Source organism: Amborella trichopoda, chromosome 3 (genome assembly GCF_054954075.1).
Source record: "Amborella trichopoda isolate Santa Cruz 75 chromosome 3, AtrichopodaSantaCruz75HAP2 v2.0, whole genome shotgun sequence".
NCBI classification, from domain to species: domain Eukaryota; kingdom Viridiplantae; phylum Streptophyta; class Magnoliopsida; order Amborellales; family Amborellaceae; genus Amborella; species Amborella trichopoda.
Window position 1 is genome coordinate 54288307 of NC_142338.1, and position 144179 is coordinate 54432485.

The window sequence follows — 144179 nt, forward strand, 5'->3', positions numbered from 1 at the left end:
TAAAAGTTTATACAAGGGCGAGGCCCTAAACAGTCAAATTAAGGTGCGCCTTAAAAATTCACGAGAAGAGATCGTTTTGATGTTAAAAACCCTAAATTCTATCACCTCAACTTCAAGATTTATGGACATGAGAAAAAATAGATTTCAAGTCTTGGAAATAATGTATATTGTGATGTATTATCCATACCATCAATTTTCAAGTTTTTATAATATTTAGAAATCTACTTAATCTATATTATTTTTTAATGTTTAAATTTTATAATTAGAAATAAAAATAAATTTTTAGGTCATTATAAAAATTTCTAGTACTAAAACAATATAGTCCACGCTATTTGAAGGTGTGTCTTAACTTTGATTATTTTGGACCTCAGACGTATATACAAACCACACACTTTAAAAAAGAAGGGCGGAGGGATTTTATATGGTGTTTACCACATTATGATAGAAAGTATAAATGTTGAAAAATTAAGTCTTTAAACCATCATGTTCTTGCATTATCAACACACCAAAAATCATGAGCACATGTGTCACAAAGCTCATCTGCATACTTTTCATTTTCGGGATTGTATATAATAAGACTGTTTAATGCAAAATTTGTTAACTTAGATGTGTTAAAAAAATCCAAAAAATTTCTTTTCAAGTTTAAGCTTATCAATTGACTAAATGCAACCATCTATTTTCACATAAAATAATTAAAATTAATTGTGCCTACCTTGTACTGAAAGTAAATAGCCTTTCTATACTTGATACCTCACCTTCTATCAAATATTTATATTATTTTGGTGGAGACATAATACCGAGCCTAAGGTAATGCATATATGGGTTGACATCCTCCACAACCATAACCCCGTCACTAGTTATGTGACTTGTATCTTTAGGTGAGTATTGTAGCCTCGGACTTATAAACTTTATTTAGAGATGTTGTTTCGGTGTTGAAAACTTTATCATGGCTTTAAAATCTCTTTTTATTCTCAGTTATAAAATTTTAAATTTTAAATATGGTACAAATCGAACATGGTAAGATATATTTGAAAATCTAAAAAATAGACGGTCTAGATAATTTGTTACAAGATCTACTATTTTTTAGATTTGAATTCTTTTTTCTTTTTATGTATAATCATCTAAAGGTTGAGATGATCAGTTAGAGGATTCTCCTACACTAAATCACTCTCCACTGTACGATTTTTTAGGTGCACTCTACTTCAATAGTATAAGGTGGCAGCCTTATGTAAAATTGTTTCTATATCTTTTCTTTGCAACTTGGAAATATATACAATGAAAGAGACCCAGCCTCTCGTATGGCCCTTGACTCAAACTCCCAGTCAAGGGCCAAGGGCGGCGGCCCTTTTGAAAGCAACATGCCCCATTCGCCCATTGTTATTATTATAAGGAAAAGTTTATACAAGGTGTCAACCTTATGATGTATGGTACACCTAAAAACCCACTAAAAAATATTATTTCTATGGTGAAAAGCCTTCAAATTGATTTTTTTAGGACATGAAAAAAGATATTTCTAATCTTAAAAACAGTTTATTTTTTAACACATTATCTGGATTGTATATTTTCAAGATTTTTAAATGTTTATAGATTTGTTTCATCAACTCCATTTCTAGATTTTAAATTTCACAATTGAAAACAACAATAGATTTTCATATCATCGCAATGCTTTACGGTACTAAAACTGCATTTTCAACATGGTTTTGAGTTGCACCTTATTTTAAGAGTATAAAGTTGACACCTTATACAAACCTCACTCTCTTGCCAATAATATCAATCCATTTTGTGATTCTTTTCCAATGCTTCAAACGAAATGAGAGGGTTCTTATTTGAATTTTTGTATCATACGTTGTTGAGTCTGCTTGACTAACACCAGTGTTTCAATACGGGGCAGGCAATCCAGATTGGTAAATCAAATTGATTGTCTTGTTTAAGAATTAGTCCCAAAAAAGAATTTCAATAATACTTTTAATATTAAAACATAAAATAAAAAAATAAAATAGTTGGGAACTAGTTGACTCTGCCAAACTAGTTCAACTCATTCTATGGTACATTCGCCTAGTTTTCTATCATAACCTAGCAGGTTTATGAGAGTCAGATTCAATTTCGGTGATGCCTCCAAAATCTATTTTTTTCCCTTGTTATGAAATTCAAATTTTCAAAAATAATATAGATTGAGGATAAATACTTGGAAATCTTGTAAATCATTAACTATTACACAATTCTCAAGATTTAATTTTTCTTTTGTTTTTATAATCAACTGCAGACTTTTCCAACATCGAAACAATCTCTAAAGTCTAAAGGATTTTTAATTTGCACCTTATTTCAATAGTATAATATTGAAAACTTATATGAATTTTTTTTTTTTTTTTTCTGAGTAAGTAGCTTTTTTTTTTTTTCTTTTGAAAAGGGAAAATGGAAAAAGAAATTTCTTATATAGTAGGACCAAATTCGGTATTCGCAAATTTTCATGGGTAAATTTAACGTCCGGCGAAAAAAACTTAAAAAGGTCTGGATATAAAGACAAAGGGGATAGAGAGGTTTAGGCCTTTGAGGTTCCTCAAAAGCCAAAACGACCTCTCCCTCTCTCTGTTTCTCTCTCTAAAAAGTTACCACCTGCCAATGGATTGTCTTCCCTCTAAAGTCGAAATACAGATCAGGCCTCAATGCCTTAGCAGAATATGGCGATTTATAACGCCGGAGCTCCATTTCTCTCTCTGTCGTCGTCCCTCGTTTCTCACTCATCATCCATCGCAGATGGTTTCCCGATTAACCCACAAATTGTCGCTGCAAAACCCATAATCAGAGCCTTGCAGAGATGGGATGGAAAGAACAGAGGGAGATGGGTTCAGTTGGGTTTTAGAGAGAGAAGAGAGAGAAGGGGTTTTGTTGCTGCCTCTTCAGCTGACTCGGCGCCTTCGTCTTCGCAATGGTGGTCTACTCTCATGCCGAGCAAAGCAAGCGAATCCCCCTCTTTGAGCGACATAGTGTGGCCAGCTGCAGGTTGAGCTTTTTTCTCTCCCTTTATTGTTTAACTTTCTTAGAGAGAGAGAAAGAGAGAGAGAGAGAGAGAGAGAGAGAGAGAGAGAGTACTAAACTAAAAGCGAATACTAAAATAAAATTATCAAATAATGGCCATATATTTTCAATAAAATGAAGCAGTGGATTCACCTTATCAATTTTCGATATTAAATTACTTTTAGCTCATAAAACCCGGTAAATTTTTTACTTTTTTTTGGCAGGAGCTTTTTCGGCCATGGCTATAATGGGGAAATTGGATGAGATGATGGCGTCAAAGGCAATTTCATTGACTATTGCGCCCTTTGGTGCAGTGTGTGCGGTCTTATTTGCTACCCCGACTTCGCCTGCTGCGCGGGTATACACTTCCATCGACCTTTTTATTTTGTTTTGTTTATTTATTTTTTTTTTTATTTTCTATTGTGGGCGTAAGCTGGGTTGTGATACTGTTTAGTTTATCGTTTGGTGTATTTATAATTGAATTGTCTTACTAAATTATTTTTCACATTTCAATTTTTGGAAAACGATAGTGTACTCTTTCCACCACCATTCATCATGACAATGGTGTTTCTTGATGTTCTTTGATTGCAATATACTTCCCACGCACATTTATACATACCTCTTTTATAATTTTTGGAATACCGAAATGATCTGGTTGACATGGTAGATGAGGTCCACAATTTTTTCTTTTTGTTCTTTTTCTTAGAAGATGATAATATCTGAAAATGATACATTAGATGTAAGGCTGCATGAAATTCTGTTAACAAGATTTAAAAACATTAAATCATCAGAAATATTCTGAAAAAGCCAACTGTGATGTTAGGGAAGAAAGAAAACATGAGATGTTTTCTTACCAATCTTTTTATAAAATTTAAAATCCTTGGTTCATTTCAAAATATATACATGAACCTTGTAACAAAGTGCAAGGTAATGAAGAAGTAAAATATTGAAAAATACAGAATAAATGAATGACACTACAAAAACAAACGTGAACATAGGAATCCCTAATATGTGGTAAAGAGTTGTAACCTGATGTCATAACCTGATGTCATCTGTACAAAGTTTAAGACAATTCACAATGGACTCACGGCCATATGTATAGACAGTGTTGTGTGCATCCATTGTGTTTCCCCAAGATATTTTAGTGTGTCTCTCTTGCTCCTCGAACATCCAGCCCTTTTATCCTTTTGGCAATCTTGCTATACCTTTATCCAAAAGAAAAAAAACAAGAGAATGCTATAAATTATTAACCCTGTGGGTCAAATGGCCATGTAATACATTGTTTTTTTTTTTTTTTTTGTTCCCCTTTTTTGCCAAAGTGCAGAAATACAACATATTCATGGCTCAGATCGGGTGTGCTGCATTAGGTGTTTTGGCATTTGTGCTGTTTGGCCCTGGATGGTTGGCACGGAGCACTGCCCTTGCTGCATCCATTGCCTTCATGATCTATACTGGCTCTACACATCCTCCTGGTAAATCTCCACCATTCATCTAATGCCTATTTTATATGAGTTTTCATGTGAACCTTTTATTCAATGCCATGCTAGCCCCTTTGTCCGTTGGAAAAAAATATCTAATGGTTCTTAGTTACACGGTGGTTGCAGCTGCTAGCCTGCCTATCATGTTCATTGATGGGGCCAAGTTCCATCACCTGCACTTTTGGTATTCTATTTTCCCTGGAGCTACCGGATGCTTACTCTTATGCCTAATTGTAAGTGTTGCTTCTTTCCTCTTTCTAGAATGTTTGTGATACCCATCCGTGAGGGTAATAATAAAATCCCCAAGGCTGAAACTAACATAAATGTACCCATATTCGCGTCAATATCGCACCTCCCATGCTGAATCTGCTGCACACAAGCACACAGATGAAAAAGGGATGTTTCATTGTTTTCTTCTTGGGATGAGTTTCCTACTCTCTGAAAAAGTACGAATTTTCTTTGATCATTTAATCAGGTAGGAAGGTTAAGGACTGATTATTATTGTATTCTTCCACTTTTCATTGGGTTTCTTTTAATTTTATCATCCATGTCTCCAGTGGAAGTAAAGCTTTCATGAGATGCTCCTTGGACCTTCTACAAGTGAAATATCAAAAGTTTTACTAGTGCCTCTAGATCTATTCTAACACCTCATACATTCTTTTATGAACATGAAAAGTTGAGTTTTTTTGTTCTTATTTATTTCCTCCTGTTGTTTGTGGTTTAATGCAGCAAGAGGTAGTGATTTACCTGAAAGCCAACTACAAGTTCTAATGTCCAGCTATAACTGGGATGTTGCGCAAAATTCTGGAGACTATATTTGAAGATAGGTGGTCCCAATATTTATTGTACAGATATGAGGAAAGAAAAGGAGTTCACTCTTCGTTTATCACTTTTTTAGGTGTTCCGCATTCTAATGATTAGCAATTTTATTTATTCATATTAATTAAAGTAATAGGAAAACGCCTATAGGCGAATTTCTAAAGTGTTTCGTCCCTGCTTGTGACAGTTTTGCCTAAAAACCGCCACAGTCCTATGGAAGCCATGGTGGTCCCTGTATATTTTTTGCATGAAAAAAATATCTTTACGGACATGTTATATCCATGACAGACCGCCACGGACATGCTATGTCCGTGACGGTCTTTAATCCACGCCGTCCAAAAAAATTGGACGTCGTTGAGCCTATAGGCGAAAATACTGATCATTTTCCAAAATAGTAATATATGATGGAGTGTTAGTCTTTTCCAAAATAATAATATATTATGGAGTTAAATCTCAATCATGACTGTTTGTCATGGTGCCTCTGTTCTGATAGTCTTGGGAGTTCTTATTTATTTTCTTTAGAGCTCCAGTTGCTTGGGTACTTCCTGTAATATTTCATTTAGAACTTTTCTATCTACAAATCCCGGATGGATAGCGAAATAATCAAATTGTAAGCGACTTGGAATTTGCTCAGTAAATTGACGATATGTGATCGGATGCTTTCGATGGGAAAGAATAATGGATTGTAATTGCAGGATTTAATTGGGTCCTTTAAGACGGTTTTTGGCGCCTTCCATATGTTACGCTTTTACAAAATTAATGAAGCTTGAAACAGATAAAACAAGGTATAACATTTGACATCTTGAACCCATGTTCACTAAACTTAAAGACGGTCATTTATTAACTGAACATCTTACATTCATTTGAAATGGCATTAATTTATTTCCATCATCATCACTAAATAGACAATAAAACCAGCAAAGAATTTGTGTTCAATCCTCTTCTCTCTGCCACGTCATGGGCTCCAACTATTCAAATTCACTCTTCCTCTTCCTTGACGAAGTCATTTCTAATGTCCGTCTCTTCATCCTCATTATAGAACTTGGGGTTCCTCAATGAAGTCATATCTATGTCTGCCCCTTCACCCTCATTATAGAATTGGGGTTGTCGAAGGGAGTTGATGATATTTGGTCTTCCCACTCCAAACTTTCCCACCATTTTCTGTCTACTCCAATGTCTCGTAGCCTTTTTGCACTTCCCACACCAAAAGGGACCCTCTTTAACCTTGGACATTCAAGTATGACCACCAACTCTAGTGATGGCCACTGCAAGGCATGATGACAAATAACATCTAGTTTGGGTAGATAGCATAGTTCTAATTTTATCAACTTTGGGAATATATCACCTTGTAGCTCCTCATCTTCTGTCACCGTCTCCATTCCTTTACAATCCCACACACTTAAAATTTCCAAACTTTGGAGCACTTGGGCCATGCCATTTGTGAAGAGAACTTGTAAACTTGGGCACCTCCATATGGATATTCTCTTAAGGTTACCAAAGCATTGGTTTGGCAACACCCCCACACAGAGTATACTCAAATGAGGCAATGAGTCAAGGACCAATTGCTTTAAGCTTTGAAAGGAATCCTCTTTGGCTTCATCTCCAACCACCACATTCCCCAATTCATCACAATGTTCTATTCGGAGATATATCAAGAAACGAGTGGGAACTCGAACCAAACCATGGCAACGATAGAAAATTAGCCGTTTCATGCTTTGAGCATTGTCAAGGGTGAACAAGGTGTCATCAGTAATAGTGCAGTGGCGTAGCTCCAATTGCTGTATACTCTTAACATGCAACTGGAGCCAATCCCAAGAGGCAACACCTTCTATAGAAATCCCCACCCATGTTAAGCAAGATAAGTGTTTCAGCTCATATATGCTCACTGCTCTTTTCGCACTGCTTCTCTTGTCCATTTTCCATTTCAAACCACTGGGCAAAATGAGTAACTCCTCTAAATTATGCAAATTAGAGAATAAATTAGGTTGAACTTGTACAAGGTCTGGTGTGTGGGATAGATCTAAGTGCCTTAGATTTTTTAACTTCCTACAACTTGCAGGTAACTCTTTGATCCCATAACAAGTTGATAAGTCCGGGAGTCGGAGTTCTTGGAGCTCTCCCATTGTTATTGGTAACTCTCCCAGTTTCTTGCAACCACTCAGACGAAGAACACGAAGGTTCACCAATTGGGATTAGGAACTTGGGAGAGATGTAATTCCTGTGAGACTCAAATTGAGCATGCGAAGGAAACACATGCACTGAAAGAAATTCTCTTGTGGGATGACATTTAGAGAATGATTGTTTTGAAGCATCAATGTGACAAGTTTTGGGCATTGTGGCAATTGAGGGAGATCCTGTAGGTCATTTTCCACCAATGAAATTCTGTCAGCTTCTTGCCATTCATTGGCCCTTGGTCCCTTCCGTGTTCTAGTATGAGCCCAAACAATGAACTTGGGATCATGCTCCCCTGACTCACTAGAAGTGATCCATAGTGCCAAATCTCGCATTACATCATGCATTTTCACTGTGTTTTCATGATTATCACCTTCAAGCATGCATGAGTTTTTGAGGCTTCCTACTAAAGTTTTCCCCTTGTCACGAACATCTTTAAGATCACCTCGTCTATCATCTACTAATCCCTCCGCTATACAATAATCACTTATTTCAAGTTCCCCTATCAAGTAATCTTGGGGGAACAAAGCACAATACAGAAAGAAAGACCTATATGCATCATAATCTAATCTATCATAACTAAATTTTAGAGGGATAAATACATCTTGAACCATACCTCGAAGATTGGAAGCTAACTGCTCCAATTCTCTTTTGGCATCATCCCATTCTCTTGTTGTATGTCGGTTTGCCATGGCCCGTCCCACGGTGATGATCGCCAGGGGTAGACCCTCACAATTTTTAAGAACAGCCTCGGCATGTTGTTTTATTGATGGATTATCAATCTGCATGCCAGTTTTCTTAAGAAATAGACTCCAGGCTTCCTCTTCTGGCAAATTTTTTAATTCAATTATGTGGTCAGCCTCCATGTCGGTACACACATCCCATAATCGACTCACCACAATAATCTTACTCCCATTCTTGTTGTTTGGTCTAGGAATTCCAACTTCTTTGAGTTCCATCCGGTTCCACATGTCATCTAGGATTAGGAGATATCTCGTTGTCCTCATAAGATTCAATATCTTTTGTGTCCCCACCTCAGCACTGTACATTGACAGATCTAGCATCAAGCGTTCTGCAATCTTCTCGCGTATATTTGATAAAATTGGATTCATGGAAACTCTGATCCATATCACGATTTCAAACCCAGAACTCGACTGTTACAGCTGATTGTTGACATTTTGGACAATAGTGGTCTTCCCCACCCCTCCCATGCCCCACACACCAATCACGTTTCTCCTTCGCATTTATGTTGTTCACAACCTCCTGCATTGTACGCTGAGCTGTTTGGCCCATGATTGGCTGGGTTTCTATCTCTATCACAGGCTGTGGAGGTGGGATTATGACTAATTCATCAAAGGTTTCTTTGTGCATCTTTTCGATCTCTAACTTGAGCTCGGCCGCTCTCTTGCTGAATTTGTAGGCTGGCCAACAATTTGTGCACCACCCTCCTAAGCATGTTTTACCTTTTTCATACTTTGATTGTATTTCGTGGGCTCTTGTTTCAATTTCATCAACACACTTTAACCAGTGGCTTACTTGTTCTCTAGGGATTCTTCCAACTCGTTTGGCTGCATCTATATCATCCTTAATGTCATTCTTCTGCTTTGTCAATTTTGTTGTTGTGCTTTCCATTTGCTCAACGTTCTCCTTGTGATTGACTAAGAAAGAAATATGTTGACAAAGGGGATCAATGACATGTTCGCCAAGTGCGCTGGCAAGTGTCTTCACAATTTCGTACAAGACATCCATAGAGTGAGAAACTAAACCGGAAGATGTGCTAGTGTGGAAAATCGAAGATAGTGGAAGAAGCAAAGTTAAACTGATGCAAAAGCCAAGTGGCTATGATGAATACAGAAACAAACTCTTCCGAAAAAATGCGAGGAGGAAAGATTACAAATCTCCTATATAATATTGGTTTGGTTCAAAGGGATGAAAGAAAGAGAGTAGGTGAGTAGGTAGGATGAGATTTGATGTGGAATGGCATGACGCTGGTGGGTTGGATTCATGTCAGCCTTTCTGGGGATAAATGAATGGATGATCAATTTGGGATGAAAGCTCTGATCTTTTTAAATGAGCTACTAGTTCTTTCCTTTAGCCTCTTGCTTAACTTTTTATTTTTTTTTTGAGTTTCGTTTCTTCATTCTGTCTCTTTACGTTTCTTTTCTTCATTCTCTCTTTGCTTTTCTTTTCTTCATTCTGTCTCTTTACTTTTTCTTTTCCTTTTTCTTTTAAATGTGGGGGGAATTACTTGAGGAAATGGTGGGATCAGATGCTCGGCTCTTAAAGAGGGATTAGCGGTCCCGATGTTTTGTTATCTCACCCAGTACTTGAAAGCAAGGAATTGGTTTAGACTCGGGACTTGATGGGGTCCCAAGCCTGAGTCAGATAATGTGAACCTGCAGAGTCCAGAGATTCGCCAAGTCTGTTAGATGCTCAGTTGAGTCTTACAAACATTATCAATAAAATTTCAGGAGCTGAGAAGACTCGGCGAATGTTTGATGTTTTTATTTCAGAATTGGCGGAATGTAGAGTTCGAGTAACTCAAGAAGTTGGTCTTGCCTAGTTTTCAAACACTGGTGTCAATGATAGCATAGAGGAAGGAATGGTAAAATCGTGATAAATGCTTTGGCATGCCAATGTGCATCATCGGAGATAAGTCTAAAAACTCAAGAACTTTGTGTTATTCCCGAGGTGTTATTTCAAGGAAGTGTCTCTTAACCATATGCTGTAGCAAGGAGCACCCCAAAAATCCTTCCAAGAAGATTGTTTCGAACGTTGATCTAAATTTTTTAGGAGCATTAAATTTTGCAAATAGTGGCAAAAAATAGTTTTTTAGGTCATTATAAGGGTTTTTTTTTTGGATAAATCAGTGGGGAGGTCCTAAGGGTTTTCAACACTGATAGTGCATCTTTTAACGATATTTAGAGGTGCCCTTTTCTTTGGTTGTTTAAGGTTTATACCTTATACAAACTGCACCCACAAACACACTCGCGCATGCACACAACACTAAGGCTTATTTCTATTTTTATTCTTTTTATTTTCCTATCTAAACCTCTACATTTTTTTAAAAAAAATATATTAGAAATAACATCATTTATATTTGAAGAAAAGATATGATATTTTTTTTTTTTTCGTTAGTTCATCTAATATTGCTAAATCTCAATGGCTAACCACCAGCCCAAGTCCCATTCCTAAAGAAAAGATACTTCAATTTATAAAAAATATGTAATATTTTACACATGGTAACTATTATACCATGTGTCTTTTCTTGGGTATTTTGAAAGAAAATCAAACAACATGGGTAAATTGTTAAATAGCTCATATCTCATAGGTATTCTGATAAATTTCCATTTAAATATTTCCATTTTTTTAAAATTTGTCATTTTCTCATTGTTTTAAATTTCTTTCCCGTTTTGTTTTCCACTTTCTCATCCCTTACGTAAAATGCCGTTTCCCCTCGATAACGACCGTTATTACTATGAAAGCCTTGTCGATACGCCGGACTTTTATCCTAAATTATGGTCTGGTGCCTTGAATTGTCGATACGCCTGACTTTTATCCTAAATTGTGGTCTAGTGTTTCCATTAGTTCCCTTTTTTTTTCTCATTTTCAATCCAATTTGGCTCTTTTACTTTTGGAAAAATTATATATACCAACTAGACCATACTTTTTTCCCTACCCCAATACTTTTTAAGGAAAAACTTTATATAAGGTTGAGGCTCTTTTGGGTAAATAAAGGTTGAAGCCCTAAACAATTAAATTAAGGCACACCTCAAAAATTTACTAGAAGAAGTTATTTTGATATCTAAAAAACCTCAAATCCGATCATCTCAAACATGAGATACATTGACATAAAAAAAAATAGACTTCAAGTATTGAAAATAGTACATCTTATAATGCATTGTCTAGACCGTTAATTGTCAAGATCTTTAAGTGCTCAAGATCTCCTTGATCTACACTATTTTTGAAGCTTTTAATTTTATAATTAGAGATGAAAATAAATTTTTAGGCATCATAAAGATTTTTGGTATTGAAAACATATCTTCAACGCTATTTGAAAGTTCGCCTTACATCGATTGTTGAAGGCGTCAAACTTATGTAAACCATATCCTACTTTTAAACCACATCACTAACTCTAATGGTTTTTATTTTTGCACCCACCCTCAAATTAAGAAAGTAGCTTTTCTAGGACGAAAACACCCCCATGTGTATCTAACATGGTTTCCCTATCTTAAAACTTGAAGTTTAAAATTTTAGAGAGATACAATAACTTAAATTTTTTAGAGAGGAGCTAACTTAAATTTCAAAATGTTAAATGTAGAAACTATATCAAAATTTTTAGAAAGATAAACTATCTCAAATTTCAAGATGTAGTCAGAAAAACCATCTCAAAATTCTTTTTAGAGACATAAACTATAATTTAAAGGGTCACTAATAAATGACTTGAAATTTGAAATAATTTCTCTATCTAAAACTTGAGATTTGATATAGTTTCTCTCTCTGAAAATTTTGAGGTAATTTCTCTCTCTAAAAATTTTAAATTTAAGATAGTTTCTCTTTTTATAGTGCTACATCCTAGGTTCTATTCTTAAATTAACTTACCAAAAAAAAAAGATTGATCTCTTTCTAGAATTTGAAATTTCAAGTTTTAAGATAGAGAAATTATCTTAAATACATGGGGGGTATTTTTATCCTAGAAAAGTTATTTTTTCATTTAGGGGGGTGAATGCACAAATAAAAGCCATTTAAAAAGTATTAGGGTGGAGCATGCTTTAGGAGTGTAGTAACGGGGTATTTATAATTTTTGCTTTAAGAGTGTGTAGTCTAATTGGACTCAGTTTCTATGAGTCCATATAGAAATGAGTCACCTCTTAATAATCTATTTTTGAGATGGATTTTTTGACTTAATTTTTAGGGACTTGTAATCTCTAACACGGAGATCATGAATATGAATAAATAAATAAATTTAGAAAATTAAAATAATAATTCTATTAAGAAAACATTTGGACCATCAATTTCAATTGTTTTTAGATGGACCACTTATTTGCATCCATCTTTAAGATGGACGCTTCATACCTTGGGATGGTATATTGTAAAAATGTGATCCAGCCCGCATGAAACAATTTTTTTTATAATTTTTCATTTACTTAATATTCACCATTAAGATGGCTACTACTCTTATAAATGGAAACGGTTCAATCTTGTTATGTTCTTTATGGCAATGTCTAGCACTCTCCAACCTATGAGACATTTGGAAGGAAAGGAACATAAGGATATTTTGATAGCTCAGTCTTTGAGATTGAGGTGCCCAAATTTTTTATCATTTAAATTGCAGCTGGGATCGAGAGCATGGGGAATTTAGGAATGTCATCCTCAACAGTGATCAACCATAAAGGTTACGGAAAGAAGGCGCGTAGTACTTCTTTGATGAACTTTGATGGTAATTCTCTCGGGAACCAGATGTTGCTGGTTTTGGGGGATTATTTAGAGATAAATTTCTTCGTTAGTATTCTCTGGGTCATGTGGACATAAAAACAGCAAATGAGGCGGAGATGATCATACTATTTTGGAGGGCCTATATATAATCCTAGAAAGACAAACTAGTTATTCAATTGTTGTGAACACAGTAGAGATTGGTAGTGAGTTTTGAAGCTAATGGGAAGGCAGATGAGAGTCTTTCGTTGAAAGACTCTGGTTAGAAGTTCTTGAAGATAATGTTTTTCTGTTATTTCACATTTCCTAATTGAATTATGCTTTGTATATGCAATTTCTTATTATTATTAAAACTCTAGTATTACTTTGGAAAGGATAAAAAAAGAAGGCACATAAGACAATCGTATCTCCCTTAAAAAAGAAGAACAATTCTATCCCCCTCTAATGGATACCTTCAAAATGAATACAATAGTAAAAGTAATGCATCTTCTGCAATATCAAATCTACGTCTTTCAAATAAAGTGAACATAGATTACTACAACTTTATCTTTAATTAACAATGCACCTACATGATTTTTTCCTTTAAAACATAAGTATATTAATTTTGGGATTGTATGCTCGAGACCATTTTACATTTGGTCCAATTGTGTCGCAATAAACCTTACCCATCTTACGTCAAATCCAACCGCTTAGTTTAGATCAAATTCGAGAAATTTTAATTTGAGCTTTAAGCCGAACATATCATCAACCCAACATATCACCAATGGCATAATTTCAAATTTAAAGACCAAAGTTGATTGTGACCTCTTTGTATCAAAAGCTAAGCAATCTTATTACATACTTTTTAGTTGAGTCTTTGTCTCAATTACCTATTTCAACAATTATTTTTCATATAGTTTCTTTGCAGTTGTTGTCGTCTAGCTTGTGGCACCGATATGTTAATAAATGAGAGAGAGAGAGAATTGTTTATCTGTTGAGGCTCTTGACTCAAGAGATATCCCGTTGGAACTCAAAACATCATGGTATAACACCCACCACCCCAACCACCAATGGCTTGAGTGGTTTCTTGATGGGCTATGTCTTCATATGCAACTTTATGGCAAACGCAGTACCAATACCAAAGTGAGAAGCTGCAATTTTATGGCAAATGCAGTGCCAAAGTGAAGGCCTCTCTCTCTCTCTCTTTGAAGGCCGAAAAAATTAGAGAGCTGTTCTTCAAATCTAAACTTTTGCAAACACTAATTCAAAGCTATAGAAAATTTAAACCAAGGGGAAACATAATTTTTTAAAATATCCCGATCATAACTACAAACGCTTCAACATAGATCTAGAATGCACACCCACCATTCATCTCAAAAGCAGATCAAAAAATACAAACCAATTATTTGTCCCCCAAATAATCTAGACAAGGAAGATCACAACATAAGAAGGAATAAAAAACTAATCATTGTTATTAGTGATTAAGTTGACGACTTGGGAAGCAGTCCACAACAGTCCTGGCTCGTTCCTTCGCCTGTACAAGGGCTCAGCAAGCTCGTAGTGCGGTCGAAGAGGCACCGAGCCTCCTGAGACAGAGCTGAATGCGGGTTTAGGCACGGGCTCGGGGTCGGCAAGCTCACCTTGGGCATGCGCATGGGGCATGGGCAAGCACATTAGCATGGTCACAAGGGCCATAACCACTAGCTGGGTTGTATCACCCATGTTGGCCCTCTCCTCAACCACGATTTCCCAACAAAGCATTGAATAGCGGGGGGTTTGAGTTATATAGGAGGCCCTTAAATTTGGACCAACCGCGTGGTGATCACCAAATTTGGAGGTTAAGGACACCAGAATTGCCGAAAGTACCCTTGCATTCTAATGGTAAGGCAAGGTGTTTCAATTTGGCCAAACCGGAATTGCCTGGTTCGAATTGGATGGCGGTCGAGGTCTAAGGAAGCTTAGAATGATTCTCACAGCTTTGATTTTTTTTGGTTATATTTCTATATGACCTGCAGAATTAGTCGAGATTGCTAGTTACAAATCTGTTTTGGTGGGTAATGGATCGAACCTGATCTGGGTTCTAAAACAGGATAGGTGCAACAAATTGAAAGGCATTTTGGCCCCTTCTTTTTTTAGTTACGATTATTGACATGTCTAACCTGCAGAATGGGTCCGAGTTGCGAATCCAAATCCCTTTGGTGGGTATTGGATCGGAACCGGTTCCGAGTTCTAAAAGATAATAAGGGCGTTTTAGTTTTTTATCGATTTTGGATGAGGCATTTTAGTCTTCTTACCAATTTTGGGTAGGGCGACTGGGTTGGTGGTGTCGCTTGTGTCACGGAGGGGGCGAGAGACCAGGGGTTTAAAGCAAATGGAGGGCAAGTTGTTAGTAGCTTACTTTACGGTAAGCATTTGGTTCATGGTAGACGATTTATCCTACAAAAACTATGCTTATGTGGGGGCATATCATGGATCTAGTCCCTTGTCTTATTTAAAAAGATTGTTTTAGTCAAGAATTTTAGGAACTAGTAAAAAATTATAGATGATTATTTCCAAATTAAAAAATTGAATTTTGAGTTTTGTGACAATTTTCAAAATAAAAAATTGAATTTTGAAGCTCTTCAAAAGATGAAGGTTTTTATTTAATCTTGAGGCATTTTTTTTAGTATATAAAGAGTTGATTTCGATTTTTTTTTATTAAAATTAGTTTATATTCCCAAAATTCAAGATCTAAAAAATATTTCTAACCCGTGTTATACCGATAGGAATAAGTGGATAGTATAGTCGTGCTAGAATAGAAAATCTTGTAGCAAAATTCAAGGGTGGGGTGAAATGGTCAAAGTTCAAAAAAAGAAAGAACAAATTTGTGCCTCTCTCTCGAGGATCACATAGAGAAGGACTGAAAAGAAAGAAGGATAAATTTATGCCTCTCTTTAGAGGATCACATTACATAAGGACAGAAAGTAGTTCTCAGTACTGAGAAGATTCAGTCCTACTCAGTTCAGAGAAGCCACACATAACTATCGACAATCAATAGAGAAGGACTGAAAGTAGTTCTCAGTTCAGAGAAGATTCAGTCCAATTACAGATAGAGGGCGGACTGTATATCCTCACACTTTGAACCACTCATGTAACAATTAGTAATGTTTGAAAATCCACATGAAAGAAACAAAGACCCTCCATTCATTTACAATGTAAACACAAGACAAAGGAGGTCCAATTTCTCCAAACCTCATATTAAACCTATTAAAATTTGTCATGTGGAAAATACCGACGACCCTGTTAAAAACTATAGTTTCTGTATATTATTAGAGTATGCATATGTATATTAATATACATCATTATGAATACATAATGAGATATGTATATGTATGGATATATATCTCTTAAGTGTTTTTTGATTGTGATAAAATTAGTTAGTAGTTATCCATAACCGTTGGTATTTATCTTTAACTGTTAAAGGCCGTATATTTACAGCGCTCTTGTATATTTTTTATCAATCAATAAAGAGAGAGTTCCATGGGGGATTAAGGCCCAAATATATAGAAATACAGTTTCTAACATGGTATCAGAGCATGTTTCTAATAGAGTGAGTTGTAGATATTCTGAGACTAATCTACTCTAGAGATATATATCCATACATATACATACCTCCATATATATACATATAGAGCAATGATTTCATGCAACGGTTGTATCATAATATAATGCAACAAAATTAAAAAACCATGTTAGAGATATTTGTTTGACACAATTTTTAGATGTATACTCTTTTCATTCTAAAGAATAATCACAAAAAATAAAAAAAAATAAAAAAAACCCTAAAAGTGTTTTTCTAGCCCAATTAATATAAGCCGTCCATTTTAGTGTGAAGGTTAGATATAAGCCTCAAAAGGAATTTTTTATTTCCAAAATTTTTATATATTGTTATCATCATTAGATTAACAATGCTAAAAAAGGAAAAAGTGATTTTGAATTTGTCGAGGCCCAGTTCTTGAAATTCACCGAATGGACGGTCGAGATTCATTGTTGGAGGGTACTAATTTTGACCATATCTAGGGTACAAATTGAATTTTCTTTTCATAAGATTGAATATGAGGATGAAGAGAATGGATTTGCAAAATTTGGAGTTATATAAATGTCTAAAACATGGTTTTCTAGAAGTGTGGTTGCATTATACTATGATACATCCGTTATACGAAATCATTACTCAAATGTCCAAGGGAATGATTTCATGCAACGTTTGTATAGTAGTATAATGCAATCATCTTCAAAAACCATGTTAGAGACATTTGTTTCACACAAATTTTTAAATGTACATTTTTTTAACTCTAAAGAACAATTACAGAAAATAAAATTTTGAAAAATTGTCGTAGAAAGTGTTTTTTAGCCCAATTAATGTAAGCCGTCCATTTTAGTGAGATGGTTAGATATAAGCCTCATAAGGATTTTTTTATTCTCAAAATTTTTATATAGCGTTATCATCATTAGATTAACAATGATAAAAAAGAAAAGGGTGATTTTGAATTTGTCAAGGCCTAGATCTTGAAATTCACCAAATGGACGGTCGAAATTCATTGTCGAAGGGTACTAATTTTGACCATATTTAGGGTGCAAATTGAATTTTCCATAAGATTGATTATGAGGATGAAAAGAATGTGTGAGTAAAATTTGGGATCATACAAATGTCTCTAACATGGTTTTTGAACATGATTACATTACACTACTATACAACCGTTGCATGAAATCATTCCTCAATAGATATACATACTCTAATAGACCTAACAAGCTTGGCTTCTCTTTGGGGTTACCCCATCCTTTTTTTCCAGGGTTTCCCGTTAGTTTTTGGACTAGTTGCTGGAAATTTGCACAATCGTCTTGATTACTTTTGGTGCAAATATGTGAATAATTCTAATGGCCTGTTGGTTTGGTCTCTCTTTGGTTATGGAGTGGAAGGGTTGACAAATGCCAAGGTCTGGTGCACAAATGAAAGTTAAACATTTTCTTTTTCTCCATGAAAAAGTAGAGAGTGACCAGAGGCCAAGGTTTCATGGGATTTGCAAGCACGTGTGGAGTCCCAAGGGGGAGGATTCACTGTGTAGATTTCAGCAAGGGAATACATGGGTGGTATATCTGGTGGGACTGGGAAATATTTTGGCACGAGTATATTTATATTACAAGACTATTTAACATTCGTTACAAGGAGTTAACAGTCACTATCGGCTAATGATATGTCAATTGGATGGCCCAGGGTGTGTCACAAAACTCGAGCACTTTTTTGGTATAAAGTGGTCACAATTTACCGGCGACCCAGCTGAAAAAAAAAGTTTTTTGGATGGGGGTCCCAACAAACTTGGCTTCCCTTTAGGGTTGCCCCAAATTTTGAACCATTTATTTTTAGTATAGTCACAATTAATCTTAACCATTAGATGTGAATTTGGATGAATGAATTAGATGTGAAATTAGATTAATGCATTTATTCCATTGACCAAGTGAAATTTTTTCGAACATTGTAACACACCCAAGCTATCAAATTTCATATCGAATGCTTGTTGTGAAGAGTCTCAGATTTCTCGGAAGAGACTTAGTGTCCATTAAACATGTGAACATACATACTTGTTTTTTATAGAAATGAATCCTATACTATGCCCAGACTTACCATAAATACAATATATTTTATCTACCATTCCCAAATATATAAATTACAATACCCAAATATATAAATTACAATATACACTTTCCTTGCCATAAATACAAGATATCATATCTACCATTCCCAAATATATAAATTACAATACCCAAATATATAAATTACAATAGGGCAAGCTTTCTATACTTCTCCTACAGCATAGAAGTTCTATCCTCCCCCTTATCTAACCGTCCATTCTGAATGGAGGGCTAAGATTGCCGCAATTACAATGTCACGTCTCTACACTACTTTATTTTTAATTTTTTTTTATAAACTATTTTGAAACCAAATTTTGGATGTCCATTCCTCTATTAAACTAGCACTAGAGAAAAATATTAAAAAACAAATAAATTTCAATCAAATAAAATAACCAAAATACCCCTAAAAATTTCAAGGGGTATTTTGATCATTATATTTTATCGAAAATTATTTTAAATATTTTTTATAAGTGCGCCCCAATGAGAAGATGACATATACCAAATTTCATATTAATACAATTTGTATAAAAAAACTAAAAATAAAATACTTTGAGACATCAGATCTAAGATCAAACGGTGAGTGTCTCTCTAGATCAAAATTGGACGGCTGGATGATAAGGGAAGGATAGAACTTCTATGCTGCAAGGGAAGCATAGAAACCTTTTCCATTATAATATACACCTTCCATACTAACTTGATAGACAATATATACTTTTTTTTCACACTCTCCCTCAAACTCAACTCAAGATGTTATGAGAGAGCAGCTGGAGTTTGAATACTAATTGCCGAAATGAGCAGTTGAATCTTCAGGTACATAGCGGTACATAGCGTGACAAATAGAATCAATGGATGTCATGCTCAGATTGCTTGATCAATAAGCACAGAAAGCGTGACCAATAGAATCAATGGTTGTCAAGCTCAGATTGCTTGATCAAGAAGCACAGAAAGCGTGACCAATAGAATCAATGGTTGTCAAGCCCAGATTACTTGATCAACAAGCACAGAAAATGTGACTAATAGAATCAATGTTTGTCAAGCTCATATTGCTTGATCAACAAGCACAGAAAGTAGTGGCAGATCAATATGTCTCAGGAACATATGAATTTCAGATCTTCACCAAAGGCAAAAAACCAGTCGAGATCGCCGAAAAAAATAGAATGGCACTTGAAACAACCAACAGATTCAACAACTCGCAAAACCGAAATAACCAGAATAAAACAGCCCACAAACCAGAATAAAGCGATTGGGGACTGAATCTAAGGGGGGATAAAGTAACTCGCAAACCGGAATAAAACGATTGGGGACTGAATCTATGGGGGTCAAAGTTCTGCATTTTTTTTTGTTGAAACAGAGGGTTGGTTATAGATCAGGGTTTTCAAAGGATCAGTTTAGAAATCTGGGTTTTCAGATGATCAATTTGACTTCATATCAGGGTATTTTCATAATTATATAATTTATTTATTTATTTTCTGGAAGGGTTTCAAATGAATTTTCACGGATGGATTTGGCTGACTGACTGGGAGACTGGTTGATTCTAGGTCTGACGCTCTTTTTCTCCCTAGATGGATTTGACTTGATATCGTGGTATAATTTCTGGGTGTAGGAGAGCTTCTTCTGGCGGCATGGCTTCTCTCTTCTAAACTCTTCTCTCATATTTGTGTAACAAATCTCTTCAATAAGACAAGACGGAAAACTAAGGAGGAAATGAGAAAGGCAGCACTAGTTGGGCTTGTGCATTGACGAGGTAGTAGTAACACGTGGGGGTTAACAGTAAGGTTATAGAAGGCTTACAGCAACACGTTGGTCCCTAGTAGCAGTAACAGGCTGGGTTATGAGGGAGAGAGCTTGGAGCGTTGACCATAAAGCTTGGATCGAAACACTTAAAGGTTCAAAGAGTCGATATATGAATCTAGATTTGACATCATGTGAAGAATTTCAAGTTTATCTGAAAAGACTCAATGTCCATTAATCATAAAAATAGAGACTTGTCTTTTATATATAAATTACATATGACAATAATAGGATTTATAATAAATCCTATAATATACCCATCACGTTGATATGGAAGGTGTATATTGTAATTTGTATTTTGAAAAGAGTAGATACAATATCTTATATTTTATGGTAAATAATTTGTGACTAATTTGTATCAAAGATAAATAGACTCATTGTATATAATTTATGTTATTTTTTTTAATTTTGAGTTTGATCAATGATCCATTTACAACCACCCAATTTAAAATTTGAAGGAGGAGAATGATTGTGAGTTTGTGACCTCCAAATACTAAAAATACTACAAAGGTATACTTTTTTTATGGTTTCAATATCCAAGTGGTTGCGGCGTTAATGGGAAAAAATATAAATTGCCTAAAACATTGCAAGTACATAAATAACGTTGATGATTCGTTGGGGCAGTTTCGTCTTTTTTTGTTAACAATGGGGCAGTTTTGTCTTTATTAATCTGGTTCGCGCCTCGCCCGAAACGTTTATAACGAACGCGGCCCGAGAAGAAAGGAGGCACGTCCCTCCCTCCTCCTGCGTTGTACGGTTAACAATTCACCATCTCTCAAACACCACACCATAACAGCCACACCAGTTACTTCCTTCTTCTCTCTTCTCTCCACTTACTTTTTCTTTCTCTTTCCTCTCCATTTTTCATCAGAAAGGAGATAAGATAAGTTGAGATGAGATGAGATGAGTGGAATCAACATGAAAGCCATTGCCATTGCCAACAACCATCAAAAAAAGCAACAGCGAGCTCGAACTGACGACGATCTTCAGCTCGAGTTGTTCAGGGATGTGAAGGCGGCATCCGTCAAGAAATATCTCTACCCTTATTCTTCCGACGACATTGACCGATCCATTTGTGGGTTCGATTGTTAGTTTCTCTCTCGGGTTTATTCTTTGCTCTTTTGTTCCTCTCCCTCTATTCTCTTTTTGTTTTTTCTCTCTCTTTCTATGCATTAAAATTCGTTGGATTTTTTTTTTGAGCAGCTGAGAGAATGAGGGATTTTTCGAACGTCCTCACTGTTTCCACTAAGATTGTGGCTGATAAGAGCAGTCTTCTGAATTTAGATTTGGAGAAGAACGAGTTTAACTGGTATCTCTTAATTGTTTTTCTCTGTTATTCTCCTTATTCATCTTGCATTATTGTTTATTGCATTTCTGTCTTTTACCTCCTGCAAAATATTCTACTTGCCAGTGTTCCAAAACTCGGCTCGGCCAATGTACTTGGCCAAGTGCAATCCGGGTGAACTTGCCACACCCTAAAAAAGGTAAACAAGGAAAAACATATTCTAAAAAATAAATAAAAATCATGAAATTGCATTTAAAGTTAATAGAAATCGTCTGACGGTAAAAGAAGATAAAAAAAGACTATGAACTGTGGACTATTGAAAATTTTGATTTATTACTTCAATTTAAAAATAAAAAAATATTTTCAAAACCCTGAAAACTATAAAAAATAATCTAAACATTCATTTCTAAGCAATATATTGTCAGTTCTATTTTTCCTGGATTTTTATATTTTTATTTTATTTGGGGGGTGTTTTTTTCGGGGCAGGTGAACAACCTACCCCCAAACTCGCCTCGCCACTAGGGCGAGACAGAGCTACTCAGCCAAGTCACTGAACACTACTACTAGCTAATTTAAGGCTCCCTTTCTCTTCTTTTGAGTGTATACATCTCTTTTTCTTTCTTTTTTTTATGAAGATATCCTACATATTTCTCTCCTCTCTACTGTCTTTGAAGGTATATAGGTTTTTTTTAGTGAGGGAAACATTGAAAATTAGAAAAAGATAAGGAATCTATGAGAACATGAAACTATAAGGGTAATTCAGTGGGAAAGACAGGCCCTACCCATTTTTTAAAATAGTTTAGGAATCTATCACCACGATGCCAGCCCCTTTCCCAAATATTAGCCAGTGTAAATATATGATTACAAAATTTGAAGGTTTTCACCCCTTGAAGTTGCATTTCAGCCACCAAATTGACACAAGAGACCTTTGTAAGATTACTTGATCGACGTCTCTTTTTACTATAGGTGCTAGCCAGAGATATAAAGAAGAGTTGAAAGTAGGCATAGAGTATTAGGAAAGTAGGTATAGAGTATTAGGATTTGTGAAGGGGCTATGAAGAAGATATAACACCTGTGAACTTAGTGTGAACTCGAATGCAAATATTAGTTATAACTCCATAACATTACTCAGAGGAAATTTGCACTTTGTGCCTTGAATTCTTAACTTTTTCAAGCTTCACTTTTTCCCTTGGTTCTTTCAAAGAGAAGCAAGCTGCCGATGACAATGGTGTGGAGTAGAGTAACAGCAGAATATGATGCTCGCTGTTGTATAAGGGATTTAATAGGAACAACAACAGTCATCTATTTAAGAGAAAATTACCAAGATAAAACTAAGAGATCAACTATTCAACATTCTACTTTTGATTCAATTTTAAAAATACCTGTCAAAATACACATGATCATGATCATGAGTTGGGATAGTTGAAAAAGTGTAAAATGTTGAATTGTTGAAAAGTTAGGTGTAATTTACTGAAGGGAATTTATTTAAATACTTACAAGAGATGAGTTATTTAATATTCTATTTACAACTATTCCAACTCAAGTTCATGCATTTTCTCATGGGCATTTCAAAAATAAATCAAAAGATTGGGTAAGAAGTTAAATTGTTCACATCTTATGAGTAATTTGATAAAGTTCCCTGTATATAAGGATCTCTCATCGATGTCGATCTCACTTCAGTGACAATTTCGATACATAATTTAAATTTAAATTTTTTGGGTTGGCAATTCATATTTAAATTTGAACTTTTTGGTTGGCTTCTGCCTTTTTGAGTCTTCTGCATTTGGGGCCATTTTACTCCAATTAATGGGTAGAAGGTAGTGAAGCGATCATATTTTAATTTTCCATTTGTGATAGCAATATTGCTTGATTAATATTTTTATTACTTGTTTGTTATTTTTAGCACCCTCTGATCATTTCTTATATTTATATCAGGCTCTTGACACCTCCTGATACCCCATTGTTTGCCTCTTTGGACTCTGAACCTGCAGCAGTAAGACTCAACCTTGGGCACAGGACCAAGCTACCTAATGGAACTTCAAGGGTAAGTACAATATGTTCAAGAACATGCTCACAGTTAAGATATGCCCAGCACACCATGGAAATCCACCGATCTGTTTCTTTCTTGATCGGGATTATTACTGTTGGTGGCTCTTTTTGTTGCTTTATTAGCTTATTAGTGTCTTCGGCAGTTCATATGCCCCAGTTTTTGGATATTTGCATTTTGTATGGAGTTTTATCATTTCACCACATTTACATTTTTTGGAATCACTTGATCGGGAGTTTCTTGATTCTGCATAGTCCTTATTCTTTGCTTTTTCCTTGAACCTTTTGCAGGGAAGTTCTCGATTCAAGCCTGATGGAGTCACTTCAAGTTTGCAAAATTCAAGCACAGATCATAACTCTGGCCATCGAAGGAGTCATTCATCTGCCAAAATTGGAAGTTCCAAGGCGCACACAATGCCTTTAACCTCGTACAAACGTAGTTCTTCAACCCCACCTTCTATTTCATCACCATCATCAACAAATAAAAGCAGGTCTAGCTCTATTAGGCGCTCCACTTCAACAGGGAAGCGCTCCACCTCAACAGGGAAAGGCTTAATTGAACGAAACTCTCGCAGTCAAGGTTCGTCGCCTGAGCTACCAAGTGCTCATCTGAATAACTACCGAACTGCCCACAAGTTCAGTGATATGGGACCTAGACATAGGAGCCTCCCATCTTTCCCTTGCAGAGAAGGAGCTTATTCTTTATGGCCAACTTCACTGAATCACAAAAGAATACAAAGGGAAGATAAGATACACACACAAACTAGAACACAGAAGGAAGATAAGACACACACACAAACTAGAACACATAAGGAAGATAAGATACACACACAAATTATAACACAGAAGGAAGATAAGACGTACACACAAACAAGACCACAAAGGGAAGACAAGTTTCATGCACAATCAAGAAAACCAAAGGAAGATAAGGTTCATGCATAAACATGGCAGGAGATATTTGCAAGACATAAATTCGGGTATCCTCGTGTTAATATGTCGAAGACAGCAGCTTACAATTCATCTCAGGCTTCAAGTAATCCTGGCTTTAATTCTTAATTTTTACTCCACCATGTAACTTACTTAATCTATAATGTAAATCATCAAAATTGTTTGGAGCTTTTAACTAGTGCATGATATTCTCTGGATTATATTGCGTTCTATGATGGATTTTGATTGCTTATTCTCATCTGAATGAGGTGATTTTCACTTTCCCCATTACTGCCCTTCATTTCAATGGTTGTTAATGATCATGAGGACTATGGCTTTTCTGTAGTCTATTATCTCTAGGATTATGGTATATATTCCCATGTTTAAACATTGAGTGAGGTAATGGAAACCTAATAATAAATTCTTTTTTTTTCTCTTAATTTGAGGGTGTGAATCTCAATACTAGAGCATATATGGTTGCTGTAAAATGATAGATTTTACTCAAGCCAATCAATGTTTAAGATCAGTGTGATCAATTTTCCTTCATATTCATGACCAAATCTTAAAAAAAAAAAACCATCAATTCTCATGTCATGTCTCATATATTTGATAGAAATTTGAAATTTATAACTAAAAAATGCGAAAATAATAAACAAAAGAATATAGGTTCTTAATAGTTAAAAAAAGTAAAAAAAACTATGATTTGAATTTTTTTTATAGGAAAAGAGGCTATGCAAGATAATTATATAGAAGGATTTGGTTTTGGGCTTTGCCAAGGAACTCTAAAAGTGTTTCGTGCCTTAGAGCATGCACTATCTAATGTAATTAGATAATGCAGGTCACCATGCAGATTGCTCCCAAAGATCGAGAACATGGATTTTCAAGTGCTATATGTACTATTAATTACATTGGATTGTTTAGATGTTACGGCAAACATTTGTGATTTTCAAGTGCTATATGTACTATTAATTACATTGGATTGTTTAGATGTTACGGCAAACACTTGTTCATAGTCTAAAAAGTTTAAAGGAAATTTTTAAAAAAAAACTATAAGAGATGAACCATTCAATACTTTACCCGTTTGCAACTATTCTAACTCATGATCATGTATCTTTTGACGGTTAAATCAAAAGATACAAATAGAATGTTAAATATTAAATAGTTCATCTCTCACGGATATTTGGATAAATTTACTTAATTTTAATAAGAACAGTTGACATTAAAGGTAACTAATGTTCTTTAAAAAAAGGAAACGACAACTAAAAGTACTAATAATTTAAAATTTCTTGGTAAAATCATGAAAATTAATCATAAATTAAATTCAAGAGCATAAAATGTCATAACTTAGAAATATAATTTTTTAAATCCAGATTATATTTTTACAGTAAAGACAACATTGGTTATTTAAGACATCAATTCATAATATGCAAAATTGAAAAACGAAATAAATATAAAATTATACGTAGAAAAGGAGAGAGTTGATTTTATGATCGTACCGTCAATAATAAAGCACAAATCCTGCAGAGGGAAAGGACAGGTGAAGAGTGACGGCGCTTGTTGTTAATAAAGGGCCATTGGTGTTTACTGTTTGGATGAGAAAGAGGGAGTTTAGGATCGCTGATGAATCTCAGGAGGGATCCTAATAAGAAACATAACCCAAAATTTGAATAAGAACGGTGAGTAAGCACATTCAAATTTTAAATTTTGCGAGAACTTGAAACTTTATGTTTAATTTTAATTACGAAATTTAAAATTCTAAAAACGATATAAATTGAGCATATCTATAAACATTTAAAAATATTAAAAATAGACGGTCCAAATAACTTGTTATCTTAAAAATAGATGGTTCAAATAACTTGTTGTAAAATGTAAATTGTTTAGGATTTGAATTTTTTTTTTTCTCTTTATTTCATACATCTTGACGAGAATATTAATTGGAAAGTTTTTCAACTTTAAAGCACCCGTTTCTACTAATTCTTTAGCTACAACCTTATACAACTTTTTTTAAAGAACAGAAGGGGAGGGAGAACACCTAAGTAAGAATTTTATGAAGATAGATAGCTTATATAGTAGGTACTCCGTACGTCCATGGTACAAGATCACGACCTTATATAACTTTTTTTTAAAAAAAGAAGGGGAGGGATAACACCTAAGTAAGAATTTTATGAAGATAGATAGCTTATATAAGGGTTTGGAAGAGAGAGACCAAGACCTAGTATATTTCTAAAATCTCATTTCTATTGGATTTGGTGCTATCCAAAATCACCCTCAATAGAAAATACCATATAATATGGGATTGAGATATTCCCATATTTGGTGGAATTGATATTGATATTGATAAGTTTTAAAAGAAATAGAAATCCAAAAAGGAGTAGGATTCGTCGATATATCTCTTTGTCTTTTGATATATATGTAACATCAATAGAAAATTTCTTATTTAGTATGGATTCCTAATCTTGTACATTTGGGATGAAAGTTCAAAGAATTTATGTGGTCACCATTTGGGTAGAATGGTAGTTCCTCTAGAGAGAGAGGGGGACAAAGACTCATGTGTATAAGATGTAATTTCCTCTTAGAGAAGAAAGATTCGTTCCTCATTCCTGAAGATTTAAAGGCTTATTTCTTGTAAAAAAGCGATTCCTATTGAGATTTGGGTGCAAAGAGAGGGGGACAAAGACTCATGTGTATAAGATGTAATTTCCTCTTAGAGAAGAAAAATTCGCTCCTCATTCTTAAAGATTTAGAAGCTTATTTCTTGTAAAAAAGCGATTCCTATTGAGATTTTGGGTGCAAAGCGATTCCTATTGAGATTTTGAGTGAAAAGCAGTTTCTATTGAGATATTGGGTGGTTATTTCTTGTAGAAAGCGGTTCCCATTGAGATTTTGAGTGGTTTTCATTCTTTTAGTTAAAGAGAAAATCAGTTTCTCGTTGCTCTCACGTCTATATGGTGTTATCGATAATAGTTGCCAGAAGTAAAGAGAAGAAAGCATAGTAGTTTAAAAGAGTATGCTCAACTTTGTTTTGTCCAGGTTTATTCCAAAATTTTTTATGGAACTTTCATTAGTATAGTAGATTTCAGTTTGTTGTGCTCGTGGATGTAACCCTTTTTGGGGTGAACCATGTAAATCTTTGTGTTCTTGTGCTAGGTGTTTCATGTTTTATTTCTCGTACTGTTTTTTCCAAAAATCAACATATCGGGTTTAGAGCTTCCGTACATGACAAGTAATATCAAAGCCAGGTTTGGGATTATCGATATGACAGTAAAAGTTTCGAATGCAAAGTTCGAGATGGAGAAACATGATGGCATGCACTAATTTTTCAGCGAATAAAGTTATTTAGAAGAAGATGAATAATTTATAAAGCTGCGAATGAATTTATTTGGCAAACGATGAAGAATTTATGAAGCTATTCAATGGCCATAAGCACCTTGATTTTAATATCAAGGTAGAGATTGTTGGATTTTGTGCTATCCAAAATCACCCACATTAGAAAATACGGGATTGAGATATTCCCATATTATGTGGGATTAATATATTCCAATATTTTGTGGGATTGAGATTGATATTGATAAGTTTAATAAGGGAAATAGAAATCCAAAAACGATTAAGATTCTTGGATAGATCTATTGGACTTTTGATATATATATAAACATCAATAGGAAGTTTTGGATATATCTATTGGTCTTTTGATATATATGTAACATCAATAGGAAGTTTTGGATATATCTATTGGTCTTTTGATATATATGTAACATCAATAGAAAGTTTTGGATATATCTATTGGTCTTTTGATATAATATGTAACATCAATAGGAAGTTTTTTTAGTATGGACTCCTAATCTTATATATTTGGGATGAAATTCCAAAGAATTTGTGTGCCATATTTGGGCCACTATATTGGAATGGTGCTTCGTCTAGAGAGAGCAGTGTTCGCAAAATTGGCCGGTTCGAACTGGAACCAGCCGGTTAAATCGGTACCGGCAAGGTACTGACTCCGGTTAAGGCCGGTTTTGCGATCCTAATCAATAGACGCCCATCTCCAAAAAAACAGGTACCAAAACCTGTCCGTTCGATGTCGAACCGACGGTATTTTCTCAAAATCGGCTGATTTTCAGCTAACCGAACCGGTTCGTCAATATAACACGATAATTTATAGATAACAATGTTATTTGAAATATAGACCGTTATATGTAGCAGAAAAACTGTGAATCCAAAATTTCACCTTTTTTTATTTTGTTTACAGCCATTTTTGGTTTGTCTTCGTGTTTTAATAGTTTAAATCACTATATAATAAATATAAAACAAGAAATTTGATTTAAACATTGAAAAAAAAAAAGAGTTTCTTGGATGAAATGGAGGATTTTTTAGGTTTTTGAAAATATCCATCATTCTTTCGATAATCTCCTCAATATCTAATGGTTCTTGAATAAAATTGAGGGGTTTAATTGCTATTCAAAGTATTTACTATGTTCAATTTTTAATTTGTTCAAAAAACAAAAAATCAAGGGCTTATTTTTGCCTTAAAAGCTGCTGCTCCGAGAACCTATGTTCTACCCAAAAGCACATATTTTTTGTCCACTTATTGGTTTTTTTATTATCAAATTCAGTTGTGGATTTCGATCATTGGGGCTTCATATCTCAAATAAAATTGGCACGTTTATTTATGATTGAGTAAATTTTTTTATATAAATTTTTTCGTTGCACCATATCATGAAAATTTCATAGATCTGAAATTTCTACCTTTTCTTCAATTAAATTAAAAATATCTAATATTTTTCTATGATATGGTGCGTTTGAAAGATGATCGAAGCCTTTACAATGCATGTATGTTCATTTGTTTGATTATCCAAACATTGAGGGTCGTTTCTTACTCGAAATGTTGCTTCATGTTTTGGGTTTTGAAAAGTTGATTTTTCTAAAAAAATATATTTTGTTTAAGAAAATTATGTTTTTTGATGAAATTGGGAAGTGTTTTCCTATTTTGCTTAATAAAATTATTTTTAATAGAATTACGAATTTTTAATAAGATTACGTTTTTTGATGAATAATTTTTCTATTTTGCTTAAAAAATTTATTCTTTCGATAAAATTATTCTTTTGATGAAATTGATTCTTCTTTTTGATAAGTGCATGACAATGTCGCTCGATTTTTTTAATTATGTTTTTTAAGTTGATATAGTTATATTTGTAATGATGGAAGTGAGATATTTTATTTTTTAAGTGCATGTAAAAATTTTGATTGCCTTATGTTCAATGAAATACTACACCTTCTTGTATGTGCTTGGTTCTTCTCTGTTTCCTTTTTTTTTTTCTTTATTTTTTATTTTCTATTAAGGTTTTTGGAATGTTATGGAAAGAGCCTTTAAAAGATCAGCCAATTTTTTAATCGGCCGACTAACTCAATATCGGTCACTGGCCGATGCCGATCTGGCCTGATTCCAAAGAGAGAGAGAGTTTTACAAAGGTGATCTTAATTTCAAATCATCCCTCGTTTGATAAATTGATTTTTCTAAAAAAAAATCATTTTGCTTAGTAAAATTATGTTTTTATCAATATGGGAAGTTTTTTTCTATATTGCGTAATAAAATTATCTTTCCAATAAAATTATGTTTTTTTATAAAAAATTATGTTTTTTGATGAATATGGGAACTGTTTTTCCATTTTGCTTAACAAATTTATTATTTTTAATTAATTTATAAATTTTTAATAAAATTTTGTTTTATGATGAATATGAGAAGTGGTTTTCAATTTTGCTTAGTAAAATTATTTTTTGATAAAATTTAAAAACTAATTATGTTTTATAATAAATATGGGAAGTTTTTTTCTATTTTGCTTAATAAAATTATTTTTTGATCAAATTATTTGTTATACTGTTCTTATTTTTTTGATCAAATCAATGCACAACACTCTGATATGGATATGGTAGATACATATAAGAACGGTATAACATATCAATGTGCTATGCATTGATTTTTTGTTTTGTTGCATATCATGAGATGTACTTTTTGTGAAGTATGCCTTATTTAACTTTATCGAAAAAGTATTGTATGAATTATGCTTTATCTAACAACATGGAAGAGGTCCTTTCTATTTATTTGATTTAATAGCATCAAGCTACTTTTGTTATTTGCAAAAAAAAGTGCGTAAACTTTCATTCCTAATGTGAGCAATTTTTGTAAAAAAAAAAAGACAAAGAAAAGAAAGTTTTTCATGTAAGGTTTGGGATAATATGTTAATTCTTGAAAGAAAAGGTTGCATGACAAAAATATCTTCAAAAAATATCCTAAGATATTTTCATGTACAAGACTATAGTATTCGAATATTAATTTATAAAAAGTTGTTTCAATTTTTTTTTAAGATAAATATATGTAATAAGATAGTCTACACTTAATCTAAGAATTTCTATTTTTAAAAAAAAAATTGAGAGTTTTTTACCCATTTTTTTTAAAACAATCTACTTGACTGGTTAGTCCAGTTAATCGCCCTGGTTAGTCTGGTTCAGGTTCAAACCGCTCCCAACCCCATGTCCAATTAACCGCTCCGGTTCGATTTTGCGAACACTGATTATATTCCAATTAATCAATCAACCAAAGATATTTCCCAAAATAAGGTTTTGCCACCATGTATTCTGCCAAGCCAATGAATTACCATTATATTACGGGTGCAGTTTGTATAGACTCGAGGCTCTAGCCCACCTTCAAACAGTGTCAAGAATATATGGTTTTAATATTGGATATGTTTGTGGTAGTCTTAAATTATATTTTCACCTTCAAACTGTGTCAAGAATATATGGTTTTAATATTGGATATGTTTGTGGTAGTCTTAAATTATATTTTCATCTTTAATTACAAAATTTAATGCTTCAAAATAGTGTAGATCAAGCATATCTATGAAAATCTTGAAATTGACAGTCCCAAAATGCGTACAAGATGCACTATTTTCAAAACTTGAAATTCATTTTTTTCTCATGTCCATGCATATTGATGTCGGGATAATCAATTTGAGGATATTTGGGCATCAAAACAACCTCTTGTAGTGAAATATTTAGTTGGGCCCTAATTTGATTATTTAGAGCATCAACTTTTTATATATTTTTTTCCTCATATTAATGCTATTAATGTAAGCTTAGATATAAAATAAAAAATTGTATATAATGAGATCGTCTACCTTTAATACAATACAAGATGGTCACAATTACTTACAACCATTTGATGTGAAATTTAATAGTTTGGAAGCATCACAAATCCAAAAAAATTTATTTTGAAGTTTGAATTTGGTCAATAAAATAAACGCAGCCACCAAATTTTCGATACAGTGGTCAAGATTAGAACCTTTGTTCCAAAGATAAATGTTATTTTCCATAAAATACACACAGGAATACCCTATAGAGTATGGACCGCACGTGCGCCCGCCCAGAACTCAAATATCGGTACAGAGACGGCCCGTCGAGATTAAAGCTTTTGAGAGAGAAAGAGACTCTGTTAAGATTGAGAGAGAGAGCAGGGACGAGAGGGAGGTTTTTGAGAGTGGGAGAGAGCTTAATTTGCAGACCGTAGAGACTAGAGAGTGGGGGACGCCTTCATTCATTTCGAGTTGTCGACTTTCGAGAGAGAGAAACGGGAGGACAGATTTCATGTAACCGAACCATATTCTCCAGTTGCAGAGAGAAACAGATGAACAAATCGAGGAACTTCAGGCGACGAGGTGACGTCGACAATGATCGCAACGGAGAAGATAACGATGCCCCTCCTCTTTCTAAACCCCTTTCCCCCAAAACCCAGAAACCCACCACCAAAGAGAAGAAAGGAAGGAACTCTCAGGGCTCCAAGCTCCTTTCTTTTGCAGGCGATGGAGAAGCTCCTCAAAAAAACCAATCGGAGAGGTCGGGGCCCAAGCCACCACAGCGTAACTTGCTCAGCTTCGATGAAGAAGACGGAGGAAGTCCCAATATCCAACGTTCAATTAGGAAGAAACCGGGCCTTTCTTCTTCTCATGGCTCCTCTCACAAAATCATAGCTGGTAAGGATCGAACCTCTATTCAATCCCCTTCTGTTCCATCTAATGTCCAGCCACAAGCTGGTCAGTACACAAAGGAGAAGCTTCTCGAGTTGCAGAAGAACACGAAAACCCTAGGCGGGTCGAAACCCCCTTCTGAGACCAAACCAGCTGAACCAGTTATTGTTTTGAAGGGTTTGGTGAAACCCATATTGGAAGAGAGGAAATCCGAGAAGACCCAAGTGAGAGAAAGCATGGAAAATGATAGAGAGAAGTTTAGTAGAGAGAAAGAAGAGGCAGAGAGCAGTTTGGGAAAGATGGGTATTGGGCAACCAAAAGAGGAGGTGGGTTCTCCAGTGCTTGATCAGGCGACCATTAATGCGATTAAGGCGAAAAGAGAGAGGCTTCGTCAAGCTCGAATGGCCCCTGATTACATTTCTCTAGATAGTGGAGGTGCTCGATCGATGAGGGATTCCGATGGGTTGGGCTCAAGCGATGACGAGAGTGAATTTCAGGGTAGGATTGCATTATTAGGAGAGGGAAACAACAGTTCAAGAAAGGGGGTTTTCGAAAATGCAGATGAGAAGGTGTTTGAATTGAAGAGAGAGGAGAGAGAAACAGAGGTGGACGATGATGATGAAGAAGACAAGAAATGGGAAGAGGAGCAATTTAGAAAGGCTCTTGGTAAGAGAATGGATGATAATTCAAATAGAGGGAGTGTTCAGTCTGTGGCGTCAGCTGGTTCAGTTAAGGCAGTTCAGAGCTCTGTTTATTCAGGGGGTTCCTATCATGGAGCATCAAGTGGGTTGGTGTCGAATTTAGGTGTTGGGGTTACTAGGAGTGTCGAATTTATGACCACATCTCAACAAGCTGAGGTGGCCACTCAAGCCTTGCGGGATTCCATGGCAAGATTGAAGGTAAGTGGCTTTTGCGAAGTTCCACTAGTTTGAAGATGGGGAGATTTTACTTTTTTGGTTTCTTAGTGCAATTTTGGTATTATTTACTGGTTTTGGTCTCCTATTTGAGTTGATGATACTCTATCTGGCTAGATTGCTCCTCAAAAGGCTCTTACAGTGATTTATATTATTTTGTTATGAAAATGTTAATTGGAACTACTGTGATTTATTTGCTTCGGTAATTCTATTTAGTGCTTTGTCTATAATTTGCATTCAAATGTCTTGGGAAGAAAATCTGCTTTTACTTTTTACATTATGTAACAAAAATTTGAACCTCTATTTTGCTTTCTAATAAGTTAATGGGACCGTTACCATTAACATTAGGAGGGAATGTATCTTGGTTTGGGTGATTGATTCTTGATTTTTTTTAGTAACTTGACTGCATAAAATTGTGAAATTTTTTGCTGTTCTAGAATCAGAGTTAATCAAATGAGATGTTGATTTGCTAATTCATGTATCATTCTTATCAGGAATCTCATGACAGAACCATATCTTCCATTGTTAGGACTGATAACAATTTGTCTGCTTCATTATCAAATATAATTGATCTCGAAAAGTCTCTATCAGCTGCTGGGGAGAAGTACTTGTTCATGCAAAAGCTTCGAGACTTTGTATCTGTAATATGCGATTTTTTACAGGTTAGATCATTCTTTTCTTTTTTTCTTCTATTGGGTCAAAATTTCATAAGAGCATGTTCTTCTCTTCTTTGTTGATTGTCTCCTTTTTCTTTCTGCAGAGCACCAAAATGAGTTTTTATGCTTTCAATTATAAACTAATAATCAATTTTTCAATTAGGAGCTTTAGTTCTATGTTGTTATGCTATATAAGGTTCATTGATACAAAACAAAAGCATAGTTTGACTTCTCTATTATCAAAACAAAGATATAGTGGCTACATTTAGTTCTGTCCTTTCATCATAAATTTGTTTCTAAGAGTAGTTCATGAACCTGAACTTGAGTTTTTTTGGGTATTTTCAACTAAAAAAGTAATAAAATACAACATTGTAAACTGATTATCTTTAGTAATAATTCAGCCATCAAAATAAGTTACTCAAGAGCATGCCTTACATGCCCTCAAAGTTCACAGGCCCATTCTTGGTTAGTTAGCCTTGACCCAAGGTGATCTGTGAGTTTATTGACTAAATGTAAAGAACGATACATACAACAAGGAATTTATTGAAAAACTATTTGTGACAAGGAAAATGCAATAATTAGATTAAAAGGGGTAAAAAAGAAAGAACCAAGGGTTTTGAGAATACATTTGGCTATGCTGAGCTCCCATACTCCCTTGTTCATACTACCTAAACAAATGTGCTATCTTTCAAGGACCCAAGCCAACTGGTAATTCAAGATATCAAACCTAGGAGGTGCTAGGTATTTCAGGTGGGTGGGTGTGTGTGTGTGTGTGTCTGTGTGTGTGAGAGAGAGAGAGAGAGAGAGAGAGAGAGAGAGAGAGCAGGGGGGAGGGGAAAGATATAGACATATTTATATTGTATAATATATATGTCAAAAATTATAGATCTTTAGGTACTTTGACAATTTAAAATCATTTATTAAAGGCTACCTATGGTTGTTGATAAGGAAATGACGAGTATTGAGGATGTGAATGGTGCTTCTGAGGGATAATTGATACTCTTTCGTTCATCAACGCGTCTCAGCTTTCCATGTATGAGCCTTGAGAGGGCATTTGTAGGATCTAATGATAACAGATGTGGTGGGAAGAGTGGCAGTTTGGATAAGCAGTGTACTAACCTTTGGGGGTTGTATCAAACTTGTTAATTCCATGTTATAAATATTTTCTATTTAATGTATGCCTTTCGTTCAGAATTAAGAGGTATTCCTATTTACTTTTTAGGCCTCACATTCCCAAACTAGTGCATTTCTTTGGTTATTGGTTCCTAAAGTTACAATTGAATTTAATTACTCCAATAAATTAGGTCTTTGTTCAGACCTTAGTCCATTATCAGCTTTCGACATAAATTCCCAACTTTTTCCTTTTGACAACTTTGAAACATGATGGCAAGTCTTTACAATGTGCAGCTCACTATGTGAAATATTGCACATGATGGCCACCTTTTAGCTTGGCGTAGGTCTGTGAATCCTTAAGTTCTACCCAAATTTACTTCTGATTGTCTAATATCGCATTACTAAATTCTTGAGTTCTGTGATTTCTCTTTCAGGACAAGGCTCCTTTCATTGAGGAACTTGAAGAACAAATGCAGAGACTTCACGAAGAACGGGCATCCGCAATTGTACAAAGGCGAGCCGATGATGATGCCGATGAAATGGCAGAAATTGAGGCAGCAGTGAATGCAGCAATTTCGGTTTTTAACAAAGGTGGCAGTGTTTCTTCTGCTGCATCAGCAGCTCAGGCTGCATCTTTAGCAGCAAAAGAGCAATCCAATTTACCAGTCGAATTGGATGAATTTGGTAGAGATGTGAACTTACAAAAACGAATGGATTCAAAGAGAAGGGCTGAGGCTCGAAAGCGCAGAAAGGCCTGGTCTGAATCCAAGAGAATCCGAACTGTCGGGGATGGTAGTTCCTATCAGAGGATAGAAGGGGAGTCTAGCACTGATGAAAGTGATAGTGATTCTACCGCATATCGGTCTAGTTGTGATGAGCTGCTTCAAACTGCGAGTGAAATTTTCAGTGATGCAGCTGATGAGTTTTCGAACCTTTCAGTTGTTAAAGTGAGGTTTGAGGGGTGGAAGAGGCAATATTTACCGACTTATCGTGATGCTTACATGTCGATGAATGCATCTGCAATATTTTCCCCTTATGTGAGATTGGAGCTTTTGAAATGGGACCCTCTCTATAAATATACGGATTTCGATGATATGAGATGGTATGATCTTTAGACAGATTTTAGGTTTGTTTTTAGGGAATATACTATAATCTCCTGGACTAGCCATTGTCTGATGGGAGCATTGGAGGGAGGGAGGCAGGGAGCCACAAGATCATCACTCTCCATGTTATTGGGAGTCACAAGATCGTCACGCTCCATCTTATTGGAGGGTGAATACATCCTATGTATATGGTTTCCATAGTCCATTGGATTAGATCATTAGAGTATACTTTCCGTATCTCCTCTTCTGCAGATCATTTAATATCCATTAGTGAATTTGTTCAATGATCTCTAATTTTTTGTCCTTGGTTTATTTCAGGCACTCTTTGCTCTTTGATTATGGCATTAAGGCAGGTGCTAGTGGTTACGAATCAGATGATAGTGATGCTGATCTTATTCCTAAGCTAGTAGAAAAGGTGGCCCTTCCAATTTTGCATCATGACATTGCGCACTGCTGGGACATGCTCAGTACCAAAGAGACCAAAAATGCAGTTTCTGCTACGAAGTTGCTTATTGATTATATTCCTGCTTCAAGTGAGGCACTTCAGGAACTTTTGGTCTCTGTTCGAACTCGTCTATCAGAAGCTGTTTCGAAGCTCAAAGTAGGTTTTCCTAATTTTTATATGCAAGATAATTTGTTTTGATTCATTTGCTATTTATTTCAAGTTATGTGTTCTAATCTCCAGGACTTCACAACCTATAGGATTGGGTCATCACTGTTTATTGAAGTGATAGATGGCGATGGAGATGGAGAGTGGGCACCACAACAGGATGTAACCCTGCTGGTGGATGTCACCCTCTTTCATCACCAACCATCATTTCAATGGATGGTAATGATCAGGTGGATAATGGTTTTATCTAAGTCCATTGAATTACAATTTACTTTTTCTTAATTCAATGCATTGGATATTTTTTTAAGAAAGTATACAAAGAGAACATTTACTTTTAGTACAAGAAGGTCAAAATCACTTTTGTTCATCAGATTTTAGATCAGGTTGTTGTAAATATATCATTGAGTAGACTCAACATTCAAAAAAAAATTTCTTGGAACTTCTTGACACACTCTAAGCCATCAAATTGTAGTAATGGTAAATTGGTTTCATGGTATACAGCCCCCTTTTTTTTACTTCTTAGGATCAATCTTTATCATCTCTTGATCAACAGGTTCCAACCTGGAGCACTCTAGTGATAAATGCAGTGCCTCAAGCTGCACAAATCGCTGCCTATCGGTTTGGGACATCTGTTCGTTTGATGAAAAATATCTGCCTTTGGAAAGATATTATTGCTCTACCAGTTCTAGAACAGCTGGTTCTTGATGAACTTCTCTGTGCAAGAGTTCTTCCTCATGTCCGAAATATTATGCCAAATATTCATGATGCCATCACAAGAACTGAGCGGGTTGTCGCATCATTAGCAGGTGTTTGGACTGGTCGTGATCTCATTGGAGACCGAAGGTAGGTCCTTCATCTCTATTTTGGATTGGAGAGTTATGCTAGTGCAACTGATATTCAGGAATGACTGTTAAATTTTGGTCATGTGGCACTGATATTTAGGCATGCCTTTTATATTTTAATATAAATCGAATTTATGAGTTTGTAGTTTTCTTTTGTTTGTCTCTTATGCTCGAAAGTCCATATATCTATTCTCTGTAGTCTTGGATTGTACTTTTTCTGTGACTTATCAAACAAAAAAACTGGAAGGGGATGGAATAATGTGTTGTCTCAGGTTAGGTTAAGGGTACGAGTATTACTGTAATTGACCTCGGAGAAATGGGTTCCTCTTGTCCAGTAGCACATTAGGGATGTGCTATTCTTAACTAATCATAATCTTAAACAGTAACATGTTGTCCCCTGTCAGTCACATTACTCTTTTTCAGGTTGACTCTCTGAATACTATTTAATGTTATAAATTGACTGTTTGTCCTTTTGGAGACTAGAGGTGACTTTTGGATAAATCTGGGAACTATATTGTTAATATTGCATTCAGGAGTTTGTCATGTTTCTATAGAAGCAGATTTTTTAGCAGAGTATTTTGGGTAGTTCAGCTGTAGGAATTGAAGTTGAGACACAGCGTAGCAATTGTTATTGTAAGCAATCAATCTCAAGGCTCAAGCCCTATTCCTCGCAAATTTGGCAATATGGTGGGAAGTTTTAGCCTTATGGTGTTCTTCCCCTGCCTGGAAATTGCTTTCACTTCATGATGGCATCCATGGACTAATCATAACTAATATTGTGAATGGTGATCAATTACAAACAGATGTAAAGGAGTTAAATTTTGTAGAAACCAAAAGGTTGTGGAGTTCTGGAGAATGGGTTTCATATCATAATTAGTGTATTTTCTCCGGTGGAGCATAGACGCCTTGGTATTCATAATCTAATATATGGTGAATAAGTTCTCACCAGCTAAATGAATCTAATTGATTAGGTAGAAAGATGGAAGGCTAGTGAAAGAATTTTGTCGAGTCCCATAAAATAGAAGAAAGAAGGAATTTTGGTTGGATATATAATATGGAGGGCTTTAAAGGCTGGGATTGTAGGTGAACCGGGTAAAAAAATATTTCTGGGCCTGGAGTGCTGTTGGCATGGTTAAGGATTTTGGAAAAAATTGTGGCGATTTTGAACCTGCCTTTCTTATTTCTAGATCCTAAACATTTATCATCCTTTTCTTATGTCCTAACATTCATGAACAATCAAATTCTCAAAAAAAAAATCATGAACAATCATGGTCAAGCCCTTGACAAAAGTGTCTTGTAAAGGGGACTTGGTATGACTTAGTGCCTGCCCAAGTTTGTAGCAAGAACTTTGGATGGGATCACCTCTTTACATGACTGATTATTCTTATCCTTATATCTTTTCCCTTTTGGCCCTTGAGGTTAGTGTGGTGAACATTTGGGGTACGGTTTGGAAAAAAGAAATGTTACTTCTCTCATGAAATTATGGTAAAGTTATGTTTGGAAAAGAAAATGGAATGATGGTAAACTCCTACTACTACCCCTTCCTTGCCTCCCTCAAATCTTGGAAGTACATGAATGGATAGGGATTCATTATTCCGAGTAATTATAATTCTTTGGAAGTTTTTTTTGTCAGTTCACCTTTAGACCATGGCAGCAGATTATGAATCTTATGAGTTTAGTTATGTGGCACTTAATAAAATTTCGTTGGGCACAAAGAAATAGCATGTAAGGTAATCTATAATGTGAATGAATGCCTTTTTCACTTTTTGATTATTCATCATATAAATAGGTAGTACATTAGATACTTAAGGGATGTAAATTTTCCTTTTGTCATGGTAATTAATAACATAAAATTAAAGCATAGATAGGATATTCTGGTTTGAGTAATAAAAGTGTTTTAACAAACATGACAATAACTAGGGAAGTTAAGAAAAAGACAAGAAAACAAACATGTAGAGAATACAGTAGAACAGTAAAATTGATAATTCGTTAGGATTTAGCACCTGGCTTGATTGGTTATGGTGTTGACAACTGTAATACTATATTCCAAGTTTGAATCCCACTGCTGACCTACCACAAAAAGAAAACTGATAATTTGTTAAATATTCTCTCGTGTGCATTCAAAATGAATACATTCGAGAGAACTTAAGGGTAGCTCCAATAGGCAAGAAAATGAGGGAGAGAAGACTTAGGTGGTCTGGTCATGTGCAACGTCGACCTAGAAAAACATGGTTATGAGGGTGATTTGGTTCAAGTGGAAGTCTAAAAAGGCAAGGAAAAGGCCCCAAGGGACATGGATGGAAGTAGTGAGAAAAGAAATGGTGCTTCATGGTTTGAGTAAGAAGATTGATCCACCTATTAAGATGGTGCAAAAATCTCTCTTTATCTTTCAAGGTGTTATTGTTATTATTATTTTAAATCGTACTTCATAGAAGGAGCAGGCCTCAAAGGGATGACTCTCCTTCATTTCTTTTTGATAAGTAAATATATGCCTCTTTGCTCTTGATTTGTCACTTCTTTGAGCAGTAGTAGATTGGGAGTATACTTGCAATGCGTTTTATTTTTCTTTTATTTCTATATAGGATATATTCCTTGTACCTGTGTATGTTCTGCATAAGATAGAAAGTTGACCTTTTTTGTTGGTTTGCTATGTATTTAGCTGAACTTTGTGTTTTGGTGTATGAAACAGTTCGAAATTGCAGCCACTTGTGGATTACTTGATGACTCTTGGAAAGACCCTTGAGAAAAAGCATGCATTGGGTGTTAGTACAGAGGAGACAACTGGGCTTGCTCGTCGTTTGAAGTGCATGTTAGTTGAACTCAATGAATATGACAAGGGGAGGGCCATTCTGAGGACCTTTCAACTTAGAGAAGCCCTTTGAAACTCGAACCATCTGCTCCTCACGTACTTTTCCCTCGAAATCACTTTTGCGGTTGCCTCCACTGAACTGAAATTTGTAGTGGAGTGAGAAATGGAAGAGTGATAAAAGCACGTTTCGCTCTTCTTTTGCCATTTCTTGTATCATAAGGATGTTAAATTATTCAATTCTCTTGCGATGAGCATCAGTTTCTTATAAATTCTGAGATCAATCACAGTTTTCTCCATCGGTTTTGATATTTTGATTCAAGTTTTGGTTATTAAACTGGGAAGTGCTGCAGTATCTGCACGAGATGCCACTTGAAGCCATCGCCTCCAAAAATCATATGTGCCACTAGGGAAAGGCGCTTTAGTCGAATCCCCCTGTTGCATAAAGTTTTTGGTGTTTAAATAACTCAAGAAAAAGTAAATTAACGTCAAAAATTTTATATTCAATATTTGGATTCGAATTCGAACTCGATCTCCACTAGGAAAGTTATCTCTACCACTTGAGCACCTTCTATTTTATTGTTAATGAAGTAGTAAATAAGACACCTTTGTAGAAAGTGTTGATATTGTACTAAAATTAGTGACATCACTTAACATATAGTCACGAGCATCTATCTGTTTAACACGTCTAAGTGTGATATGCAACACCAACCCCAATATAGAGTGTCCCCATGTTTCTCATTCATTTCCAAAGGAAATTGTAATTCTTCATCATGTATTCAAAATTGATATGTTCAACGAAATATCTAAGCACTGTGACCTTAATTGTTTCTCTCTCTCAGAACTTCTGTCACTTCAACTATTATCAAACCGAGAGCCATCAACTATTAAAAAAATGTGGGCCAGGTATTCAGTAATAATTTTGGTTTTGGAATGGAAAGGTCACAAACATCCATAGTTCATGTGGTTAGAGGATAGGTTATTGATCGAAATCAATGTCCAAAAAAACATTTTTTTTAAATCGCATAAAAATGACACCATTGGTTTTCTTATCTTAAATTTAAAGGGTAGAGATGATTGTGACCTCATACAAAAAATGAATGGCCAAGCTGAAAAGTGACGAAAGTGATTGGAGCACTGATGGTTTTTGTTTGGTGTCATGAAAATGGAAAATTTACTATGATCCCATTAACCTTGTGAATGGTTGGGCAGCGCAACAACGATCATCACATCAATGAGTCAACATTGATGGTTGGATTTGGAGAGTGGGTATTACCAAACAAGTCATTGGTTTCAATTCTATACACTTGTCTCACACATTAGTCCAATTTATAGATAGGCTGGTAATAGTGACCATAGTATTTCTATGGGAGAGTAGTGTACAAATCCAAAAAATAGTTAAGAGGTCTCTTCCTTTTTTATTAATTATAAAAAAAATTTATCTATTTAAACTATGATGACTTGATATAGAGATTATTGACCTTAGATCCATATAGGCTTTGCTTTGAACCTCACTCTTTTGTAAGCTTAAGACCCTAGAAGATCCATGAGAGTCTAACAGTACACATGGAAACCATCTGCAGTGCTACTGTTCCGCAATCCGTACCAGTCGGGGAACTTGATTAAGCTGGTTCTTAATGATGGCACATCTGATCGTGGTAAAATTTTGGATACTGGAAGGACAGCTTGATGTACATAAAATTATCATCATCATCTAAGCTTTATCCTAATTATTTGAGTCAGTGCCTAAGTGGATGCACATAAAATATCGACTTGAATCTATTTGTAAATAGTGATATATTAATATGTATGTGGCCCCAATGTAATTGACACTTTCAAACATCTTTTGTTCTCTCCAGCTATCTCCACCAGCATTTATGAGTTTTCATAACGAGCATGGTTACTACGCTCCTTCATTAGCATAGTTTATTTCTATTCCTTGAGTCAGAATACCTATTTGGGAGGATTTTTTCGATCTTAAATTTTGGGAACCACCTAAGATTCACCAGATGATTAAAATTTGAGTTTTCTAACACTTAGATGTTACCATCTAAAAATCGGATGGTCTCTTTATTCAATCTCAAGATATTTATTTCTTTCATGTGCATAGAATGTGCAATTAGGATTTTTATTTTTATTTTCATTGAAGTTAATCTATGGGTTTCAAAGGTAACATCCTCGAAATTTGAGGCCTAAAGTTAATTCTAAGAGGATTTTACTTCATGGAGTAAATGGACAATATATTCCCGCATGAATATAATATTCCTTTATAAGTGTTTTGAACTATATCAAAACAATTTTGCCTTTTGATGATTTGATCTTGAACCGACCATCAATTTATAATTCTTTTGAAATCATTATTATGGTTGTGATTCAACTCCAATCCAACCCCATCGCATACCACAATGGAAAGTTGAATTCCTCGTCATCTAATGGCAATGGCTAAGCGTATTCAAAAGTCTCACCTCGTGTGATTTATGTTTGAAAAGTGAGTTTTCTCTCCCTCGGGTGAAAATTATGGGAGTATTTGCACCACGTCAAATTTTGGGAGGCAAATTTCATAATAAATATAATAAAGAAATGTATATCGTTTATTTTTTTGATACAAGAAAGTCGCAATCATTGTCAACCATTAAATGTGAAATGAGATTGGTACAAATTGAGCACAGAATCCAAAATAAATTTTCTCAAAAGCTGTGATATATTTTAATATATTTAGATTTCACATCCAATGATTAATATATTAGATTTCACATCCAATAGTTAAGAAAAGTTGTGGCCTTCTTGTAAAAAAATGAATGGTCTCATAATATACAATCCCATATAATAATACAAATAAATAATTTATACACATTATGTGTGGCTAAAAAAAATAATTTACGACCTCATATTGAATGCGACTTGTCGAACTTTCGAACGGTGTTATTTAAGTATTTAGAAATTGAAAAGTTATTTTGTTCTATTGAAAATACTTACCTAGGGGATTAATGTATAGTGTGGTCTGCAAGATACGACTAAATACTTGTAACGTCTGATGCTTTAAAAGTAAACGGGAATGACAAAAAGATTGTTGTGAGTGGAGCAAGTAGGAATAAAATAGGGAAATTATCATTCAGATCTTGATCAACTTTAGAGACATTACTTTGTAAATCTTATTTCACTCATGTACCTACTTTAGAAAACATAGAAAATGCTCAAATTCCCCTTGTTCACGGCAGGGCCTGAACAAGTAGGGACACTGCCCCACCCGGAACACGCAAAAGTACCGGTGTCATTTGGTCTTGAGGGGGGTCAAATTACTAAAATTCCTGCTCCTTTAGGATCCACACCCGAAACATCGATTATGAATATTTTTAAGATCTTTTTGAAGAAGTACCTGAGTGAAACCCTCAACTTATTAATTGTAGGTTTTAATCCCGAGAAAGTCAATAAAAAAAAAAGGAATATGCCTTTACGTATTCCCCTGCATGCTTGAATTCCATGCTCTTAGGTCAATTTATCAAAATACATCTAATATATTTATTGTTTAATATTATACCTATATCTTTTAATTTATTTTCAAAATACCCATTATAATACATACTATGTAGAGAATTAGTAAAATGTTAAAATCAAGTGTTACAACAATTAAAATATATATATATATTGTCTACAAAGAGTCCCCTTAGTTTTGGGATTGTATACAATAAGACCATTTACTTTTTAATCGAGGTGGTCACAATTACTTGTAACCATCTCATGTGTTATTTGATAGTTTGTATGTGTCACAAAGTTTGGGAAAAGTTATTTTGAAGTTTGAGCTTGGACAATGGAATAACTGCAGTCATCCAATTTCATGTCCAATGGTCTTTCATGTCTAATGGTCAAGATTAATGTGACCACTTTATACTAAAGGTAAATGATCTCATTCTATACTTTTTTTTTAGTTTTTGCAAATAGAGATTATAATTATTCATGTCCTTTAAATTTAAAATAGGTGGTTGTGAGAGTGTCATTGAATGGACATAAAGTTTCAAAAAATATTTTCAGACTTTGTGACTCACCCCAAACCAGCAAACATCTAATGAGTTGAATGATTGTGACCCCAATGTACAAAAGATAAAAAAAAAAAGTGTATATAAAGATGCTACCTTATAATATAGAACTACAGATGCCCCCCCAAAAAATCCATCAGAAAAGGTAGTTTTAATGTTGAAAAATACCCTTTGATCATCTTGACATCGAGATGTATAACTATGAAAAATAAAAAGAATTTAAATATAAAAAATAATGTATTTTACAACATATTGTCTACACCGTCCATTTTCAAGATTTTTATATGTTTATAGATCTACTTGATTTTAACCATTTTTTAAATTTATAATTTTATAATTAGATATAAAAATAGATTTTGATATAATCCTAAGAATATTTTCCATCAAAATTATATACCATGATAAAATTTGAAGCTGCACCTTACCTCTACACCTACAAATGCATCTATATGCAAACTGCACCTTACCTCTACACCTACAAATGCATCTATATGCAAACTATACCAAAAAATAAACGTTAGACAATCTTTCCTTTTTAAAAAAATTAAAATAAATAAATAAATAAATAAAAGCATTTTAGATATTTTACTAATGCATAAGGGTATTCCACTCGTTACTCTTTTTTTCTTAAAGATGGTTCCAGCGCAGCATAAGGGTATTCAACTCGTTACTCCTTTTACGAAACACGGCCTTATATCCAACACGCACTTCCAATATTTAGACAAGGGCAAGCTTTGTATGCTTCTTCTACGGCATAAAATTTATATATTTTCCTTTATCCAACCTGCCATTATGAATGAAGGGTTAAGATGGTTTCTAATCATAATATCACGTTTCTACATTATTATTATTTTTAATTTTTTTCTATAAACTATTTTGACACTAAATTTTGGACTTCGAATCCTCTATTAAACTTGCATTAGTGAAAAATAATAATTTATTTTCAATAAAATAAAATGACCAAAATACCCTTAAATGCTTTAAAGAGTATTTTAGTTATTATATTTTATCGAAAAATTATGTTTAATATTTTTTATAGGTGCGCCCCAATGAGAAGATGACAAGTACTAAATTTCATATTCATACAATTTGTAAAAACAAACTAAAAATAAAACACTTTGAGACGTCGGATCTGAGATCAAACGATGAGTAGCTCTCTTTTTCAAAATTGATCGGCTGGATGGTAAGGGAAGCATGCTGCAGGGAAAGTATAGAAACCTTTCCCTTTAGAACAATTAGACCTAAGTGTTTTGATACTTTTCTTTCTTTTTTTTTTTTTTTTAGGGGAAATACACATGTAGTGATTCCAAAATAGATTTGAAATTTCAAACCTAAAAATCCTTTTAAGTAGATGGATTGCCTAAGGAAGCATATATACAATATACTCCCATAGAGCACACTATACTCGTACACTCAGCTCACTTTATGATGAGAATTGACAACACAAGTGGACAACGCTGGATGTGTGCAATTTTTTCCAATTTCAAATCAAAACCCTTTTGAAAATCATTACATTGTTGCCTTTTTCCTGTGATATCGTGGCAACACTTTATCCCATACAGTACAATTTGCCAACCTTAAAAGAGCGGGACTATGATTTATCAATGAATATTGCCTTGTCTTTAGAACCACTTTTTAATTTTTAAATCACCATGTTATTAAAATATAGACTTATAGCGTGGTTTATTGGTATGGTATTGGTTGTGGACCACCTTTCTGAGGCCCTTTACATATCTTCTAACCCAACCATCATAGATAACACGATAGTGGGCATGATGAAAGCACTCCTAAAACCACATAATTAAGCCAATCTTTAAAATCTAAATGGCTTGATTTTATACAGACAAAAAAAATTCAATCACTTGATTTTTTGCACAAAAAAGGAAAAAGTTAAAGTAAGGTGTCGACCGTATACTAGAGAAGTGAGGCGCACCTCATAATACCAGTAGAAAAGATTGTTCCAATACTAAAAAAACCTCTAGAATTAATTATTTCAGCCTTGAGATGTATGGATATATATAAAAATTGACTTTATCTTAAAAATATAACACATTATCTACACCGTTCAATTTTCAAAATTTTCAAGCGTTTATAGATCTGTGGGATCCATAATATCTTTCAAGCTTTAAATTCTGTAATTAGAGGTGACAACAGATTTTAAGACCATCACAAGAATTTCTAACACTAGAATTATATCTTCCTCCAAGCTTTGGGGATCCACCTTACCTTAATTGTTTAATATGGGCACCCTATAGAAACAAACCCCAAAAAAAAGGGTTCCTCCCTACCACACTATGGGGGATAGGAAAGAAGGCAACAAAGAGCCCTAGTTTGGTCATGGAGAAAATTTGTTATTAAAGTGGATACTTTTGGTATCCCACAACAGAAAAGAAAGTCACAAGGGCATTACTTTAGCAACACATATACAACAAATATAATCACCAACACTTTATAAAAATTTGGTGGGAACAAGAAAAGCCCAAGAAGGCAACCAATAAATTGCTCTAGAGGAGAGGATTCCTCTAAAACTAGTGAGAGTTGTTTTTTTGGGTGTTCTCTAAGATGGGCAAGATGGGTGACAGTTGGCTTGTTATAAATGTAGGTGGTGGTCTTTTTGTTTCTTGTTTCTTAATATGGAGTGTTCTTATTTTAAGTTGTTTTTCTTCCTTCACTGGATTATTTTCTTAGATTATTTTTTTTAAAAAAAAGACATAAACCTTGCTCTCTAGAATTATAATCCCAAGTAACCCTCTAGTCTATAAATATCTTATGGAACCTCGTAATTCAAACAACAAAGGATGTTTAATCTCCTTATTATCTTTTCCAATCCAAATTATACAATTTATTTTATTTTATTTTAATCACCATGGAATCTAAATCATTCCTCCCTCTCTGTAGCAACCTTCCTTAAATAGTTCTCTCTCTCTCTTTCATCTCACAAACTTCACAAGTAAGTTAAAAAGGCATCACAAACTCGATTTTTATGATGAGGCCATTTGAAACAAGAAGAAAGATAAATTTTGTAATTTGAACAATAAAATAAGTAAAAAGGGGTTAAACATATTTTTTGTTTAACTTGAGGAGTTGGGCTTTTTATGAGACCAAAAGATAATTTGGGTTTCTTTTCGTTGATTTTCTTAGATGCCGAGGGGGGAAATGTAGGTTATGGACCTTGGTCCTTGTGCAGTACCCTTGTAGCTAAGATCTTTTAAAAAGTGTTGTCGTTGAATGTCTTAACCAAGAAAGAGTTTACATATGGCTAGAGTTGGCAACAGGCCGGGCCTGGGCTAGCCCAACCCTGGTCTTAGCTTGGATATGTTCCTCTTTAAGGCTGGGTTGGGCTTAAAAAAAAAGCACAAGAAAAAATAAATGAATAAGGATCGGGCCAGCCTTGTCTTGGCCCTGGCCCAAGCCCAGCTAGAGCCATGGTAGCCCAACATTGGCCCAGCCCTTGGGCCACAATTTGTCGCCCAGGACCTAGTTTTTAAGCGCCAGACCAACTAGGCTGACCCAGGCCACCCGACCCGTTGTCACCCTTACATAAGGTGTTAACCTTACACTATAAAAGTAAAGCGCACCTTAAAAACTATTAGAAAATATTGTTTCGATGTTAAAAAGCCATCCAATTAATCATCTCAACTTCAACATATATGGATTTTTTTATTTTTTTTTTAAAAAAGGAGATTCAAACCTAAAATTCTTCTTGTAACACTTATATTTAGATTATAAGATTTTTTAAATGTTTATAGATATCTCATCCAAAATTTGAATTTCATAATTAAAAGTGAAAATAGACCCATAGCAACATTTTCCAACAAAGTTATGAGGTTTATCTTAATTGTTAGAAGCTGACATTTCACCCTTTTTAATTGATGATGTTTTTCCACAATCTCTCACTCTCTTTATATATATATATAAAGAGAGAGAGAGTTGTGTTTTGTATTTTAATTTTAGTTTTTTTATACATATCTAGATTATTTAAAATTTTGAGCGTTTTCTCTTTAAATATTAGCACATTTAATAAAAATATTAAAATTAATCTATAAAAATATAAATTAACCAAAATACCCCTAAAAATTTTAAAAATATTTTAGTTAATTTATTTTTTACAAAATATTTTTAATTTTTTATATTTCATTAAGTGCAACTTAATGATAATAGTGAACACTTCAACTTTCAAGTGATGTGAATATATAAACAAATATAAAATTTAATGCAAAATACAATTATGACCGTCGAACTGGCTTATATTCAAAGTGGACCCTTAAAGCTTCAGATGGAGCTAAAATATCTAGCTAAATGAAACAAAGTATACCGATGTGTCTCAAAAGAGGACAAATATTGTGTCTTATTAGGCCAAACTATGTATCATATGGCACCAGAGCATCAAGGTGTCCCTTTTTTACTCAAATTTTGTCCTGAAATTATGCAATGTCCATGACTTACAAAATTCTTGTGTCCATGTGCTCATGCTTTGTCAAATGATTGAATTAGCATTCTAGGACCCATCCTTCACGGATCCAAGCCGCTATGTGATGTCTAATGAGGTTGAGTTTCTGGGCAGTCTTGTAAGGACTTAAACTCATCAAAGGGAGGTAGTCTTTGGTGCTTTGTGTGGTTGAAGGGGACTTTTTGAATGTGGTGAATTAGTGTTTTGGGCTGATGCAAATAAAAATTATAATTTATTTATTTTTAATTAAAAATAGGAAGAGAGCTACGATAACGATAAAAATAAAAAACTAAAATTTTGAATGGAGTGAATTAGAGTAGGAGGGAGGATTTTTGGTACGTATTGTTAAGTGCAATAGAAAATTATTTTGAATGGAGTGAATTGCCAGATGAACGTAAGGTTAAACTTGTTGCTACCAAGCTCTGTGGGTACACTGCAGCCTAGTGGGAACAAGTTCAGCAATCTCGACTTCGTAGTGGAAAAAAAAGAATTACTGACAGTTAAAAGATGAAAAATAAATTGAAAGAAAATTTTCTTCAAGTGGATCATGAGCAAATTTTATTTCAAGAACTCCAAAATCTGCAACAGAATGAGCAAAAAATGAAAGATTATACTGGAGACTTTTATCGATTAGTTACTCGAAACAACTTCCAAGAAATGGAAAGACAAAAGGTTGCTTGATATGTAAATGACCTTCAACCAACCCTTAGGGACGACGCTTTTCTACATCGTCCATGGACTTTAAATGAAGTTTTTCAAGTTGCTTTACGAGTAAAAACTAAATATTAAATGAGCAGTGATAGACGATTTTACGTCCAGAAGAAGGTTTCACGCCAACCAAAATTTAATGTAGAAAAAATGGATGCTGCAAAGTTCACATGTTATCGATGCAATGAGCTAGGGCATTGTGCATTTGAATACCTAAAAAAGATGATGGAGGTACATTTAGCTAAGGAAGTGTGCAAAGTTCAAAAAGAAAATCACATTCAGGAGATGGTCTTGTATGGCGATGAAGGGGATCTGCTTTGAATCAAACTCGATATTAAGTTTTTCTCAACCTTGGGGAAATGATGCAAATAAAATTTGGAGTTTATTTATTTTTTTATTTGTAATTAGGAATAGGAAGAGAGCTTAGATAAAGATAATGTTAAGTAAAAGGAGGGAGGATTTTTGGTAAGTATTGTTAAGTGGAAGATTTTATGGAGAGACTTAAGCGGGGTTTAACTAGATTTAGTGAGCGATTTAAGTGAATTTAAATATGAGAAATATATAGGATTTAGATATGAGAATGTATGTTTTGGATTTATGAAAGGTTAGGGTATAGAAAATAGGGATGACACATAAGGTTAAGAGAGAGAAGATAGTGATAATGGTGGGTTATCTTTTGGTAGCAAATCTTTTAAGACTAATAATAAAGAGAAAATAGGGAGATGCGTGAGAGACGGAGGTTTTTTTTTTAGTTAATTGTTTTAAAGTCTATTTAAAAGGAGATGTCCCTTCATTGTAAACAATCAGATAAAAAATTGAAATTGAGTAAAATTTGATATTATAAAAAAATTATTTTTGAGGTAGATTCCATTACAGACATCGAGAGAGAGTATATTCTCTTAATGATTTTCTTTATTTTATTGTTATTGTTCGAGTTTTGTTTTCTTCCTTCGTGATACTACGCCTCCATGGGGATTGTTGTTAATATGGGCTGAAGCTCAAGATCTTTGTGAGTAATTGAAGTTGTCATTCCAGCGTATGTATCAATGGAGATGGTCTTGCAAAATGTGGGGCGACGATGTTGGAGCTTTCAGTCTCTAAAGATTTGATTCATGTTTAAGTGTTTTGCATTCATTTATCTCAAATAAAGTAAGTTTGTCAAAAAAATAAATAAATAAATAAAGAAAAAGAAAGTGACCAATTTTTAAAAAATATACTAAACCGCTATATAGAAAAAAGTAGCCAACAGAACAACAGTAGCCAACAGATACTCTACACAACTAGAATGTTCAATTACTCTATCGGATAAAAGCTATGTTAGAAATAATGTTAGGATGTAACCTATTCAACTTATGGATTAACCTCAATTAAAATATTGTCTAATTATAGCCTCTATACACCTAAAAAAAAATATATCTAGACGTTGAATAGAGACAAACGAATATTTAAATGGTTATATCCAAGTGTTAGAAAACTCAAAATGAATTCTTATTTTTAGAATAATTGTCTAGTGATTCTTAAGTGGTTCCCAAAATTCATATTAAAAAAAATCCCCCGTTTATACTCTTACTTAGGGAATAAAAGTGAAACGGTGATTAAAAAAATGCCGAGTCGGTATGGAATCACCATGTTTGACTTGAGAATCAATATAGTTTTACACATATATAGGAAAATGACTGAATCTAGAAAGAAACTGGTAGTTCTGCACAGTAAATGGTGATTCTCTGCAGTAAAACGATGATCTAGACAACCAATTCATTAATTCAGACCGGTTTCTGGTTGGTTCACCATTTTTCACGTGTTTTTTCATCGGTTCATTGTTTTTTCTAAACAATAAAATGACGATTTGGATTGCTGATTCACCAATCTAAACTGATTTTTGGGATGCCCAATTGGGGCCACCGATCCATTTTATAAAAAAAAGACCAAGTCCAGGAGCGAACAGGTTGTTCAGCACAATAAAACAATGATTCTATATAGTAATACAGTGATTCGGACCGGTTTTTGGCAAGGCTCACATTTTTTCACGTGTTTTTTTTTTAGTTTATTATTTTTTTCATATAGTAAACCAGTGATCTGGACCGTCGATTCATCGATATAGATCGGATTTTTAGATGCTCCATCTGAATCACACGAGATGTGTTTTAAATTATTGAAGTAAACTATGCTCCCGAGAAAACATAGTTTATGTGCTAAAAAAGTATACCCTAGGAAGTGATGAACAATTTACTCCCGCAGGAGCAGAAGATCATGTTACATGACCAAAATAGGCAGGGAGGGATTGCGTGTTTTGGCTATGAGTCTCCGTTGAAAGTGGGGGCATTTTGGGGATAGAACCGGGAGGGAAAGGACAGTTGGTAGAGTAGTGTTTCCGTCAGAGAGAATGAAAGAGAGAGCAGCTTTTTGTTGGTGGGGACGCGTGCAACGCTTTCTTCCCACCTTTGGAAAATCACTCCTCTATTTTTTGGGTGCGGTCTGTATAGAGCCTAGGCTCTAAACAATCACGTTAGAGCAAACTTTTAAATAGTATCGAAAAATATAATTTTAATATTGAAAATCTTTGTGACAGTCGTAAAATATATTTTTTATTTTTATTTTTATTAAAAAATTTAAAGTTTTAAAAATAATAGAAAGATTTATAAAAGCTTGAAAATTGACAGTCCAAAAATACATTATAAAATACCCTATTTTCAAAACCTGAAATCTAAGTTTTTTTTATGTCTATGCATCTTGATGTAGAGATGATCAATTTAAAGATACTTGAGCATGAAAAACAACCTCTTAAAATTCTCGAGGTAGGTTCAAATTTGATAGATTAGAGCCTCGGCTTTATATAAATTTTTGAAAAAATTCTTGAAACCCTTAAGATGTACTTTTTAACGTTACACCCTATCCTCTTATAACAAATTATTTTTGTTAGAGAGGGCAGTCCGGCATTTCATAGTGGCGGTTGGGCAATTAATTTTTTTGGTTAGAATGGGTGGTCTGAAATTTGGAAGTTATGGCATCGTATTTTGAAGTTACGGTTCGGTCCGACGATTTGATATGGCAGTCTGAAATTTTGTAGAGGCAGTCTGTCGTTTTGAAGTACATCAGACTGAACAATCCGACGTTTTTGAAGTACATCAGACTTAACAATCCGACGTTATAACGTCTTTTTTATTGAAATCCGAAAATGATTTGTAATGTGGAGGGGCAGATATTTTTGTTGAAAAAAAAAATGCAAACTTTTAGAGTCAGCGGTATTAATTATAAATGTGATTTTTGAGAAAAATAAATGCGAAAAGTTATGGATGGGGTAAGGTAATCTAAAAAGCATATTTTTGCAGGATTTTTAGCATCATTCCCTGAACTTTTCCCTTATTGTTTTTCATGAAATTCTTTGAAGTACTCTCTCATCATCATCTCTCTCTTGCATCACTCACTCATCGTACGTAGAGCGTCGATTTTATTGAAGGCGCAGAGAGTAGCAGCGTAGGAGTGTTATTTGGGCTACATGAACAGTTGTTTGGCACAGTGTTTCTTCTCCCCTCTCCTCACAACAATTTTGGATTGATTTTCTGGAGAGCCATGTCTCAGCCCAACTGGGAGGCTGATAAAATGTATATCTCTTTCTCTAGTCTTGGTGCTTGTAAACTCCCTGTGTCCCTCTCCTGTTTATGCTTTCTCTCTCTACGCAGATTGAATGAACTCCCCATTCTTCTCTCCTCTCTCTCTAGGCTCATGGAATGTAAACCCATTGTTCCAGTCCTCTGTTATCTCTCTCTCTCTCTAGGAGGAGTTACTGCAAAACTCCCTGTTCTCCCTGGAATGGAAACTCCCTGTTCGTCTCTCATGTTTATGTCGCCTCTCTCTCTCTCTCTTTGTTTTTTGTTTGAGAGTTCTACATTGGGTGCAGGCTTGACGTTTACATTTACGACTACCTAGTGAAGAAGAATCTGCAGGCGTCCGCCAAGGCCTTTCAGGCTGAAGGAAAGGTCTCTTCAGACCCTGTTGGTAATATTTCTATCTCTTTTTCTCTCTCTCTCTCTCTCTCTCTTTTCCCTCACTGTATTCAGACGCTTCTGATTTCTATCTCTCTCTCTATCTTCTGACCCTTTTGATATTAGTCCTCTCTCTCTCTCTCCACTGCTTTTACAACCCCATGAACTAATCTTCTCTCTTTCTCTATGTAAAATGATTCTATTGGATTCCTCCTCCCACTCTTATTGCCATTGTGTTGTTTGGTTGTTTTCTCTGGTGTAATTCGTTTATGGATGAAAGTGTTGAGCTTTTGGATTTTGCAGCCATTGATGCACCTGGTGGTTTCCTCTTCGAATGGTGGTCTGTGTTCTGGGACATTTTCATTGCCCGAACTAACAACGATAAACACCATTCCTCTGATGCTTCCACCACTTATTCAGAGGTGGGTTTCCTGCGCGTTTCTCTGTACTTTGTTTTCATATTCTACTACACTCTGGTTTCTTTGAATAATAACATCATGGTTCTTTTGTTTCTGCCTCTCTCATTACTTTTTCAGAGGTGGGTTTTCAATGTATTTCATTGTTTATATGATCTCAATGCCCCAACTTGGTTTTGTCTAATAGATGACACTACTTTTCTCCATTTGCTACGGTGTAATTTGTCTAATAGATAACTTCCTATTCTCTTGTTGCTCTCATTACTATCATATGCATTCTCTCACTACATACACTTGCTTTCTCTCTCGTGGTTTTTGGGTTTCAATTTAGGCGCAAATTAGTAGAGGTCGGGAGCAGCAGCCCCAGCTTCAGCAACCTCAGCAGGTGCAGATGCAGCAGCTTCAAATGTTACAGAGACAAGTACAACAGCAACAGAGGAGAGATGGCGTAAACCTTCCGAATGCTAATGCAAATGGTTATACGGGTAGTGAGAATATAGTAAGGCAAAGTCAGGGTATGGCCAATGCCATGGCTACAAAGCTTTACCAGGAGGGCCTTAGGTCTCCTCATCACAGGGATGCTATGGATGATGCACTGCCCATCAAGGTAATTGGCCCCAAACTCAACATTTTTTTCATCTCCTTTCTGATTCCTTCTGGTTATTGGATGTTAGATTGATTTGTCTGCTAATTTCTATGATAATCCTTTGGGTTATAGAGAGAATTTAGTGATGGTGTGAGCCCTCAGTTGGATTCTAACCAAGCTTTGGCACTGAAACCAGCTGGAGCAGCTTCCCAAACTTCAGGGTACTTATTTCCGTATTTTTTTAGTCTATTGATGTATAGGGATTCTTATTTTGGTCATGAATGTAGAATCATTATATTTTTGTTTCGTTTTGAGGCTTTTGTTCTAGAGCTTGAGGTTCTTATTTTGACACAGGATTATGTTATTATATCATGTGATAAACTGATAATTCACCACTTACTTGCATCTATACTCCCCTTCCTTGCATCTACACTCTGAATGATGGAAATTTGCTTGCAAGTCTGAGTATTTATGGCACAGTTTTTCTCGGGCCAACAACTGAATCGATTTGCCCCCCTTTTCCAGTCAAGTCTTACATGGAAGTACTTGTAACATGTCCGGAACTCTTCAGCAAGTTCAAGCTCGTAACCAGCAGCTTTCAGGGTCCCAACAGGTCTTTATATCACATCTTTCATTGTTGCGTTATTTATTTCTTCTGGTGCAACCTTGTAAGCTGAGTGTTCGGTGTTACTGAAACAGGATATGAAAAGTGACATGGGTATTGTATTGCATTCAAGAGTTGGAAGTTCTGAAGGTTTAGCATTTGGTGCTCCAGGTACAGGTCATTTGAAGATGTGTGTTTATTGTTACTCTTTATCTCTCTGGTCATTGGGTATGCTTGTCCATAATTGCAATCTGTATGTTTAGTGTTATTCTGGATATGTCACAATCTTCATAATGGAGAGAGGAGCCTTTATCCAATATTTTACTGGGAATTTCCCTTGTAAGTCCATTAATAAGGTTTTCAACACTTTGGAGCCTCAAGAACTCATGCTTAGTTTAGTCTGGAACCAAAGCTGGTCATTTCAATTTCCATCTTCCAAGTCAGTTGAGATCCTAGTTCAAAGTCTTGACTAATGCTATGTTATCCGGGTCCTTAAGAGTATCTAGAAGGAAGTGTACTTCTTAATAATATAAACAAAACGCTCTATTAAAGGAAAAACACATTTTAGCTGCAATGATATACCAAACATCTTTCTTCACAGGCTCTAATCAAGGTGGTAGCAACTTGCCTTTGAAGGGTTGGCCTCTCACAGTAAGTTCTTCACCACAACTTTTTTTATTGGTAATTGTAATCTCATAAACACACACACACACACGTTAAAAAGTACAATAGGTAGGAAGTTCTTGCTATAGCTACCAGTTGAAGTTATATTTTTTCTCTTCATATTCTTGAGATATGCATAAGTTTTTTAATTATGATTAGGTAATTATTCTTTTTTTTTTTTCGTTTTTTTTTTAAGGATGAATGATTAATTCAGTTGTCTTCATTCGCTTGGCATAATTGCACAACGGGTTGTATTGGTCACATGGAATGATATTATACTACGCAAGTATTCTTCTCATAGGCCTGCTGGATTCGCAAGTGATTGGAGTTAAATTTATTATGCAACAATGTGTTCATCATTGTGGGGGCGTGCTCTATCACCTCTTGTTGTGGATTCACACTCATTATGTGTCTAGGGATGTGCTTATGAAGTAGACATTCAAAGACTAAATCCTAGCAACTAAGTCAATTTCTTATGAATGTCTAAATCCTGGCAACTGAAGTCAATTTCTTATATGATACTAATATGGAGGAAAAACCTTCTCTCTCTCAAAAAAACTCAATTTATACACTGTCATTATATAATGTATGAAAAACAGTCATAAAAAGTATGCTTAAGGAATTGTCGGAAGATTGTGCTTGTCTAAATGTTATCCTTTACTATTGCTTTATTTGGCAGAATGGAGTGCATCACTTTCTATATCTTGGATTTCCATTCGCACTAGATCATGTGTAACCAAAAAAAAAAAAAATGTAGTTTCTGCCACCTTCATTTTGTGATGCGTCCCTTTGGAAATATCCAATTAACGAAAAAAAAATGAAGCAGATTTTCTATTAAAAACAAGAAAGAGAAGCATGTTAGGACAAGTTTTAGGTTGTGGCAACTGCTGGTCAGTAAATTATCATCACCATTTTAGGTTCTAATCGTATGGAATCCCCTACAAATTCTTGATGGGTCAAACGCTAGATGTGGTACACACTCGAAAATCTATCCCCATTACTGAAGTGACATCAGTTCTTTGCTTTGTAAGATTTCATATATCATTCTTTCTGTAAAGGAAAAGATTTTTCTTATAATCTATCTGTCATTACTCATTGGTGTGTTGTCATGACATCCAATAACATGGTATTTGAGCTTGACTGTGCTTATTGATGAGCCTTTAAAAGTTTTTGTTGCCTTAGTTGAGTCTGTATCTATGGGTTCGTTTACGTATTAGATATTTTCTTTTGATATGTGCATTTTGGAGGAGCTTTGTTATTATTGTTTTTTCACTTTTACTTGCTATACATTTTAAGATACTCTTGGATTAGGTTATCATTATTTTGACATAACCTGTGCAATGTGTGAAACAATTGCACAATAAATGAGTAATGATTTTCAGACTCCCTTCAGATACCTAAAAATTCTACCAACAACATCCTAGTGAGGAATCCTCAGAGCATGCATAAATTGACACAACACTTATTGCAAAAGCAATATTAGGCCTGATGATGGTCAAATAAATTATGCCTACCATTTTTTTGTGCCTTCCTGGATCCTCGAACAAGCCCGCCCCTAATTAGCCAGTAATTTTGTATTTGAAACCAGAGAAGTATCCACTGATCTAGACCCAAGTTTTCGTCAACAAATCGGTCACATTTTATTTGAGGCAAACTAGTGCCATGCGTTGATCTGGCCACTTCAATTCCTAGAAAATACCTTAGCTGCCCTAAATCCTTAGTTTGAACATATTGTTTTAGATGTCTCTTCAAATGACTGATTCCTTCTTGATTATTGCGAGTAACAACAATGTCATCAACATATACAACTAAAACAGCTATACTAGAGTCCTGTTTCCAAATAAACATTGAATGATATGCATGACTGCGTCGAAATCCATATGCTATAAGAACTTCACTGAACATTTCAAACCATGCTCATGGGGACTGTTTCAGGCCATAAATGACTTTCTTCAACTTTCACACTTTTTTTTGAGGAAAGATTAACTTGTATTAAAAGAGAAATAAATTACAAGAACATAGTTCCGTAGTCACCCACAGGCGGGGACACGGTAAAAAATGAGAGGACAAATATCAACAAAGATAATACAACAATATACGGATACAACAAACTAAGAAGTAAAGAAAAGCCAAAAAAGAGGGCTTATAGATTCGCCCTTTTACATTGATTGGCAATAAGCTTTCAAAAAATAAGTTCCTGTGCACGGAAGGACTACTGTCTAGGCAAACTGTCAGACAACCCCCAGTCTAGCATCAAAAGGGGGCCCCTGTCTTCTAGCCCCTTCTTTCACCAGTCGATCTGCGTAGGCGTTGGACATCCTCCAAGTATGCGTTCATACCCCTGCAAATTAACTGTATCTCGTCAAAGATAGGAATAAGGTGCCAAGGTGGAGGGGTTGAACCGCTAGCCCAAGAGATCATGTTAGAGGAATCCCCCTCGACTATAAGGTGAGAACCCCATGATGGGTTAAAGGATCTCAACGCTATTAACAGGGCCATACTTTTGGCCTGAGTGGAGTCCTTGGTACCTATGTATTTTTAACATTCAAGTAGGGCAGAACTTGCATGGTCTTGATAGATACGACCTGCTCCCGTTGGGCTCGGATTGCCTAAGGAAAACCCATCAAAGTTCAACTTGATAGTTCCTTGAGGAGGAGGATGCCAGTTGTTGGACCTTGTGACTAATTGCGGCTGAAGATAAAGGAGGTTGAACCATTGGGGGAGGAAGAAACTCCCTGGAATCCCCGCAAAGGTCTTGTGGTTGGATGCCCAAAATGTGACCGAGGATAATGCTCGATGGAGATCACGTTAGAGGCATCCCCCTCGACTATGAGGTGAGAACCCCATGACAGGTTAAAGGATCTCAGTGCTATTAACAGGGCCATACTTTCGGCCTGAGTGGAGTCCTTGGTACCTATGTATTCTGAACATTCAAGTAGGGCACAACTTGCATGGTCTCGATAGATACCACCTGCTCCCGCTAAGCTCAGATTGCCTAAGGAAAACCCATCAAAGTTCAACTTGATAGTTCTTTGAGGAGGATGCTGCCAGTTGTTGGGCCTTGTGACTGATTGCAGTCGAAGATAAAGGAGGTTGAGCCATTGGGGGAGGAAGAAACTCCCTGGAATCCCCGCAAAGGTCTTGTGGTTGGATTCCCAAAATGTGACCGAGGATAATGCTCGATCGAAAATGGCCAGGTGAGGGAGTTTACTTCCACGAAAGATTCTAGAGTTTCTTTCGATCCAAATGGACCAGATGATTGCTGCCACCACTGCCCTCCACAAGATTCTCCCAGCTTTGGGCCATCCAGAATCCAGGTCCAAAGAAATAAGATCCTTGACCGAGGGTGGGATAGCCCAGCTGATCCCAAATAAATTTAGTACTTTTCCCCAAAGTTCCAAGGAAAATTCGTATGTACACCTCTTCTTATAAATCACCATGGAGGAAAGCATTCTTGACATCAAGTTGCCACAACAGCCGTCCCTTGTTGGCGGCCACAAATATAACCACTTGAAAATCGATTAAGTTTAGCAACAAGAGGAAATGTTTGAGAGTTGTCAATGCCAAATGTTTGTGTGTATCCCTTAGCTACCAATTTGGCCTTTAATCTTTCTATAATTCCATCACGTTGATATTTGACTGTATAAACCCATCGATACCCAACAGTCCTTTTTCAGCTGGTAACTTGGTGAATTCCCATGGATTATTTGAATGAAGAGCATCCATCTCCTTTTCCATTGCCTTCTACCTAGTATGAGAAAGTGCTTCCCGATAGGTCTAAGGAATAGAAATAGATGAAAGGGCTAACAAAAACTTTGATATGATGTAGAAGGTCACAAAATGTGCAATTGGATTGTGGGGTAACAAAACTTCGTGAGTTCCCAAGGCGGGCTCGTTGATGCATGCCTACCTAGGGAGCCCGCCTAGTACGTGACTAGGTGGTCGGGCGGACGAATTTTCAAACAATGGTTGAGTACAAGACCTGATACCTTTACGGATGGCAATAGCTACATCATCATCACAAGAAGGTAGTGGATTAGTAGACAAAGATGATGATTGAGAGGCTGGTTGAGTTGGTTGGGGATGTCCACCTTGCATTTTTCTTCTAGTGTAACCTTTATGGGCTGCTAATGAGAAACATCTCGACGTGTAGATATACTAGGTTCATTGGAGTTAAGCAACAAGGGTGAAGAAGAAATATCAACAAGAATAGGAAGATGAATCATAGAATGTAAGGACTTTAAGACTTCTTCAGAAGTAGGATAAAAAATATTTATATCAAGCACATGACTCTTCTGAAAAATAAGGAGTATTTTAAAAAGATGTAACATTAACACAAACATATTCTATTTTTAAACTAGGATGATAACAATGATAACCTTTCTAACAGCGGAGAAAGACACCTTACCAATACCTTGTTGGGTTTTGTGGCCTTTACAGGCCGTGAGAGAATGTAAATAAGCGTTATAATGGATTATCTACTTCAGTGGAAGTGTGTGCATTGGTTGACTTACCTAGGCTTGGGAGGGCTATGGGCCTGGTCATGTTTTACTTACTCTTGGGGAGGGTTTTCAGAGGGTGATTCCATGTTGAGGTTGGAGAGATGCCCATGGATGGTTTGTAGGCCAGAAGAACTTCGTGGTCTACTGTGTGCGGATGTAGGTCTGTGAGAGCGAGGGCTAAATCTTCAACAAACTTCTGTACGATATGTACACATGATAGTTGCATTACTAGGAAGCAACCTTTTAAAAAGGTTGCATATATATGTGCATAGAGAGTCTCCCTTACACTATAGTGATATGTGCATGTGACTTGTTCTTAAAGGGGGAGCCTGTATTCTACTTTCTGCGACCATGGTTCCCCTATTTTTTGACCAATTTTGATGAGCGGATTTTGAGCCCCAGAATAAGAATATGGGTCATGGGTCTCTTTGGGTCAGTTTGAGAAGATAGTCGAGTACCATGGTTACTGGGTTGGGTGGAGTGCCTTGACAATCACTTATCTTGACCCATTGGTACCAATCTACTTCTAGATATCTTTTTTTAAGGTCAGAGATGTTTATAAATTGTTTCGAAATTTTTAAAATCATTTTCAGTAGTAAAATCACTTAAAAGGGCATTTGGAAATTTCCATTTAATGGAGAGCTAATAGGTACACATGTGGGGCCCTGGGATCCAGCCCCACATCTGTTCCATGCCGTTTGGGTATATATTTGATATAGCCTAAACTTTATCATTATACATCCTTGAGAAAGACAATTTCTTATTGGAAAAAGTTTGTATAAGGTTGCAACCCTAAAATGTAGAATTAAGGTGCACCTCAAAATCTATTGGAAAAGGTTGTTTTGGTATTGGAAGCACTCTAATTGATCATCTTGACATCATGATGTATGAATATGTGAAAAAATAACGATTTTGAGTCCCAAAAATAGTTCGTCTTGCAACACATTATCTAGACTGTCTATTTTCAAGATTTCCATGTCTACTTGATTTGAACCATGCTGCATTTTAAAAATTCATAATTAGAGATGACAATGGATTATAAGACCATCCCAAGAATTTTTGACACCAAGATTACATCTTATAATAAAATTTTGAGGTGCACTTTATTTGGATTGTTTAAGGTCGCAACCTTATACAAACCACACCCCTTTCTTATTTAGGTCAAGCATAATAAGCCTAAATTCAGACTAAGTGTCAAGCATAATAAGCCTAGATTCAGACTAAGTGTCAAGCATAATAAGCCTAGACTCAGACTAAGTGTTGAACTTGCATAAATCAAATTCAATAGGCATTTTTACAAAGAGCCGGTATTAAATTAAGGCTATATAAAAAATATTCACTCCTTAGAATGTCTATTTTATGCCTCTGGTGCATTCCCATACCAAATATACACACATTAAAATGTTTATTTTTATGTGCTCCAGGGCATGGAATATACAAATCTTTTCTTTCATCTCAAGATTTGTTATTGACAAAAATACCCATTTGTTCTTTCTCCCAAAATCATGAGGACTGGAATATGTGAACATGTTTCAGATGAATTAATCTTATACTTACCGGAGGAGCAAAATAGAAATATAAGCCATATCCCTTAAGTCACTCTTGACAAAAGCATTATCCTTCTAGCGTGTTGTATGATATGGCACACGTTCAAGAGGGGACAAACCTTCGAAATTCCACTTAAAAACGAGATAGTTGTGCAGAACCAAGTGTTGCTTCAACTACTGGACATGCGGATCACTACATGCATTTCACCGAAACTGTTGGAAATGGTCGTAACTGTCAAACAATATTGTTTAATGGCTTTTAAACGAGACTATAAGCAAGCATTCAAAACTATAACACAGAAGAGGACTGAAAAAGATACACTGCACAAAAGAATATAGACAGTAGTGTGAGAGCATAGAAGACCCTTCGTATGCAAAGGACACATCTTGTATCAAATCCACTCTTGGTAGATCAAACAAAGGTTTTTGGCTTCTTCATTGTATGAGATAGTAATTGTAATTAACAGGGTGTCCACGGGTACCTTAGAATTAACCCAGAAATAAAAAAAACCTTTGTAAATGGATATACCCTACCAGAATGTTGTTTGAAGTTCTCTTGAATTGTTTTATGCACTTGTTCCTGCATTCACCTTAAGATCACCCGAAACACATACCCACATGGGTGGGGTATGGAGCCCATGGGGCCCACATCTCACACCGAGGTGGTACACCCTCCTCAGCTCTTCTTTTATTTTTATTTCAAAAATAAGGAAATCCTTGAAAAAAGAATATTATGTTCTTATTTTATGGGAGTTAATAATATTTTATTTTCGACTAGAAGTGAATATGTATCAAAGACTCAGGGGATAAGGTTCTTAGGTTCCTCCCTAATCATGATGGCTGATTCATGGGATGGATGACTTAAATTTAAGCATCCCTTACCCTATAAATTTCCTCAAATCCTATTGGTCACGATGAGTCATTATTCGGATAGGCATACCTAGGGCCCTTAAGGCTTATATAAGGATTCAAATACCAAAAAATGCCTATATAAGGTGGGGAGCCCCCTCATTCTCAACACCACATTCTAGCCCCTCTCTCTCTCTCTCTCTCTCTTTCTCTTCCTTCTCTCTCCTCCATGCCCTACTCTAACTCTCTCCGCTCTAGTCACCGAAGGTTGGCAATCACCACCCTAGGCTGCGAGGGGTGGCATGCGACCCAAAGATAACAGGGAGGGGTGCCTTGAGCCCATAGTAAGACCATGGGTGGTGCTTTGCAAGGCATGCCCTAGAGAAGTCTAAAAAAGGGTCCAGAAACTCTAATCTTGTTTATGCTCTCAAAACCCTAGATCTGTGAGGCATTGCTTTAGGGAGCTTCCCAACTCAGAAAATTCAACGGAAAATTCAACTGGGCCAATAGGATCAGAGTGTGCCATCAGTCAGGAAATTTGTTGTGGGGTGCACTAAGTTCTAGGGGGTGACTCTAGGTACATTCAAGTAAGTCTTCCTGGATATTTTGTTTTATTTTTCAGTCATTTTTTACTTGTTTATTTGAATTTTCAGGAACATTATTTGTAGTAAAATTTATAGTCAATGCTTGTTTTTCATTCCTAGATTGTGTTTAATCTATTTGATAGTAAAAGTAGAGATCATAGGTTGTATTTAGGGTTTTATTTCTTATTTACAATAATGTTTTGTGGCAATTGTTAGTGGAATTCAGACATTGATAAAAGAAAGGAGAATTTTTTTTATTTTACCCCCTTAAATTCCACATAGCCACTTCTTTACATACCTAACCAGGGACAAAACAAACACACCCAAACACTCTAGGGGGAACAACAAACAACAGAGCTTCAAGAAAGGGAACCAAGTGTGGTATTTTTCCATTATGACTGAAGAGCACATACAATTAATTAAATAGCACGCAGTCAATGAGGCATCTCCCCAATAAACCTTTGGATTATGCCTATTAATGAGCAGAGAGTGACTACTTCAGGTAATTGTTGATTTTTTTCTTTTAGTGACCCCATTCTATCGAGGAGTATGCGCACAAGAAGTTTGGTGGAAAATTCCATTTTGAGCAAATAATTTTGAAATTCTCTAGAAAGATCCTCTTTACCATTATCATAACGTAAAATACACACATTGTTATTGAATTGAGTATGGATCTCCTTGTGAAATAATTTAAAAATAGAGAAAATCTCATCTCTCTTTTATTAAATATAAACAATAGCATACGTAAGTAATCATCCACGAAAGTTACAAAATACCTATTACCAGACAAACTTTGTACTCTAGCTGGGCCCCATGTTTCAGAGTGAACCATTGTAAATGGAATAAGTCTCCATTTATCAACTCTAGAACGAGATGACACGCTATGATGCTTTCCTAACTGACAAGCTTCACATTCTACAGTAACCACAGACTATGAAGTAGGGACTAACAACTTCAAGTTATTGAGAGGGATGACGTGGCCCACAATTCCATAAGGAGAAATAGCAGAGTGAGGAGCAGCACCAATGAGGTTATGATCCAAATAGTACAGGCCACCTAACTCGTAACTGCCACCAATCGTCCTCTTTGTCCTTAGATCAGGAAAGACACAAGAAGAAGATAAAAGGTTACAGATCAATGAAGAGATTTGGTTAATTTGCTCATAAATAATTAACTGAAAGGGAACTTTGGAACATATAGTACAGATGACAGAGAAAGGCAAATAGACATAATTGTACACTGCCGTGACACATTGGACAACGATTCAGCAGAATAGAGGAATTAGAAATACACTTATATAGAGCTACAAAGGAAAGTACTCATCAGTCATGTGATCAGAGGCTTTTGAGTCAATAACCCAAGGAGCAGGTTTATGAGAGGTAAGGAGCACAACACATAAGTACCTGAATTGGCAAGGGTTTCAGTAAAACAAGAAGGGGGAAGCATATACTAATGTAGTTGTTTAACAAGTTTGTTATATTCTTTGAAACGCACAACATAGTCACCAACATAATCTGACTGTTTCGGACGGTCGCTGTGTCCATTTAAATAACAATAACTCTCAGATTTTTGTTATATTCTTCTTTGAAAAGCACAACATAGTTACCAACAGAATCTGACTGTTGCTGATGGTCGCTGAGTCCATTTAAATAACAATCACTCTCAGATGTGTAACTTGGTTTGCCCAAGCAGGCTTACCAACCTTGTCCCAACATTTATCAACCATATGATTTGTACTCCTACAATGCAAACAATTATGAGTTCCTCAACCCTGCCATCATCACCTCTACCTCGGTCTTTTCTTGAGTCATGACCATGTTCCCGACCTCTGCCTCCATGACCTCGCCTAGAACTGTATTCAATGCTGAACCATCATGAAAACTTGAGTCAGAAGGAGAGGGAGAAGCAGATATATTAACACATTGAATGCTTGAGTAAACATTAGTGTGAGAGAGGAGTTTACTGCTTGCCAAGATCTTTCCACATGCATAATGGTACTCAAAATTAAGGCCAGATAAAAATTTGGCAACCCTAAATTCTTCATGCCGCCTCTTCTATAATTCCACATCACTAGATATAGGTTGATATAGATTTAACTCTTCCCACCGTGCCCTTGAGAGTACTATGATACTCGCTCACTCACTCTCTTATTCCCCTCTTGCAATTGAAACATTTTGAGATATTTTTATTTGAGGAATATGTTTCTTTCAAAGCATCCCAGATTTCTTTAGGTGTATCAATGAACATCACATAGGCACTTATTTGAGGTTCCATACTACACAACTAAGTCATGATTATGTAATTCTCTCTCATCCACTCTTCATATTTAATTTGAGGAATATTTTTCTTTCAAAGCATCCCAGATTTCTTTAGGTGTATCAATGAACATCACATAGGCACTTATTTGGGGTTCTATACTACACCAAGTCATGATTATGTAATTCTCCCTCATTCACTCTTCATGTCTACTATCATATTTAGTAGGTTTATCCTTAGTCCAGTACTTCAATTTCCCCCTTCGGATACTTTGACAGATCAAGAGTGCCATGAGGTCTCACAAACATCCATGCACCTCTCAGCCTTATATTTTATTAAAAATAGAAACTGATATAAATAAAACTGCCCATACAAATAGATCTTGGACACTTAGGTCCAAACCTTAGATAACAAAAGATTTTAACATAATTGAAGTATTTAGGTATATTTGTTTGTCTCTTGTTTGTGCTTTGCTATAACTGTTTCTTGCCTAGTTCTGTGCATTTGATTGCTTTAATATTTTCTGGTTTGATGATTTGGCATGTATTTTCTCTCCATTGCCCATATGTGATGTCGAAGGAATAGCATTGAGCTTTGAAGGATTCTGTATTCTCCTTGTGTCTCTACTTGGACCCCAAAGAGTGTTGATGTTCATTATGAACTTTCTTATGGAAAGAATTCCATGCAAGTAGAAATAAGCCGGAAGAGCTGTGCAAATGATGTTTGTGGCATCTCAATCGTGTTATGTTTGGAATTTTTAGGTTCCCGTACTTGCATGGGAATATTTTAATTCTTTTTGACAAGTCATAGTATCTCAATGATTAGGAAGGCCTTCATTATATCCTGCTACATGTTTTTAGACACATCTACGTTACAAGAAGTATTGTGAAGTGATGATTAACCCCCACTGGCTACCAACAGCTTTGTCCCCCATCAAAAGTAATTTCTATAACTAGTGGTGACATCTTTTTCAGGTCCATTTCACTAATTTCTAACTCCATTCGATGTCTAATGTTACCCACTGCACATTTTAAAGTTTGAATGCCACATTGTTTGGGTGTCCATGCTAAATTTAGCTTGTCACAGTGCCATGTAGCTTGGATGGAAAAGTACATGCAATTCACCGAAGCTCAGAAGCACATGGTTATGTATATATTCTTATTTTTGGGCTACTTTTATTGTGTTCTGGTTTATGTTCTCATAACTTTTGATTTGCTTCCATTGATGAGCACTGGCTTGAGATAATTTACTGCTTATTAGTTCAGTAAAGGCCTATAACTGAATGCTCGTATATTAATTCATAAAACATGCATACATGATGCAGATCAAGATTTGGTTGCTACAAAATTTTAATTTTATTTTTAGAGATGCGGGTAGGCTTTTTACTTTTTTTTATTAGGGGTAATTTTTAGCAATAGGATTAGTATGAGATTTTTGGTTTAATTGATAAAGTCCCTTTTTTTATATGAGTTGGGATAAGTTCGTTTTTTATGAGTTGGCTTAGAAAGGTTGAGTCCTATTTTAGTAGTCGGTATTTTCTTAAGAAAGTAGAGTCCTTCCCTTTTTTTTTCGGAATCTTGTTTTAAAAACAAAAAGAGATTAGTACAATAGTTAAGGTAGGATGCTTTTCTTTAAGGAGATGAGGTAACTTTTGGTGATGTGCTCATCTTGAAAAGGGAAGAAAAGGTAGAGTTTAAAAGGAAGAGATACGATATTTTAAAAGGGGCATTTTTTTTAGACGTGAATGAAACTTAGACGTTCTTTTACAGTAAGTGTAAAAGGCAAGAGAGAGAGAGAGAGAGAGAGAGAGAGAGAGAGAGAGAGAGAGAGAGAGAGAGAGAGAGAGAGAGAGAGAGAGAGAGAGAGACCTTGTGGGTTTATTCTTTTCTTCTCTTGTGCTTGTGGGTACGTAGCAGAGGACTCGGATCCACACGTTTGCTATCCTTCTCGGTTTTTATTTTTCTCTAAAACCTGGTGGATTTTGCCGGTTATTGGTTGTCGATAAATTTCCAATAGCGTTAAGTGGTATCAGAGCATCAGTCGATTCTTGTGGATCTTAGTGTTCGTCAATAAGCATTATGGCTCGTGGACATGGCCTATGGCTGGGTGTCGGGAATGAGCCAATCCAACGAGAGAGGGACCTTTGATATATAGAGATAAACAAATTGAGAAGGCAAGTAGAGGAGTTGACCTAGAGCTTGGCGCAAAATCTAGCCCCAACACACTGATGACGATAGTGAGTCGAAAGCTACTTTCGAGAACCCGATCTATGCACATGCTTTGCATTGAGAGCCTAATGTTTGGGAATGTACATCGTGTGATTTCAACATTAAAGTTGATCTACTAAGTTTGACGAAGAACCAGTTGAAGGTGAAGAACAAATCAGTTTGGATCGTCAATTGGAATCATCATTCCTTGATGTCACGTGTGACCCTATTTTTGATGAAAGTCCTATATTTGATGAAGAGCAAGATGAAAAGAAGGAAATTAGCCTTAAGGCAGTAAGAATATCTAACTTTCTCATCAATGGAGAGATGGAGAAGCAAGATATTGACCTAAATCCAGAGGAGATCGAGCCTATGGAGACTCTTGATGGAAAAAAAGAGGAAGGCCTCAAAGGAGAATCAATAGGTGAAATTATTTCAACCATTGAATTCATTGCTCATCTTAAAGATGCATACGTGTGCCCTAAAGTTAAAGTTTGAACAATTTCTGCAAGTTAATGTGGCTGACTAGACTCTATCGACATACAACAACCTTTTTCTCGAGGGCTTATCCTGTTCAATACGAAGTCGTTTATGTTTTGATTAGAGCAATAAACCATAGGTCTTAGGATCGTGTTTGCAATATTCGGGTTGAAGAAGGATGCATGACTAATACGCATTTCATCTAAGTGCATTTTACTCGAGGATGAGTTTTCTTCAACCAGATCTTAGCACATTTTAAAACTCAACAATGAGTTTTATTCAACCAGGGGAGAATGAAGCAGATCAAGATTTGGTTGCTACAAAAATTTAATTTCATTTTTACTAATTTTATTTTTAGAGATGTGGATAGATTTTTTATTTTTTTATTGGGGTTAATTTTTAGAAATAGGATTAGTATGGGTTTTTTTGTTTAATTGATAGAGTTCCTTTTTTTTATATGAGTTAGGAAGGTTGAGTCCTATTTTAGTGGTTAGTATTTTCTTAGGAAAGTAGAGTTGAGGTAACTTTTGGTGACGTGCTCATCTTGAAAAGGGAAGAAAGGTAGAGTTTAAAAGAAAGAGATGTAATATTGTAAAAGAGGGATTTTTTTTAGATGAAAATGAAACTTAGACGTTCTTTTACAGTAGGTGTAAAAGGTTAGAGAGAGAGAGAGAGTGAGAGAGAGAGAGAGAGAGAAACCTTACTAGTGGGTTTATTCTTTTCTTCTTCTCTTGTGATTGTGGGCACGTAGCGGAGGACTCGGATCTGCACATTTTCTATTTTCTTACGGTTTCTTTATCGGTTTTTACGTTTGCTATTTTCTTGCGATTTCTTTCTCGGTTTTTATTTCTCTCTAAAATACGGTGGATTTTATCGGTTATTAGTTGCCGGTAAATTTCCAACTGTGTCAATACATGACATGCTTTTGTCTTGTGAAGAAAGAAAACAGTAATGTCGTTATTATGTTTTTCCAACAGGGCCTCGATCAGCTTAGGCCGAGCCTTTTGCAAGCACAAAAGTCATTTGTACAGTCACAACAACAATACCAAACACTTCAAATGCTTACCCCTCAACATCAACAACTTCTCTTGCATGCTCAGGCCCAGTCAAACCTGAACTCTGCTTCTGCTGCAGAAGTTGATAGCCAAAAACTAAGAATGCTTCTCAGTGCTAGAACCTGCTCTTCTGGAAAAGATGGTTTATCCAACTCTGTAGGGGACATGATGCCGAACATTGGATCCCTGATACAAGGTGGATCACCTGTTTTACCTAGAGGAGATGCAGATATGCTCATCAAGGTGTGGGTTGCTATATACTTCGTTTCACTTGAAGCTAATGGTTGTGGTGCTCTCTTTAGTTGTAAACATGCATGCCTTTAATTTTCATATTTGGGTCTATTTGGTATGTAGCCTCTTAGAATTGAATTTACAACTTCCTTTGTTCATAAGAATTTTCTTACATGTAAAGACTAAGTATGTCACTTTCTATAGGTCTGGAGAATTGCAGCTCGTAGGTGTGTAGTTGGAATCATAGGGTTCTTGAGCATCAGGATATGTCTATGGTCCAATTTCTCAAACATGTAAATAGGACAAGTATAGGTTTTGCCTGTAGGAATTTGCAAGTCTTATGTTAATAAGAAATAGTGCACAGTTATAAGTGGAGCTGCCAATGGCTTTTTAGAAAAAATACTGATCTAGGTGCTTATGAATTTGAAGATAAGTTTCTAAAGTTGATGAAATAGTTGTCAGCAATAAAAAACACTCGTCAATGCATGGATGTCAATGATCAAAACAATTTATCTGGGGATGATGAATGGACAATAAAAAAAGCATTGGTTCAAATGGTTCAAACTTCAAAAGAATGAATAGTCAATTATTAAACAGAAGGTCTAGAGAGAATGGGGGGGGGGAGGGGGCATGCATTTTTAAAGATATCAACGTAGAATAATTTGAAAAAGGAATTTTTCTCCAAAATGCATTTTACACATTACATCGTATTGTTTCTTTTATGCAAGTTATTGATAAACAATACCAATTGCAACAAAATGATGTGCTGATGAAGGTTTAATGATTTGGTATCATGTTTATTGTGTCAAATGACGTGGTTCAGCTAGAGTTGATGGTAGTTAGGTTTTGACCTATCTGACATGGTCTCTGTCGCACCATCATGTATTCTTTGTCTAGTTAAAGATGGCTCAGTTTGAGCTCCAGCAACAGCAAAGCAACAATCAGCAACGACCGCTCCAACATCAGGCACCATTGAGTAACCAGTCTCAGAATTCAGTACCTCCTCTACATCAATATGAAAAAATTGTTGGCAGTTTTGAGGATGGCAATTTGTCAAACTCTTTCCGTGGGAATGATCAGGTACTTCTCCGACCAAAAATGAAAAAAAAAAGATCTCTACTTTAGTAGAAAATCAATAGTCGCATGTCAAATGCTTGTTGCGGTATTAATTGGGTCTTAGCTACTTACAAAGAAAAAGGCCCGGGCATCTCTAGGTTTGTAAATATAACTTTTAGTGGAGTAGTAATCAGTGCAAACTTGTCTCTCTGTGTTTGTTTTTCCCGATAATTGGAATAGATGGGTTCAAAGAATCAAAGTGGAAGAAAAAGAAAACAGACTGTATCAACTTGTGGTCCTGCAAATAGCTCTGGAACAGGAAACACTGCAGGGCCTTCCCCAAGTTCAGCACCATCTACACCATCTATCCATACATCAGGGGATGCAATCCCCATGCCTGCATCCAAGAATTTGATTTTGTTTGGTTCTGATGGATGTGGAACTCTTACTTCCTCTTCTAATCATCTAGTGAGTTCCCTGCTAATATATTGTATTAGTCATCTAAATTATACCATAATCCACTTAGTGCCTTGGGGCTCATCACTGTCCACAACGATGGATAGTGATACCGATTTGGTAGGAGCCAGCGAGGGTTCTCATTCCATTCTAGCTCCTTTCTCTCTCTTTCTCACCATGCATCTTTTTATTGGACGGTGATGGCCCCTAATGGATGGTGGTTTTGCATGATCCATTGGATCATAGTATTGTATTTCTGTTGATTCAAAAGTATCATGTGGCAGACCCCCCAAGTTGTATAATTTGTATCTCCGGTTGCATAATTTCATCAGGTCTCAATGTGTGATGGCAGCATTGATTTGCAGGTAGATATCGATAGAATTGAAGGAGATGGATCTCTGGATGATAATGTGGATTCCTTTCTTTCTCATGATGATGCTGATCCTAGAGATCCTGTTGGACGAAATACAGATACCAGCAAGAGTAATGGTATGTACATTTCCATATTTGCAGTCTCATTCATTATGTTGACCATCAAATAAAATTGAGAAATGATATCATGTCACCATGCTATTATAATATAATAAAACCACACTTCTAGAAAGGCATGTTTGTGGTATTTGTAAGACCCAAAATTTTGCACACTCTCTTTATCTCAATGATCAATCTCAGAAAATAAAAATAAAAATTTGACCCTATATATGGTCAAAATGAGTCGCCTCCAACAATGAATCTAGACCATCCATTTGGTGAATTTCAGAATCTGGGCCTTTATGAATTCAAAATAATTTCTTTCTTTTTAACGTTGTTAATCAAATGATAATAAAGTTATCTAAAATATTTGGAAAGAAAAAAGATCCTTCTATGGCCTAGATCTAAGTATCTCACCAAAATGGATGGCCTATGTTAATTGGGCTAAAAAACACTTTCTAGGTTGTGTTTTCAAATTTTTCTTTTTTTGTGATTGTTCATTAGAATGAAAAGAGTTCATATTTTAAAATTTGGGTCACACAAAGAGCCATAATATGGTTTTGAAGATTGTTTCATTATCTTACTATACAACCATTGCTTGAAATCACTCCCCAATAAAATTTGATGTATTTTTTTATAATTAAAACATGTTGCATTTTTATTGTATCCTGCTTAACGAAAAAAGGGCTTCCCTTGTGTCCTGCTTAAAAAAAAAAGAAAAAAAAGCTTTTCATTTTTTCATGTATATGTTTCTCTTGGAAAGTTAGATGTTTGGACTTATTTTAACTGATCTCTAAGCACTTTTTGATAGGAATTAGCTTCAACATGATTGCTTCTATCCCGGCAAGTACCTCCAAAGTTGTCTGTTGCCATTTCTCACCAGATGGAAAACTACTTGCAAGTGCCGGGCATGAGAAGAAGGTAAGTTTAATGGGGTTTCCAAGGGTTTTATATTCTGGTGGTTTAGTTTTAAGAAAACGTTGGTGGATATGGGTGCAAGGGTTTCCATTATGAAAATAAAGTGATTGACCTTTATGGCAGTAGGTTTGGTGCTTGAATTTGATGACTATTGCAGGCTGTGTTGTGGAACACGGACACTTTCAAACCCAAGAGTTCTTTGGAAGAGCATTCCTTGTTGATTACTGATGTGCGCTTTAGCTCCACTAACCGGTTGGCTACCTCATCCTTCGACAGAACAGTCAGGGTCTGGGATGTAGACAATGTAAGCGAAGTTTCTCCCTTCTTGTCTCATTTACTTTTGTTGGATTATCTAAGCACAAGGCTAGTTTTTTAACCAAAGTTTCTATAGTGGATAAATATAGAATAATCCAATGGACCATGCACAAATGTTAGTTCATCGGGTCATCATTCATTGAAATGATGATTACTGATGCAAAAAGAATGAGACTCAACAGTACAAGGTATAACTTGCATTCATAAATGAAGTATGATGGTGTTGGTTATCTCAAATGCTATGCAGCCAAGCTATTCTCTGCGCACTTTTACCGGACATATTGCTTCAGTGATGTCTCTTGATTTCCATCCAAACAATGAGGATCTCATCTGTTCATGTGATGGTGATGGTGAAATCCGTTATTGGAGCATCACGAAAGGGATATGCACTAGGCAATTTAAGGTATGGCTACTTTGTGTGTGTGTGTGTGTGTGTGTGTGTGTGAGAGAGAGAGAGAGAGAGAGAGAGAGAGAGAGAGAGAGAGAGAGAGAGAGCATGACCATACGAATTCATAAACCTCCATTCTTAATTTCTCCCTTAGGGTGGCGTAAGTCAGATGAGGTTTCAGCCACATGTTGGGAGGTTGCTCGCAGCTGCTGCTGAGAATGTTGTGTCAATACTCGATGTTGAAAGCCAAGTCTGTTGCCACTCTTTACAGGTGAGAATTGTGAGATTCATCTTCTGGGTGTCTTATTTCAAATCATTCATCTTTTACAAGATTTCATTCCCCATATTCATATACTTACAGAAAAAGCTCTTCCTTAAAAAATTTGACTTTGTTGCATTTCTTGTCAAAATGCAGGGGCATTCAAAACCTGTTCATTCTCTTTGTTGGGATCAATCCGGGGATTATGTAGCATCAGCAAGCGAGGACTCTGTTAGGGTTTGGGCTGTTGGTGGTAGAAGCAGAGGTGAATGTGTGCATGAGCTAAGCTGTCACGGCAATAAGTTCCATTCATGTGTATTCCATCCTATATATCCATCACTGCTGGTAGTTGGATGTTATCAGGTAAGTTAGATCTGGGTCATACTGCATGTTTAAACCCCATTTCTATTTCAGTAAAAGTATCCCATAGTCCAACTGGTTATGGTGTATGCTCCTCAATAAGTTCACCATCCTTGCCTACCGACCAATGGCTGGAGATCAACTACTGGAGCATATGCCTGCAGGGATATTCACTTGGGTAATGTTAATATCCAAATGGACAAGGAAGGTTTTTGTAGCTTGGAGTTGTGTGTGCCATTGTTGTTTAGACTGGGGCATACTCCCTTTCTTTTTGGATACTATAATCCAATGAACTACAGAAAAGCCCTTGGTCAAGAGGGTCATGACCATCCATTGAAGTGTCGGCTGGTATTAGAGAGAGGTGGTGGTTCTAACTCTTCATCACCATGTGTCAAACTAATGTGCAGTGATCACCCCTGTGACCTGCGGTTTCCATTACGGCCCATTGATAATGGCACATAGCATACTCAATTTTTTTTTTTCTCCATTCAAGTCAGATCCGTAGTTTGCTTTGCAATATGACTGACTGTATTTTCTTCTCTTTCTTTGTGCAGTCCTTGGAACTGTGGGACATGTCTGAGGGAAAGTGTATGACCGTTCCAGCACATGAAGGTTTGGTTGCGGCATTGGCGGCATCTAATGTGACGGGCACGGTGGCTTCTGCTAGTCATGACAAGCATGTAAAGATTTGGAAGTGATAGGCTTCTGTCATGCATGGCTACCTCGTTTTGTCACAAATATAGAACAATGAGAAGTGATGGGTTTCTCTTTGTCACTTATACATAGCAAATGAGATGAACAATTAAAATTTGTATGGAAAGGCAAATGATATATGCATTTGCATTTTGTATCTATTATATTTGTTACAACCTGTAATTTATCAATACAAAATATCTTTCGCTTGTTGCCTCATCTCTTCAATTGGAAGCACGTACGAGACTTCAATTCTGGGATTTCTAAAGAAAAAAAAAAAGAAAAGATAAATCTGACAATGTTTTAAATTCATTATAACCTGTGATAGTGATAAGGGCTCAGGAGTAAGGAGCGTTACTTATATGACAGTTATAATGGTGCTTGCTGTTTTTTTTGAAATATCGCCTGTTATTTGGCAACAATTATTTTTAACAGATCCGTTTAACATTATAATGGCCATTATGATCAGGAAGATGCTAATTTTGAAAAGCTAAAAGTTTAGATGTAGGCTCATGAGCACTTTAATATGTTGCTTAAAGCTAGCTATTATATAAATACGATGGGAGTTTTGCAGACTAATTATAGATAAGTCCTTCTGGGAGTTTCACCTTTAAAGTTTTAGGATGAAGTGGAGAGCAACCTCAAAGTCGCAATTAAATTTGAAGTGTTACTTATGACCAAACAAATACAGTTGGTATTAGCATGTGATAATGTTATCTGTTATCCTAGTTGCTTGATTAAGATCAAACACAACCACTTGAAGTATCACCTATGACCAAACAAATATAGTTGGCACCAGCATGTGATAATGTTGTCTATTCTCCTATTTGCTCGATCAAGATCAAACACAACCACATTTCTAGATGCGTATGGATTATTTTAAACTATTCTCCTAGTTGCTCAATCAAGATCAAATACAATCATGTTTCTTGACATGTTTGAATTATTTTTTAATGTGAAAAAGTGGTATGTCAGTGGGGATTTGAACTTTTGCCATTTGGTGAGAATGGAGTCAGAGACCTTCCCATAGAGCTCAACAATCCTATTGCCAAGGCCCAAGCCATTCTCTAGATGCATATGGATTATTATGTACATGAAGGCATGTAGAGAGCTTGCCCTCTAGACCAAGAGCTGGTTATAAAACTTGAGGCATTTGTTATTACATTATTAGAATATTTTGCGAATTTCCTTTTATTAACTCATTATAAAATTTGATGCAGCCCTAGATTTAACAACCGGAAGAAGCATGAGGAGAAAAATGATTTATAGGACATCCATAAAAAAGGAATTCCTCCTAATTGTATTGAATCCAGCTTTCCAACATAGGTTAGAAATGAGTATTACACACGTTCTTAGATTTCCGGTTTGCCCTGATATTTTGAAAGGATTTGTACTATAAGATCATTTATTTTTAATACAATTACAATCATCTTTAGCTATCGGATATGAAATTCAATAACTTAAAAGTGTATCACATAGTTTGAGAAATTTTATTTTGGACTTTATGTTTAATCAATACCATACCTCCACCCACCCAATTTCACTTGTCATTACCAATTATGAGTTCCTCATACAAAAATAAACAGTCTGTTATATATGTTTCCTATTTTGAAACATGTGAAATTGTAATTTCTGGCCGTAATTCTGTGAGACATTCTTGATTCCTAAATATTAATATATTTCAAGTTTTATTTAAGTTTCAAATTATCATATTTTGAAAAGTTTTTTTGGATGGTCGGACTCTTAGCTTTCCTCGATATTTTCCCATAAACGTTAAGTTCTTAAATATCTCCAATAAAATTGTTTACCCCAAGCGTTGATAATAGCAAAGGCATAATCCATGTTAGCCTTTTGAGAATGTGTTTCAAATTAGGTATGATACTTTATATTTTTGTGGGGACCATTTTAAAATAAGCAAAAAGATTGAAATAACTGCAAGGCCTCATGGGAAATAAATAAAGCCTCGCCTCAATAACTCACCCAAAGTTAGTTTTTGACGTCGAAAACCTTCAAATCAATCATCGTTATTCATAGTTGTTGAAGAAATTAGGACTTCAAGCTTTAAAACTATTACATAGTACAACACATTATTTAGATTATCCAATTTTAAGTATTTAGAGATCTACAAGATTTGTATTATTTTTTTACTTATAAATTTCATAATTAGTGGTGGAAATAGATTTTAGAACCGTCTTAAGGATTTCCCATGCCCGAAGTATTTTTTGCACAAGATTTCGAAATGGAGCTTTGATTTTTTCTTTTCATAAGACCCAACCTTATTGAAATTGCATCCTTTAAATAATGAAAATGGTTTGATAGGGCTCCAGCCCTATCAAAATAGGTAAATCCTTACCTCATAAAAAATTGAAAATTACAATTCAAGCATTGGAAAATTTGTACATTGATTATCTTGCTTAAACATTATAGTTGCGAAACAAAAGAGATTTTCAAGCTCTAAAAAAGAGTATATTATAACAAATTATCTAGACTGTCTATTTCACCCTAAAAATAAGTGTTCACAGTTCCACAAGATCTACATAATGTTTTGAGTTTTGAATTTTATTGTTACTGGTGAAAATTAATTTTAGAGTCATCAAAGATATTTTCATTGCCGAAAATACTTTACAGACAAAGATTTGAGGTAAGGTTTTATTTTGTTTTCATAAAGCCTAAGACTTATAGAAACTCCATCCTTAAATAAAGCGAAGTATGCTTTAAACGAAGCCTTTTGTCTTGTAGAACGAGAGAGTTATGTTGGATCACTGTTTAAAAAACCGGTAATCTATGATCCAGATCGTCGATTTGGATACGAATGAATTGATAATTTGAGACTAAATTGGTTCTTAGATAATATGGGTTTGGGACTAATACCCGGCAAAACTTCAAAAAAAATTTTAAAAATTTGTCTAATATTTTTTGAAGGTCCTTTTAAATTCCCACCCTATAAACTTTTATTTTAATTAATTAATTAATTTATTTATTTTCTAAAATACTTTTGATAATCACCGATTCAAACCTTCAACCCAACCTGGATCCAACCATCCTACACAAATTTATAAGAATGACATGTCCCGCGGATTTAAGTTTTAAAACATTGGTTTGGATATAATTTTATTCTCTTTCCTTATGTTTGCGAAACGAAGGGGAGAGATGGTCCCGGTGGAGCATGCATAACATGCTTGTTTAAAGACATGGACATAATGATAAGGGAGCTCAAGGCTCCCTTTGGACATACGTAGACGCTTTTTTCGGACGTGCATGAAACTTTTTTCTTTGTTTTTTTCCTTGTTAGGTGTCAATGCATGTTTGCACCAATGTCATAAGGACACAAACATGGGTGTTGTGTCCAGTACGTGTCTACTACTCAGGCCAATACGACTCCAACATGCCTCACTTACCATATATTTGAAAATGCTTACAAACATTTATACGTAAAATTTTATACTACTTCACCCCGAGCCTATTACCATCCGAACTTCTTTGCACGATTATGACGGTCTGATAGTGTTTGAATTTTAATAATTTTTTATAAATTATATTAAATTAAAATTTTGTAGGTGTGTGTAAAAGAGCCAACTTAAATAAATTATAAAAAAATAAAAATTTGAACAATAAAAAAAAAACCAAAATACCCTCTAGAATTTTACGACTATTTTATCATTTTATTTTTTGATTTTTTTTTAATATTTTATTTTGGTGCGTATTGGCCAGATGTACATACTCCCCAATTTTCAAAAAATTTGATTTGTAGAACATTTATTAGAACTTAAACATTATCAAACAACTGTGACCATGTGATGGATTTTACACAGTGATGAGTCATAGGTGAAGTACTGTAGAACTTCACCCATTTACCTTTGATACAAGGAGGTCACAATTACTTACAATCATCCGATGTAAAATTTTATAGCTTAGATGTTTATAAATTTTGAGATGAAATTTTATAGCTTATGTGTTTATAAATTTTGAATTTTGAGCTTGGTCAATGAAATAAATGCAACCATCTACTTTCGAATTCAACGGTCAAGATTAATTGTGACCATCTCATATGAAAGATAAATGGTCTCATTGTATATATATATATATATATATATATATATATATATATATCTTCTCAACACCTATAGGCGAAAATAAACGGTGATTTCGTTTATCCTCATCACCGTCCAAGGTTCATCGCACGATCACGATTGTCTGGTAGTGTTTTATTTTTCAGATTTTCTTTTTCGAAAAATCGGCATTACCTGAAATTTAGAGCGTGTGTACATCTTAGTGAGGCGCAGTTAATAAAAATATATAAAAAAAAAATTCTGAAAAATAAATTTATCAAAATACCCCTGAAACATTTCGGGGGTATTTTGGTCAATTTGTTTCATGTAAAATATTTTTTTTGATATTTTTTCGTAGATTCACATATTTTTGATGAACACACGCTCCAAATTTTAGGTACTTCCGATTTATAAAAAAAAAATGAAAAATGAAACACTACCTGACAATCGTGATCGTAGGTGATACTACAAAATGCCTATAGATGAAAATGAATAGTGATTTTGCATATCCTGATCACTGTCCAAAGTTCATTGCATAGTCACGATTGTTCGATAGTGTTTCATTTTTTATTTTTTTCTACAAATTAAAATGATCTGAAATTTGGAGCATGTGTTCATCAAAAAGTATGTGAAAAGTATTAAAAAACTATTTTACATGAAATAAATGGACTAAAATACCCCCAAAACGTTTTAGGGGTATTTTGATTAATTGTTTTTCTCGAATTATTTTATTTTTATATTTTTATTAGGTGCGCATCACTAAGATGTATGCACGCTCCAAATTTTAGATCATTCAGATTTGTAGAAAAAAAAATGAAAAATAAAAAATGAAACACTATCAGACAATCGTGACCGTACGATGAACTTTTGACGGTAATGAGGGTATGCGAAATCACTGTTCATTTTCACCTATAGGTGTTGGGAAAACTTTTCCTATATATATATATATATATATATAGAAAAGTTGATATAAGGTTGCAACCTTAAAATGTAGAATCACATATGCACCTCAAAAATTTATTGGAAATGTCGTTTTAATGTTGAAAAAACTGTCTAATCATTCATCTCGACATCGAGATGCATGACTATGAAAAAAAAATGTTTTTGAGTTTCGAAAAAAGTGCATTTTGCAACACATTATCTAGACCGTCCATTTTCAAGATTTTCAAATATTTATAGATCATAGATCTACTTGATTTGAATCATTTTTGGAATTTAAAATTTTCTAATTAGGTATGAAAATAGATTTTAAGAAAATACTTAAGTATTTTTTACAACAAAATTACATGTTATAATAAAATTTTAAGGTGCGTCTTAATTGGATTGTTTAAAGTCGCAACCTTATAGAAACCGCACATATATATATCTAGCCTACGGCTACATATAGGCCTAACGGCCCAGATTCAATCTATTTCTTATTTTCAAAATGATGCTTTTAAAACTTATATATAATTTTAATAGATGAGATTATATCCGATGAGACCATTTACCTTTAGTACAAAGAAGTCACAAGTACCTACAACCATCCAATATGAAATCCGATAGCTTGGGTGTGTCACGAAGTTCGAAACGTTTCTTTTGAAATTTGAGCTTGGTCAATTAAATAAATGCAGCCACCCAATTTCACATCTAATGGTCAAGATTAATTGTGACCACATTGTACCAAAGATAAATGATATCTTTATATACTTTCTCTTAATACATTATAAAGGGTGTGATTTCTATAAGGTTGCAACCTTAAGCATTCCAATTAAGGTGCATCTCCAAATTTTATCATAAAATATAATTTTGTTCTTAGGATTATCTGAAAATCTAATTTCGTAGCTAATTATAAAATTTTAAACTTAAATAATAGTTAAAATCAAGTAGATTTATAAACATACGGAAATCTTGAAAATGGAAGGTCCAGGTAATATGTTGCAAGATGTACTATTGTTTAGAATCAAAATCTTTTCTTTTTCATATTCATACATTTCAATGTTGAGATGATCAATTAGAGAGTTTTTAACATTAAAACAACCTTATTCTATATATTAAAACAACTTTATTATATATATATATATATATATATATATATATATATATATATATATATATATATATATATATATAAATGATGCTTTTTTAATATAGATTTTATTATATTATTATAAACTATTATATGAAATCACTCTCCAACACGAGGAGTTGAATCCACGTGGAGTCTTAAACTCCTGCAAATCTTTATAGATGTCAACACTGTAATCCCCAAAACCCACTTGTTTATCAGGAAAAACAAAAAGAAAAAAGAAAAAAAAGTAGGGCGCTCTCCAAATGCGGTGATGTACCTAAAAAAACAAAAAGCATAAACCTAACCTTGGGGCATTTTAATAAAGGATTAGATAATTCGAAACCTTTTATCTTTGTTACAAGGAGGTCTATCCATCATCACATCAAATTGGATGGCTTGCGGTGTATTATAAAGTTTAGGAGGTCTATCCATCATCACATCAAATTGGATGGCTTGCGGTGTATTATAAAGTTTAGTAAATTTTTTTAAACTGAGTCTAGCCTATCGCATACTTACAACTAATCTAATTTAAAATTTAATGATCAAGAGTGATTATGACTTGTACTAAAATTAAAAGATTGCATACAATGTGACCATTTACTTTTAGGGGAATGATTTCATGCAACGGTTGTATAGTAGTATAATGCAACCATATTAAAAAATCATGTTAAAGATATTTATTTGATGCAAATTTTGAAATGTACATTCTTTTCATTATGAAGAACAATCACAAAAAAGAAAATTTTCAAAAAATGCTCTAGAAAGTTTTCATTCTAACCCAATTAATATAAACCATCCATTTCATTGAGATGGTCAGAAGGATTTTTTTATTCTCAACATTTTTATATAGCGTTATCATCATTAGATTAATAATGCTAAAAAAGAAAAAAGTGATTTTGAATTAGTTAAGGCCTAGATCTTGAAATTTACTAAATGGATGGTCGAGATTCATTGTTGGATAGGTACTAATTTTGACCATATCTAAGGTGCAAATTGAATTTTTTTTCGTATGATTGATTATGAAGATGAAGAGGATGTGTACACAAAATTTAGAGTCATACAAATGCCCAAAATATGCTTTTTTAGATGTGTGGTTGCATTATACTACTTTACAATCGTTGCAGTAGATCATTTCCCTTACTTTTGATATAGGGTGATCATAATTACTCCGTCATCAAAAAAATGGAAAAATATATTGTATAAAAGCCAATCATCTTATCAACTAGTGTAAAGTGTGATGTTTATCTATGCTTTCATATGTCATGCTAGGATATCACTCACCATTTTTGCATCATGCGTGGTTTGCTTATCTTCACTTTAAATAATCAACGGTGGTTATAATGCGACAAACATGAAAAGGCAAGATTAGGTTCTCCTACACCGTCCATTTCCTATCTCGTTTGGCTGCTGATATTGAGACTGTTTCTCCAATCTACGTAACATCTTCCTTAGTGGGGGATTTGTTTTCCTTTTCTATCTTCATTATCTTTACAATAAAAAATATATTGAATTTAGCCTATGGCAAACTTATGCAAGCCAACAAAATAAGAGTATCAAAATATAGAGGATCTGGCGCATTATTGTGTATAATTTGGCATGGTTTAGATGGATTACTAGTGATATGTGCCAAGCAATCAATTTCATACAAGGGAGTAAGTAATCTTCTTTAATACAAAAGGTTGAGTCTCCTTTTCATTCCCAACAATCTTAATATTTAAGTGGGACAATTATCTTCTCTCTCTCTTCCACCACCTCTCTTAGCATCTCTCTCTATCTCAGACTCACCGATTCACTGGAGCCGTCGCTATTAGGAACCATATCTTTAAAGATTTTGAGCAATAGAACAGTATAGGTCGGATAGCTCAGATTGACAGACATAAAGTGATTTGAACGATTTGCATTCAAAAAAAGTTGTGGGCACATTTTGGCTCACATTTTTATACTTATTTATTGTTTATTATTTTGATTTTGGTGTATACGTGTGTGAAATTTAAACCCTCATCTCAAGATTGAATATGAATTGTCAAGCTTATAATCTTTTATATGCATGCTGGTTTGGATTATCTATGTAAATATTGTCAAAAAAAAAGAAGAAGAAAGAAACCACCTACCTGTTTTCTAAAATTTTCAAGATCCACCAATATTTCTTATACACTTTAAGAACTTAAATGAACACAGACAAACTTAAAGTATTGGAGGCCTCGACCATGAGCTCACACGCTAGGTGTCATAAGTCATGACGCGACTTAGTTGGAAAAAGCCTGCTTCTCTTCTAAAATATCAATCACGCATATGTGAACTCGTTCATAAAATATTCTGAGCCGTAGATCCTCATATCATGCCTGAGTCGTGACGATACACATGCATCTTAGCATGCACGCATGAGGATAGCACATGGTCCCATTCACCACATGCACTCGAACAAATGGGGCGTCACTGATTAAGGCTACATGTTGTACTCGTAATCTATGACCATTTGCATGTGCCATGCATGCTTACACTCTATATACAAATAGGCATGGCAACGAGCCCGGCCGGCCGCGGCGTCTTGAGTGGCCCGGCCTAATAAAAATTAATTTTTTTTAAAAAGAAGGAAAATGAACTACTAGGCTGGGCTAGTGCCGAGCCCCATCGGCCTTGTCATGGCCCAAGCCCAAGCCCAGCCCTAGGGCCATGGTGGCTAGGCCGTGGCCCGTCATGTCCCAAGCCCTACTTTTTTATGCAATACTAGTGGAGTGCACGTACTCCACACCTTATATAAGTCCAAATGTATTCGTTAATTCTCTAATCAAATCTTTTCTATCTCTAATGACATGCTGAACATGTCATTTATTTAAGTTTTTTGTTTCTAACCATGTTCTCTCTCAATAACTACATAAATCTTTTCCAATTGCAATATCACTTTATCAGTTTTTCTCTCTCTAACTATGTTTTTTCTATCTTTAACCATGCTCTATGGTCTGATTTAGAGTTTTTTCAGGAGAAAAAAAAACTCTAAAGAGTAAATTTATATGTATAAAACCAATGGAGGTAGTCCTAGATCCTTTAAAATAACTTGTGGTTTATCCCACATCAATGAATTAGTCACTCAGTAGTGCATAACTAATCTATTAATTACAATTTCTACTAAAAATACATGTTTTTAAAATCAATCTTAAGTAAATTACGGTTTAGGACATTGCGACTTGTCTTTTTTGTGGTGGCACTATGTCGTGCTACCCGCTCAATTTGTGTTAAAACTAATTTAAAGTAGTATTAATATCAAGTAAACTACTCTTGTGCAACGTGGTTGTGCTGCCTATCAACTTGTATGAAATTTATTTTAAAGAAGTTAACGTGAATGTAGAGTTTATATAAATTGTACATATTGTTTCATTGTAAAGTTCAAAAGAACATGTGCGTTGGATAGCTGAGAAGCTGTAAATTGGAAGTTCTTTATTATGGTATTGTTAGACTATATTGTAATTTTGTTTTTAATAAATTTTATAGCAGTATAGTATGTTATTTTTGTGTTGGCACTATGTTGTGTTTATTATGGATTTTAAAGGAGCATATGTATTACACAAGCGCGTGCGGACTACTTTATGTTTTAATTGTGTAGTAGAAGAAAAATAGAAATTTTTTATTGTGGTCTTGGGTGACTATATTGTAGGTTTGTGTGTAATAAATGTTATGTTTTTTTTAGTCAGTTAGATTTATTAATCAACTTTAAAGCCATTAATTAGAGTATAAGTTATAAATACAGATGTACATCGTTTATATTTATAGGTTATATATACTTATAAATTGTAATTAATAACTCAATAATTTAAATAATTTTGTTATAGATATTTTGAGTTAAATATATTAAAAATAGATAAATTAACAGTCATATACAATTATAATTTACAATACAATAATTTTTATGTTGATTTATAAAATTTTATTACTTAATAAATAAAAATTATAAAATTAATTAAAATCAATTAACCAATTATAAACCTCATAAATGAAAATGACCGTTTGAACTACAACTTAACCTATTGATTATTATTATCATTGGAGTCCATCTTTTTTTTCATCGAAGTTTGACTCATTCATGAAACCTCATTGATTATTAAACACGGGATCGCCAACTCCATTTGGATGCCCGCCAAAGATTGGTGGTATGTCTTTCAATATTATTAAGTAAACTACTGCTTAGAATATTGCAATGTATCATTTTTGTGGTAGCACTATGTTGTGCTACTGACCGAACTCGTGTAAAATTTATTTTAAAAAAGTTAATCATCTTCATCATCATAGCCTTTTTCCAATTAATTGAGGTTGACTATATGAATCGCGGTCTGTCATTTCGCTCTATTAAAGGTCATACCTTCAATGAGGCTATAAGTCTTCATATCTTTTTGGACTACTTTCAACCACATCTTTTTGGGCCTACTTTTTACTTTTTTCAATCATTTTACTTGAACTAACTCGCACCTCCTTAGGTGCTATACTTGATCGGCACTAGATATGGCCAGCCCCCTTAGGTCTACTATCTCTCACGTTTTTGCCTATTGGTGCCACACCTAAATTGTCCAGAATGGATTCATTTCAAATTCTATCTGAACATCTTCATCTCCAACTACACTCATTCTATGGGTATATTGTTTTTTGTTTGTCCAATATTTTGTCCCATAGAGCAAAGTTGGTCTATTCTAATAAAATAAATATGAAAGTAAAATTTATTTAAACAGGATATATTGTCTCATTATAGAGTTTAAATAGTCATATGTGTTGCATGGTCTAGAAGTTGAAAAAATGAAGTTCTTTATTGTTGTTCTGCTACACTACATCATAGTTTTGACTTTAATTAATTTTACAGCAATGCAGTATGTCATTTATATAGTGGTACTATGTCTTGTCAATTTGTACGAATTTTATTTTTAAAAATATAAATAGAATATTAAATTTATTTAGAACTGATTTCGAAAAGCATGACTCCAATTTTATAATTTGAGAAATATTTTTTAAATTAATTAGAATCAATTAAACCCCATAAAAAAAACAATGGTTGAACTACAACTTCACCTATTAATTCTCCTTGGAGTTCGATTCATCCACAAACTCTCACTTAGTATTGAACATGGGGTCACCAACTCCATTTGGATACCCACCAAAGATTTGTGGCAAGTGTTTTATTAAATTTAAATAAACTATTGCTCAGAACAGTACAACGCAACATTTTGTGGTGTCATTATGTTGTGCTACGCACTCAATTCGTGTAAAATTTATTCTAAAGAAGTTAATATGAATGCAAGATTTATTTGAACTAGGTTTATTGTTTAATTATGGAGTTTTAATAGTCATAAGTGTTACATGGGGTAGAGGTTGAAAAAAGGAAGTTCTTTACAGTGGTTTTCTTAGTTAAATTGTAAGTTTGACTTTAATTAATTTTATATCAGTATAATATGACATTTATATGGTAGCACTATGTTGTGCCACCCGCCCAATTTGTATCAAATGTAGTTAAAAAAAAAATGACAAACATATAAAATTTATTTAAAATTGTTTCAAAAAATCATGATTCTAATTTTTTATTTCAAGAAATATTTCTTTTTCGAATTGAAATTAGAATTTTATTAAACGATAAATTTTATTGTCTCCTGATTTTTTAGTAAACGTTTGAATTTTAAAAGTGAGTTAATTGAATTTTATTGTGATTATGACCATTTTTAGTTGATATGGAAAAATAATGACAAATCAATATGAAAATTTAACATTAAAACACCCATTTTTAAACTAACCCATTTCGGGGTTAGGTGAGAAATCCTGAATCTGTTAGATGGCTGTAGTGGATTCGAACAGTGTTTAAAAAATCTGCAAAGTCATCTCGGACTCGAGCAATGGCCGAGCTCAAGCCCGAGGTTTTCTAAGTAGAGATCCAACTTGGGGATCTTGAAAAATTCAAAAAAATAAAATGAAAAACTAAAAAAAATAAGATATCTATTTGTAACATGTTTATTTATGCGTTTTATTATTTGGGCAAAGATTGAAAAGTATTTTAGCCTTGAAAATTTATTTTTGCATTTTTTCATATTTTTTAATTCCTTTGAAAATAACCCCAGTTACAAACAGATTCTTTAAAATCTATTTTTTTACTACTTTGTTAACCTCATTTAGATGCATTTTGTTTAATATTACTTTAAACATATATTTCTTTTTTTTGGAAATAACATTAAAATGCCTCTTTTAAAACAAAATATTATGTACTTTTTTATTATTAAAAATACTTATAAATTGAATGTTGACTTTGTCTAATTAAATATATTATTCAAATATAAGTTTATTACATAATTATAATTTTGAAATAATATTAAGTTGAAATAATATTAAAATGCCTATTTTAAACAAAATATTATGTATTTATTTTATTATTAAAATACTAATAAATTGAATTTTTACTTTGTCTATTAGTTAAATGTATTAATAAAATATAAATTTATTGTATAATTATAATTTTATTGAGTTTAAATTATTATTTTTTTGAAAAGTTGAGCATTTTTCTTCAATTTATGCTCATAAATTATTATTATTATTTATATGAATTGAAAAATTGTTTGGTGTGCCAGCACCTGTTGCTATGCGGGCTTGGAGCTCTACACCATGCACCAAAACGGGGTCCTATAAATAACAGTCCTGAAGAGAAAAAGTAAAATCAATGATTCAAATATTGTCCCAAAAAAATATCATTTCTAGTTTTTAAAATTTGTTTACTTTTATAGATAAATAATCTTCATGTTTTTGATGATATATTCCCTAAAAATTAGGATCAAATTCCATTTCAAAAATAAATTATTAAAGGGCCTACATATCTATATGTGAGTCCGTGGACTCATAAAAACCGTATCCATATGTATTCAATTTCCACATAATGGTTGTTTCATATAAAACTCAAACTTTATCATGCTCCTAATAATAATTTATAATATTTATGAAATGTACTCCTTTAATAACTTTGTATAGTGTAGGATTTTAACATGGGTGCAGTTGGCATACGGATATATCCGTAGCTATAGAGATAAGGTGCACCTTTAAATTTTATCATGGTATATAATTTTGATGTAAAATGTTCTTAGGAATATCTCAAAATTTATTTTTATATCTAATTATAAAATTTTAAATTTAAAAATTGGTTAAAATAAAGTAGATCTATAAACATATGAAAATCTTGAAGATAGACGGTGTAGATAATATGTTGTAAAATACACTATTTATAAGACTTAAAATCTTTTTATTTTTTATGGTCATACATCTCGATGTCGAGATGATCAATCAAAGGGTTTTTCAACATTAAACTACCTTTTTCGATGGATTTTTGAAGTGCATCTGTAGTTCTACATTATAAGGTTCCATCCTTAGATAAACTTTTTATTTGTAATATATTAATATATTAATTTTACAATACAATACAAGATACATACAAAATAGCTTACATAATAATATATTAATTTTAGATAAGATAATTTATTCCAAATAAAACTAGTTGTCATTAAAATATGGCCTTAGAATATACCTTAATTCCAGACTCGTGCATGTCAATTTGGGTGAAGGTGATTTAAGGTTCAAACTCGAATATGAACAGTATTTTTGAGAGGAAGGAGAATTAGGAAGAGAGGGTATTATTCACACCAATGTTCCCTCCAAGTCTCACCCAAGAAATGGCTGGCAAATACCAAACTATGTTTTAGACATAGCAAAATCTTGGGGTGAGAAAAGTGGCCCTACTTTGCCGGACATGCTTGCCAAACAAGTTTCTTGGAGCTGCACTTTCTAGAAAGTGTGGATTTTAAGGGATAGATATGAATGGGCAAGGCTTGGGCCGGGGCAGCCCAGGCTTAAGCCTGGCTTAGGTCTTATAGGAGTAGCTCGGTCTGGGCATTTGGCCCATATCGAGCTGAACGGGCCCGGCGCGATCTTAGATCGTATTGGGCTGACTTAATAAATGGAAAAAAATAAAATAAAAATAAAAATAAATCATGCTAAGCTGAGCTGGTCAGGGAGTTGGCCTAGCTTGGCCCTACTTGGTCCTTGGGCCGTGATGGCTTGGCTTGAGCCTGGCTCTTGGGCTATATTTTGTAGCTCAATCCCTAGGCTGACCAAGCTAGGTTAGGCTATCCAGGCCATTGCCAACCTAGATATGTAGAAAAATGGACCATTGACCCGGATCATCTATTCGGAAAACCGGTCTAGTTTGACAGATCGGCGGTTTGTAGTCGCATCTTACTTTGATTATTTAAAGAGAGGTTATATAAACCACACCCTGTCGATTTTCTCCATTTGCATCCATACTACGCAGGTATATGCTGTGTTGACCAAGCGTTTGAAAAAGATGAACTTTTATTTGTTTCTTTAAATCTTGGGAAATAGTTTTACGGGACACATTTCTACGTTTGTGTCCTCTTAGGCACAAGACATCCAGCCTCCAAAAAATATCAAAACCAATGGTCTAAATATTTTCTTCATAAGATTATTGTTTTTTAATTTTTAAAACTTATTTTTTATACATAGTAATGATCTTCATGTTAGACATTGTATATGGACGTGGTTTTTATACCGCCAAGCCCGCATATGTAGAAATACAAGCCTCTTAATAAATTTATTTTTGAAACGGATTTTAAGACGTAATTTTTAAGGACAAGTAATCTCTAACATGGAGATCATGAATATGAAAAAATAAATAAATTTTAAAAATAAAAGTAATAATTCTAATAAGAAAATATTTAGACCTTTAGTTTCCATTGGCTTAGATGGAACGCCTACTTGCATCCATCTTTAAAATAGATGATTTATATTTTCTGGACTACATATATAGAAATGTGATCCATTTTCCATTATATATCTCAAAAGAGTTAGATCCAAAATCCATATTAAGACTAAAATTTAAGAGGGGACTTACATGTACATGTGGGTCCTAGCACTAATAGAAATCGTGTCCTTAAATCTTTCAGTCAAACTAGTAATTCCAAAAAGAAGAAAAAACAAAAGAAAAAATTTGACTCCTTGATAATCTACTCGTGATTGTCCATCAAATATGCGGTCTAGAGTGGGCGCTCATGTAAAATATGAAACACAACCCATCACTTTTAGATTGATTGTTAAAATGGAAAGGGTGGTCATGATGGTGGCACCTCACACTCACTTTAATTATCACCTTGTGGTTTTTGTTTTCACTGATACCGTCCCATTAAAATTTAAAAAAAAAGAAAAGCTAATTTTAAAATTATTTAAAAAACCATTGTCTTTCTCACATAATTACCCCCAATAAAATAAAAAGTAATTGCTTACAAATAATAGAAGAACAAAAATATATGCCGTCAAAGAAGTTTCCTTAGTGCATGGAATAGAAGAATAAAAATATATGCGGTCAAAGAAGTTTCCTTAATCGATGGTCTGTCCCTTACAGTAATTATACAATCACCAAAACTCTTTTCCTCGAGGAAAACACCTGCCCTCTCCAGCCCACGATATGGACCAGCGTAGGAAGCCACTAGTCGAGAACGGAACTCGGATATGGGCCGGGGCCTCAGTAGCCGAATGCTCGGGCTGGGTTCTGAGTTTACTCATCATGAGTCAGGTAGGGTTTTGCCAGGGTCAAAAGTGTTAAAAAAGACAAATATATCCTAAAAAATATGTTTAAAATAAAATTACACAAAAACATATCTAAATGAGATTAAAAACGCAGTGAAAAGATAAATTTTGAAAAAAATCGATTTGTCATCAGGGGTCTTTTTAAAATAATCTAAAAAATATATATATATATAAAAATAAGTGTTCATGGCCAAAACACTTTCCAAAATGATAAAAAACATAAAAATAAAAATAATTATATTTCCTATTTTTATATTTTTTGAATTTTTTTTATATCCCCGAGCTTGACGGCCAAACTCAAGAAACTTGAGCGAGTCTGATATAGCTCGCCCGAGTCAATCACTTACCCAAATTTAAGATACTCAGGCGAGTCTGGGATTGCTCGCATGAGTAGTCAAACACTCAACATGAATTCTGCAAGTCTCATGGTAACTACTGGGAAGGGAAGATGGAGGATGGAATGTAATATTCTTTGTACATGTATCTAAAAAACACTAATCTAGATATGGAAATAGCCAATCCAGATAAGGAAGTGCTCAAGAACGTTAGCATTCATGGGTGGAATTCATATAATTTATAAAACATCAAGGTCTTAAAAAACAATGATATGCGTCGCTAGTAAGTGGGATCAGTCTAGTTCCCACAAAATATCGAGAATTCGCCGATTATCACCATGATCCGCTCAATTTTGGCCGATTTTCTGACAGTACCCACCAGTTTTATAGGCGAACTTGTGTTTCATTAGAGAACTGGCTAAAATCGGTCCCAATTTTTATTTTGTAATATTATTTAATTTTTTATTCTCTATTTTTATTGGCTAATTCACTCGATCAGATTGTCGATCCAAATTTGGTCTTTCTAAATCTTGTAAAATATAATACACCTATTTTCAAGGGAAAATTTCGTATAGAACCTTAATTTATCGTATTATTTCATGGTAGAACCTATTTTCGTTTTTCTTTCAAAGAGCATTAGGAAATTCCTACGGATTTCACTATACCCCTCATATCTTATCTCCATCTTTTATTAACTTTTGACCATAAAAATTAGCCCCAACAAATCTTTTTATATCATTTCATCCAAAAAAATTTATAACTCTCTTTTTTACTTTCCACCGTTAAATTTTTTTTTGTTGGGGCTAATTTTTATGATTAAAAGTCAATCAAAGAGGGAGATAAGAGATGATAGGGTATGGTGAAATCTTTAAGAGTTTTCTTATGCGGCTTGAAAGAAAAACGAAAGGAAGGTGTACCATAAAATAATACGAAGAATTAAAGTTCTATACAAAATTTTTCCTATTTTCAACCCAACAAAAAAAAAAAGTGTTAACAAGTTTAGGGGTTGGCATGTAACATAAACAAATCCAGAATAGGAAAGTGTATCTTATAAGATAGGAAAGAGATATTAATATCATACAAATTTTTAGAGAGAGAAATGAACTTTTTGAAAAGATAATGGTGTCCCACATTGTTCTTGTGATGGTTTTTTTATTGTCTATATTACGGTAATACAATAGTGTAATATACACTTTTTTATCTTGTTATATGTGATATACATTTTTCTATTTTGTTACATTTTCTTCTAAAAAAAAAATAGCAATATCTCTTTTTTATCTTGTAATATACATTTTTTTATTACGGATTTTGTTTTTATCTTGTATTAAGATATATACATAAATTTATATTTTACTTTGGAATTCTTTTTTGGAAACGTGTAAAAAGAAAATGAGAGACATTAAGGTGGGTTTTCCATAATGTAGTAGTTGGAGCGAGAGATATAATGATGTGAGCGAGGGATTTCCTTTGTGATTTCTTTTGTGGGTTTTTTTTACTATTTTTTTAGTAGTTCGTTTTAGTATATTTAAAATGGAAGATATCCTTTTTATTAGAGATGTTGTTGGGGAATAAAAAAAGAGTTTTGACCCCTAAACAATTTTTCTATATCTTTAAATAATTTTTCTATATCAATTGGTATCAGAGCAAAGAAGATTCAACTATAACAATGCTATCGAAAGCTAAACATATTATAGATGATCGCCTGTGACAAATTTTAAAAAATATAACCAAAATCATAGAAGATGTTCAAACTGAAGTTAAAATAAATCAACGGTTGCACCTGTTGCATTCATCGCAAAGAAGGTGCTCGCAGCCACATAGATTCTATGCCAATAGTCCTCCAACAATTCCATAGTACCGATCCAACCGTAACGAGGATACTCACAGGTAAGATCTACGTCTTATAGAGCATCTACGGGATTTCGGTATTACAGCCGATCTCCCTAAATTTCATGATAAGTTCCACATAAAGGCTTTTATTGATTGGTTAATGATAGTTGAAAATTATTTTGAATGGAGTGAATTGTCAGATGAGCATAAAGTTAAACTTGTAGCAATCAAGCTCCGTGGGTATGCTGCATCCTTGTGGGAGCAATTTCAACAATCCTTATTTTATAGTGGTAAGGCAAAAATTATTGATTGGCAAAAGAAAAAAGAAATTGAAAGAAAATTTTCTTCATGTGGATCATGAGCAATTTTTTTTTTCAAGAGCTCCAAAATCTTTGATTGAATGAAAAAAAGAAGAAGTGGATGATTATAGTGGGGAATTTTGTAGACTAGTAGCTTGAAACAACCTCTATAAAACTGAAGGACAAAAGTTGCTCGATTTGTAAATGGGATCGACCAACTATGAGAGACGAAGTCTTTCTACATCTGGCATAGACCTTAAGTGAAGCTTTTTAAATTACTTTACAATTAGTTACCAAATACTAATGGAACACCAATAAACAAATTTTCACCCAAAAGGAGGTTATGTACCAACCAAAATTTAATGACAAAAAAAAGATATTGTAAAGGTTACGTGTTATAGGTGCAACAAAAAAGGGCATTGTGCATATGAATGCCCAAAAAAGAAGATAGAGGTACATTTAACTAAAGATGATGATGACGTTCAATAAGAAGATAAAGTTCCATAAATAATCTTGCATGGTGATGAAGGGGATGCACTTTGAATCAAGCTTGAAGTAGTGCTTGCCCTATCCCGAGAGAATGATGCTGGTAAAATTAAACAAATTAAAAAAAAAATTGTTTGGATGGTTTATGTTTTTAGGATTGTGGGATGTGCTAAAGAGATTTTAGGGAGGTGCATTTTTTAAAGAAATGTAAATCTTTGAGAAATTACATACATACCCGTTATAGTTTATGTTATTATGGCTCTACTGAATAGTTTTCGTTATTACCACCATGTTTTTTTTTTCATTTGAAACTTTTAAAAAGATGACTTAACCTTTTTGTCGGTTGTTGAACAACCGAATTCAAGGTATTTTCGATTGTTTAACAACCGAAAATACACAAAGTTTAGTTATTAAAGAACCGAATATTTAAAATTTTCAGTTGTTGAAGAACCGAAAATTTTAAAATTTTGGTTCTTCAATAACCAAAAAATGGCGTATTTTCTCTACCTATCTGAAGTCATAGTTATCCGATAAAATCATAGGGGATTATGAACTTACCCCAAAAAAAAAAAGACATTCGATGAAGGGGAGAGAGATTTTTTTAAAAAAGATCATTTTTACCTATGTAATGTAGAGAGAGAGGTAGATAGGATACGCAAACCTACAAGAGAGAAAAAAAAAATTCAGTTATTGATGAATTGAAAATTTTAAATTTTCGTTATTTAAAAACCGAAATTGGCTAAAAAAGAGTAAAGTTGTCTTCTTTTTTTTTCTAAAAATTTATGTATTGACATGAGATAAACGGATACAATGGTAATAATAGATTTGGTAGAATCATAATAACAGAAACTATAACGCATATATATATATATAATTATCTTTTTATCTAGTATGAGTTCCTTTTTTAGAAGCTTATCTTGTATTAACTTGGGTATGTGGGTTTAGAAGCTTATCTTTTATTAAAGAACGTACATGGGAATATATTTTACTTTGGAGTTAAGTTTTGGAAACATGTAATATATTTTATTTTGGAGTTAAGTTTTGGAAACGTGTAACACGAAGATGAGAAATATCAAGGAAGGTTTTATCTTCGTGCAGTCGTTGGAGTGAGAGAGACAATGACATGGAAGCGAGATTTCTTGTGTAATTTTTTTTTTTTTTGTGAATTTTTATCATTTTATTTTCATTAGTTCTTTTTAGCGTACTTAAAAGGAAATGGTAGAGAAGTTATTGGAGTATGGAAAAAGGGAAATATTTTTATATCTCTTATTTTTTATCTAAGTTTTCAAAAGATATTTTCTAACCGTAGTGACTTTAAACCTATTTTTTAATTTAAACAAATACGAAAAATACATGTTATTTTTAAACTCAATAATTTTTCTCTCTACGTATATACTTCAAACTTATATTTTTTTCTCTGTTCTTGTATTTTTCACTCTCTCTCCTTCCATGTTTATCCAAACATCTCCCTCTCTCATCGCAACAGTTCACTTCCATGAAATCCTTCTCTTTCTATAAGTTTAGGAAGATGGCTTTTAAAAAAAACAACTCCCTCTCTCCTCGCAACCTTTCACCTCCATGAAATCTTTCTATTTCTAGAAGTTTAGGACGATGGCTTTTAGAAAAGACAAGTATTTTTAGATTTGTTTGGACTAAAAAATAAATTTAAATTAGCTCAGGTTAAAAGAAATAAAATCTACAAGTTTTATGTCTCAAGATATCTATATTTCCCCTACAGCATAGAAGTTCTATCCTCCCCCTACCATCAAGGCATCTAATTTTGATCAAGAGAACTACCCATCGTTTGATCTTAGATCCGATGTCTCAAAGTATTTTATTATTAGTTTTTTTTTATACAAATTGTATGAATATGAAATTTGGTACGGACCGTCTTATCATTGGAGTGCACCTATAAAAAAAATATTAAAAACAGTTTTTTGATGAAATATAATATCCAAAATTCTCTTTGAAATTAGTGCAAGTTTAACGGAGGAATGAACGTTCAAAATTTGGTATAAAAATAGTTTATAGAAAAAAATTTAAAAATAAAATAATGTTGAGACGTGACATTGCGAATGAAACAATCTTAACCCTCCATTCAAAATGGAGAGAGGAGAAGATAAAACTTCTATGCCATAAAAGAAGCCTATTGAAGCTTTCAAAACTTTGAGCCTCTTAAATTTATTTATTTATTATTATTTTACGTCATTAACCAATTAATCCACATACAATGATTTAAATGGAGATCAATAAGTAGAAACGATGAACCCCATTTATCATTTCCTAAAACGTTGATGTGATTGAATATTTTAAGGGGTTGTGGGGACCAGGATGGAAAGTTCAAACGACCGAGGCAGGTGATACTAGAGTCAGAAGGTAGGGTGTACCACATAGAAGAATTATCCCCGTCCTAAATAATGTGTACTCGCATTTATTCATAATCTGTACACAACACAACAAATGTTTTTGTTGCGAGTAGAGATGGAGATGGCGATGGCGATGGCGACAGTTTTTGGTAGGGATCATGTTTGGCCTCCTATTTGGGGGGAAGCAATTTTGGCCCTTTGGGATGAAAGGGAATGAGGGCAAAATGGTCATTTCGGCATAGGACGTGGGTCATTCTAGATAAAGGTAATGGCAGTTTAGTCATTCATTCTCGCCCCGTCTTTTGGCTTTTAAATTGCCACTCCTCTGCATCAACCGCGATATGAATTCTATTTGGTGTCGTGTCATTTTCGAAGATGCATATAAAGAGGGCCGTGACCCGCGTAACTTCCCTTTAAACGGGAGATACAGATCGGTGAAGCGCACTGCGCACGTCTCTCTCTAACGCCCTGTTGCTCTCTTTCTCTCTCTAACGGGAGGGACAGCAAAAGTGTTCATTCTCGTGCTCTCGCTCTCTCTCTCTCTCGCTTTTCTCTTTATTCCCCTTGACGATGTTCTCTCTCCTCTGCAACCGCTGAGAAGGTGCTTAAAAAAAACGCTCTCGCTTTCCCGCATGAAACCCGACCCCAACTTTGCATCTAACCCCCGGCCCCTCTCTCTCTCTAACCTTTACAAAAAGTTTCTCTCTCTCTCTCTCTCTTGAAAATTCCAACGCACATTACATCTTCAAAAGAATCAATCTCTCTCTCTCTCTCTTGAAAGCTCAAACGCGCACACCCGTTACCTCTCCCTCTCTCTCTCTCTCTCTCTCTCTCTTCTTCTTCCTCTTATAACACGCACCCACACACACTCTCTCTTTTTATTTATCTATCTGCCTATCTGTTTCGAAATGCTATGTCGATCTGCATTGAACCAGAAATCGGAGACCTCTGAGATGAGTGGAGATAAGGGTATCAGGGCTTCAAATGGTTGTTGCGATATGCGCCTCAAGTGCTGGTGCAGGTGGCACCCAACATTCGATCACTCCTTCCTCATTTCCTCTGCCTTCTCCTTCTTCCTTATTTCGTCTCTCCTCTTCGGATCACTCGCTTTGGCCTTTGCATGGCTTACCTTCTCTCCTTATGAGAGGCCTCGCCTCTCTTCCTATGGTTGCCAAGACGACAATGAGGGATCCTGGTCTATTGGTGTTTATTATGGCGACAATCCCTTCTCTTTGAAGCCCCTTGAATTGGTACTCTCTCGCGATTCTCTCTCTTAATATATGCTTTCTTTCTCTATCTGGTCTATCTCGCGCTTGTCTGATAGGGTCGGTTGTTGATCGATAGTGGTTTTTTGTGGACAGAGGAATGTGTGGAGTGATAAGGGTTTGGCCTGGCCTGTGGCCAACCCTGTTATGACATGTGCTTTGGCGTCAGATGCTGGTTATCCTAGCAATTTTGTTGCCGATCCCTTCCTATATGTACAGGTGAGCTATGGCTCGTGAACGTAATTTTTGTTGTTGATTATTACTAATTTGCAGTGTTGTACTTCTTATACATTAGGAAGGATCGATAATATATGTTGAAATTGTTTCAAAGAAAATATTTTTATTTATCTGGAGCTATGGAGTTTAATGGTTTCGAACTCTTCAAATTTATCCTTTTTTGGGTTAAGAAAGAACACATAATTCTGGATATTTGAAATGAGTTGGTCTTTAATGGAATTAGTTTGAAATATTGTTCGAAGATGATGATATGTTCTGCATATGTCGTACTTTATGATTTGTTTTTTCGCAATCAGTGATAGCATCAGAATATCAGCCTTGGGTCCATTTAGAGATTTGAGTTGAAGTTGAATTGTTTTGATACGCTACCAAGGTTTAAATGTATTCTTTCTACGATTACTGTTTTTTGTGCACCTCTGTGGCTTGGACTTCAACCAGTTCCAGTTGTACACTTCATTGGGACCATGAAGTTGAAAGGAAAGTGATTTTAATCCGATTGACTATGGAGAAACCATCAATTCCTTGTGTCATCACTTTCCGATCAATGAATGGATGATGATGGGGAGAAAGTGCTTCATGCTTTGGTGGGTCCCTTTCTCTTTCAAAACTGATGTTGGATTCCTGGAAGAATCGCCATTGAAATTAACCTTCATCATGTAACAATAATAAAATGGATGTCCAAACTTATGAAGATGGAAATCAACCGAAGCACGTTGTCGGGGAATTTAGGTGGACGAAAGAATTAAGATGGTTGTTAAAGATGGAAGAGCCAATACTTAAAATCTTTTATAAACTATGTGCAGGGCTGAAATAGTGTGTGATGGAGGACCCTCTAGGGAATGTTATTTGTGGTAGTTCAATTAACAGATTGTCCATGCACCTTTGGGGATGCTTTGCCTTACTTGTACTGTCCCTTCATATTGAGACAATCACATCAAAGGATTTTGCAGTTCAAACGTTCTTGAATAATTGTATTAGTATCTATCTAGATTTCTCTTGTCGTGGAAATCATTTGTTCCAATAGTTTTTAAAAATCCTTAATAAGTTCAATGCCTACAATATCTAGTGTGAGTGAATCACTTGATGTGTTTGATTGGTTTTGAGGTTGTTCTAATGCCTACAATATCTATTTAGCTTTGCCTCTTTGTATTAAGCTTCCTAGGGAACATTTAATCAGATCATATTATCTAGAGGATATTGTTTAGATTTGAAGAATGAAATTTTGTCTTACTTCAATCTATTTCGGCGAGTTCTATTCTTATCAATACCACTCTTTCTTGGATTTTTGTGCTCTTATGTTATCGAGAACACAACTTTATCAGTTTAGACACTCAATAGGGAAATTCTAGGACTCTATGAGATTTTTGTATTGTTAGACTATTTATTAAGTGCTAATGCTATTTTGGAGTCTAGGATATGGGATTCTCTGGACATGCTTTTGTGTCATGCAGTGATGCAGATCTTGGTTTGTTTATTGAATTTCTGGCATTTTCTGTTTGACATGAAATATCACAAGTAATGAATTCTTTGATAACAAATTTGGCCACAAGGGTATATTTTTGTAATACAACCAAGTTGGGAATTGTGACTGGGAGTAAGGAGGTTTAAGATGGTATTGGAGTTGTACACTTTAGATCTGCTTGCTAGAGGTGCATGGACTCATCTTTTGCTATGCACCATTGTGCCTAAGAATTGGAAGATCTTGGAAGTGGGTGAGCCTTAGTGGCTGCTTTCTATTTGTCCATGGTTCAGAGCACCTAGAATGCATTGGTACAGAGCCAATTGCCGTAAGATTTAGTGTAAAGAATATTCTGGGAGTAAGGGGGTTTAAGATGGTATTGTAGTTGTATACTTTAGGTCTGCTTGCTAGAGGTACATGGACACATCTTTTGCTATGCACCATTGTGCCTAAGAAGTAGAAGATATTGGAAGTGGGGGTGCCTTAGTGGCTGCTTTCTATTGGTCCATGGTACAGAGCACCTAGAATGCATTGCTACAGAGCCAGTTGCCCTAAGATTTAGTGTAAAGAAGATTTTGGTTACTAAGAATTACTGGTTGAGTGAATGTGTCAATGGATGCCAAAGCTTTTTGAAAAAATTACTGATAAGAATAATTTGATGATAACTCATCATATATATTTTATGTTTTCAAATTTCTAAAATGAATTGCTTGGTTCTTTGATGCATCGATTCATGAATTTCTGAATGCCTAACAAACATAATAATTTCAAGTCGTCTCATGTCATCTAGGTTGGTGATAGTTCCTTTGGAAATTGCATTTCCCCTGAAACTGGAACACTCAGGATCCTAAGAGAAGAAATTTGGTATGGTGAATGATCAGAACTTTTAGTATGGATGTAACTAAATCTACATTTATCCCTTAGGGATGGGTGGAAGAAATTTGAAGCACGGAAGAAGTTGAGAGCAAGGTCCTGAGCTGTTAGTTATTTATAAACAACGAGGTTATGTTCTAGATAACAAAGACTATATCGATGACATTCTCTGTACTTTTTAGTTGACATGGATGACATTTCTGTTATTGTAGATCAATTAGAGTCTCCTAGGATCGTATGGTTTCTTTCCTAGATATGGTCCAGAAATGAAGCTAGGGAAAGATGGATGACATAAACAATGTAAATGGTCATCCACCTTTGGTAAATAACCCTTCTGTTTACATTCTTTTCTTACCAAGTTGGAAAAATAGCAGCACATGTCAATCGAACCTGATGAAATGGCTCATGTTATTCAACAAAGAGAATAACAAAGGAAACAATCGATTTTCATTTCATACATAGCTCATCCAAGATGGGCACTATAAATCCCATTCTTAACTGTATCATATTTGGTTTGAGAAATGAATTCTAAGTCATTTTCTATATTCCAGCACTTATTTCTCTTCTAATATTCAAAATGTAGCTCTGAGCTATATTTGATGCTGTATCTGTTCTATTACAATGCTCTGGTTATCTTGTATGTCATATTACATCACTATGGATGTGATAACACTTGTAAATTTTCCAGTGTAACTTGTATGGTCGCTCTACCATTTATTAGTTGGAAACTTCGGTAGGAAGTATATTCTAACATGAAGTCTTTTTTTTTTCTTTCTAATATGTCTTATGTTCTATATTCCTGTTTTGTGTCAGGATATATGGAAATACTGTGGATGCTTATTATTCATTTAGTTGAAAGATATTGTTCTTTCTTCTTTTCTGGTGTATTAGTTGAAAATATGGGAATGTTCTTTCTTCTTTACTTCTTTCTGGCCTCAATAGTTTAGTAATTTCTACTTGCATTTTTCAGTTTGCCTTTGACATTGGTAGTGAACTTAAAATAGCTAATTTGTTTCTGAGTATCAGCTTTCCAGAAACGAGGTTCTGTTGTTTCTTTGCAAATATGGTTTCTATTTTGATCTCTAACAGTCTGTTATATAAATCTTTTTCTATTCAGGATGATATTTTATACATGTTTTTTGAAACAAAGAACTCAGTCACTTTGAAAGGAGAGATTGGTGTTGCAAGAAGTCTTGATAACAGTGCAACTTGGGAGCACTTGGGAATTGCGTTAGATGAGGAGTGGCATCTTTCATTTCCATATGTTTTTAGCTACAATGGCGAAGTAAGATTAACCTAACTTCAGTTAATCTCAACTTATTCTTGCAACATGTTACGTTGGAACCTGATCTTTTAAACTAGACTACATTGCTGAAGTATTCCTTTACATTTCATACACTCATACAATCAAGCCACATCAATCAAATCTATTTCACTGATGTATATGGGGGGATCTGTTCTTTCTCTTACTCCTAATTTAATGTAGTTAAGGCCATTCCTGTCAACGTGAGACTGATGTACAATATGAAATCTTCCCCTTTTTAGAATAAATTTTATCTATTTTCCTTGAATATCCTCATTTTAATGCAACTAAGGCCATGCCTATGGCAATATACGATGTTTTTGTAAAAGGGCGATTCTAATCCTTTTATTTGCCTTTTCTTTTGTGCTTTCTCTGTCATCCTGAAATAAAAAGAATTTTTATTGGTTCAACCATTCAATAGATGATCTGATCCACCCCTTATCGAGCCTTGTAATTGGAAAAGGGTCAGGACATGGCCTAGCTACCTTATCCAGCATTTAATTATTTAAATCATACTCTCTCTCTCTCTCTCTCCCCCCCCCCCCCCCCCCCCCCCGCTTCTGTCTCTTTCTCTCTCAGACACACACAAATCTTTTAGTTAATGATACTTCTCAATCTCTCTCAGTTCTTTTGATGACAAGCTCTTTCAATTCTTGTCATATACTTGTCATTTAATTTGCTTGTATGCTGAGATCTTTTGACAAAGATCTTCTGCTACTTTTCTTCATCTTTCTTGCATGAAACTGTTTAATTGAGGACTTTTTTTTTTTGAGTGGGTAATGGGCTAGGTCAGCTTTATTTGGTTTATGTCGAATTAACTATGGAAAAAGTTTATACAAGGTTGCAACCTTAAAATGTAGAATTAAGGTTCACCTAAAAAATACATCGTAAAAGGTTATTTTAAAGTTGGAAAGCCCTCTAATTGATCATCTTAACATCCAGATGTATGAAAATGAAAAAACGAAGATTTTAAGTTCCAAAAATAATGCACCTTGCTGCACATTATCTGGACCATCCGTTTTCAAGATTTTTATGTATTTATAGATCTACTTTGATTTAAACAATTTTTGGAGTCTAAAATTTTATAATTAGAGATGAAAATGGATTCTCAGGCCATCCTAAGAATTTTCGGCACCAAAATTACATCTTGTGATAAAATTTGGTGGTACACCTTACTTTGATTGTTTAAGGTTGAAAGTTTATACAAACTACGCCCTTAAGTATTACTTCTCTCTATATCATGAATGAATACTTATATTGTGTCATTGACCACATGCCTGGTCTGCAGATCTACATGTTGCCCGAAGGCAGTCAGAAAGGGGACCTCCGCCTCTACCGAGCTCTCAAATTCCCTCTACAATGGACTCTTGAGAAGGTGATTCTAAAAAGGCCCATGGTGGATTCCTTTATCATTCAGCGCGATAGGAGTTTCTGGCTGTTTGGTTCTGACATCAGTGGGTTCAGCACCAAAAAGAATGGGGAGCTTGAGATTTGGTATAGCAAATCACTTCTTGGACCATGGAAGTCTCACAAGGGAAACCCAATCTACAACACTTTATGTAGCAGGGGTGCTCGCAATGCTGGCCGCCCCTTTATTTATGAGGGTCAACTCTATCGTATGGGCCAGGATTGTGGCGAAACCTATGGCCATCGTGTTCGCCTCTTCAGAGTCGAGGTTCTTACTAAAGAGGCATACAAAGAAGTTGAAGTCCCCTTTAGAATTGAAGAGCCCCAAAAAGCAAGAAATGCATGGAATGGAGCTCGTTACCACCACCTGGACATCCAAAGGCTGCCTTCCGGCCATTGGATCGCAGTCATGGATGGTGATCGAGTTTGGTCTGGGGATACAACAAGGAGGTTGATTTCGGGTTTGGCATCTGCTGCCGTTGTGGTCATATTGCTTGTACTAACAGGCATTTTGGTGGGTGCGATCAAGTGTGTGCTGCCCCTGAGTTGGTGCCTCAGCCCTAGCAAGAAGACTTCTCACATGGGCCCGAGACTGCTTAGGCTTTTCACTCGATTGAATCGAAGTGCAACCCTAATTCGTGGTCGCGTGAAGCCCAATACATGCTCAGGCATATTGATACTATGCCTGCTCCTTCTTCTTGGCATTGCATGCATGTGCATGGCTGTGCGTTACCTCTATGGTGGCAACGGGGCCGAGGAGGCATATATGTTAAATGGGGCATACTCTCAGTTTACCATGGTCACCATGACCTATGAGGCTCGAATTTGGAACCTGAAAATGTATGTAAAGCACTACTCAAGGTGTGCGTCAGTGGGTGAGATTGTGGTGGTTTGGAACAAGGGCCACCCACCCGACCCTAGTGAATTTGACTCAGCTGTCCCAGTTAGGGTTCGGGTTGAGGAGAGAAACTCTCTCAACAACCGATTCAAGCTTGACCCCCTCATCAAAACAAGGGCTGTTCTTGAATTGGATGATGATATAATGATGACTTGTGATGATATAGAGAGAGGATTTAGGGTTTGGCGTGAGCACCCTGAGAGGATTGTAGGGTTCTATCCTCGCCTTATCGATGGGAGCCCTCTGAAATATAGAGATGAGAAGTATGCGAGGATGCGAAAAGGTTATAATATGATATTGACTGGAGCTGCATTTATGGATGGGAGGTTGACGTTTGAGAGGTATTGGAGTGAGCGGGCAAGGAAGGGAAGAGAGGTGGTGGATAAATACTTCAATTGTGAGGATGTGTTGCTTAATTTCTTATTTGCGAATGCAAGTTCAGGGCAACAAGTGGTTGAGTATGTGAGGCCTGCATGGGCCATTGATACATCGAAGCTTTCAGGAGCAGCCATTAGCAAGGACACTCGTGCTCACTACCGTATCAGGACAGATTGCTTGCTGAAGTTTTCAGAGATGTATGGGAGCTTGGTTAATCATAGATGGAATTTTGATGGCCGGAAAGATGGGTGGGATGTATAGGAAGAGAAGTGGTATACGATTAAGAAAGAAAAAGAAAGAGAAGTAGAGCAGGAGAAATGGCTGGGATTGTTTTATTGATTTCTTGTTCATTGTAGATTACGTTGGTCTAACCTGGTGAGGGAGTACGGATTTTGATATTGGTTTTGGTGGTTTTTGGGATCCAGGTCAGGCTGTTTGTAAGAAAATGCATGTTTTTAACTTCTTTTTCCCCCTATCTTTTTTGAGGGCTTTCTGTTTAAATTGGTTTTTTATTTATATGGCTTGATGTATCTTTTCTTTTAGAAGCTCAGCTGATGAAATTGAGCCTTGTAGATTAGCAAGCCAGGATTGGCAAAGTTTGTGGTTATTCATAGGGGTTCTCCCATTTCAATTTTCTAATCTAACTCTGGCGATGTTCTTTGGAAGGGAACTGAGGTAACCAATCTATTCCATGTATAATGCACCAATTCTGGTTGGTCGTTCATTTATAAGTTGGCAAGAGCAACTGCTTTGTTTTTTGAATTGGATGTTTTGTTCATATTTTCGTAAGTGAGATCCTTGGTAGGAATAAGGCTTGTGCTTGAGTGGTTTGCAGCTGATATTTAGCAGCACCACATCTCAAGTTCGATTCCTGCCGTTGAACTGCCGAAAAAGAAAAAGAAAAAGATCCTTGTCCTACATAAATTTCTTTAGTTCTTTTGGTACTTCTAATCTCACTTTGTAACAAAGAAGAGTATCTCATAGAGCCATTCAACCATTATAACTGGGATTCAACAACTCATCCTATACCATCTGTTGTGCTCCTGTACACTTTGCCAAGTACACCTGACTAATAGAGATGTCCTAACTTGTTTCAATTATCCCTCATGCATGCAATCGCATAATTGAATGCACTCTAGAAATAAGCTGGCTAACAAGCATAACCCTCCATGATCCAATCTCCACCACTTATCTGTGAATGACAGTAGATGCGAAAGGGGGTGCTAGGGTTGCTCTCTAGCAAGCATACTATATATTCCATTCTTCATATCCTATTTATATGTCAATCGCATTCTAAGCAACATGGATCTTCCACCAGATACTTGCACAACAGTTGTCCAATATGGATCTCTTGTGCATCTGATTAATTTAACTATGAATATTTTCTAATTGTCATTTGATCATGGGATTATATACTATGTTTGGCACAAGGAGGTCACAATCTTTCTTTGACTTTTGAGGGCGATCCGTATAACACCCGGTAGCCTCCCGATTTGGATCCAATGGTCAATGGGTGATTATCTAATGATCAATGGGTGATTTTGGCTTCCTTGTCCAAAACATAAATGGTCTTTTTTATAATGCCCTTTATTAATTTATTATTTTACAATGTTGTTAGATTTAGTACTCTATTGTTCTTTTATTATCCTATTTCTCCAATCAGGTTGTTATAGAATGCCATAAAATTTAGGGAAAATTGCTTAAAACTTCCAAATATAGATTTTCTAGGCACTTGACCACAGACCAATTTTTTCTAACATATTTTTTCCCAAAACCAACTTTTTTTAGCTAATACCCCCAATACAAAAAGTTCTCTTTTCTTTACGAAAATAGCCTTCCCTTACGTAACAAATTATTTTCATTGGAGAGGGCAGTCGGGCATTAAAAGAGGCGGTCCACCGTTTAGAACAGGAACGGGTGGTCCGGCGTTTCATTGTGACGGTCTGAGGATTAGAGGATTAGAGAAATTGGCAGCCCAGTGTTTTGAAATAGCCGGTCTGGCATTTTGAAGGGGCAGTTCGTCATTTTAAGGTGGCGGAGTGAGGAGTCTGGTGTTGTACAAGTGCGGTCCGGTGTGTCCTTTTATTGGGATTCGAAAATGATTTGTTATATTCGGGAAAGGTATTTTTGTTAAAAAAATGATGGGTATTAGTTAAAAATGTTGGTTTTGGAAAAAAAAATATGTTAAAAAAAATTAGGCTGAGGTAAAGTGCCTACAAAGTCCATATTTGGGTGGTTTTAAGCAATTTTCTCTAAAATTTACTCTTGATACTAAACATGCCTTTAAATGGATTATTATATGAATTGACAGGACCATCTTACTATCACTTAGAACATGCATCTTACTATGCAATTTCAACCCAAGTACCGTACCCAAAGCAAGATATGCACCTTATTATATAATGAGTTATGATTCTATGAGACCCTCTCACACTCATGTATGTATTGACCCCAAATGTTCATTATTAAATCTGGCACAAATCTCTAAAAAAATTATTACATGGGTGTGGGACTTGATTTTTATAAAGATTTGTACTAAATTTAATAGTGATCCTTTAAATCCTAAACACATAGGCGTGGGAGGGTCTCACAAGGTCATTTCCTTTATAATAATATATTGTAGAGAAATCACGTCTGATATACTTTATCATGGAAAACCCTAGTGAAGCAAGAGAATCACGAAAGACACCACATCCATTGCTTAAACCGACAAGACTTACTACTTGTGAAACACCATCACGGTGTATGAGTCTGGAGTTGCTAAATGTGAAACTCCAACAGTGTAGGAGGAGCCAGGTAACACAAGCTCAAGAGTTCGAAATCCCGCTGCTTCCCTAAGGCGGCGAAATATATCTTTGGTTCTCCTCTTGCTTCCTGGACTATAGATTTCCATTAAAAAGACGTGAAGAGCTCGGGTACTTGGGATTGTATCAGTGTGCATACGAAGAATTTGCTCTAAGGCTATCACCTTCCTTGTCTCAGGCAGGGCTTTGTGGCAATTCTGAAGTAGGTGGACACAGACATCATCGTCCCATGAGCAGAAGATCCCCTACTATGATCCGACAAAACCAGTGATGATGCAGTTGGATGCTAGTTGTCTGTTTTTTTGCATTTTGTTTGTTTCACCTTTTGGGGATGGGTTAGGCTCTCTCTTATTGCTTAGCGGTTGATGTACGTATTTACTGTTTTTTGAAACGCTGGGAATCGGAAAGCATGGGGAACAATTTAAGAGAGTTCAAAACCTTATCATAAGAACCAATAAGTAAAAGGTGAAGCATGATACAAAGATTTTCCATGGTGTGCTGTTTATAATATCACAGGCTTTGCCATCCGAAACAAAATACGGAGATGAGCACAACTAACTAAGCATTAAAAAAAAGAGAAAAAAAAAAAAAGAAAAGAAAGAAAATGATGGTATCGAATCCTCAGCAGGTCGTGAGTAACCTCCAAGAAGCACTCAAAAACCCTTTTTTTTTTTTTTTTGGCACAAAGATAAAAGATGATGGTTTCACTCTCCTTTGTCCAAGAAGCACTCAAAAACTTTTTTACTTTTTTTTAAAATTTTTAATACCAGGGAGAGAGAGAAAGAGAAATAGATGAAAGAGAAAGAACCTATTGGACAAAAGAGGGTTTTTTTTAAGATTCCCTTGCTATTCCTCACTTTTTTCTTATTTCTCAATTTTTTACTATTTTCTTTTTGCTTTTCCTCAAAGTGATGTAAAGTTAGGGTTGAGAATCTACCTGATTTGGATCCGAAACCCAAAATTTTGGATCCTCTCCAAATCAGGGTATGGATCCAAGAGGTCGGACTTATACCCAAACTTTGGATCCAAATACTAATTCGGATCGGATCAAGGTACAAGTAGATCCCACCTGGATCCAACCCAATTATTAAAATTATATATATATATATATATATATATATATATATATATATATATATATATATATATAAGTGATTTGAAAATCGACGAGTCACAACGAACTCGCCCGAGTCGGCATGGGAATCGGTATCCCCGTATCGATTACTTTGCAAAACTGGGAACTGCTCGGTTCTAGATAAGAACCGCCGGGTTCTGAACAATAAACCGCCTATGTGCGGATTACTTTGCAAAACTGAAACCGCCTCAGAAGGTTCTGAACAATAAACCACCTATACGAACCCGGTCACATGATGTCACATTTTACTGGTTCTCAATCACACATGGGGAACCGCCTCAGAAGGTTCTGAACAATAAACCGCCTATACAAACTCGTTCGCATGATGTCACATTTTACCGGTTCTCAATCACACATGGCAAGCCTTCACATTTTAAGTGGGATCCGCCTCAGAAGGTTCTGAATAATAAACCGCCTATACGAACCCGGTCACATGAAGTCACATTTTACTGGTTCTCAATCACACATGGCAAGCCTTCACATTTTGCCTGGGAACCGCCTCAGAAGGTTCTGAACAATAAACCGCCTATACGAACCTGGTCACATGACGTCACATTTTACCGGTTCTCAATTACACATGGCAAGCCTTCACATTTTACTTGGGAACCGCCTCAGAAGGTTCTGAACAATAAACTGCCTATACGAACTCTGTCAGCCTTCACATTTTACCTGGCAACCGCCTCAGAAGGTTATGAACAATAAACCGCCTATACGAACCCTGTCAGCCTTCACATTTTACCTAGGAACCGCCTCAGAAGGTTCTGAACAATAAACCGCCTATACGAACCCGGTCAGCCTTCACATTTTACCTGGGAACCGCCTCAGAAGGTTCTGAGCAATAAACCGCTATACGAATCCGGTCACATGATGTCACATTTTACCGGTTCTCAATCACATATGGCAAGCCTTCACATTTTACGTGGGAACCGCCTCAGAAGGTTCTGAACAATAAACCGCCTATAAGAACCCGATCACATGATGTCACATTTTACCTGTTCTCAATCATACATGGCAAGCCTTCACATTTTACCTGGGAACCGCCTCAGAAGGTTCTGAATATAAACCTCCTATACTAACCTGATCACATGACGTCACATTTTATCGGTTCTCAATCACACATGGCAAGCCTTCACATTTTACCTGGGAACCGCCTCAGAAGGTTCTGAACAATAAATCGCCTATACGAACCCGGTCAGCCTTCACATTTTTCCTGGGAACCGCCTTAGAAGGTTCTTAACAATAAATTGCCTATACGAACCCGGTCAGCCTTCACATTTACCTAGGAACCGCCTATACGAACCCGGTCAGCCTTCACATTTTACCTAAGAACCACCTCAGAAGGTTCTGAACAATAAACCGCCTATACGAACTTGGTTAGCCTTCACACTTTACCTAGGAACCGCCTCAGAAGGTTCTGAATAATAAACCGCCTATACGAACCCGGTTAGCCTTCACATTTTACCTGGGAACCGCCTCAGAAGGTTCTGTAAAATAAATCGCCTATACGAACCCGGTCAGCCTTCACATTTTACCTGGGAACAGCCTCAGAAGGTTCTGAACAATAAACCGCCTATACGAACCCGATCACACGACATCACATTTTACCGGTACTCAATCACACATGGCAAGCCTTCACATTTTACCGGTTCTCAATAACACATGGCAAGCCTTCAACCCTTCTCAGTCACATGACGTCACATTTTACCAATTCGCAATCACACATGGCAAGCCTTCACATTTTACCGGTTCTCAATCACACATGGCAAACCTTCAACCCTTACCGGTTCTTAATCACACATGGCAAGCCATCACATTTTACCGGTTCTCAATCACACATGGCAAGCCTTCAACCCTTCTCAATCACACGTGGCAAGCCTTCAATCCCACAACATCGCAGCCCCGTGTTTTCACGCGTGCGTTTAATGAGGTACAACAAAACCATTTACATCACTAATTTTGATACTCATTCTTGGATGTGGGATAATTCCCACAAGGTGCATTAAATTAAAATAAACGTAGAATAAGTAATCATTACTATGGAAAATTAATATACTTGCCATGGTGTGGCTTTATGGTTATTGCTTCCTCTTAGTTGAAGAACATCTCCGGTTTGAACCCCAGCTTGGGCGCACCACATTATTTATTTTTTTTGTAAAAAAAAAATAATAATAAGCAGAAAATAATGTTGTTAAAAGAAAAAATATTCCATTTGAAATTCTCTCTTTCTATTAACAATCTTTTTTACTAAATTTATTATAGGATCTAAAAAATTAAAATTTTGAAAAATTAAAGTGTTGTTTCGAAAATTGATATGCATTCGAATAATTTTTATATTGATAACCAAATTTTAAATTTATCTATTAATTTTTGCATTATAAATCATGTAACATACTATTTTTATTATAAAAAAATAAGCAGAAAATAATGTTGTTAAAGAAAAATTATTCCATTTGAAATTCTATCTTTCTATTAATAATATTTTTTACTAAATTATTCTAGAATCTAAAAAATTAAAATTTTGAAAAATTGAAGTGTTATTTCAAGAATTGATACGCATTCAAATAATTTCTGTATTGATAATAAAATTTTTATTTTATTTAGTAATTTTTGCATTATAAATCATGTAACGTACTATTTTTCTTTCAGCTCTCAATAATACATTTTAAATTAGATGATATTATAAAATATTTTGGATTTGTCATTGTTTGTATAATAAAATAATTATAAAATGTTAATCAACAATTTTAATTTCAGTATATAATATTATAGTCAGTTAGGTTGTAATAATTTTGAATTATAGTTAGGTTGTAATAATTTGGGTATTTTTAGCGGATTAGGGTTTTCCGTCAGTTCGAGATTTTATTGACCATTTTTTCATCGATTTAGTCTATTCTTTATTGTAGTCTATCTATGATTGACATACTTTATCCATGAAAATTCTATGATTTTTCTTTTGTATGATGTAAATTTAATGGTTAACATAAGTTTATACAGGGAAAAAAGGTCTCAATATTCACAAATTGATGAAAAAAATGAAAGCTAACAATGTAGTGCCCTCGTTTCTTATTGGATTCCTAAAAGATAACATTTATAATGAATTTTAATAATATTTTTGGATTTTTTTAAAGCTTAATCCGACCGAGTCGGACGGTTCCCGCTCCGGATCGCCGATTCACCTATCCGGATGGGTTTTTGGAGTGCCCGATCCAAGGCACCGATCTGTTTTTTAAACCACTATATATATATATATATATATATATATATATATATATATATATATATATATATATATATATATATATATATATGTTATAGTATTTTTTATTATATATTATCTTATAGATAATAAAATAATGTATAAAACAATTTTTTGGATACGATCAGATCCAGATCCCATCCATATTTTTTGGATCCGAATCCAGATCCCAGTTGCTCAGGAATTGATTGGACCCATTCTAAGCCCCCTTTACTTTTTCTTGAGGTAATGTACGAAATCAGCATATATAACTCATTTCCCATTGGAGATTATGGAGAAAATTTTCAATACATGCATGCAAAGGGGAAAGAGCTCCCAGAAAATAAGAACAATATAGAGCTTAGAAGAAAAAAAAAGATGAAGAACTCTCAAAAAAACATTTAACATATCCACCAGGAATTGCGAACTCTGTCAAAGAGAAGGATAAGTAGAAGCATATTATTTGGGAAGACACCACCCCCCATTGCTTAAGCCAACAAGAATTGCTACTTGTGAAACTCCCAGCACAGTGTAGGAGTCGGAGTGGCTACTTCTGAAACTCCAACGCAGTGTAGAAGGAGCCAGGCAACACAATCTCAAGGGTTCGAAATCCGGCCGCTTCACTAAGGCGACGAAATATGTCTTCGGTTCTCCTCTTGCTTCCTGGGCTATAGATTGCCATTAAAAAGACGTCAGCTTGAAGAAGAGCTCGGGTGCTTGGGCTTGTATCAGTGTGCATGGGAAGAACTTGCTCTAACGCTATCACCTTCCCTTTCTCAGGCAGGGCTTTGTAGCAATTCTTAAGTAGGCCGACGCACTCATCGTCGTCCCATGAGCATAAGATCCCCTATCATGATCCAACAAAACCAGTGATGATGCAGTTGTATTCTAGTACTCAGAGAGAAAGAGAGAGAAGGAGAGAGAGAAAGAACCTTCATGAAAATCACATCTCCTTGAGGAACCCACTCCAACATGTCCCCCCCGACGTGTTCTATGCCTGGACGCTCCAAAATAGAAACAACACAACCAACCTCCATGAACAAGTGTATAGTACGTTTAGTCCAATCTCAACCATCCTTTCTCAATAATGGACAATTGAAGTGCACTGTTCTTCTACTTGAGCAAAACAATAGTAGCCTTGATAGGAAGAAAAGTCCATCTTAATCATCTATTATGAAGTCTAACTGTTTGAGACTACACATAGTATACTGTGCTCCAACGTTTATGCATGTGGTATGCTAGGGCCAGCAATAGGTCCTGATTGGGCCAAGGAGGTCAGGCCTGATGGCTAGGCCAGCCATGGCCCTGCCCCGGCCCTATCCTCACACCATGGTTGCCGTCCTTGGCCCGTCCCCCGGGCCACAAAACCATAGTTTTTTAGGGTTAGGCCAGGCTACCCAGCCCATAGCCACCCCTAAGTGCATATTGTGGTATAGTAAGGCTAAGAGTAATTATAACCTTGTGTGGAAAATAAATAATCCCATTATTTACTTTTCCGTACATATCCCAACAGAAAACAAAAAAAAAATAAATAAAGGCTACATTTCTTTAAGAGAAACGCATCTACTTACCCAGATAAGGAGGCGCAGCTTCCACCACCTTAGGCAAATCAAAATTTATCCCCTCGAGGCCTTTATGTTTATCTAAAATCTTCTTCAAGCAAAAACCAGAACTTCCTCCTAAATCCACAACTCTCCTCACTCCCTCAAACCCATCATACCTCTCTAGAAACCAATCCATAACCGCACCCGAACTGCTGCTCATCGCCTCCATCATGCGCTCATTAAACACTGGATCATCAGCATGATAGTGATAAGCCGGCTTGCCATGAGCCTTAATGAATGGTTCGCTAGATGGCTCGAGTACCGCCTCATGCAACAACCTCCATGCATCGAGCAATGCATCGTCCAATCGATACAATATGAACGCCCCCATTGAACGGTCCACAATTTCCCTCCCAAGCCCAGTCAATGAGAACCGCCGGCCTTCAGATGGGCCCAGCATGGTCTCATTGAACACTCCATGGGCTGTGAGGAGCCTCAGCATTCGCTCGAGGTTCGATGAGCCCGCTTCACTACCGAGCTTTGTGGCGATTTCCAAGGCAGTTAGTGGTGTGTTCTCGCCATTTTGCCATATGATTTTGGGCACGTCGAGCTTCGCCATTGCGCGCAAAGACATGGAGACAGCTATGGAGTTTGTGAGCTCCATCATAGCCCATGTAGTGTGACTTGCACCATTAGAACCATTGTTGCTCACTCCCTCCATGCTCTATGTTATGTGATGGTTCCTTTGTGACTTGTGACACTCAGGCCTTGCCTCCTCCAGGAGATTTAAAGGTACAATGAGCAAAGAACATGACATGAAGGCCACGTCCTTTTGCAGCATAGTGACCAGCATTAGTTGGGAATTATTGATCCCCATTGTGTGGTGTTATGTGATGGTTCCTTTGTGACTTGTGACACTCAGCCCTTGCCTCCTCCAGGAGATTTAAAGGTACAATGAGCAAAGAACATGACATGAAGGCCACGTCCTTTTGCAGCATAGTGACCAGCATTAGTTGGGAATTATTGATCCCCATTGTGTGGTGTTATGTGATGGTTCCTTTGTGACTTGTGACACTCAGCCCTTGCCTCCTCCAGGAGATTTAAAGGTAAAATGAGCAAAGAACATGGCATGAAGGCCACGTCCTTTTGCACCATAGTGACCAGCATTAGTTGGGAATTATTGATCCCCTGTGATTTACTTGATGATGTATGCTATTATAGAAGTATAGTAGTCTGTTTTTTCAATTTTTTTGTCCATTTGGGTGAATGATTGGGCTCTCTTGTGTTGCTTAGTGGTTGGTACAGGTGACCCATATTGTTGCTGCAATTTAATAGTAAGTAGTGGACGCTATCCCGTTGCCTTTTTTGGATTACTGGAATCACAGAAGCATGGGGAACAATTTAAAACAGTTTCAAAACCAGATCGTAAGAACCAAGGAGTAGAAGGTGAAGCATGATACGAAGATTTTCCATTGTGTGGTGTTTATGATATCACAGGCAGCTATCTATCATCCGATCTAAAGATGGAGATGAGCATGGCTAACTAAGCAATGTAGGGGTCGCAACGGGTCGGGTGGCCCGGACCCAGACCTGAACTAACCTAATTGGACTCAAACGAAATAAAAATTTAATTTACATATTTAAATTCATTTTAAACATTATATTGAAAATATAATTATATTTATTTAAATATTATAAATTTAAATAATCATTTAAACATTATATATTTAAATAATCATTTAAATATTAACAGTAATTGGCTCGTGTTTGGGTCAGATCTACATGGACTTGGTCCCTGGACTCGATATTGTTCGAGTCCAAGATTTTGAGCGGACCCGGCCCGTGGGGTCCAATTTTTTGAACCCATACCTAAACCCGGGTCGGGACCAAGTTGGGTCCGGATCCTTTGCCACCCCTAATAAGCATTAAAAAAAAAAAAAAGTGAATACCCAATATTTACCTTATTAGGACAATGTGATAAAAAACAATGAAATGAAGTTGCGCCTATGTACCATGTCAAAAGTAGTTTCAATATCAGAAACCCCTACAATAGCCTAAAATCTAATTTTGTTGCTCCCTAATTATGAAATTTAAAGCTTCAAATATAATGCAGATTGAGCAAATCTACAATCACTTGAAAATCTTGATGATAGATGGTCCAAATAATGCATTACAATGACCTTTTTTGGACTTGAAAGCCATCTTTTTCTTTTTGTTTTCTTTTATATCCGTACATCTTGTGGTCAAGATAATTGATTGAAGTGTTTTGCAGCTTCAGAACTACCTTTTCCGATGGGTTTTATGTATCTTACTTTTATAAATTAAAACTATTGCCTTAAAAAAAAAAATTCCATATTTACTTTTTTGCACATGCCCTATAGATATTTATCTATCCACACATGCCTTATATAATGTATGTAATGCATGGTAAAAGGTAAGAGAAGAAATCTTATTAAAAGCGAAATGCGCAAGGCAATTCATTCATGTATTTACTACCAAAAAAAAAAAACATGTTTTACAGGATCCACAGTAGAGTACTTTGAATATCATATCTCTAGGAGACGCACCTTACTGCTTGACCACAGCATTCTAACCATTTGAATAACACAACAAACATTGCATAAAGGACCACATTTTGAAATCTCTAATTGAGCCTTGATATTCCCATGTTAAAATCGGGTCTGACCCTATCGAACTTGGCTGTTTATTAAATGTCTTTGTTGAGAATTCTTAGTCGAATTGGAAAATCTAATGAGAAATTTCCTTTAGGGTTCTACATAAGAGAAAATAAGGTTTCACCTGACACTTGGGACAAAGTATTAGCTCCTAAAAGAAAGGGGGGAGTGAAGGTTAGAAAACTTAAACTAATAAATGAAGTCTTATTGACAAAGTGGCGGTGGAGATATCAGGTTGCTCTGATTGCCCCTCAATATGGAAGAACATTGGGACTTGAGCATTATTTATGGGGAATACCAGGATAAAACTAGGAGGTGATAGAAACATCATTTTTTTGCATGATCGATGAATTGTGGATCGACCCCTAAAGTGATAGTACCTAGATGTTTTCAGTAAAGTGAGGGCAAAGGCAGCCACAGTTGCCACTGTGGTTGAAGGGTATGGCCTTGGCGTAAATATTGTAGATATGCTACATTGAAGGACCAGTTCATTACACAAATGACTGATCAAATTCATTTATTATCACCCCCCTTTTGCTGATGAACTGATTAGGGAGAACAATGTGGACGGATGTTTCACGGTGAATTCATCATCTTCATAACTTTTTTTCAATTAATTGAGATCGGTACACGAATCCGGATCCGTCATTCTGCTCTATTAAGCACTATACCCTTATTGTAGGTTTGGGATTCATAATAAGTTTTGACAAAATTTTACGTTCGCTGCCTACCTAATACAACCCAACCTTTTTACCTGAGCATGAGATGGGTTAAGGGAAAGTTTAAAGTCCTCACACGTCTTAGACAGGTGAATTCAACATATAAAAATCCTTTTTCAACATAGAATCTAACCTTCCTTTTTAACCATCCCTAAAGTCTGCAAAGTTCCAATTCCAAATAAAATCCAAGATTTTTCTTTGGGTTCATATGGGGAAAGGTGTTTACGGCTGATAGACTAGAAACATAAGGTAAGATTATCACCAATATATGTGTAATGTGCGACGCCGATGAGGAAACCACTGAACATCTCTTCTTACGTTGTGAATATGCCTCTAGATTGTGGAACAAGTTGTGCCACTCGGACAAGTCCAAATCCAGAAGGTTTGGGAGAAAAATATCCCACCTAAAGGGTATTAAGGAGAAGACCTTGTCAAATGCGTGGGAATGGGTACAAGGCAGAAAAAAATGTTAAGGGGTTTTAAGATCTGATATATTTTGCAGCCTAGATGAAAGCTTCAAGCTCAAAGCTAGATTAAGAGAAGAGAGTTGCTCACTAATTTAGACCTCACGAGAACTCTATTAAACTCAATTTTGATGATTGTTCCTTGGGGATGGGGGTATTCATGATAGACCATAATGGAGCGGCTCTGCTAATGTTCTCGGTTCTCCGTGGCTTTGCCAGATAATAAAGCTGAATTTGAGGCCCTCTTGCATAAGTTTTTATTGAAGGGGACTGGCTCAATGTTATGAAGTGAAAAGAGTCCCATGGTATCGGGAAATTAAGGACCTAATTAATTTGAGAGAAATCAAAGTTTACTAAGAAGCAAATAGTACCCATGCGAAGGATGGTGTGTTTCCAAAACAATTTTGTGTGTAGTTTTCATTCTGCGTCTTTTGGGATAAGTTTTGTTGTTTATCTGTGCATGTACCGTGATTCTTGAATACCTCGCTTCCCAATTGTATAGGTCTGTGCGTTACATTTTTTAATGAAATGACTACGTATAAAAAAACGAAAAGAAAGAGATATATTTTGCTTTGGTTTTTTATTTTTAACTTTCTAGTTGGGTGTGTTGTTAGGGTAGGGGAAGGGGAAGGGGAAGGGGAAGGGGAAGGGGAGGTAGTGCTTCCACCACCTCCCGTCTCCCGTTCAGTGTGACATCTTTTAAAAACCAAGTTCCAGAAAATGTGAAAATCCTATAATGATGCTAATAGTGCCTGACCCTTAGTTATGTTGTAAGGGACAAAAGGCGAATTCATATGTTATATATATAAAAAAACAAAGTATACAAAAATATGAAAAAGTATACAATGATAATTTATTTTTGGTACAAGATGGTCACAATTGATCTTGACCATTGGATGTGAAATTATATGGTTGCATTTATTTCATTAATCAAGCTCAAACTCAAACGAAATTTTCTCAAACTTTGTGACACACCCAACCTATCAAATTTCACATTAGATAGTTGTAAGTAATTGTGACCTCATTGTATCAAAGGTAAATAGTGTCATTATATACAATCCCTAAAAATGTATGGGAAAGTATATAATGAGAGCATTTACCTTTTGTATATGGTGGTCACAATAAATCTTAACCATTGGATGTGAAATTGGGTGGCTGCATTTATTTCATTGACCAAGCTCAAAGTTCAAAATAAAATTTCTCGGACTCTGTGTCACACCCAAGCTATCAAATTTCGCATCAGATAGTTGTAAGTAATTGTGACATCCCTATTCCAAAGGCAAATTGTGTCATTTATACAATCCCAAAGCACATATATGTGTAAGGCCCTAAATAATTGAATTAAGGCACATCACAAAATTCACTAAGAGAGGTTATTTCGATGCTAAAAAACCTTCAATTCGATCATCTCAACCTCAAGATATATAGATATGAAAAAAAATAGATTTCAAGTCTTGAAAATAGTGCATCTTGTAATGTATTATTTAGATCGTAAATTTTCAAGATTTTCAAGTGTTTATAGATCTATACTATTTTTTAATCTTTAAATTTTTATCATTACAGATAAAAATAAATTTTAAAATTATAGCAAAGGTTTCTTATACTAAAACAACATATTTCAGCTTTATTTAAAGGTCCGTTTAATTTGATTGGTTGGCCCTCAGCCTTAAACAAACCACAGCATTTATATAGTAAGGCTGGGAATGAAGGGTGGAGGTTGAGGCATCCGCATCTATTGTCGGTGAGCATCACTTTAGCTGTTACAATTGAGTGATGACAACATGATATCGATATGAAGGGATAGACATGAATTAAAAATCTAAAGCCCACGAGAAACAACTTGGCATCCAGAATGTAAATGGAAACGATTTTATAAGTGGACCCCCTGTTGGCACACATATCTAGCCATATAATCCATTTGCAAGGGCCCATAAACGATGGATGTGTAATAGGGCCCTCAAACTAGCTGGGTTGAGGATTCGACCTCGTCATCCCCATGCCAGTCCTATTGTGTGCAGAAGTTCTAAACCCAACGGGTTCATGTTTTACAAATAAAGTACGAGAAATAAAAGCATGAAACACATATCACAATAATATAAAGATTTACGTGGTTCGTTTCAAAAGGACTACATCTACGGACACAGCAAACTGAAATCCATTATACCAATAAAAGTTATATCAAAGATTTTGGAACATAGATTTACTTCCCTAACCCTAGACAAAACTCAGTCGAGAAAACCTTTTTAAACCACACACCTGACAAACACCATGTGTTATTTTTCATTCTCTTTACTTTTGGCAACCATTACCGACAACATCAAATAGAGACGTGAAAGCAACGAAAAACTGACTTTCTTTCTAACTAAAGGGGGAAACCACTCAAAATCTCATTGGGAACCATTTTTCTACAAGAAACTAATCTCTCAATCTACACATTATCGCAAAACTGCTTCTCTACAAGAAACCAGTCTCTCAATCTATATGAAGCATTATTGCAACGTTCTTCTATCTCTCAATCTGCAAGAGGCATTATCATAATGTTTTCCTCTCTCTCAATATATAGGAGGCATTATCGCAAATATTTATCTTCATAGGAAACACTTTTCTCTTTAAGAAGAGACCTTGCATCTCATGCACAGGAAACCCCAACCCCCTTCTCTCTCTAGAGGAAGCTACATTTCTCTAGAGGAAGCTACATTTCTCATATGATGACCCAAATAGGACATACATCTTCTTACGTCTTTCATCCCATATATATATATATATATATATATATCAAAACCAAGAGATATATCCAAGAGTTCTAATCTTTTTTTGGATTTCTATTTCCGTTAGAAACTTATTAAAATCAATCTCAGTCCCACATAATACAAGATTTTCTTATGTGGGTGATTTTGGATAATATTAAATCCAACAATCTCCACTGTGATATCAAAATCATCTGCTCACCATATTAACATCCATTGGATAGCTTCATAAATTCCTCATGCTAAATAAATCTCTTATTGATAAGTTTCTAAAGGAAATAGAAATCCAAAAAGTCTGGTTCTAGTCCGGACCTCTGAAAGGGCCAAATGGGGTGGGTTGGGTTGATTCCAAGTGCTTTTGGCCTACTCAGGGTTTAACCTTGATGAATTTGGGTTAGGTTGACTTCAATCCAGCCCAACGAACAGCAACATATATCCGATTTGAGGATCTAACTGGTCATCTCGACACCAATCTGGTCCTGGTCCAGACCTCTGAAATGGATCAAGTGGGGTGGGTTGATTCTATGTGCATTTGGCCGCCTCAGGGTTTAACCCTGATGAATTTGGGTAGGTCGGGTTGGCTTTGGGCCAGCCCAACCAATATATATATATATATATATATATATATATATATAACTTGGTTCTAAGCCCAGTTGACTTGAATCGACATGGGTCCGGGTCTGAGTTAGCTCCATAGGATCAATACTGCTTTCCAACACGCTTTTACCACGACGGTGAGTACCAACTTAGATGCCACATTTGTTCGGGCTAATCCTCTCTCTCTTTGGTTTTCATTTTTCTACATGGCCCTTTGGGATTTATTTAGAAAAAATTTCATATAGACCTCCAATTTCCATACCAATTTCACAATAGCCCCTCCCCCCCATTATTCTTTCAGGTAGCATTAAACTTTGCTAAACACTGCATCTTACCTCGTAATCCCTCTACTATCTTTTTCCCTCTTTTCTATAAAAAATTTACCATTAACAATTTAATGTATGTCAAATAAAAACATCCTCTTTCTTTCACCTCTCACTCGATCTTTTTTTACCCTCTCTACTTCTCTCTCCTCTGTCTCTCTCGCTGTGGGTCATCAAGACTTGGTGTGTGTGTTTGTGTGTCGTAGAGTAATGCAAAGAGGATGCCTTTATTAAGCATATATTAAATTGTATTTTTTTTAAAAAAAAAATTATGTATAAGATAAGGGCAAACTAGAAACGCCACTAATAAATCAATTTTACTGCCTAAAAAATTATAGGCAAAAAGTTAGGGAAGGAGGCATGGATTGTCAACACTAGTAAGTAAAAAATCATGTTTTTCAATTTGGTGAGAAAATCAAATATGTATTAAATAAAATTACAATTTTCTAGTTATTGTTTGGATACGATAAAGTTATTGAAAATTAGTTTTAGTTCATAACTTGGCTAGAATTTATTGTTCTACTTGATGAATTTATTATCTTAATTTTAGTTTACCACAACAACAATGCTAAGAAAAGAACAACAATGCTAAGAAAAGAACAATAATGCTAAAAAAATCCAGCACATCGATTCTACAAGAACAATAGCCCAAAGGCATAGGAATCTTGTTAGAGGGTTAAGTAACAAAGTATAAGATCGGAGTCAGCAAAAACCAATTTTGAGCAAACTAAAATGCTAACTTCACTTCCAATTTTGAGCTGCTTATAATATTTAAAATGTGTGGTTTCCATAAGTTTGCAACCTTAAACAATCCAATTAAGGTGCACTTCCAAATTTATCATGTAATTTTGGTGAAAGGAATTTTTAGGATTATCTCAAAATCTATTTTCATATGTAATTATAAAATTTTAAATTATCAAGTAGATTTATAAAAACGTGAAAATCTTGAAAATGGACGGTCTGGATAATATATTGCAAGACGCACTATTTCTGGGACTCAAAATGTTTTTTTCATATACATACATATCGATGTTGAGATGATAAATTATAAGTTTTTTCAACATTAAAACAACCCTTTCCGATGGATTTTTGAGGTGCATATATAATTCTACATTTTAAGGTTGCAACCTTATATAAACTTTTTCCATGCTTAAATCACTATCTCTTCCTTTTTGAACTGATGCTCTTGGTTTATAAAATATTTTTAATACAATTACTCTTTTTTGAACTTTACATTTTTTACTTTTGAAACTACATCCACTTTAGGCCCTCTTTGGTAACTAAAAAAAACAAGAAAAAACAACATGTTTTCCGAACTACTATAGTTTTCCGTGTACAGGAATGGGAAAATGAAGAGCCCCACAGTTGTCTGCGTCCCCACGGTTTTCCCAAATGTTAGAGAAAACTGCAGTTCACCCCTGCGATGCGTTGCAGATTTCTAGGGGAAAAGGGAAAAAGCACATGCCCCTCTTCCCCCATTTATTTCTCTATCTTGATTTATCCCCTTTGCCCAAGCTCTGGCTCGAGCTTGCTCTAGTTTGCGCAATGAAGTTATCAAATAAAGGTTCTCAACTTCCTGCGATATTTCTTCTCCTACCTTTTTCTCAAACTTCAAGTGCTTTTTTAGATATTCTTTACGTAAACAACTTTTCAAGTTACAAGACTGGGCTTTAGAAGACTACTTTTTTTTTTTTTTCAAGAATACTTAATTTTATGAAATATAGTCTTTTTAGCGGATCATGTTTTGGTGTAAATTTTAGAGGTTTTTTTTAATAAATCAATATTTTTAATAGAGTAATGATCCGATATTCTACACACATGAGCATGGGAGGGTCTCACATGTTTTGGTGAAAATTTTAGAGGTTTTTTTTAATAAATCTATATTTTTAATAGAGTAATGTTCTGATATTCTACACACATGAACGTGGGAGGGTCTCACAAGATCATTTCCCTTCTTAATATTAATAAGTTTGTCTTAAAACCAAAATAAATAAATATTTCAAATCAACGAAGAGAACAGAAGTTTCGAGGAAAGTTGAAAATACATAAATGTGCATTTGTATTAGTTCCATTGTAAAACAAGAACTTTGTTTTAAATATTTTTGAAAAATTTAGAGTTTTTTAAGGTATTTTTTTAAAAAAATATTGTAATAGTGACACTTGTGAACATATAGTTGGCGCACGGCGTCACGACCTTTACCCAATGAAATCCATTTTTAAGTGCCGAAACCCGTGAGAACCAACTTTAGATGCCGCATTAATCATCTCTATATTTAGTTTCCATTTTCATTTTTACATTTCCTTTTTGCTACTTGTGCCTCTTTCCTCATTTTTTGACCTGTACCACTAAAACTCATATAAGATTTAATGTTACCATTTTTTATTTTTTTAGCCATTCGCTTATAGTCATTGGTTTTTTATAAGGGATTTGCCCGTTTAAATCAGATTTGATGGGTGGGCAATTTAAGCCCCTCCCCCAAAATCGCTTGATGAATATTATTTTAATAATTTTTAACTTTTTTTTTGAAACCCGATTTTAGTCTTTCCATTTGAACAAACCAAACCAAAACAAATTTTGCGTTACAAAACATTAATTTTGAACCGTGTTTTATAACTCACAAACTTTCCATACGGATTGTCGATTTGGATGGGAATTGATGAGGATTGAACTGGTTTTGAGATGGTAAGGATCCTCGTCAGTTCTCTCTAACCTTTTATATATATATACTTTTCCCTTTTTAAACTTATTTAGTATTTTTTTTAAGTGCCCTCTTTATCGCCACCTTTTATATAAAAGGTACGGTTTCTATAAGGTTGCAACCTTAAACAATTCAATTAAAACATATTTTAAAATTTTATCATAACATGTAATTTTATTGTAAAAATTTTTCAGTATTGTCTTAAAATCTATTTTCATACCTAAATAGAAAATTTTAAATTCCAAAAATTGTTAAAATCCAGTAGATCTATAAATATATGAAAATCTTGAAAAAAGGCGGTCTAGATAATGTGTTGTAAGATACACTATTTTCGATATTCAAAAACTTTTTTTTTTTTCATATTCATCGATCTCGATGTCGAGATGATTGATCATAAAGTTTTTTCAACATTAAAACAACATTTTCGATTGATTTTTTAGGTGCATATGTAATTCTACATTTTAAATTTACAACTTTATACAAATTTTTCTATTATATAAATATATACTTTAAAATTTGATTTATTTATTATTAAAATTTTCAACAAAGATGTAAATTGTCAATGGAGCGATCCGACACAAATTCCCACCCTCCAATCCCAAGTTTTAGAGTCATAAATTCACAACCAAACATCTAAAAGCATCTGACCATGCTGTTATGTATATATACCCTGTTCATCTTTATGAGCTATAAACTAAGAAGGTTTGTTGGTGTGGTTTCAATAAGTAGTGGGGGCCACCCAAGATGAGCCCCACCACACTTCTCTGGCCAGCCGAGAGATATCGGAGGGGCATTTTAGCAATTTAAGGGGTAACGTTTTGTGGGGTTTTTGTTTAACAGCTGGACTGCGCAAGCCAATAAAAGTCCAAAAGACAACAGACAGAAGTAAAACGTGACACCGCTGCTTTAATTCTCTGCCACGTGGCGTTATGTGGACGGCACAGCAATAATCCAGCTGGCGTCTCTCAAAAAGAGAAAGATGCCCTCGCACAGTGCGTATTGCCGCTTCCAGAATATGGGGAAGGATCCGGTTTTTATGTGCCCAAATCCGCATATGTATAGAAATGTGAATTTCTTAGTAAATCTATTTTCGAGATGAATTTTAAAATTTAATTTTTTAAGGACATGCGATCTCTAGCATGGATCTCGTAAAAATGAAAAAATAAATAAAAATTTAAAATAATATTTCCAATAAAAAAACATTTGTACCCGTAAGTTGTCACTCGTTTTAAATAAAACACCTGCTTGCATCGATTTTTAAAATAAATTCTCTTTACACTCTTTTGGACCACATATGAACAAATGCGGTACAACCATCCATACGGAGTACTAGTTATTTTTAGTCGTTAATAAAATATTATTATCTTCTTTATTCATTAAGCCCCTCTTACCCCTACTCAAAAGGATTTCACATTACAAAGCGAAAATAATGAGTGTCCAACAAATATTTTGATTCGAGTGAGTGAGGAGATAACCATACGACATCCAATAATTAAATTGGAAAGGTTTCCATATTTCTTTTACTGCATAGAAGAGAAGATATATACCTCCGCCTATCCATTCCTCCATCCATCCAGCTGTACAAGTTAAGATCAAATGAGCCACTGTCTATTAGATCTAACATATTAGAGTATTTTATTTTATCAAACTTCCAAGAGTATATTGATGACTTTTATTTTATCGAGAATATATTTTTTATAATTATTACAAATACCAATTTAATAGAAGGGTGAAAGCTCAAAATTTAGTATCAAGATAGTTTGTAAAAAAATTAAAAATAAAATAATATAGAGATATGACATTGATTGGGGCATCTGAACCAACCGGACGATCGGATAGGATAGGGGTTATATGATATGTTTAGAGAGCTTGCCCATAAAGCCATAACTAAATGGGAAGGTTAAAAAGAGAAATAAAGTTATTACTCCGAATATTATTTGCTTGGGTAGTCATCCTGTACAACATATCTGCGAAGGTTCTCCGGAGGAATTGAGCACTCAGACGAAAGCAAGGAACCCCCGCTTGCACAACATTTCAAAGAAAAAGAAAAAAAAAAAAGAGGAAATGTTGTGGAAGGTGGTGATATATGAGGGGGCTGGGCTGGGCTGGGCTGGGCTGGGCTCGGGACGGGACGGCAGGTGATTCAGGCGTGCAAGTCGTCCCACAAATCGGTGCACTGGCGCGGCGCAAAGCCTAGCCTCTTCCCTTCGGTATCGTAGACGACCTCAAAATTTTGTTGCTGATAATTGCCGAGTATCCCCGCAGGCCCCCCCCTTTCCTCTTGGCTTCCACCCAGCAGCAACAAACACCCCACTCTCTCTCTTCCTCTCACGTCAAATCTCATGAAGTAGTTGTCAGTGGGCAAGTCAAGAGTCACATTTCCCTTAAATTGGAAGCCCACCTTTGGTATCCAAAGGGCCCCAATCTTATTGAACCTACTCCTCTCCTCGACATCTTTTGTGGCCGTTCTCATATAATAACAAGGCCCCATCCCCGTCTCATCCTCCACCCACTTCGCCCTCTCAAATCCAACTCCCCTCTCAAATTCACTCACTATTTTCCGGCGAAACCCTGGGGGCAATACGGTAAAAGTGCTCCCGGAATCCACCACTAATCCCCCTCCCCCTTTCCGGTCCAGCCTCCTCAGCTCTGGAGGCGCGGCAATCCTCCTTTGCCCGACATGCACAGCGTCAAGGCCCACATAGTAGAAGTAGGGACGCCTGGGGTTGTGTAACATTGGTGTGTATGCAAATCCTTGGACGGGTGGCGACCGGCCAAGAATGAGGGGGCCGGGCCGGCCTGCCCCTTGGGCATTGCCCACGGCATGCTGCACTGGAAGGCAGTAGGAGAAGGACCGGGATGGCGATGGGGGAAGCTGGGCTGGAAGTGACAGTGGCCCCTGCCCCAGCCCCGCCACTCCAATGGGCTCGGCCAGGGTGGAGCGGGCGCATCCAAAAACGAAGGAATGGTGAGGAGAGAGAGGGAGTCGGTCGGAGAGGAGGCTAGCAAGCAAGGAGCCATCAGCGTATGCGTAATAAAAAGTGGGACAGTGTTGGGAGCATGAACAAGTCTCGAGGTCGTCAAGGGAGCAGCCAGCGGCCGCACAGAGGTCACGGGACGGGGTCCTCGAGTGGGCAGCGGAACACGCCGGGGAATCACAGGGAACAGGGAGGGAGGGTGAGTGTTTGGGGTCGAAGTGAGAGAGAGAAGGCGGCTTGTTTTCACAGAGAATGCATTCGAAGGGGGAGCAAGGGAGCCAAACGAGATCACTGGCCGTATCTAGATAGACGGGAATGGTTTGGGTGAGTGGGGGTTGCCCGACCGAGAGAGGGAGAGTGTAGTCGGAGCCGGGAGAGAGGGGGAGGGGACGGTGGTGGTGGTGGTGGTGGAAGCGAGTGGTGGAGCGGTTGGAGGAGACGCGGAGGAGGTGGAGAGGGGGGTGAGAGGTTGTCGTGGGTTGGAGGGGGAAGAGCAGAGTGGAGGAAGCAGAGAGGGAAAATAGGAGGAAGAGAACAAAGCGCAGGGGAGCCATTCGATCAGTTTGGGTGGACTGCGGAGGAAATGAGAAGTGTATGGGGTTATTGGTTTCAAAAGAAGAGTGCCATCCTTGGATTAAAAATAAGACAAAAAAAAAAAAAACCAGAGGTTTTCATTGAGAAAGGTGTGTCAAGCGGGGGAGGGCGGCTACGCTGAAGGTAGTCCGGGGTGGTAGGGACTCCAGATAAAATGATGCCTTCTCGACCTATACGTTTAGTTTAACTTTTAATGGCCTGACCCCTTTGAAATTGTTTTCTTCTCCATTGAGGCCAGTAGGCAGGAGTCACCAGTGGTTCTCGAACTCTTCTGTTTGCCCTTTTATTTCTCATACAAATAATCGTACATAGATCAGATTTTCAAAAGGTTCTCTGACAAAAAAATTTCAGTTTTCAAAATGGACTAGATACCGAGCATTATCCATCTATATTTAGTTTCAAAAGTCCGAAAAAAAAATAATTAAAGAAGGGCAAGTCTTCTAGTAAAAAAAATTTTTTTTTTTTTTTCCAAGGATCTCCCATCCAGCAAGAATGGAAATCAAAACATCAATGCCATAGCACCCACCACCTAACCATCTAAATGAGCAAGGCCTCCATAAATCCAATGTCTCATCTATTTACACATACCTCTTTGAATATTTTTGGGGTTGAGAATCTTAAACAATGTTAACCATGAATCTGAAACAAAGGCAAGTCTTAAAAATTTATCATATTTTTAGAAACTGGTTTGTTTGAGTTGCAGGCCTATCAAAATAAGTAAAGTCTCACTTCATAATTCATCATCAAAAATTGCAATTCAAACATTGGTAAACCTTTCCATAGATCATCTCAGCTTGAACATTGTGGTTGTAAAAAAAGTTAAAGATTACAAACTCTAACAAAAGCATATATTGTAACGAATTATCTAAACAGTCCATTTAGCCATAAAAATAAGTGTTCATCGGTCATCATGAAGATTTCCATTGTCAAAAGTGCTTTCCAAAATTTGAAGTGAGGCTTTATTTTGTTTTCATAAAGACTAGGTCTCGTAAAAACTTCATCCCACATTATTTTATCTTTCTTAGCCATTCATTGTCATTTTATTGGGGCCCATTTTCCAAACTAAATTCGATCCGGTTACTCTCTAACTCCTAATGACAGCAGCCAACATTGTGTAAAGCAAACATCCTTTGTGGATTTTTTAAATCGACTTCAACTAATGATACACCATGACTTTCATGGAAAGAAAACATATTTAGTGTTTTTAAGTGGGGTAAAGAACTTCACCATACTCTTTCAGATTTATTTTTTTTCTTGGACAACTCACCACATTTCACAATTCCTCTGTCCATTAATCAACATACAACAATTCCTTTCCAGGTGCATTTCACCACAATTCGAAGATGAAATGACAAAACACAATTCCTCGAGGCCAAATGCCAAACCTGTAAAAGCTGCATGAAATCCCATGTCCCTCAAAAGAAACAACTCTCTCTATACATTGAATCATAGCAGTCATCGAAAGAGGACATCTCATATATTTCCCGGATTACATTACAGGCATATTCTGTTCAGTATAATGCACAACCCGTAGTAAGAGCTACACAAGAATAGAAACCCACCCAAAATCACCCCACCCCAAAAAAGAATTTCAACCCCGATAGAATTGTTGCTAAGACCAAACAGAATACAATCTGCTCCTAAAATGAGGTTAACAGAGAGGAATAACTTTAGCCAATTACCTGGACGTATTGCTGGGAGGCTTGGATCCACTGTTAATCAGTAGCTTGGGTCCACTAGCCTGAGGATCCTTGCAAATCTTGGAAGCCGCATCAATGGCAATGTTACCCATGCCTGCCTCCATTGCCTCTCTCTCATCCTCCTGTTTCTTTTCATCTGAGGCATTGTTTCCATCAGGAAGAGGGGGTAAGGATGGCTCGAGACACCGAGGCCCTGATGTGATCCATGGGTGAGTGAGGCATTGAGCAGCTGTTGGTCTCTTCTCAGGGACGAAATCAAGTATGGGAACAAGGAAATCAGCCATTTCATTTGCATCTTGCTCAGAGAAATCATATTTCTCCACGAGCACTTTGTTCAAGGGCCAGAAGCGCAGCCTCCGGATATGCCTTAGATCACCATGTCTGTTGAAAAAGTCACGGGAGTATCTGCCACCTAGAGCGATCTAGAACAAATTGTAGTTGGCAATTCAAACTCAAGTTTTAAATGGGTGAACCTGGAAATGTGTTATAAGAAAAGACAAGAGGGGAGGGAGGATATACAGATGCTTACTTTTCTAGGCATCATCCCAAGAAGCTCCATCATCAGCGCCAAGTGATCCTGAAAACCAAGGTAAGTCAAAATATGAACAAGAACTTGTGGCACTAAATTTGTTTACAATAAAAAAAAGAACGGCATTGAAAAACAGTTTATACTGAATTTACTTATTTATTCATTTTGGAAAAATCAGAAAATATACCATCTATGAGTGCTATTTATTTATTTTTTTCATAATATCATTTTCCTCTTAGGTTGAAAACCTCTTAGTTTAAACCAATTGGCCCAGACGCACCAAGATGAAGCCAGCCATGGAAGCTTATGGATACTTTCTACTAAAATTATCTTATACTCCCATAATAAATTAGGTAGTTAGGACGGCAGTTTTGGAGATGTAACCTAATAAGTCTAGCAACCAACCTTAGAACAAAAGAAAATACGCACTTGAAGTGCCTGAAAAAAATCGCATCCCAGTACCTACCACAGACTATCCAATTCTTCAACCAAGATCTAGGTGTATAAGAACTCGAAATAATCTTTTCTTTTTTTTCCTTGTTTATTGAAATCACTCATCTGATTATTCTAAAGTGGACTCAAAATTTTCAGATAAAAAAAATCCTTCTAACTGGGCCTTTTACCTGAGGGCCGAGGGAGCAAATTTACACGCCCCAGCACAGTACCCGCACTTTACTTTCTATTTTGCGTGTGTCATCCAAATGAAGGGTCAAGCATAAAATATTGCTCATTATTTATGAGTCTATATATTAATGATACTTGATACCATAGCTAATAAAAGTTTTGCAAAAGCCAATGACCAATATAAGAACATGTACTCAATGAAACATAGATCGGTAAAATATATTGGAAAACGCAGCAGCAGGTAAAGGAAAAATTTGCAAGCCCTATGTCGAACTAAAACTTCATTACTGCAAAGAATGGAGACAAACTAAGAAATGTTTCAACTTCTCTAGCCAGCTTGTACAGCTGACTCTAGTATCACAAAGGAATTTTGATCACTTGCACATATTCAAGTATCAATAATTGATTGATTTCACGTTTATTATTCTGAAAAGCAACTCACTTCAAAGACAGTCCACAACATAGGAAAATTTTTGAAGAATCTCAGAACCCCTTGAAAATCCTAGCAGGAAGTGACAATATGATTATTTATGGAAATAGTCCCCCTTTTCTCGATGTTTCCATCATCAGAGATTAGTAACATCAAGTTTGAAAAGAAATCCTCTGTAGACATCTTGTATTGGTTAAAAGGTGTCAATGTCATAATTGAATGCCTATCTCCCCACCATGCCATTCAGCCTATCTGAATCTTAACCTCAATTTTATTCCACCACATTTGTTCCGCCATTGTATTTTCCACAATCGTCACCTCAGTTTTCCCTCCACTCTCCCTCCCTCCCTCCCTCCCTCGCAGCCACCAATCTGCGCTCCCAAATCTTGACCCAAATTTGCTTTAGATCATGAGTTGGTCTTGTTAGCATGTGGTCATGCTATCATTGAACATATCCCTAGTATAAAACAAAGCCAGAAGCATGTCCTTGGTTTCAACAAGATGACAAAAGGGAGTCCACACCACAACCCCATCTTGCACCACCTCCAACATGCGGGCGACACCCTCCTTTTTTGTGGTGCTTCATCACAACAGGTGGACTCCCTGCTCCTCTTTCTCAAATGTTTCCAACTGGCCACCGGCTTAAAACAACTGTTGCACAACTTCCTCTGGTCTGCCTCAAGGGAACCCAACAAAATAAACCACTCCTGACAAATGGTTTGCAAGTCCAAGGGCCTTGGAGGTTTGGAGATTAGAAACCTCCAATCCAATTACCTAGCCCTTTTCGGCAAATGGTAGTGGTGCCTCGCCACCCAAGAGGGGCACCTCTGGCAACAGGTTCTTCGTTGCAAATACCGCATCAGTCTCGCCTCTTGGCTGCCTGAAATCAGAACCTACAATTCTCCCTTGGGGGTTTGGAGATCTCCCACTCGGCGCCTGGAACCCTTCAAAACCACATTCGCTTCCACTCTCACTGCAGAGATAGAACCCTTTTCTGGTCTGACCTCTGCATTGGTCACACACCCCTGACACTTCCCCAATCTCTCCTGCCTCACTTTTGACCCTAACGCCTCAGTGGCTGACCTTTTCCCTTCTCTACAATCATCTCGAACTTGGAACCCCAATTTTTGCAGACCCCTCTGCAAGAGTGAGCTCCCTTCCTTTCTTGAGCTCTCAGCCCATCTGCCCAGGGAATGGATTCCATCAAATAGAACCCTACCCCTAACATGGTGTTCTCAGTTGCCTCTTTCTATAGGGTGCTCGACAACCCCAGGCCCTCTCCCTCCTCGCCTCACCCCATTGTTACCAAGACATAGCACACTTTCACCCATCCCATAATTTAGTTTTTCCTTTGGATCGCCTTGCCGAAACGGGCACTTACCGTCGACCACCTTCAGCGCAGAGGAGTGACTATCCCCAACAGATGCGCAATGTCTAGGTAAGCAGAGGAGACCAACTCGCACCTTTTCATCCATTGCAATGTTGCGAGCCAACTGTTGGACCACCTTCTTCATCTTTTCAATTGGACCCAGGTCACCCCCAAGTCAGTCCCTCACCGCTTTCAACAATCGCAAAACATCTTGTGGCCCAAATCCGGCACTTTGTTATCGAAGGCCTCCATAGCCGTGACTGTTTGGACCATTTGGAAGGAACGCAGCAAAAGGATTTTCCAAGGTCAATCATCTCACCCACGGGTCTTGTGGGACAATATCGTGTCCACCATGACATTTGGGGCATCGCACCCTAGCAGATTCAAGCTTTTAGCGGCCTCAGACTTCCTTCTCAATTGGCATATGATCCTTCATTTCAAGTCTCATCGTATTCCTCGTGTCTCTTTGTGGTGCCCACTAGAGCCTGGCCAAATCAAGCTCAATTTTGACAGTTGCTCCCTGGGCAACCTAGACCCAGAAGGCATCAGAGGAATCTTCAAAGACCACGAAGGAACCATCATATCTTCCTTTGCCCAGCCTATTGGTTGGGCCAACCCAACTACGACCAAAGCCCTCACCTTGGAGGAAGGTGTCAAACTGTTCAACCTCTCTTGGAGTTCCTCCCTCGTGGTGGAAGGTGATTCCAAAAACGACATCATCTAGGCCTCCGGAGAGGCAACTCCACCTAAGAGACTCATTTCAGTCTTTGACAAGATCTTCGACTTGTGCAGGCTTAAACAGGTCTCATGGGTGCATATTTGGCGCCAGGCCAACCAAGCAGCAGATGATCTAGCTAAGCTAGGAGCCTACCCAGGCGGAAAACTAGCTCAATCACACATTTATAATCCCCCTAGTTTTTTCGCTTTAATACTTGTATAGAATTTTTTGTTGATAGGCACCCTCTAGATAATTTTTTGTATAGAGCTCCCAACCTGTGGGTAGGCGTTTTTACCAACGTGTACATTCCTCTTTACAAATACAAATGTTAACAGTTTCAAAAACAAGATGGCAACCTTCAATGAAATTATCAAGGGGCATGGGTAAGAGAGTTCCTGATGAATGACTTCATGACTCTTATGGCAAATACTTACTAATCCATAGTCATCCAAGTAACTTGAGACTCATGGTAAAGATATACATTGCACCCACCCCCTTATTGTGAATGTAAGACCAAGGATTTTAAAAACTCAAAAATAGACTCGAACTTAATAAAAACCCTGTTGCGAATCAAAATGAGAATAATCATAACCATTAGAAACAATAAACAATTATTAAAAAAAAACTTTATTGTAATTTTATTTGTACCTTTCAAAAAAAAAAAGTCTACCCGTGCTCAAAGACCCGAACTTGGAGGCTAACTGGGTCCATGGCAAAACCAGGTAAAATAGTGGAGTTAACCAGCCAATTCAACTATTTTTTCAAAAAATTTATAAAAATTGGAGAAAAAAAACACAAAACACACAAAGTGTCCCTAGTGGGATTTCCAACCACATTTCTACCATTTCAGAATGAGTAATCTATATGTCAAAACACCACAAAGAACTGTGCATATAACCAAAAATTCAGGCAGATTCTGAGTCGTTAGTTTATAAAACATTCCCATCGTACGAGTTGAGTCGACTAGGTGAGTTTTTCCAGCTCAAAAAATGAATTCCGGCTCACTACAATATACTGATACACAACATGTGATACATGAGAATCGGTGTATTAAAAAGCAGACCACCTAGCGCCTGGGCGGCCGCCTAGGCGGTCCAGAAGGCCTGGGCGATGTAGGCGGCCAAATTAGGCAGATATCCTTGGGTGCCCGCCTAAGCACCCGGGAACCCGCGTAGGCCACGAGCGGCCACCCAGGGGCGGAAATGCGACTCCTTGCGGCTATTTTTGGGTCATTTCCTAATACTAAAGGGGTAAAATCATGAGTTTTAGTTCATTTGAAACCTAAAACCCATTAGAGGCCATTTTAGAGAGAGAACCCAAAAAAAAAAAAAATTCTACTGGGCCACCCAAGTTCTAGGCGCCCACCTAGGCTCTGGGCTGCCCGAACCCTCCTAACCACTTGGGTGCTGCCTAGCGCTTTTTGAAACACTGATGAGAATAATATATTGTTAGAGTCGTCTGTGTTGTACACAGCAAGAGAATGAGAGCACGAACACACACACAAATGCATATAAGTGCATGTAATAATCACATATACATACTATAAACAATAAAATATGCTAAAAAAATTGCACGTAGAACTCACTAACAAAACCAATTTTAAACAATGTTAACCAACCATAATATAATAAGAGATACAATCAAAGCAAACCGAATTTTCTTGGTTTAGTTTATATGCATTAAAAAGACGTACAGAGTTGAACAAAGTACACAAGCAATGACCCTTTGAATGTTTAAAACACAAATGAAGTTGAAGACGTCGTTAAAAATCTTTTAACAAGAAAATGCAGAATTATCCCTGATAACGAGTGCTACAAAGAGAGATTGAAGAAAAAATTAACCCCAATTACTTGCAATATCATTACTAAAATGAATGAGGCTAAGAGTTATATTCGAAGAAATCATTAAACAAATCACAAATGTAGGTTTATAGACAACAGAGTAAAATTTTGGCACGCCAATCGTTGCATGCGGCATTACCTCACAACCCATCCTGGAGATGGATCCCTTTCCCAAAACTCACCAAACCTATCATCTTTACCCCCAAGATCAAGGATCTAAAAAGAGGAGGATTTGAAGCCTTAAAAAATGGTCCATCTCAACTTTCTTGGTCCATCCATTGAAGGTTTCCTGGATCTATCACATTGCACCATTTTTGGAGCTCCAAATTCAACATTTAAGGGCAGAAATGGATTTGCAGATAATTAGGAGCCGTTTTGGGATCTAAATCCATTTCTCAGATGTAGTTCATGGCAATGGTCACATGACACCTCAGATGTGCCAAAACATTGTTCTTGACAAAAACTTCGATAAATAATATCATGAAGAATGACAAAAAGGAACATCCATAAACTCATTAAATAACATTAGCCATGGACATTATAATGAATGAGAAACATAATTCACGTAATGAATAACTAAGGCTATAAACGAGTGTATCAACAAAAAGGTATAAGGAGGTCAACAATTGATGTTATTTTCCTACTTAGGCAACTTATTGCGAAGTTTAGGGCAAAAGGAAAAGACCCCCACATGGTCTTTTATTGATCTAGAGAGAGCTAATGATAGATACCTCGAGATTTAATTTGGTGGGTGTTGGAAAAGAAAGGAGTCTATACATTATATCGACTTGGTGAGAGACATGTATAATGGTGTTAACTAGTGCGCAGACAACGTGCAGAGACGAGTGAGGTTTTAGTGACAATAAGTCTACTTCTTTATCTTAGTTATGGACGACTTAACTAGACACCTACAAGATGACATATTGTTGTTTATGTTGTTCCCGGATGACATAGTTTTGATCGATTAGACCCAAAGAGGTGTCAAAACAAAGAACTTTGGAGGGATGTCGTAAAATCTAAAGGTTTAAAAATTAACCGGACTAAGATAGAGTAAATGAAATTCAAGTTTAATAATAATAGGAGTAAAAACGACGTAGTTAAAATTGATGGCAAAGAAATACCAAAAAAAGTGCCCTTTAGATAACTAGGGCTGATTGTCCAAGAAACTAGAGAGATTGAGGAAGATGTACTACATGGAATTAGAGTTCGATGAGCAGAGTGGAAATGTGCAACCGGAGTTTTATGTAATTGTTATATGCCAATGAAGCTAAAGAATAAGTTCTATAGGACAATTGTGAGACCAGCTTTGCATTGTGGGGCGGAATGTTGGGCAATCAAGAAATAACATACCCATAGCATGAGTGTAGCTAAGTTGAGGATGTTGAGATGGATGAGTGGCAAGACTATAAAGCATAGAATTCGAAATGAATACATTACGGAGAACTTAAGTTTGCCTCCAATAGGCGGTAAGATGAGATAAAGTAGACTTAGGTGGGCTGGACATTTGCCGTAGACCCAGTACAGCACCTCTTAAGAGGTGTGAGTTGGTTCCAGTGGAACGATCAAAAAAGGCAAGGGGTAGGCTCAAGAGGGCATGGTTAGAAGTAGTGAGAAAAGATATGAGGACTTATGGCCTCACTGTGGGTATAGTCCTTGATAAAGCAGAATGGCGGACTAAGATTCGTATAACCGACTCCAAATAGTTGGAAAAAGGTTTTGATGATGATGATGATGAACATAGAAATAAATGTATTTCTAGTCCTTATCATCCTTCACAAGCTAATGGATTTAGAAGCTAAGCCATGTTAGCTCAGACATTGAATTGTGTCGACAAACATGACACACACCTGTGCTTATTTTCTACAACCTACGAAGTCTAACCCATAGAATGCACATGTCATGAAACACCAATCAAATGGTGATCAAACCTACTCGGTAATTGCATTCACAACTAGGAATCTAGGATCAGAGTTTGTGCAATGTGGCTATCAAGATAGAGAATCAACTACTATATACCGATGAAGTAACATAAGAATGGACTTAAAGCAACCACTACAGGTACATATGAGGTGTGCTTGCGATGCACATTTTAGCAAAATTCATTGACCACAACAAAAAAATCAGAACAAAGGCATTAACAGGCACAACCTAACCTAAGTCGCGCTGTTCCAAATAATATTTTCATACCAGCAATTGTTGTTCCTACACTAGCTAGGAATCTGCACCTTTATCATTAGACATGAGTAGAGAATGCCACAGAAACAGTGCGAGATAAAAATCAGGAAAGATTTTTAATATATTTTGGCATCACCAAGCGTTTTTAGGAGCGGGAATGCTGCCAAGCTGTTTCTATAAAAGACTTAGTTGGATGATACATATAGAGAAGCTTTAATCACAATAATTGGTGCAATATTTTTCAGGAGTGAGAATTTATCCAAGCACAAAGCTCCTACAAATATGCAATGCACCACGTACCTACTAATTGCCTTAGCTGGCCTTGTCTAAAGTAAAAAATTGGCTTGGTAAAAAACCAACCAAAACCAATGTTTGACCAGTTTTAGTCAGTCGGACAGGCTGGTTTTCACCAATTGGGCTGGCTAAACAAGGTGGAGAAGTTTTTGAACTATTCTTCTTCTTCTTCCATTTTTTTCTTTTAAAGTTCAGTCCCATCCAGTTCAACCAGCAGTCATGAAGATCTCAACTGGATCAAATCCTCACCAGTTTGGTGACCACTCCGATTATGACAACATGGATCCTAATAATACACGGAAACCAGTGTACCGAAAATCGATTTGACCAAGGTACTCAGCCCTTGGCCAAGGCAAGCTTCTAAGGCAAATCCGAGTAACTCGCCCAAGTCCAGCCTGGGTTAAAAAAAATCCAAATAAAGACAAAAAATAGTATATATTATATAGCCTCCCCTTTCTTACAACAAATGTCCAATACCATGTTGGTTAGGTAGGCTGATCTTGGGATGTCACTTTATGAGAAGTCTTGGGCGAGATCCTCATGTTCGCTTTTTTTTCAACTCTTGTTCTTTGAACTCCTTAAAAAAGGGACATTAAGTTTCCGAGGTTAAAAAAAATGAGGGCAACGTTTACTGGGGGGCCCATCGTGATGGGAAATAACCATGCATGCTACCCAAGGTGCCATTTGAACATATTTGACTTAAAATCAACATATCAATATATATGAAATCCACAACCATGGGTATACTGCACACTAGGGCAATCCCGCCTCGCCTAACTCGGCCGAGTCCACTCAGACTCAGACGAGTCCCAACACACTAATAGGAACACAGCTGCAAGGAGTAATGTAGTATACAAGAACCATCAAAGGGGTTTCAATTTTTGGCATATGCCTATTTGTTTACCCTCACAAGTAAGCTTTGCATTCCCTTATTAAATAGAAAATGTTCATAACAGGTTAATAGGAAAATTTATGTAAATAGTAGTTCCTTGCCAATTGCTTGGCATGAGGATGCATCATCAACATGCAGTAGGATAGCAAGGAAATGATGAGAAAAAACAACAATATGCATTACCAATCAAAAAGTTTCAATTTTTGGCATATGCCTATTTGTTTACCCTCACAAGTAAGCTTTGCACTCCCATATCAAATATAAAATGTTCATAACAGATTAATAGGAAAATCTATGTAAAGAGGAGTTTCTCGCCAATTGATTGGCATAAGGCTGCATCATCAACATGCAGTAGGATAGTAAGGAAATGCTGAAAAAAGACAACAATATGTATTAACAATCAAAAAGAAAATACAGTGCTGTAATGAAAAACATCTCAGAATTCGACCCATATGGCATGGATATACAGCCTCAATTGTAGGGCTGATGATGGGTCCGGGCCGGCCGCGCGCTTTTAGGCCAGCCAGGTTTAAGGGCAGAGAAGAAGGTTCACCAGTAGGGATCAACCATCAAAGGCCCAAAATTATTTCAGGCTGGGCATAGCTCAAATTATAGTATGTAAAAAATATACCGGATATATACTTTTCAAACAATAAATAAATAGATATAAAGCCCAGCCCAGCCCAGCCCGAAATCCTACAGCATTGAGCCATGTTGTGCCGGACTCAGTTCGAAACTAGATTTTCAGGCTCAAGCCTGGCCAACACAGTTTGGGCTGCTCTCAGGTCAAGTCTGGACCAGGCCAAGCCCAACCTATTAACAGCCCTACCGGATTGTTATTGATAGAACTCATTTGCATAACATGCTGGAGAAAAACATTCTTGCTCTCAAGGCTCAAGATCTTCTTTTTGCTTTTTTCTTTTTTTCTTTTTTTTTCCTTTGTTATAATAGCTTGCATGAAAGCTAGATAAGAGGCTTCATACAAATTCCAGCGACAAGGATGGGATCGGCTATAATGCCTTGCACAGGTCAGTTTTCACCAGGCAAAGAAAGGTTCAATAATCAAAACCATGCAGGCCATGAAAATCTTTGATTTCCAAAACAAGCCTCATAGCAATTTATGACACAATCACAACGTTCAATTACTCAAATGGGGCTTGGGACTCGGACCCTGCCCTTGCCGACTAACTTGAGCGAGTGGACTAGCCTGAATCCTGTCCTAGTCCAAAAAAGGGCCCCAAAAAAACAGAGAAAAATGCAAAGAAAAAAGAAAAAGCAAAAATAACAAAATCAATAAAACTACTCAATCAAAAATGTATATAAAATGTTAAATAAGAAAAGTTTTGATGTTACTACTTGTTAAAATATAGTACATATGAAAGAAATAAAAATGAAACATTTAAAAATCATAAAAATTATAAAAAATTAATTTACATATAAAATAAATGACAATTCAAATAGAACTAAACTAACAAGCAATTAATTTATGAATTTCAATTGAAACACTGAAACATACCCAAAACTTTGAGGCCCATCCCCTCACGTTCGGAGAAAATCCTCATCATTATAGCCTTTTCCCAGTTAATTGAGGTCGGCTACACGAATCTTGGTCTGCCAGTTTGCTCTCTATTAAAAGCCATACCCTCAATGAGCCCATAAGTCCCCATAGTTTTTCGAACTACTTCCAAGCACATCCTTTTGTGCCTACTCCTTGCCTTTTTCAATCCTTCCACTTGAACTAACTTGCACCTCCTACCTGGTGTTGTACTTGGTTGGCGCCACACATGACCAGCCCATCTAAGTCTACTCTCTCTCATCTTATTGCCTATTGGTGTCACACCTAAATTCTCCCGAATGGATTCGTTTCGAACTCTATCCCTTCTCGTCTTGCTACTCATCGATCTCAACATCTTCATCTCCGCTACACTCATTCTATGGGTATACTATTTTATGTCGCCCAACATTCTGCCCCATAAAGCAAAGCTGGTCTCATCGTTGTCCTATAGAACTTGCCCTTCAGCTTCATTGGTATGCGACGATCACATAAAATTCCAGTTGCACGCGCATAGAGCAAATCAATAGACTCAAATCTCTATAAAAGCTTCCTCACAAAACCAATCCCAATCAAAAGCCCCAAACTGATTTTGGGTTTCGGGTTCGGATCAAGGAGATCCTAAATCTGAATTCGAAAAATCTATAATCCTTTTTTTATGATTCTCTTTTGTGAAAATCAAGGCCATGGTTGGATTAAGAAAACAAAAATGAGCTTACGGACCAGATTTCATCAAATATTAACCATTATTTGTGAAGAAATCGCAATTTTTCATTGGTAAAATATGTGGCCCATTTTGCTATCTGCAATTTTTCCAATTAGACCTACACCCCTTCCAAACGTTTACTCCCACTTAGACCCTTGGGTTTACCAAAAACTCACGGACACTCTCATTTTCAAAACTCAGATAAGGACCCCCTCCACACATTTTTCTGCCGCTTAATTACATATATGGCCCTTTACTTTTATAAAATGTCAGAATCGTCAATTAATGAAAGGGGCTTCCATGAGCCCCTCTCTTCCTCTGCCTCTCCATCCAAGAGCTTCCCTGAACCTCCATCCACCACACCCCTCTCACTTTGTTCACATGCATACTCACTCTCTCTCTCTCTCTCTACCCCCTGCCCCCTCTCTACTCATGCTTCATGCCCTCTCTATCTCTTTGTGCTTTCATGAATCAATGTCTCTCCCTCTCTTCCTGCGGAAAAATATCTCTGATCCCTTCCATCACTCTCTCTCTCTACCCAATATTTCATGCTCTCTCTCTCTATGATTTCATGCACCACAGATCACTCTCTTTTCTCTTCTCTTTCTCTCCCATCAAGAGGAGGGATGGCTTCTTCCTCTCTCACTCTTTTCTTGTGACTTGTCCAACCTGAAGTAGAGAAGAACCCTGCCTTTTCACCTTGCAGGTTGCTTATCTTGCAGCTTGGCCACTAAATCTCCTTGCATTTTCACCATGTCGGTCTATATCTCTCTACTCTTTCTCATCTCTCTTACTTTTCATTGAATCTTCATTTGTTTGTCAGATGCTAATGCTTTCAGCACCTGATGCGCTACCCTCTTGCACTAAATTTACTCTCTCTCTCTCTCTCTCTCTCTCTCTCTCTCTCTCTCTCTCTCTCTGTGGCTTATTTCGACAAATTTTGGGTAATTAAAAAAGTGGATTTGAAATGAATCAGTATGCTTGGAAGAGATTGTTGGTTTATTGTAGTTTGCTGATTTGTTGTTGTTTGCATATTGGGTTGATTGCTATATTATTACGTGAATCTGGATTATTTGAAACATGTTGCTGGCATTAAAGTGTGCTTTTTGTTGGGATTCAGTTTATTGCTCCTCTCTCTCTAAAATTATTGATTTTTGAAGCGTAGGATTGGGACAGAACAGTGGATTCAAATCGAAGAGAGATAGAGGGGGTGAAGGGGGGCTTCACAAGGCAAAGCTAATAAGAGGGAAAGCTCACGGGATGCCCTTTCCTATTATCAGACAGTTGTGATATTTTGTAGAAGTAAAGGGCATTGTGCGTCATTATGAAGTAGAAAAAGGTCGGAAGGGGTTTCCTAGTCCAAGTTTTGCAAATTAGAGGGGGTCCATGGGATTTCTGTGGGCCCGAGGACCTAAATGGGGGTAAAACTGTGTGGAGGGGGTGCAGGTCTTTTTCCTTTTTTTTTATTATCAATAATCTCTCAAATTCGGTGTTTTTTTTTCTCGAATCTATTGTTTCTAACAGTTAGATCAAGCTAAACTCTATCCAAGCAATATTTTTGGCTCAAATGGGCAAACGTAAGGCTCTAAATTAAAGAAATTATGAAAAAAAATTCACCCCCCTCTTTGACTTGCCACCGAATAGTACTTGGTGAGTACTTAGCAACTCACCCCAGAAGTGCAGAAGTCAGGCTAGTCTGCCAGAGCTCCACAGTAGACGATACTCAGGCTAGTTTGCGCAATACCGTCCTAAGTAAAATACAGGTACCCCACCCCACAATTTTGTGCATTGATAATCACCCCAACAAGGTGCCGATGCCGAGTGACTCAATCGAGTCTGAGTCGACTTGACCGAATTTTCGATCACCAGATAAATCAATCAATCTTATCAATTATACCAATTTGCAACAAATATCTAAAACTTTGGAGGAGCTAGAACTAATCACTAGGTTTGACTCCTTTTTATCGCCACAAACCCATGCATAGGGTTAATCATTAAGCATCCCTTTTATCTTGCTTTAACTCTATGCAGCCAGAAAGCTACCTGAAGTACCCTTGTTTCAAAGACAAAGTCGCATGTTACACAAGAAGCACTCTATGGGATGCTTGTCAACATATATCACCTTGCGGTGCCAAGAAGTGTATTACGGATGGCAAGTCCAATATTTATTAGATAACCAACAGGTGACAGTTCAAGAAGGGACAAATATTGGCCTAGAAATGTGAACAACTGCCAAATTAGTGTTGGAAGGCAATGTTAGAAGAGCCCAAGGCAATGGCAAGCATGACACTAAGGTGCTCTGTTTTAGATGTATTCCGGGCTCCAACATGAAGGGTGAAGAGAAATAATGGAATTCAACTTAATTCAAAGGTCCTGAACTCTAGCATAGCTATAGAACAAATCCCATATGAGAATAAATTGGTCACCTTGAGAAGAGCAACAATAAATATATGCAAGTCCAAAAGAATAAAGAGTAAAATAACCAGCAGCATGCCAAAAAATAGTTTGATGATAATAAGTACAACAGTACAAAAGAGAGGACTGAACAGTAAAATCTAGGTGTGTATGCCGTAAATTCTATAATAATCAACAATACAAAGATAATGGCAGGGCAAGTGAGAAAACAAATCAGTCCAATGCACAGAATGAAGCAATATGAGAGTCAAGCTAAATCTTACTAATCATTCAAAATGGAAGGTCAAATTTATGTTTCCCTGTACACTTCATTCATGCAAAAAATACAAACAACTTGTTGGATACTACTGCATTAAACAAAGAATCAAAGAAATGCAAGCAGAATATGGTCAAGCTCTTCATTCCACATCAGCAAATTGATCATAATTATCATAATATAGAATCAACTTATGCAATAAGCTTCCTAACAAATATCACATAGAGAACAAGAGCACAAGCATATTAAGAATTCAATACTTGATGGAAACAGAAACAACAGTAAAAAGTTATGTCACATCATACAGTAGCTAGTCCAGACTTAATAAGATGGTTCCTACCTCATCCCTGTCAAAATTTTCACCGCTGTGAGGGTCAAAGAGAACATCTCCAGTAGCCAGCTCGAAACAGATGCAAGCAAACGACCATAGGTCAGCCGAAGTAGAATACTTAGAACCAAGAAGAACCTCAGGGCACCTGTATTGCCTGGTCTGGATATCAGTTGTGAATTGCTTATAAGTCCAACAAGCATTTCCAAAATCAACCAATTTGCATTTGAGGTCAACTGACTTCAATAGCTTTTGTCGGGTAGATCGGCTTCCCCTTCGATGACTCTGACCATCACGAGCACCATCCTTTTTCTCATCAGGATTCGATCCACCAATTTTGACTTCAGAGTCATCTTCTCGCTCTTCATGGGCCTTGGCATCCCCACTAACCTCATTTGAATCTGAGGTAGGGAAGTTAACTTTGGAAGCTAGAGTTATTTCTTGAGTCCCTGCATTCCCCACACAATCCTGAGCTGCTCTTTTAGCTTTGCGTTTGATCTTCTTCTTCTGGTTCTTTGTCAGGTCCCCATTTGAACTCTTTGTATCTTTCAGGGTTCCAGAGTTTAGGGCAAAGCCTGATTTATCCTTGTTACTAGGAAGAATGGGAGGAGTGCCAAACCTTCTTGGATCCTTGGAGGGATCTATTGAGGACACAAGCAATATGTTCTCAGGCTTTAGATCAGTGTGAATGATCGAGAGCTGCCTGTGTAAATAATCCAATCCCACTAGAACATGAAAACATATTTCCTTGACCATGGAAAGAGGAATCCCTCTGTAATCAGTATATTTGATAAGTGTCAATAAATTATCTCCTAGGAACTCGAATATCATACAAACATGCTGCCCATTTGGCCCTGAATGCTTGAAATGATCCAAGAGCTTAACCACACACATCTTATCTTCTGGGTCCCCTGTTGCTATTTGTTTGAGGATTGTAATCTCATCCATAGCTGCCTCTGTGTAATGCTGTGCACTCTTTTGGACTTTCAGGGCAACATATCTCTGCCACAAAAATGTTTGGGTTTGAAGGAAAAAGGTAAGAGGATTTGCTTTTGGCAGAAAGCTCAGAAAATGTCATATTGCGGCCAGAATTTTCATGTTCGTGATTTTATTTTATTTTGAGAAAAATTCACTTTAATTGCATTACTAAGTAGTAGAAGATTACAAGAAAATCAAGATGTATAGTGACCCACAAGGGTCACTCGATAAAAACCCAAACGGGTCCAAAAAATGTACAAAATGGTTAGACAAATGTACATTTTCTTGATTAAAGATACAAGAAAGGTGACTATCAAAAGATAAATGTTATTAAACAAGGAAAAACATTAAAAGGAATCAAGGGAAGAAAATAAAAATTTCACAGAATGTTTTTCTAAGACTTCGTTAAAAATGAGTAAGAAGATGATCCAAGATATCCAATCCAACAAGCTAATTATTCGCAGATATTAAGTTTTTTATCAGCTCCTCAAAAAATTTATGCAAGGGGGTCGTCAGGGATTTGAAGTTAAAAGCATATTATTTGATAGATCTGGTATAAATGCCATAATACCTCAAGGGAAACAAAAGCATATCTCTGAGCCTAACAAGAATCAATGCAATCGCCCAAATGTTAAAACCTACATCCCGGCTAAAATCAATGCAAACCTACAAATGTTAGAATGTTTGCTTCGAGTTGTCCAATCAAATCTCTCAAAACTCCCAGCTTAGACAAAAGCAAATGCATTCCAAGATGAAGTAAAAACTAAGCTCAACCAAAACTGAGGCAAGCAACAAAATCAACACCCAGTGCACCCTAATCCAGCAAAAAGAAAGATGACCCGAGAGAAACCCAATATCAAACTCGATGCATAAATATCAAAATAAAATCCATAATCATGCAAAAATAGAATGATCAAAATGAGAAGGTGAACGATTTAGGGTTTATAGAGGCGATTACATTGTGCTGAGTGTCCCAGGCCAACCAGACAGTGGAGAAATGGCCCCATCCAAGCTTGCTCTGAACAACGTAGCATCCATTCTTGAAGGTGTCCCCTATTCTTACAGCGTGGTAACCCCCTCTCCTGTATTCATCTGTACCTTCGTCCTCTGATGTGTAATCACTGCTCTCGCTCCTCTCATCCTCTTCCCTGCTCCCCGCCATTCTCTCTCTGATCACGACACCCCACTCTCTCTATGTCTTATCGCTGCACCTTCCAACCCTCTCTCTCTCTAGGAGGCCAGGAGGCGTACGCAACCAGAGGGTTATTTGGG

At 35.9% G+C, this 144179-nt stretch overlaps 10 protein-coding genes across 17 annotated transcripts in view; 5 read left to right on the forward strand and 5 right to left on the reverse strand.

Moving 5' to 3' along the window:
- The first annotated feature begins 2525 nt into the window (after positions 1 to 2525).
- LOC18429373 (Integral membrane HPP family protein) lies at positions 2526 to 5475 on the forward strand. Its single transcript, XM_006838659.4, has 5 exons — positions 2526 to 3000; positions 3240 to 3373; positions 4340 to 4487; positions 4620 to 4726; positions 5223 to 5475. The coding sequence occupies exons 1-5, from the start codon at positions 2679 to 2681 to the stop codon at positions 5262 to 5264; spliced, it is 753 nt and encodes a 250-aa protein (XP_006838722.2). The 5' UTR covers positions 2526 to 2678; the 3' UTR covers positions 5265 to 5475.
- Positions 5476 to 6125: 650 nt separating this feature from the next.
- LOC148782974 (disease resistance protein RPS2-like) lies at positions 6126 to 7435 on the reverse strand. The gene has a single exon (XM_088861404.1). The coding sequence runs from the start codon at positions 7433 to 7435 to the stop codon at positions 6380 to 6382; it is 1056 nt and encodes a 351-aa protein (XP_088717530.1). The 3' UTR covers positions 6126 to 6379.
- On the reverse strand, positions 6993 to 8596 carry LOC18429374 (disease resistance protein RPS2). The gene has a single exon (XM_020664489.2). The coding sequence runs from the start codon at positions 8594 to 8596 to the stop codon at positions 7505 to 7507; it is 1092 nt and encodes a 363-aa protein (XP_020520148.2). The 3' UTR covers positions 6993 to 7504.
- A 12531-nt stretch (positions 8597 to 21127) lies between these two features.
- LOC18429376 (uncharacterized) lies at positions 21128 to 24831 on the forward strand. Of its 3 annotated transcripts, none has more exons than XM_088861405.1 (4): positions 21128 to 21441; positions 21558 to 21663; positions 23631 to 23683; positions 23977 to 24115. In XM_088861405.1, exons 1-3 carry the CDS (start codon positions 21258 to 21260, stop codon positions 23668 to 23670), a joined length of 330 nt encoding a protein of 109 aa, XP_088717531.1. In that variant the 5' UTR covers positions 21128 to 21257; the 3' UTR covers positions 23671 to 23683; positions 23977 to 24115. The 3 variants fall into 3 exon arrangements, with proteins under 3 accessions (XP_088717531.1, XP_020520166.1, XP_020520165.1); XM_020664507.2 differs by having other exon boundaries at positions 21135 to 21429; positions 23575 to 23683; positions 23977 to 24831; XM_020664506.2 differs by having other exon boundaries at positions 21136 to 21441; positions 23575 to 23683; positions 23977 to 24831.
- Positions 24832 to 31860: 7029 nt separating this feature from the next.
- Positions 31861 to 40940, forward strand: LOC18429377 (GC-rich sequence DNA-binding factor-like protein). Of its 2 annotated transcripts, none has more exons than XR_016051732.1 (6): positions 31861 to 33523; positions 34033 to 34200; positions 35742 to 36579; positions 36729 to 37011; positions 37574 to 37863; positions 40552 to 40940. XR_016051732.1 is itself a non-coding variant. In XM_006838663.4 (6 exons), the coding sequence occupies exons 1-6, from the start codon at positions 32285 to 32287 to the stop codon at positions 40742 to 40744; spliced, it is 2841 nt and encodes a 946-aa protein (XP_006838726.2). In that variant the 5' UTR covers positions 31861 to 32284; the 3' UTR covers positions 40745 to 40940. The 2 variants fall into 2 exon arrangements, 1 of the variants encoding a protein (XP_006838726.2); XM_006838663.4 differs by having other exon boundaries at positions 35742 to 36409.
- A 12380-nt stretch (positions 40941 to 53320) lies between these two features.
- Positions 53321 to 74958, forward strand: LOC18429378 (transcriptional corepressor LEUNIG). Of its 4 annotated transcripts, none has more exons than XM_006838664.4 (18): positions 53321 to 53462; positions 53759 to 53856; positions 54147 to 54265; positions 54591 to 54866; positions 54978 to 55066; positions 55371 to 55458; positions 55545 to 55620; positions 56051 to 56100; positions 69515 to 69835; positions 70721 to 70903; positions 71120 to 71347; positions 71701 to 71824; positions 72618 to 72727; positions 72882 to 73028; positions 73287 to 73442; positions 73582 to 73698; positions 73843 to 74049; positions 74601 to 74958. In XM_006838664.4, the coding sequence occupies exons 1-18, from the start codon at positions 53431 to 53433 to the stop codon at positions 74742 to 74744; spliced, it is 2565 nt and encodes an 854-aa protein (XP_006838727.1). In that variant the 5' UTR covers positions 53321 to 53430; the 3' UTR covers positions 74745 to 74958. The 4 variants fall into 4 exon arrangements, with proteins under 4 accessions (XP_006838727.1, XP_088717532.1, XP_011621570.1 ...); XM_088861406.1 differs by having other exon boundaries at positions 70727 to 70903; XM_011623268.3 differs by lacking the exon at positions 71120 to 71347.
- A 21012-nt stretch (positions 74959 to 95970) lies between these two features.
- LOC18429379 (glucosamine inositolphosphorylceramide transferase 1) lies at positions 95971 to 104348 on the forward strand. The gene is made up of 4 exons (XM_006838665.4): positions 95971 to 97016; positions 97128 to 97250; positions 100718 to 100885; positions 102192 to 104348. Exons 1-4 carry the CDS (start codon positions 96675 to 96677, stop codon positions 103845 to 103847), a joined length of 2289 nt encoding a protein of 762 aa, XP_006838728.1. The 5' UTR covers positions 95971 to 96674; the 3' UTR covers positions 103848 to 104348.
- Positions 104349 to 111025: 6677 nt separating this feature from the next.
- Positions 111026 to 113063, reverse strand: LOC18429380 (O-methyltransferase family protein). The gene is made up of 3 exons (XM_006838666.4): positions 112332 to 113063; positions 111693 to 111757; positions 111026 to 111607 (listed from the first exon to the last, which is right to left on the reverse strand). The coding sequence occupies exons 1-3, from the start codon at positions 113023 to 113025 to the stop codon at positions 111308 to 111310; spliced, it is 1059 nt and encodes a 352-aa protein (XP_006838729.1). The 5' UTR covers positions 113026 to 113063; the 3' UTR covers positions 111026 to 111307.
- An 11365-nt stretch (positions 113064 to 124428) lies between these two features.
- Positions 124429 to 127416, reverse strand: LOC18429381 (Eukaryotic aspartyl protease family protein). The gene has a single exon (XM_006838667.3). It carries the CDS (start codon positions 126058 to 126060, stop codon positions 124672 to 124674), a length of 1389 nt encoding a protein of 462 aa, XP_006838730.3. The 5' UTR covers positions 126061 to 127416; the 3' UTR covers positions 124429 to 124671.
- A 135-nt stretch (positions 127417 to 127551) lies between these two features.
- The window catches only part of LOC18429382 (uncharacterized), a 16855-nt gene continuing 227 nt past the window's right edge, over positions 127552 to 144179 (reverse strand). Inside the window, exons 1-4 of one of the 2 annotated variants that reach the window (XM_006838668.4) lie at positions 143866 to 144179; positions 141942 to 142931; positions 128330 to 128377; positions 127552 to 128222 (exon numbers count right to left, since the gene is read on the reverse strand). The exon at positions 143866 to 144179 is cut by the window's right edge and continues 227 nt beyond it. In XM_006838668.4, coding sequence (XP_006838731.1) covers positions 127779 to 128222; positions 128330 to 128377; positions 141942 to 142931; positions 143866 to 144069 — 1686 coding nt within the window. In that variant the 5' untranslated portion in view covers positions 144070 to 144179 and the 3' untranslated portion in view covers positions 127552 to 127778. The remainder of the gene's footprint in view (positions 128223 to 128329; positions 128378 to 141941; positions 142932 to 143865) is intronic. The other variant, XM_088861408.1, reaches the window with a different exon arrangement.

Coding starts and splice junctions, on each gene's coding strand:
- LOC18429379 (XM_006838665.4), top strand. CDS start 96,675: ATGCTATGTCGATCTGCATTGAACCAGAAATCGGAGACCTCTGAGATG. Junction 97,017..97,127: donor CTTTGAAGCCCCTTGAATTG/GTACTCTCTCGC, acceptor TTTTGTGGACAG/AGGAATGTGTGGAGTGATAA. Junction 97,251..100,717: donor ATCCCTTCCTATATGTACAG/GTGAGCTATGGC, acceptor TTTTCTATTCAG/GATGATATTTTATACATGTT.
- LOC18429381 (XM_006838667.3), bottom strand. CDS start 126,060: ATGGCTCCCCTGCGCTTTGTTCTCTTCCTCCTATTTTCCCTCTCTGCT.
- LOC18429377 (XM_006838663.4), top strand. CDS start 32,285: ATGAACAAATCGAGGAACTTCAGGCGACGAGGTGACGTCGACAATGAT. Junction 34,201..35,741: donor TAATATGCGATTTTTTACAG/GTTAGATCATTC, acceptor TTTCTCTTTCAG/GACAAGGCTCCTTTCATTGA. Junction 37,012..37,573: donor AAGCTGTTTCGAAGCTCAAA/GTAGGTTTTCCT, acceptor CTTGATCAACAG/GTTCCAACCTGGAGCACTCT.
- LOC18429373 (XM_006838659.4), top strand. CDS start 2,679: ATGGCGATTTATAACGCCGGAGCTCCATTTCTCTCTCTGTCGTCGTCC. Junction 3,001..3,239: donor CATAGTGTGGCCAGCTGCAG/GTTGAGCTTTTT, acceptor TTTTTTTGGCAG/GAGCTTTTTCGGCCATGGCT. Junction 4,488..4,619: donor TGGCTCTACACATCCTCCTG/GTAAATCTCCAC, acceptor CGGTGGTTGCAG/CTGCTAGCCTGCCTATCATG.
- LOC18429376 (XM_020664506.2), top strand. CDS start 21,258: ATGAGTGGAATCAACATGAAAGCCATTGCCATTGCCAACAACCATCAA. Junction 21,664..23,574: donor GAGAAGAACGAGTTTAACTG/GTATCTCTTAAT, acceptor TATTTATATCAG/GCTCTTGACACCTCCTGATA. Junction 23,684..23,976: donor TACCTAATGGAACTTCAAGG/GTAAGTACAATA, acceptor AACCTTTTGCAG/GGAAGTTCTCGATTCAAGCC.
- LOC18429378 (XM_006838664.4), top strand. CDS start 53,431: ATGTCTCAGCCCAACTGGGAGGCTGATAAAAT. Junction 55,621..56,050: donor TTTAGCATTTGGTGCTCCAG/GTACAGGTCATT, acceptor CTTTCTTCACAG/GCTCTAATCAAGGTGGTAGC. Junction 71,348..71,700: donor CTTCCTCTTCTAATCATCTA/GTGAGTTCCCTG, acceptor ATTGATTTGCAG/GTAGATATCGATAGAATTGA.
- LOC148782974 (XM_088861404.1), bottom strand. CDS start 7,435: ATGGGAGAGCTCCAAGAACTCCGACTCCCGGACTTATCAACTTGTTAT.
- LOC18429374 (XM_020664489.2), bottom strand. CDS start 8,596: ATGAATCCAATTTTATCAAATATACGCGAGAAGATTGCAGAACGCTTG.
- LOC18429380 (XM_006838666.4), bottom strand. CDS start 113,025: ATGGAGGGAGTGAGCAACAATGGTTCTAATGGTGCAAGTCACACTACA. Junction 111,758..112,331: donor AGCTGCGCCTCCTTATCTGG/GTAAGTAGATGC, acceptor TGGAGCGTCCAG/GCATAGAACACGTCGGGGGG. Junction 111,608..111,692: donor GAGATGTGATTTTCATGAAG/GTTCTTTCTCTC, acceptor GGATCATGATAG/GGGATCTTATGCTCATGGGA.